The sequence below is a fragment of the Ptiloglossa arizonensis genome, chromosome 1 (genome assembly GCF_051014685.1).
Source record: "Ptiloglossa arizonensis isolate GNS036 chromosome 1, iyPtiAriz1_principal, whole genome shotgun sequence".
In the NCBI taxonomy this organism is placed as follows: Eukaryota; Metazoa; Arthropoda; class Insecta; order Hymenoptera; family Colletidae; genus Ptiloglossa; species Ptiloglossa arizonensis.
Window position 1 is genome coordinate 35798972 of NC_135048.1, and position 142298 is coordinate 35941269.

Consider the following 142298-nt stretch of genomic DNA (forward strand, 5'->3'; position numbering starts at 1 on the left):
TCGATGCGTTTCGGTAAAGGTACGACGAACCGTGGAAATCGTTGGCGCTCGTTGGTAAATTCGACGGGAAAGAAGAAGAAAATAAGAACGATCCGACGCGAGGGAAAAACAATCGAAGGAACTCGCAGCCGGAACACGAGCTAGGTACACGGATAGTTTGCTATTCGTTTTGTCCGAGCGATGCGAACGGTTGAAAACTGGAGAAGAGAGGCGCGCGCAGCCTCCACGTGAATCTGCTCGACGCAAAAGGGAATAGGTAACGATGCACTTAAAGGGCTGGAAGATTCAAAGAGAAACCAAATATGCCGCGAATGTGCGCGCGTAATAAATACAGAGAATGGCAAACTAGTCGCGGATCGGTATTTTTAATGGAGCACTAGTCCGCGAGTTTCCCGAGTTTCCCGAGTTTCCCGAGTCGCGAAAATCGAACAATTTCCATCAGCGGCGGTCGATTTGTCCAGGCTTTTTAATTCCGCGCGAATCGCGTTTTCTTGGCGAGCGTTTCCAAGTATCGTCGCTGGTCGAGTGGCTCGCGAACTCGCTACTCTCGCGTGGAACTAATAACGTTACGTCCGCGCAGCTGAATAATACGTCTCGTGTAACGAAATCATTTTTCACCGGCGCTTAATGCACTCGAAGGGCCTCGAAGCACGGCTCAAAGGAGAACGTTCCGTAACAACGCGCCAACGGTAACTGCGGAAAATGAGCGGCAGCCAGCCTCGCGGTTGCGTATCTTTAGCGTAATTTTCCTCGATCGTGGATCGCGCCGAGCTTCCTGCTTTCTCCTACCACCGCGATATTCCATTTCCGCGAAACTCGTTTCGCCCGGTTCGCGATTCGACACGGAGTATCTCCACCGACCGAATTACTCGCCCGAGTTTCGAAACGTTCGATCCGTTCGAACAATCTCGACAATTTGCGCGCTCGAACGAACTACTCGTATCGTTTTCGTTCCGTTCCTCGAGAGCGGCGCCCCCGGATCCGATGCGAATGTACCCTCCGGAGTATCGAATTTGAAAATACCCCGAGCACGTACGATCGACGCTTCGATTTTTCAAATTTCGCTAAGCGGAACAGACTCGAGTCAAGACGGAGCTACGGCCCGTAACTCCACCGCGTTCGTCCCACCACCCGCTCGATCGAATCGTCTTTCGACCACCTTCGATCACGGTTGGTAGCCGCTTCTAGGGCAAGATTTCGCGCGCGAAGCGGGCACGAGTTTTCGATCGGGCCGAACGAAGCAAAAATCCCCAAGGAGAAAGGACCCGAGAAATCGAGCATCGAGAAACCAAGGACCGTGGAAAACGGGCTATTACGTTCCTCGAGTTACAAACGAGAAACCGAAACGAAAAAATCCGATCGCGATTAAAGTTCTTCGGTCTACTGGAAAGAAAATAAATAGGCGAATCGATCGGTGAACCGACGGAAGGGTGGAACGATCGATTCCATCGAGTCCATCGAGGCCATCGAGGCCATCGATTCGCGATCGATTAACGATCGATTAACGAACAGGAAACGAGAGAGAAGATTTTTTACGATCGGAGTATATACAAATATCGTAGATATATTTCCGGTCGGGAAAGTCGAGGTCGATCTTTGCCGGAGCACGTACCGCGGCAAATATTGGACACCCTTGGCAACTGCCCGTCTATATACACGGTACTAACCGTGTATGTACGCGAATATGTATATTATTCCCTTCCTCGAGAGCCTCGGTTTATAAAAAGATCGATCCGACGACCGAACATTAACGTCGAAGCTTCTTTGTTTCGAAATGGACGCCAGCGACGGCACCGACCAACGTTTCGGAGTTTCCTCGCAGTCTTCGATCGGATCGATTTCGAAAATCGACTTGTCGCTCGATCGTAACGAGTACTTTGCGCGAACCTATTCTCGACTTTCGTTCCGAATTCTAATCGTCGATAGAAATTCTTGCAAGCTCTGCGATCGAAACAATTGTACGAGAAAGCTCGCGTTTTTAACGCAACGATGATCGATCGAACCAACCGGACGCTAACGACTTTCCATTATTTCAAATTTAATCGTGTGCTGCCACCTGACGTCCGAATCGCAGAATTCGTAATAATGGGCCAAACGAAGCGCGTTCTCCTTAATATTAATTTACTCGCGCGACAACTCCGTCGACCGTACTGGCACGCTGAACCGAAATCGTTGCGAAGGAAACAAACTTGGATCGTTACGCGCGACGCGTACGCATCGATCGATCTATTTGATCACCGTGCGACAATAGTCGTTGCGAAAATGTCGATATTTCTTAAAAGTACGAGTACGGACATTTGTGAAACACCGTCGATCGAACAAACGAAAGCGACGCTTGCGTACCGTGTACGCGAAACGTGGGTTCGACGCGTCCAAACGTCGAGAGCAAAAATCGCTCGATCGAATTATCGATTTCGCGATAAATTCGAATCTCAATTGGAATTACGTTCTCGCGGAGGAACGTATTTATGGATGCCATTTTCACCGTACCGGTGTGTCGCGTTCGAAGCGTAGCGAGCTGCGCGTCGAAATCGACGAACGGTCGAGCGGTCCGTTCAAGGTTACGTTTGTACACAAATGGAAACGATATTAAACGAGGATCGGTCCCTTACCTCTCGGATACGACGAGCCGACCGGTGAGCCTCGCGAGGAGAAAAAAAACTTTTCGAGTTCTCACTTCGATGCGCCACACCGACACATTTCCACCGCACTCGTTACACGCGAGGACCGTCCAACGATCGGAAATTCACCACAAATTGCGTTGACACGGACCACGTAAACATCGTTTCGAACCGATAGAATCGAAAACGGCGAGAGCTTTTTTCGTGCCACGGAGTCGCGTGCGCCATGGCGGAGCGGAACAGCTGTTCGCGAGAGGGAGACTGCTTATAGGGGCTGAAAGCGTTTCGAAAGTACGTTGCGCCATCTAGCGAGGTCCGTGATAAGCATTTTCTATCTTGCCCGAGGTCTTCGAGGACAACGGTGCGACCTATCGCGCGGACGAGATATAAAATAGACGTTCGTTTACGAAAATCGGTGTCACGGACGGGTCGAAGAATAAACCTTTCGTCCTACGGGAATTGGCGTAGCGCTACCCGAAACACCGATTCCGTGAAATATCGTTACTTTTGAAACGACGTGCTTCGTTTAAGCACGGTGATTCTAGAAACTATGTTCAACCGCGCCACCAAAGTCGGTAAAGGTAGCGAACAGAAAATTCGTCCCCGTGGATCGATTCCTGGTTCTACGAAATCTATCGGTTTCGGAGAAAACTATCGTACACTTTGCAGCCGACGAAGAATCGTCGTTAGTCGCGAGTACTACCGATTACCGGATCTCGCCACATGGAGGTTGCTGCGAGCGGAGACCCGGAGGGAGATAGACGGAATCAAAGTTCCGTCGATCTTCCTCGATGTATCTTACAAACGAAATTACCGAACTTTCGTTCCTTCCGTTTCCTCGCTCAGTTCTGCCGAGCGATTACATCGTCGAAGAAAATGAGGCGAAATTGGGAAGGACTCGACGCGAACCGTGGAGTCGGTCCTACCAGATCGATTCCGTTTCCTCTTGGTGGGTCCGAGAGGAGTGCCCCGTTTCGTTCGACTCCGCGGCAGAAGCACCCGCGAGCACGGACCTGACTCGCGAAGAACGACGAAGACCCTCTCTGGAAGTTCGGGCCAGCTACACGGCCGGTCACTTGCTTCTACAACGAGCAGTGGTGTCCGAGGAACGAGGAAACGAGCACAAATGAGCTACAAATTTGACAATTGCTTGGCGGTCGAATTAAATTTACGATAAATATTAAACGAGTCGCACAGAAAACGAAGCAAACGCAAAACGAGAAAAAAGAAAAGAAAAAAAAATACCACCTCCTATCGACGATCAGCACCGGTTACAAAGGGGTTAAAACCGACATCCCTACTAGTCCGTGGAGTATCCAGGTGCCCAAAAGGGAGAAGTCGGTCCACCTAGAAGACTTCCGGGAAAATGAAATTTTCCGCAACGGTCAAGTATACTACGTACATATACCCCTCTCGAAGGTGACGTACCGTTATTTCGACCACCTTTCTTCGATCTAACCGAATATTTCAACAAATCGATACCTTTTAAGCCGTTCCTTGTATCAGGACGATGTTAACGATTGTTCAAACTATGGCTCTACCGTGTTTGTTGATAATTACGATGAACAAACATCAAGATATTGCGAAATCTGTGAAGGTGGACGGTTTCGGTGAACGTTTGTTCGTCCGTTCCCAATATTAATGTTACAATGTGCATCTTTCATCATTTCTACAGAAATTAATTTTCATCGAGATTCGAAATAAAAGATGGTTACCGATTCGTTTCTCGAATACGTGCATAAGTCATAAGTAAGGTGGGAAAAATCGTTTCTTTTCAATACGGTTTCGATTATTCTTCGATTGTAGGAAAGTCTCGATACTGCGTAGAAAGAGACCGAGGGCACTTCTCGTCCGCGTACGGCACTGAAAGTGTACAGCCTCATTCACTACGCGGCGTATTTTCTCGCGCGTGGATTTCGTATACGTAGAGGCACACGTTCGCACACATCCGTATGCACATGAATGCGCGACCTTGTGTGCGCAACAGGCGTCAGGACCTAAGTAAAGTCCATAAAGATTCTACGATGAAGCGTACGAGCCCCTACTTCGGTGGGAACGGCCAGTTTTTTCCATCAGTAGCGTAATTACCCGCACGAATACCCGGTTCCATTTCGAACGAAATCGTTGGCGTACACCGTAAAGAACTTTTACGAAAGAATTCCAAGCTTCGCGATGAAAATTTTGAAATTTTTTATTCAACGAAGATATCGCTAACGAAATCGTATCGCGATTCGATTCGTTCGTTGCATCGAGTAATCGTGTATTACCCTACCTTCGAATCCATAAAAGCAGTTGTACACGCTTTTTACAACTTTACCGATGTTTCCAAACGATGGTAAAAGAATGCGTTACGCCCGAAAAGAGGTGTAGAAATTTAGGAAGATCGAGGTGGACGGAAGTACTCGCACGGTCGATTTATCGGTTAAAATGTGAAACGGAGAAATTAGTCTCGGCGTCTCTTCGGCGGTCCCGATGCGCCGGCCCTGTGTTGCGATCGGATTGCCCTCTTATAAAGAGAACCCACGCGAGAGCGCGAGTCGCATACCACGGTAGCGCGTCGTTCGAAGCTGAACGTACCGAGCGTAGGTACGCGTGAGATCGCGCAGTGAATTCCCAGCACGCGCGTGCACGTTTCGAATAAATTTCGATGCGCCGCGAACGGTGACGTTGTTGCGAACGAGCCATCGCTGGTAACCCGTTCGCGATGCGCAACGAACGCGAGAGGATCGTGATCGAAGCGCGTGCAAAACTTGTGCTCGAACTGTGAAAGACGCCAGCTCGTATCCCGCTACGTGTTTACGTAGGTCCGGCTCTGTGGTCACGGAGACGATCGAAACGGTCGTTTGACGCGGTCCTCGAGGAACACTCGGAGAGCCGTCGATCGTGGCCGCAGCCGCGGGCACCCTCTGCTCTTAGGCCCGTTTCGTCGCAAGTGGTCGGCCGCCGACGAGGTATCGTCGTGGGAACCGTCCGTTTCCCTTCGATCTACGGCGCACTCGAGTACGGTAGGTGCTGTTTCCAACCGGGGTTTTTTCGCACGCGGTACTGGGCCCGGGGGATCGACGGCCAGGTGACACGCCTCGCTCTTTCCCGCTGGAGAAAGTTCGATCGTCCGTGAAACTTGCTCGACCGTCCCAAGTTCGACCGGTCGTCCGCAACGAACGGATCGCCAAATCGATCGTCGTTAGGGACCAATTTTTCCCGACAAGGTTCGCGATCGCGGTCTTTCAAGTTTACCGTTACCCTGTCTACGCGATCTTCGCGATCGTAACAGTGCACCGTACCGCTCCGCACCGCTCCGCACCGCTCCGCAACGCACCGTACCGCGTCGTTGATTACATTATCGGCGCGAGTTCGATCGTTGACGCTACTTATGGAACAAAGTGAAAAGTACGCGGCGACTGTTCATCGATCGAAGCACGCGGTGATAACCGTAAAACGTTTTACGAGTACGTCCTCTCGAAGTAGCGCCGTGCCTCGTGTCGGGTGCACGTTCTCCCCGAAAATACACACGCGCGATATTAACGGTAAGGGACCTGCATCGCCGATTTTCCGCGTATCGATAGTTTACCAAGGTTCTCTGTTTACAGCGAGCATCGTCGGCGAGGCCGAATCGATGGTAAGTATTCGCGCTGCTCGAACCATCGCTGTTCGCGATCGATAAGCGAAAAAGTTCCGCGAAACGAGAACGACATTGGCGAACATGGCATTGGCGAGGATCAAGAGTTTCATCGACACGGGCCTGAAGACGGTGTCCACGCCGTTGGATCGTACCGTGAATCTGGAACCGGAAGTGGGCATTAGGATCGTTCATTCGGTTAACGAGAAGGCTCTGCACGTGACCGTGCTCGGTGCCCGACACTTGCCACAGAATTTCGGCTTCACTCGAGTCAACAGCTACGTCGTGAAGGTAACAATCGAGACACCCGGTTCCTGCAATCTTTCGCATCGTTATCTCGAATTGCGTAACGCGATGGAATCGTCGCCGCGAAGATTCCACTTTAGCCTATGCTCACCGACGATGAATCTCTCGAGACAATATCGCGCGAGTTGCGTTCTTATCGTTCGAAAACCACCGCTTCGTAGAATACGTTTCGAAACGAGTTCGAGATTACTTCGATGCCGTTCGGTCGAACACCGACGCTTCCTAATCGCTCGAATTCTTCCGCGTAGCGTGAAAATATTAAGAATCTTTTCAGGAAAAATTAGTCGAGTTCGAGTAACGCTACAACGTTGATGCCGTACAGCAACAAAGTCGGTATCGCGTCGTCCTTACGAAACGAAATTAAAAATCCCATTTCGATGAAATTACTCGGTAACCGTAAAACACCGCCAAAGAAACGGTATCCGCGTCTTATCCGATTTCGGAGTACGCGATACCCCGTGCACATTTTTGATCGTAGAAACGCGCAAGAAAGAAATCGGATCGCGATTAATTCGTAAAAGTTCGCTTTAAGTGCGCGGAGAAGGGGGTTTCTTCGAGAAAAACGACCGTTTCGAACGGTTACCCCCATCTGTCTCGCGAAAAAGAATTTACTCGCGAGAGAACTCGATACCGGAAAAGAAAGTAATTCGTTTCTATTCCAGGTGAAGCTGATACCGGGAAAGGAAAAGTTCGAAACGACGACGAAGAACGAGTCGTGGCCGCAATGGAACGAGGAATTCACCTTTCCTCTGCGCAAAGAGACCAAGCTGAAATTTGGCAAGACGAAGGTCGTCGAAGAGGAGATCAACGGATCCAGATTCATCGTAGCGACTTTGTACGCGATTCTCGAAGACAAGCCTCTGATAGCGACCGATAAGAAGCAAGCGGAAAAGGAATCTTCGAAGAAAACTGGAAAGAAAAAGGACGAGCAGGGCGCCTCCGTGGAAAATCAGGAGTCGACGAAGAACAAACTGTTCGGCCAACTCTTCGGCAAGGGATCCGACAAACTTCCGGAAACGACGGTCACCGACAGAAAATTGTACGACAAGAGACGCACCGTTGGCGCGACCACGATTTCGCTGGATCCGAAAAATTTCACCTCGAAGCCAGCCAAACCAAAGCACTCGAGCGACGTGTCGACCGGAGACATGTGGCGACCGCTGCGACCGATCGCGAGCGGCATTTCCGGAGCCGAAGAAAGGGTAAATGTTCGAAACCCGAACGGCGATGGATTCCCGTAACCGTAAAATGTATCGAGACCCGTTTATTTTAACGCGAGAACGGACGAAACTCAACGTTCGGATATTTTCGACACTGGCCAGATTTAACTCTCGCGCGGTCAGATTTCGAACGTTTCTGATTCACGTTTTTCTTGCAGAGGGAGAACAAGAAGGGCCAGGTGGAATTGTCCCTCTGCCAAGAGAAGAGCGACAAGAGAGAAGAAGGCAGCGAACGATTGATTCTGTCTCTGCATCGTCTGAGATGCTCCTTGCAGACGATGCACGAGTACGAAGCGCTCAAGGGCCAGATGTACGTGAAGATGTCCGTGGTGGACAACGGGAGGGTCACTCACTTTTGGAAGAGCAATCGTTTCCCGCCGTGTGTGTCGATGAAATTTGCACCGGATATGGCGAGAGTCCTTGCGGACAATCCCTACCAGGGAGCGCTCAAAGACGTGAGCTTCGTTGTCAAGTTCGTCTCCAAAAATAAAATGGGTAAGACGCGTTCCGGTCTCTACGAAAATTACGAATACTTCGATTCGTTGTATCGTTGAACAATTTCAGGAAAAAAAACGACGGTTGGTCATTTTGTAATCGGACCGGACGCAGCAGGATCCTATGGCGAACAGTGGAAACAAGCATTAGCGAAATCTGGACAGCAGATAACAAAATGGCAAGCGTTCGAATGAGAACGTCGGGTGGGAGCCTACTTTCGGTCTATGCGAATATTATAAATATTCGAGAACACAGTACCGTTCCAAAGAGTACTTAGGTGAACATTCGTGAACACCGGGTATACCGTTGCATAAAACGTCTTTCGTGGAATTTATATTGCTCAGTTTTCGTTACGCGAAATTATTACTCTTTTCATCGTTATTTTCGTTCTTCTCGAGACAAGTTACACGCGCGTACACATCGCACGCATACAAACGCGCGCACAAGCATTTCGCACTTTTCAATGTATATATTATAATAATTGTGTATCTAGAAACTTTAACCGTCCTCGATTCCGAGGCAAACGAAACTCTCTGCCAGGAATCCGAATAACGCAACCGTCCAGTAAAATAAGTGCCTGTCGGCGTAAAATGCGCGGAATTTAAGAAATTGTTGTTCGAAAACCTAGTTTCCCTTTTTAGCGAGTAACTTATCTTGTTACCATTTCGAAACGACGAGACGCAAATGCGACCAATTAATTCCCAGGAAAGAAGTATACGGATCACACCAAGGATGCGACTGCATTATTTTTATTTTCTTTTAAAAGAACGATATCGTTTTTTAATTTTGTATTAGCGGTAAGTAAACGACTCTAGCTATTTAAGAGAATTTACGAAAACGATGAAACAGTATTTACTGTGCGAGCAGGATCGATCGGTATTTTAATATTTTTAATCGTTTTTCTTCGAAAGTATACATCGGCGTAGACGCGATTCAAAATATTCACAGATGGACCAATTACAAGTACTCCGCGATAAGAATGAAATTTTGTAAAGAATTATTTATATCGTTGTAACTGGGTGTATATGTATTTTGTTATAAAAACTGATTATTCTTTATACTTTAACGAATATTTGTAAGATCGAAACGGTTACACTGAACAAAAAAAAAAAAAATGTATTTACGATGTATTAACACGCACGCACGGACACACAGACACACACACACACACACACACACACACACACACACACACACACATTTATGTATCGAAGATACATTTTATACGCAATACACCTGTTTTATGTATATACATGTGTGCATAAAAAAAGGCGATATTTATTTATTCACACGTTGTAACACAATTTTTCGTACATTTTTAATTGTCGCTTTTATCGTATTATACGCGACGAAACACGTAAGGGAATGGTGTTTTTCTCTAAAAGATCTGTATTTTTATTTTCATTTTGTTTAGCAGCTAACGACACTTCCTGAAAGCACATATAAAAATAGAAAGAACGCCATGATTTTACACTAATATTAAGTTGAAAATGACTTTGCAATGGACGGAATTGACAGTCTTATGCGCGAAGTGTTTAACCTTAACATCGATCGAGTACATCGATGTCTTCGTATTCATCTTTTGTACTAACCAAGTCTAAATTAAAAAGTAAGTATGACACGAGCATACATCGTTATATTAATAAAAATAATATATTAATAAAAATATATTTCTTAAAGAACTCGCAATATATCGAGATAAAGTACCCTTAGAAAAATAGAAAAACAGTATCGTACAATTAGTAAAAAAATGTCTTACGAGCATCCTCTTATTTGTCTCTAAATTCTCTCTAGTAAGGCACAAAGAGACGCTTCTTACGCGCATTTATAAAAAAAAACTGTCCAACAATGTATAAACGTTATCGAATAATCGATCCAACTTGCAACTTCTCTTTACTCAAAGTCGGAACGTTCGAATCTCTCATCGGTAAGTACGAGTAGATCTCTATACCGTAAAAATGTACATTCGAATGCGTATTTCTTAATTCTTCGAGTCTATAGATAGCCTTTGGTTAAGTTCGTTAAGTATAAAGAAGTACGTATCGCAACGATATTATAGCAGCTATTATAGAAACTGTTAAACTCCCACGATCGTAAGGAGCCGAATTACAACCGTCTTTGCTGTTGCAAGTGCAGTATTCCATGAATATGTTGTAAGTTCCGGTCCTCATAAGGCAAAATCGTTCGTCCCCTGCGATTCCTGGTTCACCCATGTAGGCGCAACTGCGAAAATACCTCCATACTCCGTTGACTGAGAACGATAATAAAATCTTAACGTTAAACTTGCCCCGATCTACGAAAAAGTAACAAGGATATACATCGATATACCTTTTTGACGAATTTTGCGACACATAGAAGGCCTTACGCCCGGCAAATGTTCCAAGTCGGGTTCTTGTTTGCAATCGGTGATAGGTACGGTGGTATTATCGAAAGGATCCGCGCACTTTGGATCCCAATCGGATCTACATACCCAGCACTTGATGGACAAAACTGTAAATACACAAGTTATTACTCTTGTTGGTTCGGTGCTCCTTGTCCTAGAATTGTAAACTACGATACAATTGTGTCGAATAGAAGAATTAAAAGAGTAGGAACGCACTCTGTTCGGTATCGTTATTTTTACAACAAGGTAACGAAACGTCTTAAAAGTATTTCACTCGAAGAAATTCTTCGAGAAGTTTATTCGAAGGTTAAGATCCGAAGAATAAACGATCAATTTCGCGAAACAATATTTACCTTGTTGAACGCAGCAGAGAAGAAAGAATACCGACGCTAAAACACGAAAATTTATTTCTCGAGCCATTTTACGAGGAACGAATAATCACTTTACGAGAACCGAAAACAACTCGCATCGAGACACAATGCTTAATTGCTTCAAGTTGCTTCAACTGCCCACGCCTACGATCGACCACGCCACTAAACTGAACGAGTCGGGAGTGTCAGGACTCAGGACCGACATAGCGGTAGGTGTTCACATTTTTCCCTACGAAATAATAACGGAAAAATTTGCATTTATTCAAACGCAATATTAAAGCAAATCGATAATTATTGAACGCAAAATCGATTTTAAACTGCACAAACTTTTCATCGGATCGAAATAATAAAATGAAAAATTTTACATTTTACATTTAATTTACATGTAATTTACAATTTACATTCTGTATTAAAAATGTTACGAGCATAATATTTGTCCGTATAAATTTGTGCCTAAACGTGGAATTGTTATCGTTTACGAAAACAATTGCGCAAAGAAACGTGACACACGGAAGGGATCCGTTCGTTCTTCGTTACCTAGCGTTTCGTGTACGTTCGATTTCGTTCGGGTCACGTGACTACAACCCGAATCGAGACCGCGCCCGATACGCAAGACGTTACTCGATAATGTACACCGTCGACTCGATAGTCGAGAATTAAGTCGAGAAAAAACGCGCGACGGTACAACAAGTAACGCGTTAGTCGATTAAAATACCGACGATGCACAATATTCGAACGATATCGGAAACACGTGACACTTTTAACGCGCCGATAATTTTGCAGCGGTTCGAATTAAAAATAGTCTCGATTATCGTTATCCAAGATAGAGCCAACATTACGAACATAATACAATCCATAAACGCGTAAAGCATTTCGTTGCATCGCATCGTATCGCATTTCTCCGAGTATTAACCGAAACGCGTTCAACGTGGAAATATCTAATTAACGAGCGTCGGTGAAATATAATATTTTTCACTTCTCTCGGCGAGTGCTCGGTAAATTTTTCGACCTCGATGTCCGCTACGTAATACATCGTCGGTACTGTATTTACAGTTTTCTGGCCGAGAATAAAAGGAAAGTTTGAATTTTCAATTTACGTCGGTTCGATTTCCTATCGGACGTATTTATATTTTCGAGCAATTACGAGATATCGGACAAGGGAGAAATCCGGGCTTGTTGCTCGCGTCTCGCGGCTCGCGTCTCTTTGCCGTCTGTCTCCGGTTCTCTGTCGCTCTCGCGAGATAGGACGTTGATTTATACTCAATGTCCCTTCAGGTTCCTGCGGCATTCACCGTCTCGCAGTCCCTTTAACTTAAAAGGACACGAGGTTTACGGTCGGGACGCGCATCCGTCTCGTCCCGCGGTGGTACGCGTGGGAATTAATTTCGAAACCGTGAGATTGTTGCTCGTTCGAACGTAGCGATCCTCTTCGCTTTGATATTGTTAGCGGTTCCGTCGTCGGGATGGGTGTCGGCGAACAACGATCGCAACCCACGAGAGACGTACCCGACACGTGGCCACTGTTCGCATTTTCGGTGTTTCTTCGAAGAGAGTCGGTGGGCCGGTCGTTTCGAGAACGCGGCACGTAACCGGGCGTAACCGGGCAACGTTGCTCGCCGATATCGCGATACGTTTGTTTCGAGATTTCGATTTTCGAACGATCGTCGGCTTTGTCGGTCGAAAACGGAAAACGACCGCTTCTCGTCACAGCGTGCAAGGTGTATTTGTAATTTTCAGCCCGTCAATCTCGAGTAGATTAACATTTCGGTTCGAGTGTCGAGATTCTTGGAAATAAGAGGTCAGGGAAGAAATGCTTCTCGTTTCTGCTATAAAATCAGGGGTTTTAAGGACCGCGCTCGGAGCCGATTCTTTTTCTTTTCTAAAAAATCGGGTAATTTCGTGTAATCATCGTGGAGAGTTGGGCGTGGCCAGACCGCAGAGGTACTCCGGTAGGGAACAGCGTGTGTCATTAAACGAATCTTCCGAACGATCCTCCTCTGTCCTTTCTTCTATCGCACCGCTGTCGGAAGAACGAATCTCCGAATTACGTGGTCGCGTTAAGGATCGTCTCGTTGCGCGAAGTCGACCGCGTACCGAACGAGTCGTCGTCGTTCGAAAGGTTTGCGGACATCGCGGCTGCTAATCGTATCGAGTGGGTGACAAATCGATCGGACGATGTATCTTTCGATGGCGAAGAGTTTGTTCAAGATTGCGAACGATGCGTCATCGAATCGTCTCTGCTATTTCCAGAGGCAACGCAACGATACTTCCAGTTTCGTCGCGCACCTCTTATTGCAGTTTCGTAAGCGGCGCCGGTAACCCGTATCCTCGAGATATTACGCTCCGCGAGAAGAAGGTCGAAAGTCGGACATCGGGGATCGAGGTTCGGGCAAGCGGTGTCCTTATCGAAGATGAACCGATCCCGGGAGAAAAATTCAATCCCCGAAGGTTCGCTCGTCTCTGGTTCGCGCGAGATTCGTCCACCGACGGTAGCCGGTATCGCGGAACAGCCACCCCACCTCCGCGACTCCCGCGGAATCACCCTCCGCTTCCGCTTGGCTCGGTAGCCACTCCTCTCAGCCTCCGTTGATACTTCCTCGCGCGTGTATCTCGTCAGTCGGTCCGTAGCCACGTGCGTGTGCTCGAGAAGCTCCGGCACGAGAGTCGTCGAGAGCCAGATATCTCGGTGCGACGCGATCGAACGCGAGCCACCGGACGATTCGCGAGAGTCTCCGGGTCTCGTCTCGTCTCGTCTCGTCTCGTCTCGTCTCGTCTCGTCTCGTCACGTTTCGTTTCGTTTCGTTTCGTTTCGCCGCCGGGACGAAACCGCGCTGTCTCGCGGTGTGCGACGTCGACGTCTCGTCTCTAAAACGACCAGGAAACCCAAACTCGAAGACAGATGGTGGAGACAGGGAGGACTAAAAATATCGGCCGTTGGCACGCCGTTGGCTCGGTGCGTTCGAACGGGAACGATCTCACCGTCGGCTGGAGAACGGAGCGTTTTTCCATGCTCGCACGTGGTCTTTAATCGCGGCGAGTTCCGAAGAAACTTCCAAAGGGGAAGAGGGAGGAATTTCGTTGGTCGTCGAACGGTGGATTCCGAATACGAGACTCGGGGGAGCTTTCGAGAGAAGATTCGGATATTCGTAGGATGGTCGGATTACGCAGGGTGAGTGTTCGTCGATCGGGCTCGGGAGTCTCGATCTCCGTTCTCCGTTCTCGGTTCTCCGCTTCTCGATGAAAGAGGAGAGGCTACGCGGCGCGTCGCGAATCGTATCGACTTTCGCGGCGTTACATAAAGAATCGGAGCGTAACGTACGAAGGCTCGTAATATCCTGGTGTCTTTTCGCGGTGGAACGCGGCTCGACAGCTGTGTCCCGTTCGGTTCCTCGTTTCTCGCTCGACGATCGTCCTACCGTAATCCTACACAGCCGAGTACTTCCGGCCGATCGGTGTCGGCGATATCGGATCGATCGCAACTAGCGAGTAGTTGCACGACTCGCGAGTCGGCCGCGAGGAAAAGGAAGGAACGGTCGGTAACAAATCCGGCGGTCCCGATCGATGGTTTCAGGAGGGCACGGACGAAACCGGGGAAGCGGTCGCCTCTGTCCCCGTTCCCTCGCGGACGATGCGCGACCGTCCTCATCGGGGGAACCGACTTTAGCCCCTCCTCGAGACCGAGTTCTTCCACTCGTGGTGTTTTACGCCGCGGTTGTTTGAAATTCTTCGCGCGGAGTCGTGGCCGTATTTATAGACCCGCACGGTGTGCGTACGCACTCGCGAGTTCACGCACGTAGAATCACGTGCGCTCGCGCGCGGGCGCACGCCCGCCCGCCCGCCCGTCCGCCCGCCTCCTCTCGAGGAGGCTGGAGGAAGCGGAGAGACAGAGGGAGGAAGGTAGACGGGCGGAGAGAGCGAGAGACACCGTGAAAACGAAGCCGGCCGCGGTGCGTCGACGGGGCTCCACGAAGGGACGAGCACGCGGCACGTCGCGATCATGAAGCGATGCATCCGCGACAGGAGCACCGGCCCGCCTCCTCCTCGAGCACGTCCTCGGCGTCGTCGAACCGTCTGCGCTGGCTGCCCCCACTGGGAGGCATCGATTCACCGGGTATGATCGTCCGGCTACCCGCTCTCGTCCTTCTCCTTCTGATCATCGGAACTGTCGTCTGCGTCGACGACATCTCGGTGAGTACCTTTAGTACCCTTTCTACCGTACTCGATTTCCGACCGATGGATATCCTCGGACGGTGTCTCCGCCGAAACACGGAAGCTCGCGTGGCGTCGCGTGGCGTCGCGTGGGGTCGCGTCCCGTTCCGTCGCCAAGCGTCGCCGAGCGACGAGTAACCTCCTATTCCAGTTATTCGCGATATTCGTCGCTAAATACACTTTATCAATTTTCGCGGGTTTTCGAATCTCTTCCGAGTCGCGACGATAAAGAGAAGAGCCGTCGTTGTCGTCGTCCTCCTCGCGTTCGCGCGGACTCCGTTTCGTTAGTTTCACTTTCAGCGAGGAAATCCGATCCAGAAATATCGTTTTCGTGCCGTGCACGCGCAATTGAGCAACCGTTCGGCGTAAAATATTAATAAACGCAGAAGAAAAAGAAAAGTTCCGCGAATCGCGGGAACCAGATAGCGTATCGGACGCATATTAATCTGCTCAATTAAAGACAGGATACCCGCGTATCGGCGAGCGTCGTATTTTTCGCCAAGATTAAGAGCAATCCGGGACGTCGTTAAACGAAAGAGAGTCTCGTCTTGCCTTGCCTCGCCTCGCCTCGCCTCGCCTCGCCTCGCCTCGCCTCGCCTCGCCTCGCTTCGCGACGCCACGCCTCGCCTCGCCTCGCCTCGCATCGCCTCGCCTCGCCTCGCCTCGCCTCGCCGCGTCTCGCTTCGTTTCACCGAAATCGACAATTCTTTTCACGGTTTCGGCGCGTTCCGTGTTTGCCGCCGCGATACTATTGGCCCGGTGAGTCGACTTACGCGAGAATCGCGGTCGGATCGATCTCGACGATCGTAAAGTCGTTTGGTAAAACGAGACAGGATATTACGCTCGCCCAACGCGCCGTAATTTCGATATTTATCGCGAGCGGGATTTCGCTCGATGTATTCCGGTCGCGCGCGCGATTCTTCGGTACGGTTCGAAGAAATTCGAGCGTTCGGTGAAAAAGTAAGATCGCGCGTGTTCGTCCGACGCGTCGTTTTCGCGTGTAATTCGATTCGTCGCCGCTGCGCGACGCGGTGTCGGTGCGCGAGATCGCCGAGCGATCGATGTCGAGGAATTTCGTTTCGCGACGAAAGTTTGCCTTCTTTCGTCCGAACGTTTCGGTGGGTACGCGAGAAGGATTCGACAATACCGACGCGAGGAAATCCTGTAATTGCCGTAATTTCCTGTTCGAATTTCGACGATCGAGCGCGCGAAACGGTTCGAAAATTCGAAACAACGGACTCGCGACGCGCAATATCGGGAGGAAGGATCGCTTCGAGACAGTCGGTGTCGGCGATGTCGGAAGCATCGGTCGTTTCGAATTCCGTCGGAAGAGTCCGCGGGGCGATCGAGAGCCTCGAGACCCGTTTTCGCGGAAATTCGCGCGCGCGTTCCGTTGTACCGTCAACGGTCTCGAAGACCGCGATCGGTCGCCTCGGAAGTTTCCGATCGTTTGGAAACGGGTGCACGGTCGAGGACGCACCGCCGAGGAGCATCGGGGTCCGATTTCGAAATTCGCAGATGCGGCTCTCGAGTTACCACCCACGATCCCAGAAACATCAAAGAGCGCCGTACGAGCTCGACGCTTGCAGCCAACTTTTTCGTTCCGCGACACCGATGTTCCCGATAACGTTTCCCCGCGAACCACGGCACTCGGAGTTTATATTTAGGACGTCGTTTCCGTCTCGATCGCGACGTTTTCGCCTCCCCTTCGAATCGCTTCCTTCGGTTATCATCGAACGCGGCGAACGATCGACCGACCGACCGACCGACCGACCGACCAGTGAACACGATATCGCGCGACTGTCGGAAATCCTGCTCGTCCCGAGGACCGAAGAGCCCGTAGATGCCGAGTATCGGACGGTGGACGAACGTTTGTTCGAGTTCCCCTTTTATCCGTTGGAACGGGCCAATTTACGGTTCGATCCGTTGCTCGGGGTAGAGATAACGGACAGACGTCGAACCGATGCCTCTTCGTTTCTCTCGGTCCTTTGCTCGTATTGCCGTCGTAAAGCTTCGCGAGCGGGAACGCGAAAGCCGACGCGCAATCGCGCTATTCGAGATCGCGGCTGGAAAAGCGTCGAGCGCGCTTCGAGTCCTCGAAGAGCCGTCCGAAAAGAAACTCGGTCTTCGTTTCCGCGTTCTTCGCGCTCGAAAATGTTTTCTCGTAGCTGCTTCGCCTCTTCGACTCTTCGGTTTCCAAGTTTCCGAGCTAAATCGTGGCACGATCCGACACCCGCGTGCCTCCTCGACGCGGTCGCTGATCGATACTCGAGTCTCGATCGTTAGCGGTACTTTGCGATGAAACCGAATCGAGGGAACGGGTCGTCGAGAAGCGTTCGCGTTCCTTCTTCGCTCGAACGATCGACCTATCGCGAGAGGAGCTAGAGATCAAAGTTTCGTTTCACGGGGTGTCGATCCTAGAAACACCAGCCGGCGGAGTGGGTTTTTCGTCGACGTCGTCGTCGTCGATCGCGTTGCACGATTTTCATCGTCCCGCGTGTAACCGGGAACGGTCGAGCGTTCCTTTGGCACCCCGTGGAGATTCTTTCTCTCGCGGGAGCGCTCGAGGCGACTCGATTAGCTTCTTACCGAGTATCGCGACGACTATCGCGTGGAATTACGGTCCGTTGCAGGGCAGGAAGTATGTTAACCTCGCGGCGAGTAAAAAGTTGTCGTTGCAACGGGGAGGAAAGAAGAAGAACGCCAACGAGAGAAAGAGTCGAACGAGGAAAACGTTCGCGAATCGCCGGGACGCCTCGGTCCGACCCTCTCCGCCGATCGGTTTTCCTCCTCGTTCCTTTTCGTATTCCGCGCGATCGCCGATCCATTGTCTCGCGCGCGGAGAAGCGGCGAACAGCGAGCGATTAGAATGCCGTAGCCGGCCTCGAAGCGAGATCGGAGTTACAGATTCTTCGTCGTGCCGTCGCGTCGCGTCGCGTCGCATCGGTTAACAATTTCGAGCGAGCCGAAAAATTGGCGTTTCTCGGAGACGCGCCGATAGCGCGTTCAAAGAGTCGATACGAGGCGCAGGGTGGTCTCGAGATCGGTGACGGCACGGGTCCGAGTCGATCGCTCGGAGTTCGGATAGCCGATCGCGATTCGAAGCGATCGAATTCGCGCACGGGTAGAAAGCTTTATCGGTGAGGAACGCGCGCGACATTGTACCTTTACTCGAGGGTTTAGCAATCGTTCGGCAGGGAGTGGGTACCTATCGGAACGAGTTATTCCGGTATAACTTGCCCACGTACAAAGAACTGCCCCCATTAATATTGTGTATTAAACGCGACTCGTTTTCTGCTCGGCCGATTTAACGATTCCCGCGAATCGAACGGCGCGGCGTGTTTACCAAACGGAGCAGTTTTGCCGTGCTCGGTCGGGCTCGAGACCGTCCTTCCGAACTTACGGATCGCCGCTGAATCCTCGATCTCGTACGTTTACGGCTCTCGCGGTTCCTCGTTTCGCGAGTTCCGATTACAAATTTCGAAGAAAAAGATATTCATCTTTTCGCTCGTCGAGCTCGTCTTCCCGCAATTTATCGACCGCGAACGAGATTTTTCGTTCGAGCGTCGTCCGATTTTTCTCCCACTTTTTTACCACGTCCGTCCAATCCGGACCACGTTTCGCTCGACTCCGACACGGCGATTCGTGCTCGACGAGCATCCGATTCGCGCACCGCGAGTACTCGGACTCGATTGAACAAATTTCCACCGTAATATGGCCGATCGTGAAGCGACGCGACTCTCCAAGATACGAGGAAACGTGCGATCGAGCGTAACGTAAAACTTACGTTAGGGGAGAGGACGATTCGAGATCGATACCGAGGGGAGAGGAAGAATTCGTGTCTTCTTTCGGCACTTTCGACCTCGGTAGTCTTTCCCCGTTCGAGCGACCCAACGAGGAGGAACGCGATGGGAAGCGGTGCCACGACGGCCGAGACGTCGATCCGGAAATAACCTCGACCGTAAACGCGAGTAGGACGTGTACGCGCGAACTGGCCGCGAAAAAGAGAAACGACGCCGTTTAACGGCCGTCGTCGAAGAAGCGCGTCGGGTAACTACTCTCGGTGGTCGGTGGTCGGTGGCCGGTGGCCGGTGGCCGGTGGCCGGTGCTCGAGCCTCCGTAATGGCCGGCTTTACGCTTTCGAATACTAGTCCCGCGAATTAACCTTCGTTGATCTTCCAACGGAAAAGTTGTCCAGTCCGGTCGATGAAAAGTTCGATCGGTAACGGGGCGTCGTGCGACTGCCCGGTGCGTCGAGGGGAAAATAAACGCGAGAGTCGGACTCTCTTGGAAAAGAGGCCTATTTTTACCTCGATTCCCTTCGAGGAAGTCGAGCGATCGTTCGTGGAAGTACGGGCGACGCGAAGCCGAGTTTCGTCGATCTCGATTTTCGTACGGTCGCGATTCGATTCGAATCCCGGTGGCCCGGATTCCCGATTTCGTTCGTCCCGAGGTTTTTGCGAATCGCGGAGACCCGTTTCGTCGGATTTGGTCGCAACGGGAGGACAATCGCGTCGCGTTCCTCGTTCGAGACGAGATAGTCGGTAAATCACGCGGTGATCTCATCGAGGCGTTAAAATATTGCGCGAAAAAGGAGAGAGAGAGAAAGAGAGAGACAGAGACGCGATAAACAAGGGAGCGCGGTACTACCGTGGCTCGCGAGCGCGATAAATTCCGTGGGAGTCTCGTACGAGCGACGTTCTTCCGACACGTGAGGCGTCCGTGACGAGTTCGAACGATGCGACGCGATACGATTTCGCAGCCTCGCGAAAGAAAGTCGAACAGAGGTAACGGCGATCGAGATCGGAACGCCGCGTATTTTTGTCCGGTCTATTTCCAGAAAATATTCCCGTGGAAAACTCCGAGTCCCTTCGCGGTCGTTCGATTCTTTTCCGATCGTTCGCCTCGACGACGGAGCGTCGTCGTTTCTCGTTGGAAACGAAACGTAGACATATTTCCCGCGTTCTTTGGTAAAACGGTCGATCCGTTCGCGGAAGAGCGAGATAAGCGTAAAGCGATCCGTGGTCCGGTAGCCGCGTCGGAGCGCGAAATGCGTTCGTGGGAGCGATTCGAACCACCGCGAAGCCACCGTCGCAGCTCGGCGTTCGCCGACCCTCGGTCCTCGTTCTCCGAAAAATAGTCCTACCGACGATCGCGTTTCCCTCGGAATTGCTCGCAAAGCCGAGCGAACCTCCTTCGAAACTTTCGAAACTTTCGAAAGTTCGAGAAATACCGGGAATGTCCGTTTCCGTGAAACGTTGGGTTCCGGCGAGGAATAATCGACGGTGGAAAGCAAATGACGGTGTACGGCGCACGACGCGGCGTGTTCGTTCGCGGAATTCTCACGAGGCGAAGATACGCGGGACGATTTACGCGATGTCGCGCCGCGGTCCGAGACGTCATCCTGACCATAGTAGGTGGACGAGGACCTTGGCCTTCGGATCGCTCGCACGAGGACATAAATCAGACCGCGATCTCGCCATAGCGAGCGTTCCATCGACCGGGAGTCCCCCGTATCGAATCCATGGTAGTCCACCGTCGAAGAAATCTCCGGCCATTTTCGGACTCCGGCCACTCCGACCGCGCTACCATCTACGGTATAGTTGGGGCGTCAGCTCGCGAAACGAATGTCATTGCTTCCGAACCTTATCCATCTTCTTCGGCGCTGGCCCTTCTTTCCGTTCCTCTTCGAGAATCCCTTTTTTTACCCCCGCCTCCTCTTTTCATCGAACCTTCTTTGCGACGGGTTACCGCTTCGTCGGCCGCCTCGAGCGAAAATCGTGTCATCGTTGTTCGGCCGTTTTATCCTTCGAGGGGAACGATTTCGATGCGTGTACGAGAAATCGTTGGAACGAATCGAAAACGGGAATCGTATTCGAACGCCCGTTGCCGCGTTTTTCCCGATAATATCGGAAATATCGTTGCGAACGCCCGTTGCGGTCAAATACAGTTACGCGGGAAGAAACGGTACGAAGAATCGTGAGCGCGGGCGAACGCGACGTACCATCGCCGGAACGCGACTCGGTGGGGTGCCGTTCAGGGATGCAGCGATTCGAACGCGAAACGGTATCGAAGCTGCATTCGTAATGCCGGTGAATCATTTGCGGCACGGCCCTCGGGAATTCTCGGAACGCTGCGTCGAGACGCGCAACTTTTACCGCTCGTAATGGCCCGTGTCTCTACGACGTATTTCAACCTTCCGTAAAATGGCTTTCACGGATTCGAGATTCGTCTCCCTGCGGAACGATACGAGCTTTTTGTCGAACACCTCCGACCGACCGAACCGATACCTTCTTCCCTCCGTGTTCATCCCCCGGAATTACTTCCCCTTTACGCGGCACGCGGTTTTTGCGGCCACCGTGGACTTCGGCCTAGTTTGGCCATGTCCACCGCACCGCGTACAAATTCCTCTCCTCTTCTACCTCTCCTTCTCTTCGTTCCGACTTTCCCTTTTTTTTCCTTTCCTCTTTTTGCTTCCCTTTCGACGTCGTCCGCGAGGCAAGCGACAAATTAGGGCTCCGATGGCACGAATTTCGACGATCTTTCGCGCGTTCCGCGAAACTTTTGCGGACAGGAGAAACCTTTTCTCGACGATCGAAAACTAACCCGTTACCGAAAATCGAACATTTTTGGCACACGAAAAGTCCCACCATTGTACGGAGTTTGCGATTTCTCGATTCATTTTCACGCGATCGTTGGAAATTTAACGCCGCGATTACCATTCGATTCACGAACGATGCTTCGAGGTGTTCTCGAGGGCAACGATGAATTCCCACGAGAGTTCGCCGAAACGTTCGTAAACTACTCGCGCGAAGGAAAGAAATCGACCTAACCCAGAACCTGTCCTTTTTTACACCGAGTACGGAGCAATTAATCGCGCAATAGGGGAACATCGTTAACCCTGAACTCTCGTACACCGTGGATTCAAGGCGCGAGCGCGAGCGCGAGGGGGAGCGGGGAGCGGGAAAGCGGAGAGAGCCGACCGGATCGTAAACTCGAAGGGAACGACGAAATTGTTGACTCGCGAACCTCGTGCGATAAAATCGCGTTTGCGAGTTCTCGGTAGCATCGACGCTTCCGAAATCCGCGAGTCCGATCGATTTTTCGTAGATCGAGCGAGAACGCGCGTGCGTCGTTTAAAAGGCGAATGCCGATTTTCCACGAGAGTTTCCCGCGGAACGAACGCGGTCGGTGTCGTACGATCGTCGTACGATCGTTCGGGGCCGTTCGGTCTCGGATTTCTCAAGACGTCCGACCTCGATGAGGTAACCGTCGCGAGTTTCGCCTCTCCATTGTCTAGGATAACGAGCGACGTGGGCCGTCGAAAGGAGGGTGCGATGCCGCGCCGGCTCCATTTTCCTCGATCGAAAATCTTCGCGAAGACCCAAGGGAAGGCTCGCGACTGTAATTTCACGGTGCCTAGGTCCGCGTACACGGTGACATTGTGTAACGCGCGATTACCGACGCCGGTGGTTAGACCATTTACGAGCCGGCAAATTGAGTTTAGTGCCGCGTGCTGAACGTTACAGCCTTGGGGAATGCTGGACAATAATCGAGCCGGTCGCGAGCACCGTTGGCAAGGACCGGTCTATTAACTCTTTGCTTAAGAACGAGTAATTGTCCGACCGTTTTTGCCGCGATCTCTATTCGCGGCGAACGATCCGCGCCGAAGACGCGATTACGCTTTCACGGTTTTTCCCCCCGATTCCTCGGCGGCGTGTGGCGGAACATTTGCGCGCGGAACGATGCCTCGTTAAGGTTTTGTTCGATGGAACGAGGAAATTCTCCGGTTTGTCAGCGGCTCGAACCAGCGATACGATTCCGTCCGTCCGACGGGCCGGGTTCTACTCGTAGGCTTTTTCGGGGAAATCGAGACCGTTGGGCCTTTCGGTTCGAAACTGTCGCGCCTCCTGGTACCAATTAAGAAAATCGTCGCAGTACTATAGTTAACGCGTTCAATTGGACTCGACGCGATCGGCATCAGCTGCGACGCGTTGCCTTCGTTGCTTTGGTTCGCAGCTGTTGATCTCGGTTCTTTTTATCCATCGATCTGTCTCCGTCGCGGAATCACTTATACACGTGTGCGTCCCTCGATCTCTCATCCAACTCCGGAATATTTCCCATTTTTCGAACGAATTACCGCCCGATTCCCCTTTGCGGAATCGGTGATTAATTACATTTTCGTCTGTGCCAATTTAGACCGGAAACGGAACACTCGTCACCGATGGGAACAATAATGCAACCTGGATACACGTGGCCGTCCAGAATTCTATCGCGGAACAATTGCCAAAAAACCGTAAGTTCTTTTCGTTAAATATCGTAGTTTCCAACACAGCGCGACGACACGAAACGATACCGTGTGTATTGTAAAATCACCCTTTACGATTCTCTTATTTCTTCTTCTTCTTCTTCTTCTTCTTCTTCTTCTCAGGATCCACGAAACATTCGTTCTTTACGAACTGGAGCGAATGGTCGGTGTGCGATCGTCACTGCACGCAGAATCGGGTTCGAAGGTGTCGAGCGAAGCAGAAATGTGGGACCACGATACACAGGGTGAGATCGAAACGAATCTTATTTATCTCGCGAGTCGCCGTTTTCAGCGAGCTTACAGGATTTAAAACGATTTACCGAATAGGAGGAACGCACCTGTCGTCACAACGGAAACAGTAGGTGGAGGCGATGCAAGCAACGACAGAGGAGAGGTCATCGGCGAAAGGATAAGTTCCATGTGGTGCAGGTAAGATTTTACGCGCGAATTACTTTTGTCTTTGAGTAATTATTTATTTTCGTATTTTTGCGAATCGGACGAACGCGTCTTCGCTAAACTGCTCGGAACCGAGAATTTCATCTTATCGTTGGCTGCGTAAAACGTTGTGGTACATTTCTACTTCGCAATGGCACATTCTTCTTTTTTTTTTTTCGTTCAATTTTGTACATCAGCTGCCTAAGAAGGAAGCCGAGCCCAGACAGGGAGAACGAAGAGGCAAGGACGTTAAAGAGAAATCCGTAGGGCATTACGGCAAGTGGAGTAAATGGTCACCTTGCACGAGACTGTGCACCACTCAACGTCACAGGTAAAATTATTAAAATTCGACACCAGTCGGCCTTGAAATTTCGATCGAGTATCGAGTATCGAGTATCGAGTACGCGTACGCGTACGTACGTACGTACATATGTATACGATATATTTTGAATCTCGGCTAAATCGTCAAAGGTGGTGTAAGAAACCTGGAATTTGCGGACGCGACGTTATAAGAGAGACCGCGTATTGTTACGTAGAGGGTAGCTTCTGCCAAAGATGGATCCATCGAAAAATCCGGGGAAGCCGAGAAGAGGACGGTGACGGTAAGTTTGTTCGCGGCAATTGACAAATAACTCGCTCGATTTTCTAGAATATGTATCGCATCGACTACTCGCAGACATTGTATTGGACGAGTTCGAGTTGAATCCCAACACCGTCGACAGTTTTATCCCCGAGAAGAGTTCGCACGCTTGGAAATGCGGGCTCGCGAATACCCAAAAGAATTCTCGACTGTCTTACTTCACGAGGATCATCGGTGGACGTCCAGCGACTCGTGGAAGTTGGCCCTGGCAGGTTGCCGTGTTGAACAGATTTCGTGTAAATTCTTTAACGTTGAGAAACTCTACGTCGACCAGCGACAACGTTCCTTTACATTTCCCATTGAAAGAAATATTCTTGCAGGAGGCCTTTTGCGGGGGCACTCTGATTTCTCCGAGATGGGTATTGACCGCGGCTCATTGCATCAGAAAACGTCTTTACGTTCGTATAGGGGAACACGATTTGACGGTAAAGGAGGGCACAGAATTGGAGTTGAGGGTATTTATTACTCGCCAGAATACACTGGTACTCTAATATTTTAATGTTCTTGTACTTTGAAAGTTCGGTACTCCGAGTACTTTAGCCTTTCGATGATTACACACTCCAAAGTATAAATACTTTAATGTCCTGGTACGCTGCTTCGTTAGCACGGCACACCGGTACCCAAATTCTGTACTTTCAAAGTACTTGGGCACTCTGCCACTCCGATATACCAATACTGTATTAAATATGCGAGGAATATTTTGAAATTAGAGGGGATATTTTGACACGGAGATTAAAAGTTGAATCGTAAACATTTACATATCTAGCAATTGTTCGGCTTTCGCATTGTTTTTAATTTTTTTGGTGGTCAAGTGGTCTTTAAACGCGAGTTCGGCGTCTCGTTGATAAAGTTTCGATTTTCGTTCAGGTGGATTCAGTTACGATACACCCCGAGTACGACGCCGACACCGTCGACAATGACATAGCGATGCTACGTCTTCCAGTCGCGTTAACCGCCTCTCCCACGAGAGGAATCGCTTGTCTTCCTGCACCTAACCAACCTCTACCCGCCAATCAGTTGTGCACCATCATTGGTTGGGGGAAATCGCGAGTCACGGACGACTTTGGAACCGACGTTCTCCATCAGGCTCAGGTACGTCATATCGATGCATCATCGTGTCTCGTAACGATATTTCATTTTTAAACGAATATGTAAATCGAGCCATAAAGTGGTACTTTTTCTCGATTTCTTCTCGATGACTACAGAAAGGAATTTCTCGATTCGTTCTGTTGTTTAGATACCAATAGTGTCTTCGGAAACCTGCCGCGACGTATACATAGACTACAGAATCACGGACAATATGTTCTGCGCCGGTTATCGTCGCGGTAAAATGGATTCGTGCGCAGGAGACAGCGGAGGTCCGCTTCTTTGCCGAGATCCCAGAAGACTCGATCACCCGTGGACTATTTTCGGTATTACCAGTTTCGGCGAAGGGTGCGGGAAACGTGGAAAGTTCGGAATATACGCTAGATTATCCAATTACGTTCGATGGATCACCAGGGTGATGAAGGAAACCGACGAGTTCGCTTAACAAACTACGGACACCCATGTGCCTTAGTGTCCAAGTGCTGTACTCTGTGTTAGCTATTCCTAAACTTACATCCCTGAAAACAATATTCGTCGTAAATTTAATCCACCAATATCAAGTATTGAAACTATTTCAGAGCATCCGAATCGATTCTGTGTTCCCTTAAAACTAACGCCATTTATTACCCATAGTCTCTAAATGCGTTAACATCGCTTTGTATACTATTAAAAACGATCGTTTCATAGAACTCGATAAGATAAAGAGGCTGACGAAGAGAGAGAGTGAGAGAGAGAGAGAGAGAGAGAGAGAGAGAGAGAGAGAGAGAGAAAACTGTATTTTCATCGAGGTGGAAAGATTTATACGGTCTTGAAATTTTTTACTTTAAATTCTTTATTCAATTATACGAAACTTAATGTGAAAAATTGTGACATTCAATTTGTGCAACTCGACTCTATCTACTTCTCGTTCTTCGAATCATCGGACAAACGAAACGTTAGAACAGACAAGAAGAGAAGACATCTTCGAGCGAACAAATGGAGAAAGGAACCTTTCGCGGCGACGGTAAACCTTATAGAATTACGGTGTCATTTTTCGCTATAGTAGCCGATCCGAACAGCAAATGTATAAAAAAAAGGTGCAAAAAACGTCCAAATGCAACGGTGATAATTAACGATGCGTAAAAACTTCACTGAATTTTACTGGCACGGACGATGCATCGATATACTCGTTTCTTTTCAGTGGATAACGACACCTTGAACAACTGCTGATCAGTCAGACTGGAGGGTCTCAATTGAACTTGCATTTGGAGAAGTCCATTTCAGGATGTTGCTCCATGAACCTGGAACATAAAACGAATCGCTTCTAGATGTCTATAGCGTTGGAAATTTACGAAATTTCACGAGCACGCAACTACAAACGTTGGTCGTACTTTTTAATGACATCCTGCTTCTTTTGTTCGTCGGACGTTGGCAGGCCTAACTCCTTTTGTCTCTGATCGTACATCATCTTCTCCACCAGCCCTCTGGTTTCACCGTCCAAATCGGATAGTTTGCTGGGTTCGGGATTTATTTTCTTCGTGCTGATTTCCGGATCACTGGTCACTACGTGCGCCCACCATTGCATTTTGTTTACCTGAGAGAAGAGTGACTTTTAGTTTTGTCGTTGCGAAACAGCTCTCAGACCCTAGTCAGTACTGTTAGTTGTTAGCAGTACGATCAATGATAAATTTAATTACTTTACATTAGTAAGTGTTTATATTAGCTGTCTAATTATTTTTTTACCAAGAACATTAAGCGCTCGTTCGATCGTACTCGATCGATTGGAAATGCTTGTTCCGAATACACGATAATCGACGAAAACGTTTGGCAATGTACCGTGGCGAAGTAATTCTAATTGTGTATCGTACGAAACTATGCACGGTATTAATAAACATCGAAGATATTTTGTCGGAGAAAAGTACGTATGTCTGTGCGTTTGATCGGGTCTTCTACCTTTAATTAGACATAATTTTCAAAATATACGCGAAGCTAGATTTCTTCGATCTGCCGAGTAACGAACACTTTGTAAAATTAATCGTGATAAATTTTCAATTTATTTCCATCGCTTTCGCTCGATATTTAATTTCTCGTTTCGAATATCGATGGTGCAAACCAATCGAATTATTGGTACAAAATTTGCTAAGATTCGCGAACCACGAATCTCCGAATAAATAAATGACCAAACGAAACGAACGGCAACCCGAAAAACGGTTGATCAATAGCGAAAGAAATACGCTAAACGATTAAGGAAATATCAACAATGACATCGAAAGAATCCCGTCGATTAAGTTTTACGTAAACACTCGCTCGTTAAGCGGTCGTGGCTCGATTGGACCTTCGGCGAACTATTCGTACGATCGTTCAGGGCCAGGCCCCCTAATAAATCGCGTAATTGATATCTACGGCCGGAATCGATGCTAGAACGATGATAGAATTCATCGGTGGAATCATCGTTCCAGCAAGGTCGCAAATCGGAGAGTAAGAGGTCACGAGAAAGCGCAGCACCGGCGCTTACCTGCACAGAACTTACCTTTTCCAAGTTAAGCAACATCACTTTCCCGTCTTCGATCACCCAGGTGGATTCTTCGACTTTAACCTCGTGTGGAAAATCGTCATCGATGATCGGTTGTTGGCCCTTTATGCCGAGGGTTAGGTGTTTTTTCGTGATCGACACTGAAACGTCTTTAGACCTGACCGAAAAGTTCACTTTCAACGGCACTCTGATCTGAAATCAAACAATCGTTCGAATTTTAAGAGCTACTTTTCTCAAAATTGGACGCGTTCTGGATAAACGAGATGCTACGATATCCACATTTTTCCATTACAATTTCATTTATCGAGGATCGTTACATTTGCATTCCTCCCGTGACGATAAAAAACGCAAAGGAGAACTACTACCTTGATCAAAAAGTTCTAGGACTGTCCCCCGTGTGTCGCTGTCAATCACCCGATTGTTTCTTTTTTTTTTTTTTTGTTAGGTTACCATATCTGTCATTAACACTTCCTTCCAATTTCAGCATCATAGCTTGATATTTGTAAAAGTTACGTTGTACTGAGCACATCTCCTTTGTTCGTGTCTTCGATTTTGAAAATGGCATCATTTGAGCATCAACGAGTTTGCATTAAATTTTGTGTAAAAAACGGATTTAACGGTCCGCAGACCTTGGATATGTTGGAGAAGTGTTTCGGTAACGATACTCTTTCGAGATCAAATGTTTTTCGATGGCACGAACGCTTCAGAAGTGGTCGTGAGTCGGTCGAGGATGACAAACGCAGTGGCAGGCCGACAACGTCGAAAACCGATGAAAACATCGATAAAATTCAATCGTGTGCATCAAGAATTCTTGCCAGAAAAACAGACAGTCAACAAAGAATATTATTTGGGCGTTTTGAGACGTTTGCGCGAAGCAATTCGTCAAAAAAGGCCAGATTTGTGGGCAAACAACTCGTGGATTTTGCACCACGATAACGCAATGGCGCACAATGCGATCCTTATCCGCGAGTTTTTGACGAAAAACAACACGAACACTATCCAGCAGCCTTCAAATTCACCAGATCTGGCTCCCTGCGACTTTTTTCTGTTCAACCGAATTAAAAAACCGCTTCGCGGAACGCGTTACAGTACCCGAGAGGAGGTCATGACAAAATCGAAGACGGCTCTGATGGACATACCGAAAATTGAGTACCAGCGGTGTTTCGAGGATTGGATCAAGCGCTGGCGCAAGTGCATTGCAGTCAATGGGGACTACTTTGAAGGGGACCATATCGATTTGGACGAATAAATTTGTATTTTTGATTTTACGAATAAAGTCCTAAAACTTTTTGATCAAGGTAGTATTTCTTTGCGAAAGGAGTTCGTAATCGAATACGAAGAATCGTGCCACTTTGACGAAACGTGGTCTCGTTTCTTTAAAAAGTATCGAACAACATCCGATAACTGAGCTAGACTCGGACGATAGTCCCGCCCCCGACTGTTCGGACCGCTCCCTCGTGGATCTTATCGAAGCTGGCGGATAATACGTGACGCGCGGATTATTCCAAACCATTATCACCCGTTAAAGTTTACGGAGGAAGGCTCGAGGAACAAAACGACATTTCTTCTGTAAGGTGCAGCACATCGTTTTATTCCTGCACGCTCGGCAAAATGTGTGTCAACGGAACGATTCGTTCAAAGCTCGCGACTCATCGAGATTATCGCAACGATAGCGCGGCGATTCGTTCGATCGACGAAGGGATCGTTGTTCCGCGCGAGTAATCTTTCGGTCCCCTCGCGATTGCGGATCATCGTGCCCCGGTGCTTCACGACCTCGAGAATCGGGAACTTGGAGCGCAACCTTCGCGTCGAACCTTGAACAATTTAGAACTCGCAAAACCCGCGAGAATTTTTCACAATGAAAAGAAATGTTTAACGACGCGCCGTAAAAGGTGACGCGATCAAAGGTCGCGCATTTCTCGGATAGCTTTGTTCGACCGTGCTCGTTTCAATCGATGCGAGATATCGTCGAATCGGATCTCGACGTCGGGTCACTGCCGGCTTTAACAGGGTCAAGAGTGGACCGGTCACGAATGAACGAGCAAACGAGCGAACGAACGAACGAGCGAACGAGCGAACGAGCGAACGTTCGAACAGAAGTGATCGCGAACGAGGCTCGAGAGTCCTTTCTATCGACTAGACTTCTGGTCCTAGAAAGGATCGTGACTGCGCGAGCAAGTAGCCTAGACGAGCTGCGTGAAGAGGTTCTTTCGCAATGGGAACTTCATTTTTATAATTCCTTTTATTGCGCAGTTCGAGCGAATTTAGTTCTTTTGTCGTTCGAAACGATTACGATGAACTCGTTTCGTGGTAACGGGGGATTGGATACAGGCCGATAGTCGCTGAGAGTTGTCCGTGTTGCGAACTCTGGTTTCTAGGACTGCGGCACGATTGTGTATCGATCGTAACGAAGAATTAATTAATCCCCGTTCCTGATACGACAAGGTGTGCGATATTAATTTCTGTTCACGGTGCACCAGTGTTGTATCGTCAAGGATTGTTTCGAGTGTGTAACAGAATCGGTGAAAATATCGTTGCAACGTTGGTAAATACCATTGTTGCGGTACAGAGACGCAAATGGTAAATCAACGTTGCAAAGGTTCGACCGATGCGCCTAAAATATGCTCCACTGGTGAACCAGAATCCGGTACGACGATGTTCTTCCGTACGTTGTAATAAATTTAACGAGAGTAAAAGATCCATTTGAAGCAGCCGTTCCAAAATCCTAGATGATCGATCGAGCATGGCCGATGTATGTGTCGTGTGTCGTAACCGTATAGGGGGGAAAAAGTCGTGGATCATCACGAGCGACGAGAGAATCGACGACGACGAAGACGACGACGACGACGACGACGACGACGACGACGACGGCGGCGGCGACGACGATACTCTTGCCGCAGTACCGCGTGCACCGATGCGTGGAAACGGATCATGGCTACCGAGTTTGTACCCGTCGTTAACAAAGTGGAATATCATTACGAAGGAAGGAGAAAAAGGTCGGGAAGACTGTGCGCTGGCTGTCGCGCGATTATCCTCGATCTCTCGGGCGACGCGGTGAACTAGACTGTGACGCGCGTGCCTGAAAATTTGGACGACAGACTCCCTTTTGCAACGCTCGTCGTTCGCAACTGGTCGTCAGGCTTTACGAGGCTGCCTTCGCTCGCCGATAAGGGGTTTTTACTTCAACTTGAACCGTTTACAAGATAAGCGAACATTTACGACGTTTTTATACACCCTCGCTGCCAGTGAAAACTTTTTACTTTTGGTCCAACATCGCCGAGAATTTTCGACATTAATTTATTTCGAAAGGACGGTCGATTTCGTCGATTCTTCCATCGTGAAGTTTCCGAAGTCGATCGATTTTTCGTTCGTAATGTTTCGATCGATCGTTAGCCCAGGCAATGGCTGGTTTCGTTTCACAAATGTACCGGGCACCTATACCCTTCGTTGAACGTAGCGTGACGTTTTTAAAATTTGTTCAACGACGTTCGTTCCATCGATAACGTTCCGTTTAAAGTAATATTTCCGCGATTTCCGAGCAAGAGGCAGGCGCTCGTACGAAACGCATCGAAGCCATCCACGATCGTTCGAGGTCCCGGAGAGTTGCGAAATCCGCGCGTTTCTTCCACCTGTAACCGCTCCGACATCGTACGCGCGCAATCCGTCCATATGCACGCGGGCCAGCGTCATTACACGTGGTTATCGCTTACGGGCGATCGCAACGATGGATCGCCGTCGACGATTTGCAGCTAGGGAGGAAGGAGATCCTGCAATTTTCAATCGACGCTCCCTGATCCCCGTTATCCTCACCTTCGGGGAATCGGCATAATCTATCGTTGCGCACGTTTTTCCGAACTCGTATCGTATCATCGTGGTCTACGTTCGTGGATCCGGCGAGCGATCGGATCGGGAACGCGAAGACGATGGACGCGGCACCTTCGATGCTCCTAGCCGAGGGACCGAGTTTCGAGGCTTCGGAGCTATCGAGAGTAACCGTCAACGAGGAAAAAGTCACGTTGAGGGCATATTCGAGAAGAGATCTCACGAGTTTTATCGTACTTGTATTTTATATCGTATTACGAAACGTCGTCTCTCTAGCAAAATCCAAGAGACAATGGCAAAAATATTCTTTTTTAATCCATTAGTTTTTATCTTTAAGATACGAAAGCTTCGAAACCGTATACCGACGAATAATATTGGTCACCGTATCGGTCACCGTTTTTACGAAATCGAATCGTATCGAATTTTCATGAAACACGATCGTAAGAGAAAAAACATTCGGACGATAAAATATTCGAGTACAATAGAGATACCGTGTCGCGGAGCCGGGAGAGAATTCCGTGCACCTGTGACCCGAAACACGGTATCCATGCGTAATGTATCAGAATCGCACGGTGCAGTAATTGCATGCAAATTTCTCGCGACCTAATCCGACTTAATCCGATTTGCCAATCGGCAAGGGAAACGCGATGTAACCGAGGACAGATATCACGGGTGCTCGAGAACGATAAATTCCTTCTGCGGAGAAAACAATTAAGAAGGCAACGATGTGTCAGAGCGAGTTGCCGCGATGCTGAAACGTAGCCTTGAATTTGAAAGAACAAAAGGAGTTATTACGTTAACGAAACGACAGGATACGAGAACGTTACGCCGCTTGTACTTTGTTTCGCTTCGCGCGAACGCTGAAAGTTTCGCGGCTCCGTTGCTTTTCGAACCGAACGAACGAATTCGAATACTGTTCCTCGATCGATTTCGTTCGACCTCGTTATTACGCGTAAAGCGACCGGACCCCTACGTTTCTTTTCATCGTTAAGTTACATTTTCGTATCCAACGCGGATGATAAAATAACTCGAGCCGAACACGATGCACGATTTTCCCGTTGCTGCACTTTAAATCGACAGGACGAATAATTAACGCAACGTCCCCTGCGTCGACAAAGTCCGTTTCTCGTACCTCCTCAGATTTTTTGGAAACTCCGTGTTGGTTCTCGTTCTCGTTCTCGTTCTCGTTCTCGTTCTCGAAGAACTTGCCAACTTTCGTCCAAGTCGGGCGAACGAAACCTGTCGCGTCATCGCGGAACATAGGTCCGTTCAACGGCCGATATTCGAAGGTTGCAGCGTCGGGAACCGATTTATTTGGCGCTTCGCCGGAATCCTTGATAATCGAGATTGGCGCCCGTGCTCTGGCAATCGTTGCGCCATCGAATAGTTCGTTCGTTACTCACTACGCTGAATAACGTGCTTTTTGGTACGGCCGTCGGGCCCCGCGACGAGGTACCCTTAACAGTCCAGAGGTCGTGCTTTCGCTTCGATCCGATCTACGGCTCTCCGCTGCTTTTCGTCATCGTCGAAAACGGACTGCGGGAATTCTCGACTCTCGAAGTCGCTGGACGTTCGTCGGCACCTCCGTACTCGAACTTTGGGCAAAAGATCGCGTCTCCGTTCGATTTCGGGAACCGACATCTTCGACAAGAAGAAAACACCGAACGGAAGCCCTGCCAACGGGCAAATATCGTTTAAGAGATTTTCGGGATTCAAGAATACGCGGCGCAAATTGTTCCATTTAACCGATCAATTGGATCGGACACCAAGGACGATGATGGAATTTTAGTATTCTCGCTGCAGCTACGCGGTCAACGAATAGTATTACAGTTAGATACGGCATTACGAAGCATCGACACAGTAACGAGGCCTTATTAAATGCTTGTGAAACGAAACGCTGAAACTTTGTCGTTTGTTATTATCTATAACCTTCGTATATAATTACGATCGTGTACGCGATTCGTATTGCAACAGACGTTTATTTTGCGTCGAATAAAAAGAATCAAACTAGCGCGAAAGAACTTGCCAGACTACGAATTCGCGTTTTAGTTGCAACTTTGGAGTGCTTGTACGCATAAAATGTGTTTTTCTCATTTTTGTTCGATCGATGATCTCGAATCGAAGGTCGGTCAAAATTTCCAAATTCTTCTTTAAATTTTTTTCCGATTTCGAAGCGACCGCGACCGCGACCGCGACTTCTTTACTCGACAAGAACGTGATTTCCTTCCATTCGACGTTCGATTACTTCTCACGAGTGGATCGCGATAAATATCCGTGGCAAAAGAACAAATTGTCCCGAGAACAAAAACGACGATCCAGGCCTCGACGATAATTGGATCGACTATCGTTACATCGATGTTGGCAATGCCAATTTATCCAGAGTTGCTCGAATCTAAAGGCTTCGGCGAGCAGTGTAATCGGTTTTAGATGAATCCGCTCAATGTTCACCGACACTTCTCATTCATCGCGATGTTTACAGCTATAACGAGTTCAACGAAGCGCGGTGCTTTCACGAAAGAAGGTAACGCGATAACTGCGAAGGAACAACGAGTCCAGGACTATCGTTAACGTCGATCGTCCTTATCAACGCGAGATCGTTGGATCTCGTTCCGTTCCATTCAAGGCGACCGACTGCTCTCGAACGACGAGGCGCAATCTTTTCTGCGGTCTCACGGCCGATAACGAATTCACCGGTGCATCGTGAGTTCTTCGCATTACAGTTTGCGCGCATTGTGCGGTTTCCTCTTCGTCGATCGCGTTTCTAAATTGCTATTTCACCAATCTCTTTTGTACGTGGTAAAAATTGTCACGCTACGAGGTGATATCTCGTTAAAAAATTTAAATCCCGAAAACTACAACGAATCGAGCGATTTCGATGCGCGGTAACGATACCGTCGATCGAATCGAAATATCGGAGGATAATACTTAACTTGTTACGGTACAAATCGATTCGTTGTGCACCCTCTTTTACCGTACTTCGATAATCCTTGCTACATCCCGTACATTAATCGCTAATCGATAAATTACATCGGCATCGAGACAGAGTAGTTGGAAAGGCAGATATTCGACCGTTGTATACGGACTCGATCGATCGTTCCGTATGACCGTTAAATACGGGGTTGTGGAAGCGCGACTCTTTTCCGATCTATGGCTACAGGCCGTGTGCTTTTTTCACTGGAAGCGAACACAACGCTCGTGACGATCTACTAGCGAGAATAAAACGAAGGACAGGGAAGATCGATGAGCTTAGCCGCGTATCGCTGCATCGGTAATCCACACAGGTGCATTACGCGCACGGGTGAACACGTATCTACGAAAACACCTATGCATCCGGCAGAAGGAAAGCCTTACGTTTCGCGAGACGTAACGATACCGTGTAATGGTATAACGGTAGCTACTGCGAAGCAAGGAAATCGTACTCTTTGTGTAATTTTACGACTACCAACCGGGAGTACGAACAAACGTTTCAGTTCCGGTATTCACCGGTGCTTTATGGAACAAACTCACCTAGCGCTATCCGCCGTTTCGTATCTCTGTTCGATAATTTTATCGATCGTTTAATATTTATCGTAGTTCAACGATACGGACCGATCGAGTAACGACGGAAAATCTGTTTACGATGTACGTTCTTGCGTTCAGTTTTCGTCTTTTCTTGGTTAAACCTTTACGAAATCCGTTTTTCGATGCGGAAAGTATCAAAATGTTATATTTCTTGCAGACGTTTCGACAAAAATCCTCCTTTCCTGCACGTACACCGATTCAGTCAACATCCGTATCAATTCAACGAACAAACGAACAAACAAACAAAGAAGCGAGCTTGTAGAACGAACGAACGAACGAACGAACGAACGAACGAACGAACGAACGAAATAAATAAATACGTTGAAAGAAGAAGCAAGTATCATCGGTACGAACATCGAGAGACGTCTGGGAAAATCCAAATGTAAGTTTTTCTTCGCACGACCCATCGATTTATCGGTGATCGACGAGCGTCTCGACGAGGACGTGGTTGCAACGCGTGACGTTAATCGATGGGAACCTTATAGCTCGACGATATATTGGCAAAAGGCAGGTGTCGGTGTCGGTGTCTCGGTGAAACCGTGGTAGCGGTTTGCCGGTAAAATTTCTAGGGGCCCGGGACCGGTTTCTGCCGAAAAATTGGCGCCGAGCAGACCACGTTTCGGGTCAAAGAACGGCCTTGCCTCTGCGTCCGTCCCTCCTTCGTGTTCACCGCGCACTTTTTCGCGTCCTCGTGGTCCCTTCCCTACTCCGAACGTTTCGCACCGCCACCTCGACGCCAGTGGCGTAACGTTACTTACGATCGCTCCACGAGTGTGCGAGACAGGGGGAGGGAGAGAAAGAGAGAGACCTAACAGAAAAAAAGGAAGAGTTCCTCCACTTGTAATTCGTCATCGATCATCGTTCAGAATCCAGTGGCTCCATTCTGGAAATTTACACGAATCAGGAATCCGGTCGCTTTAATTTCCAGAATTCACGGACGGGCCTCTCGATTTCCTGATTCTTGCCAGCCATATGTACGATTACGCGAAAATTATGCTAATCGCTCGGACACGCGACGTAAATTTCCGTAAATGGCGAATAAACGACAGACGAGAGGCTCGAACGAAGCGCCACTCGGCCAAGGGAATCGATCGGAAACCGATCGTTTTTTGCGAAATTGTCACACCTGCACGGTAAACGGTTTTGCGACGGATCTGTGCCGCTGGATGAAATACGTACATCCATGTCTTTCTACGTTCTGCGTTATTATACTATATAGAGCAGGTCGAGTTTACACCGACTCGTGGTTGCAATCGTCGAGAAGAGCGCGCAAAGCGCACGGATGCACAACGAACTCGAACAATAAATGCGCGCGCGCACACACACGGCGTTTACATCGGTTCGAGAAAGTGCACGTGTTGTAATCTCGCGAAACTTTGCGAGGACAGAGTCTCGGCCGAGGATTTCTTACATTACTGGCTGTTTGTTTACTGTATATATGCCGAACATATTTTGACGAATACAATTCGACCTACCGTAGGTAGACAGATCCTTTAATAATTTGCTCGCGCGTGCCTCCGTTGATCGCTGTTGAATCGTGTTACGGGACGTCTATGTTTCGTAGCGATAAAACTGAGCGGAGGATGTTGTCCCCAACGACATCGATCGTAAAGAGTTCAACGTCAAGTTATGAAATTTTACGGTCATTTTTCGAAAGAAATGTTTTTCGAGTAATCGAAATGGACGAATTTGTCCGCGACAAGATACTCTTGTTCGGTAACGTTCTTTCGCGACCGATACAAATACCGTTCGCCTTAAACGCTTCGATATAGAAGGGTAACGGTAAAAGAAACTAGCTAAGGGCAAACATCTCGAAGAGCGATACAATATCGGATACTCGATGGTATCCGATACACGTGTTTTCCATCTACGAAGTAAAGAGACAGGATCGATCGATGGAGGGTTTTCCTCCGGGTGCGTTACGCCAGTGGTTGATACACTTATTGGGCATGCGTTCGTCTGCACGCGACGGCGCATGCGCAGCTAGGTGGTGTCGGTATTGCGCGCAAGCGAACGCGCGAACGCGCGAACCGCGCACAACGGAGCAGTTGCGCAACAGACGCGACGAGGAGAGCGAGGCGAAGCCTCCGATCGGTGGCGCGGCCGCCAAAAGTGAAATCGAGAGGTGGAAGAGAAAGAAACGGAGGGGAATCGCCTCGAGGTATTAAATGAAAACATAGGATTAAGGGTGAACTCCGAGTTGAGAGATCGCGCGAACAGAGAGAAACGAACCTCCACCGTGCCGATGCCTACTTTCCTTTTAATTAGCGTCCTCTTTAGCGATTCCGCTCCTTTCACCGATCTGGTCAAGTTTTTCGATAATCTGGCTAATTCGAGCGGCAATGTTCGCGTCGCGAAGAGATCGTTCGTTCTTCTCGCGTCGCTTCGATCGGAACGACCCGCCCGATCGAGACCTTGAGAATTTTCAGCGCGATTCGAGAAACTCGTTGCGCAAAATCTTTACCGAAAAGTAACTACAGCGGAAATGTATCGTAGCGTGATCCATGGATCTTCGATTCGATTCGATTCGTTTCGATCGGTGCCGATTCGTATCGAGCCCGACACTCGAAAGATCGAAGCGGCAGAATGGGTCGGCAACTGGCGTTGCGCAACCGACGAAAGGAATAGACGTACCTAGATACGTAGTTCGGTAGCAGTGAAATAGGAACAACGCGGCCAAACGAGTGGGTTATCGCCGCTCGGGATCGTAGAGAGTGGCTTCTTGACTCGAGGACCACCGGTGTTCGCAACTTGGCGCGAACACCACGAAATGCGTTGACGGTGATCACGACCGGCGGTGGTCCGACCATGAGATTCGTATAATAATTTATTTAGTCGCGATTGTTGCTTCCATCGAAACGAATCCGGTTTTCTATTACCCGCAACGTCGTATTCCTTTTACCGTAAACTTTCGGGTTACGAAAACGAGACAGCGAGAGCGTAGCGTCGATTAATATTGTTTCGTGAAGCATTATGCAAAGCGTTAAGAGCACGCGCATTCATCGGCGCAATTTTGTCCGGCGTTCCTTGACACGAATGCGCGTGGAAACGCGCAAGGAGGCTACGATAAATTTTTAGATAGACTTTAATCGCACCGTTCGCCGGAGTCACCAGAGTCACCGGAGTCGCCGTGAAATGTTGCCGTTACGTACGGCCCGCCGTAATTAAATACATAATAATACTCCTCGATCGGGAGTATCGCCGATTACCGAGTTTGCACGGTAATCCCTGAAACGTACGCGGAATGCGAATCGAACCATTCCGCGAGGAGTCTCGCTTCGCTTCGAGTCTATTTATGAACCATTACGATAACTGCACTCGCGTTCGAAGAGAACGCTTCCGAAAGCAGCCGAGACACGATTAGCCGAGAAACTTTGAACGCTGCTTCGTTCGGACAAGCTTTCCTTCTCCAAAGGTTTACCATTTTTCGCTCGAGCTCGGTCAGGATCTTACTTTTACGTTCCGCGCGGATCCTCGTTGCTTCGGTTCACTCGGAGGTTTCGTTCCCAAAATCATCGATCGAAGGTTACCGCGACTAGGTTCGGTCCGATTCGGTGAATCGGTCGCGCGACTGCTCGCAAATCACAAATCGATCGCGACTTACCCAATTGCGCAACGATCGTTAAACTACGAACGAACAATTGTGGCACGAACCGAAACGCTTCTCCCGTCGATCGGTTGCTTAAAAGCAATTTCGTGTCTCCTCGAACGTTCTATTCTTCTATACGCGCGTTCCGGGCAGCTGCTCGCTTAACCATCTCGATTGTTGCGCCAGCGTCGCCGCGACGCGTTACTCAGCCTTCTGCCACAACCGCCATCGACATCGTAATCGTTATCGTCATCCTCGTTACGTTTACGAGTGACGCGCATTTCAGAAACGACCGATGGATCTCGCTCGTTTCAAGATCAACCGTCGTTCGGTTCGGCAACGATCTCTTCTTACGAAGAACCCGTGGCAACGTTGTGCCAATTGTCAATAATCGATGAACCTCGGGATTGGGAAACGCCGCTGATCCGGGTCAACGATTATCGCTCGTTTGAGCGATCCCACGATTCTTGGGATTTTCCAAAGAATTCTATTCCAGCGATATTGCTTTTTATCGTCGAGAAACGCGTGGATTGGGAAACGATGCTCGATCGGCGGTCGAACGAGAGGTTACAGGATTTGCGCAATTAACATTAACGAACGGCATTGTCCTGGATGCGCGAAAAGCAACTTGCCATTAATAATATCTCGGATAAATAGCGAAACCGAACTTTTCGCGCGCGTCGTGGCGCGTCCGTTGCGCTACGACGAAATGCCTGCTAGACGTACGTCATCGACCTGTATCTATTTTATCGAAAGCGTGAGAGACTTTTGCGTCGACGAGTACGAAATTTCCTTCGTCGAATCGAAAGAAAGGAACGTCTTGCGTCGATACTGTACAGATGGATCTCGTTTCTACGGACAATTCGACCAATTATGGAAATACGCTTTTTCACGGTCTTCCTTTTAACTCGGCTCACCTTTTCCCATTTCCCGTGGCCCGTAAGATCGATCGTTGGAACGCGATAGAAGTCTCTTCGCGCGTAGAATACGCACGAAGAATCGTATGAACTGGATAGAACTCGATCCGCGGGCCGGTCAGTAACATCTAAGGATCGTTAGCGTCCCCCGAGGAGGATACAACGTCGAGGGGAAAAGGTGACGTACGACAGCGGTCGGTGGAACTCATTCTTATTGGGAAATCACGCGACTTTGATCCGGCTCCGCTTATACGCGGTATCGCCTCGTCCCTCCTCTGCGCGAGGCACCGACCAGAGCCCGACGAGGATACGGTCCGCGAGCCGGTGACACTACGTCGTCGGTGTCAAGGATTACGAAGGATGCGCAGCAGCTAGCCTATACCGAGATTTATTGGGTTATTTGCGTATATGTTACAAGGCTACGAGCGCCAACCGACACCGTGAATCCTAGACGGTCGTCGGTCGTCGGTCGTCGGTCGTCGGTCGTCGCTCATCGTTCTTCTTCCGATGTGTCGATCGACGCGATGCTTCGCTTTTGGTTACTTTTAACGCGCACATCTCGATACGCGATACGTCGCTCTACGATCGATACTTTAACGGTTTCCATTTATTCATCTATCCGTTTAGGAAAGCAAACAGGATTCACTCGGTAGTAGAAAAGTTAAAGCAACAGGCTATCGAGCAACAAAGGATCGTACGATCGACCGAAAAGTGTAACGCGAGCGCTGAAAATCCGTTTGGGATGGATAGTTTGAAAAGTAACGCAGTGGTACGCACCGAGAACGGTGAACGTCTATTCGGATAAACGAAACGAAATGTAACGTTTTCGTTGAATTCGCAAATATCCGAAAGCGAGTTCGTGTCGTATCTTCCGATAGAAAAGCAGGAACGCGAAATGCGAATAAAATTGCCAGTTCTGTTGTTGTTGCGCAAGCATCGGCATATCGATTGTTCGATCATTTTTACAACCAAGTGTATTACATTGCAATTATTCTTGCCGCGTATTCTTCCGTACGTTTCTGAATACCTTTCGTGCGCGAATTGTTCGCGACGGAAAGAAAGAAGAACAATTGTACAATTGTTGCTTAATTTTTATTACAAAAAGTTTAACGGGAGGTACCGAGAAACGCGCGTACGAACGTGCAACGAGAATAATCGCACGAGTCGATACCGTGGATATTGGATGTTTGAAAATTTGTAATTAAACAGATCGGAACGTATCTCCATGCGCAGCATTTGTGAAATTGACGTTCGAGCTCGTCCGCTGTACAGATACGGTACAGTGTTTACCCTGGGAAATGGATCATTGGAATTCTACGGAGAAAAATCGAGAGCTGGAAGAATCGAGGACACTTCGCGGTCATTTACTTTTTTTCAACGGTAGTAAACTTTTTCCATTCGAGAAAAATTTATCCTTAGATCGAACAGTTCGAATACTTTGCGTATCTCCGAAAGAACGATGATATTTATATTCCACTGAACGATAGGACGGTGTAACGGTACTCGCTGCGTTATTACTGGGATTTCAGTGGTCGATACGAGTCGCTTACGAAATTTAATTTTACAATAATCTCGTGGCATTAACTCGGCATCGATGCTTACAACGTAACCCCGTGGTCGACGTTCTTGCAAAACTGCTAGTTCTCGCGTTAAAAGTAACCATTAAACGATGCATGGTCTAATTGCAGGATAATTACCGCGACGACCTTGCCGTCACGACCTTCCTATTTCTCCGTTTCGCAACCGCGTATGCAGAGAACCGTGTATTCTGTTTTCGAAGGGGTCGAGAACTCGCGAGAACTCGTTCCATTTTTCTAAAGACTTTCCTATCATAGAACGTAGAAAATGATCATCGTCTTTTACCCTCCCGAAGGACGCTCGGCGTTCTAAACGACCGGGAATCTCGACGGCTCGTAGAGACACGAAAACGCTGTTACGGGCAAACCGAAGGAACGTTTGGAACCGCGACCCCGATGTCACGGTTAACCTCGCGATCGCCGGAGCGGTACGAACTTATAAATGGATCGGCTCCGGTCCGGCTTTCCGCGCCGGGATCGACGCGTTATCGTCCCGATAAGCGAGAGAGCGAATTTGCATAGGAATCGCGCGACTAAAAGGTTCCGCGAAGCCCCGTTCGTTGATCGTCGTTGTTCCAACCGATCGTCGTTCCAAAGACGGAATACTCGACCCGATCGATCGGGTCCATTCCCGGAGCTCGACGCGATCGGGATCAACGAGCTCCCTTCGTCGCAGTTTCGATTTTTATTCCATCTATCGATTAGCCGTTGTTCTTGGAACCGAAGGGTCGCGCGAATGCCGCGTGTTTTCACCGCGTTCGTGTACGCGTTCTCTAATTGCGCGGCAATTACCGCGGCGACCCCGGATCGAGCGACCTTACGGGGGAATGCTCCTTTAAATTCCTGCATTTCGCAATTGCCGGATGCTCGTTCTACGCGTAGCCGGCCACGTACCGGGCAGAACCAGTAATTTTTGACGCGCACGGGTACGGTACGGCGTATTTCAGCGGCGTTCCATACGTGACCGAGAGGGAGGGAAGGAAGACGAGCGGCCTCCCGGTTCCTCGGCTCCGGTTCAACGCGACGCGCATACGAAAAATCCGAGTCCAATGTCGAGCCGATGATCCGCTACCGCCCCCGCTCCTCTCGGAATAGTTTTTTTTTTATCCACCGCTTTGGCGGCCGTTCGTTGGAAAAAAGGTTACGTAACGCGAGGCCTAAATACCAATCGACGTTTACCGTCCGGATGCGCGGAGAGGAGATCTGCATCTAGATGCGGATAGTCTTCTCGGCTCGAATGCCTGAATCACTCGCGACGATGCAGAACTTGGCCGAGATCTACGATATCGAGGTGTCGATCGTCCGAGCGGTGACTCGAATTACGAAGAGGAGATTAGAATTCGTCGGTTCGAACCATTACCGACAAGTCCCTGGCATCGGACCGACCGGCAAAATCCAACGAGACATTGGCTCGAGAGCACTCCGCTCTGGCTCTCGTTACCGAAACGTCTTCGAATCCGACTGCCGACGCGATCGCGAACAACCACCTTTGTATCTCCGATCCTATCGGAGATTCGATTCCCGCGCGAGTCTCTCCCTCGACCGATAAAATAATTTCACGCCGAAGGCTCCGTTACGCTCCGTTACGCTCCGTCCTACCGCCGTAGGACCGTAATTTCCTGGACTCGCCGGCACTTTGAACGCAGCCCCGGGGACCGTGGCGAATCCCTCGCCGTTCCTGAACACCACCGAGCCTTCGCGCGGCCGTAACTTTTTTAAATTATACAGTCTTAAATAATTTAAAACGCCTCTCGAGCGATAATTCATTCGCGTGACCGCGGTACGGTGTGCTCGAGTACCGCTTGACAGGCACCGGCGTAATTGATATTACGAAATATTGCGAAACCTCCGTGGCGGGGGTGGCGACGGACCGACGGTGGTCAGTTTCTTCCTTTCCAGCCGATTTCGTGTAAAACGATTAGCGGCGCGTACACGCGCGGAACGCCGAGTGCGAGACAACGTTCAACGATACCCTCGGGCACTGCCGATCTCCGTTTACTCCTCCGCTGGCCAGCGATACGCCAGATTTTTGCGCGACGGTTTATCGTTCGCTTACTCGCGGCCAGGGAAAGGTGAAACGCGCGTCTCTCGCAGAACCGATACAATGGATTTTCCTCGATCCGCGACGCGGAAACGGTGATCTTCGAGCCGTGAGAAATGGAAATCGTAAGTGCACTCGGCTGAAAAATACCGTCTCGAAAAGTTCGCGCGACTCTTCCGTTCTTCGAAACTCGAAAGAATCGATTCGGAGACGACGGTAATTCAAAATACCTCGTTGTATCTGTTACTTTCGACCATTCCGAGCAAACGCGATCGCACACGAGACATATTTTCGGTTCGAACCTATAGCGAATTTGCTTTCGCAAAACTATAGAACTTACAAAGTCGCAAAAGTAAATCGTTCCATAAATCGAACCGTGGCTCGACGACATTTTTTTTTCAGCGCGCAGAAGAAGCGAAAAAACGAACCTCTCCTCGTACGTGTACCATTGGAATCGAAACATTGCGCAAGCACGATTCATAAAGGGCGTACATAAATCTCCCACGTACAAATTAGTATCAATTGCACCCGTAATTGCAGGCCACGAAAACTCAATTACGGTGTCCCGTGTCGATCGGCTAGCTTTCCAGTCGCGGACAACGCGAACCGACTTTTTGCGGAGCACGAGTCGATCGATCGTTCTCCGTACCGTTGCGTCATTGAGAGAGAGAGAGGCAAAGTCCGCCGAATCCAGTATGGCGATCGTAGCGAATTCAAATTTCCGACTCTCTCTCGATCGAGCCGCAACGCTGAAACGCTGAAACGCTGAAACGCTGAAAACGCTTCTGCACGTTTTCTTGGTCGGTGAACCGCGAAAACTTTCGAGGATCCATCGAAATCGCTCGCGCGATCTCGAGTATCTACGCCCGTAGCCGTATTCGTAGAAATTTTCTCGATCGCGTTCGATCTTGGTAAGCGTTTCCTTTCGCGGCGTCGCAAACTACGAGTACGTTTCGCGAAATCTCGATCTTTCGTCTCGATTGTCCTACGATTCGATACGCGTGGTAGATTTGTCTCTTCGCTCTCCCGTTGCACAGTTACGTAAAACGCGCAACGCGGTTCAAAATAATTTTGTCACGCCTGCGAACGACTTCGACTCGAACTAACACCGTTTCCGCGTTGATTCTACTCTTTGCGAAGAATCGCTGCTCCGAGCTACCTTGAAGTTTACGATGCGTGAGATATTTAATTTGTAATTTAAATTAAACGCGGCGCATCGATGGTGCTTGCACAAGTGCTTCGATGAATCTTACAATGTCATATTCTATAAATAATTTGTGCAATTTTTTCGCTCAATGACGCCTACAATTTCCAGCCTTGCGGAGCTGGAGCTGCTATGTAACCGCTCCGTCCAGGAAGGAAGGACACTTATCGGGAAATAATCGATCGTCTTCGCGTTCGATGTTTTTCACAACCGCGCGACAATCTCGAGTCCCCCCGATCGCTGCCCTACCGACGAACAAGCGCGTTCCGGGTCTATCGTACGCGATGAAAGTGAAATCCGTGGTAAACGTGATTCACGTAACGCCGTGAAAAGGGCAGAAGCATCGTCGACTCGTACCTAGGTCGACGAAACGATTCTTTCGCTCGACCCTGACCTACATGCTCATCTTTCGTAGTTCGCGCGTGCCGAAGCAAACGTTGTTGCTATCTGCGCAGACCGTAAACATCTGCTTCTTCCGGAGCCGTTCGGCTCATCGATATTCCGTTCTCGGTCCGACGGAAATATCGACGAAACGAGTTGGCGAGACGCGTCCAAAGAAATTCGATAAGATTTTGTCTCGTAAATCTGTTGTTTTCGTTGGACTTTATCGACTCCTTCGAGACCTTTGAGAACTTCAAGGAATTTCAAGACTTTCGATTCGTTCGAAGCAGAGAGGACGTTCAAGATGCTCGAAACAACGTCCTAAACCTCGCCAAATTTTCAAGACTTTCGATCGCGAAGGTCTCGCGAGCAAAACGTTCCAAGACTTTGCGAGTATCTATCCTTGATCGCTGATCCTTCGAGTAGAAACGTTTTTCCGTGTTCCGTTCTACGATCCTTCGAGAGGGCCTATTCTTATCCTTCCGCGGATAACGAACGAGAGAGAGAGAGAGAGAGAGAGAGAGAGAAAGATAGAGAACAGATCCATGACCCAGATAGTAGCTGGTCGAGGAAAAGAAGGGTCGCGGAAGGATTTCCTCCCTCTGGAGAAGCAGCTGGCCCGTTATCGGAGCCTCGTATTTCGTCGCGAGTTCTCGCGTTGTTGGCGCGCGTCGGATGGGCGCGCACGGGCACGCTACTGGGACAAGGTTGCCGGGGGTCCATAACTATCGTCCGCTGACACACAAGAATGCGCGCTTCTTACCCAGAGGGATTCACTCCTTCGATGTCGCTTCTCTTCTTCTCGTTGATCGTTCATCGAGTATCTTTCTCTCTCGTTGGATCCTCGTCGAATCCCCTACCAGTTTCAAGGGTTCGCCGTATCACCAGCTCCCCTTACCCCCTCGATCGTCGCCCGCGCCACCGCCCCCACTACATCGCCGCAAAAAGGATCGCGGGGGGGCCATCTTCGGCCCGATCCCCTCTTCGTGACCCCCCAACGCTCCTCTCCTGGCCCCTTCGAGTGGCCCCCCCTGGTTACCATTATGACGCGCCTCCGCTGGATCGCGACGCGGTTTCGATCTTTGAATACCCCGGCGTCGTCACCACGATGACCAGTCTTCGAATTACAGGCGAATCCCGCATACTCTCCGTGAGTCTCCGTGAGTCTCCGTGAGTCTCCGTGATCGATCGATCTATATCGAGTCAGCTGTCCGTTTCGGCTGGTCCTCGGTGTTCTCTCACCGGTCCTGTTTTCTCTTTCCCGTGTTACAACGTCTACGGTTTTTTCTTCGTTTCGCGAGACAGACCGTTCTAGACTGGATAAAACGGCAAGACCGAGTTAGAGGCGGGACCGTTGATACCGTTGCAACCGAAATTCCAAGAGTTATTGTGCGGCTGTGGTGCGTCCTTTTCGAGAGATCCTGCGACGAGTCTACTGGTCGACATGTCGGTGAGCAACAACTTTTTTCTCTCTTTCTTCTCTATTCTTCACCGTCGAGAGTTTGAAAAGGTTCGTCGAGGCCAGTGACAATAAGTAGTTTCTTCTTTTTTATAGTCGTCATCGTCACGGATCAGACTCGTCGAACGCGTCGGGCAGACTCGACAACTTGTTTCGATCGCTATCGTTTTCTCGGTCTTCTTGCGCCCCGCGTCTCATTCTTTGTTTCGAGATTCTCTTTATCTTCCATCTGTTTTAGGTGATCGTACCAATGACGTCCATAGGACTTTGTACTTGGTAATTATGTTTCCAATGTAGAAAAATGCGGATAACTCGAACATCGCTTTCTATCGATACGCATCGATCGCTGCGCGGGTGTGCGCGTGTGTATATTTTCTCCACAATTGCAACACACCGTTTATTTCCAAACTAAAAAGTTTGGAAACCATTGGTTAAAACCATTTATGCTCCATTGACAACGCGTATTCCAATCGAATCGATTTCTTTTGACAAATACAAGCGATCCGTATTTCAACTTTCACCGCCGTGCACATTCTACTTTTCAACGTAGTTTTCTCGTTCAAATATATATACAAAAGGACGTCTTTCGTTTATGGAATAAATTATACTAAATTGAATTCCACGGTAACATCGATGTTTCGTATAATTTCATTCGCGCGTCCTTTCTCACGATCAGAGACCAAATTGAAACGTACAGTGCGGAACTAGACGCGTTCGCGATCGAGCGGACGTTCATCGACGCCGATCCGTCGAAACTCGAAACGACGATACGCCGGGCAGCTAGGTCGATCACTCGTCGAAGTGACATAATGCGACTTGTGTCCGTGACACTTGCTTAGTCGGAAAAAATGCGAGCCACGTAATGCCACTTTGTCGATCGACATTCTCGGAATTCGTTACGACGTTGCGAGTCATCGGTTTTTCTCAAACGGTGGGCTAAATGAAATAAAATTTTCAGCGAAACGCGTTCAAATTTAAAAAAGTCGAATCACCGTTACTATTCGACACGTAGATACCTGTAATATGATCGGCGGCGACGACGGCAACAACAACAATTTACGTTAAGGATACAGATCGTTCGTAACACTTTGAACGTATACGTGCACTCCGTTCGAACGATCCGGATATAGGAACGTTAAAATTTTTTCACCGATTCTCTTCCTACGTACGCTCGACCATTCTTTCTACGCAACGTTAACGATCGAGCGCAAAAGTTAAACCGTGAACGCGCTTTTTCGCTAACGTCGCGATGTACGTATTCGGTAAAGGGGTACGGACCTTACCAGTTGTACAAGTTATCGGAAGGTTGCTGCAACGAACAAGGACGCGTCGATTATCATTGGTGTCAACGACTTCGAGCAGTGTCGATCGCGAATTCGAAAGTAATCGAATACAAACGATAACGGATAAATCTTTTCGTTGATACGTTTCTTCACCGGTCTATTCGGGTATAATCAAAATTCGGCATAATTTATTTCCAGTACAAATACAATATACAATAATACGAGTAAAAACAAATTATATATAGAAAAATAAATAAAAAGCGAAAAAGCGAAAAAACACCGTATAAGAAATTGAGTTTCTAGCGAGAATAAAAAGTAAATGGTACGCCTACGTACATTTATTTGTCGAATTCCTTTTTCTTCGTCTTTTTTGTTTTCTCTTTTTTTCGGCTGCTAAAAAGATTGACAGGAACTGGTCGTGAAAGTACAAAACACTGAACATCTTCGAGCCCGAATAAATTGAAAACGTTCCGAGAAGCATGGCGCGCGAAACCGATGCAAATCGGCGTCCACGTAAGGCAACGCATTACGCGTAACGTTCTCCCGACTTCGGATAAGTCAATTCACTTTCGGAAGTGGCTCGCATTATGAAAGTGACGGTGGAAAAGTCGCGTGCACGCTTCGTTGGGTCTGGTAACTGCCACAGCTTCGCTCGGCCATTCCAATTCGCTGCGGGATATCGGTCGTGAAGAATTGGACGTCGCTTTTTTTTAGAATCGTGTTACCTCGGCTATCGAACGTTCTTCTCTTTTTCTCGATGGGAAAAGATTCGAAGATCGAGATACCGAAAGACGCTTCGAACTGTTAACGGAACGCTTGAACGAAACGAACACCTTTCGGTCGTTTTACCGCATTGCGTTCCACCGATCCACCGTTTCGTAGAGAAATTGCAGCGGAAACAGAATTTAGCCGTGACATCGACGGTCACTCTTCCATTTTCAGATCGGTGAAACAACTGTCGCAGAACGAGTCGACGTGGCTTTAATACGTATCCACGCGTGTCGCTCTCTATTCTGATAACTTTCATCGAAGAGAGCAACGATAACGCGATAGCCGAGCGATTTATCATCGTCGAATCTCGCATCGTTCGCGGGAAAGATCCTCGAACGCGTACAATCGTTGTTAACGTTCGGGGAATCTGCTCGAACGATTCTTCGCGCAACGGAAACGCCGCGAGGCGCTCGTTTCGCGATATTTTTGTCACGCGGCGCGCAACGAACGAGCTAATGGGAATTCGATCCGGCTCAATGAACTCGAACGTGATCTCCGTCGGTAGGTAATGCAACGAATTATGCGCACGTGATGCAAATCGGTGGCAGCGTTTCAAAGTCGATAAGCGTGGAAGTCTTGCGACGATTTTTAATCTGTTCTCGTGGTGCGTGATCTACATATTCGAATTCCTTCTGTAGCAATGACACGGATTGTGACACGAGCCTGCCGAGCGCATTCTCGTGCGCGTTTTCAGAAATAACCGGATCGCGCGGAGCACAAGGAGCACGCGTAGCATCGCTATCGGTCGAACAAAGAAACGCCCATAGTTTCGCGTTCGATACGTAAACGAGAAATATTGTACTCGAACGAAAATCGGACAAAGGTGAAGCGTCGACGTGGTCGATTCGAGCAATTTCCTTCTTTCGTCGGTACGAGATTTTTAAAACTCGAATTTTCAGCAGCGTCATTTACCTCGAAAACGAATACCGATATACGGTCGAAATTGGCGAGGAGGCCTCGGGAGCGTTCCGTACAGAGCTCATCGAGAAGTACAATTCCAGCCACGAACTCGTTAAAACAGCGTATTTCTGCTTCCGGCTCTCTGCTCGTAAGTCCCCGGTTTGCAACGATAATGCATCGATTCGTGGTTGCGATTGTAAACGTTGAGTTTAAAAACTAGCAATAGAAAATCCCATGTTTCGCCAAGTTTTGTTCTTTGCTACGAACTTGTCGCAGGAAAAAGTATACAGAAGAGTGTTGAATAGTCACACGCGTACACTGGGAAAGAATCATCGACGAATAACGGACAAATGAATACGTAGGCGTGCAGAATTTCAGGCACGGAGTTGTTCGCGCGACTTTTCGACACAGCTAACGAAGGTTTCGTCGAGACTCGGTTAATGGCGTGTCCGAGTCGAGTCTTAATGTGACTTCGATGTTTCCACGATATGCGCGGGACTGGCGTCGACAAAAGCGACACGCAATTCGAACAACTTTTCGTGCGGTCAGCCTACTTCCATATCCGATATACATAGTTGCATAACGTAACGCTAACGTGGTAAAACGTAACGCTCGCGTTTACGAAGAGACATCGATACATCGCCGCACTCGATTCAAACGGTCGATCGAGTCACCGTTACGAACATTTCGACAATTGTACAATTTACTCGATAAATTTGAAAGATCGTACCTTTTTCTGGTCCTTTCGCGAGCGATAACTTACTATATGCGATACGTGCTCTCGTACGTTAAAGTTCGCGAAGGGTCGCAAGACGTCGAGGTAGTGGCACACCAGCCATCCGTTAGCAAAGGATGTAACCGATTACTTCGCTCCGGCAGTTACTTTCTTAAAGCATTATTCATCGCGGTTCTTACTTTCTATTTCAAAGTCTGCATTCGCGCATACTCCGTCTTACTCGGCCAGTAATTAAGAACTAAAATCATCCTCTACCGACCAAACGCACTCGCGTGTAGATACGGCTGTCCGAGAACTGTACGCGAACTCGTTTATTATTCGATCTCGAAAGTGGTACGTTCTCGACGATATCGATACGTTGACAAATAAGAATAGCACCGCCGCGCGTCCCTCGCGCTCTTTTATGCTGTGCGATTAACGCGACGTTAAGGTAGACATTCGCGAACGAGAATTATTCGACAAAAGTGGGGATCGTTCCGCGATAAAATTTTCATCGAGCGAATCAAAATCATCTTGCTGCTCGCGAGACGAAAAGTAAAACCTCCTTCGGAGGCGTTTCTTAAGAACTTGAATAACAAACGACACGATAATTAATCATAACCGAGCTCGTTCTGTGTTCGTGCTCGCGCCGCTTGAAAATCTTGTATTTACGCGGGTTACGGGCCTCTCGCGATCATCGTTTTATCACATTTCTGCGCGAAAACAGTGTTCCGAAGACCGTCGAGAGCGGTTTCAAAGTGTGCTTGTTCCAGCGATCGCGTTGAGCAACCGTTTTATGCCGTACGCCGTACGCCGTACACCGTATAAATACCTGTGTTATTTCTTAATGAGGCAATAAAGTCACTTAATCATTAGAGGTATCGATGCAGTGTGTACCTTTACTTCGAAACCGATGCGATTTATTTAACTCGTACGTCGCGGGATATTTAAAGCACGGTCGATCCGATGAGTGGCCACAGCGAGCGAGACGAGTGAATTTTTCGTCTCGGCCCGATCAGAAGCGAGCTTCGTGCGCGCTTCTGTCTTCGAGGACCTCGTCGTACGAATCCAAGGCATAATAAAAAGTCACGATTCCGTTGCTCGCCCACGGCTCACAGTTGTTTATTTGGCCAGATGCCACGACCAGATTACCCAGTCGCGTTGCGCTCGCCGACTTTTAATGTCGGTCACTCCCTCCGTCTTTTTTATCCTCTCGAGACGCATTACGATCGATTAGAACAGGTAAACGAAGCAATCGAGCAGCCATCGGCGCGTATCTACGGAGGAAAAGTTCTCCTCCGTAGACTTTGCACATCCGAGAAAACGCGTCCTACGTTCAACGAGCGCAAAGCCAGATATTCCTTTAAAGGTTTCGAGAACCGTTCGACCAGAAGTCCAATACTTTAGCAATAAAGACCGAGCAATAAAGACTTCCTACTTCCAAGATAAAATCGTGAGAACGTAATCGAGTTCTATCGGGAGCACTTATTTTTACGAAGCGAATCCCAGAGATAAGGGAAAAAGGAGGAAATCTTGAACCGCGTGGGTGGCTACGTTTCCGCGGGAGAGGCGAGTCGCTCGGGCGCAGAGGGACCGTAGCTACCGGTAGCGCTCCCGTCTTAACGAACTCGACGTAACAGCCGTGAAATGCGATAATCGGCGCCGATTTCGAGGGCACTTGCCAACTGCCGACAAAATTGATATAATTGTGTTAATCGGCAGAGACGCGGAGAAACGCGTTAAAGCAAATGTTTTTACGCGATTTATCGTGCCGATTGGTCGAGAGTCGCGTTCGTAATTGACGAAGAAAATGCAGTTTCTTTTTCCACGACGCTCGGAAAAACCAGGCGGTTCGCGACCAACGCACGTGGGTGGCGGTGGCTACAATTGTGGTTCGTTGTTCACCCAACAAGTGGGAGGTGGTGAGCTCGATCGCCGTGTTTTTCTTTTTCTTTCGATCGCGGAATCGAGTTCAAACGATCACTCGTTCGAGAACATTTTATACGAAAAAGTGATATCAATCGTCGAACGTTGAATTTTCAGTTCGAGAAGCCCTCGAATTTTCACATTTACTTGATCTCGAGTTTCAAACTCATCGACGCGAGTCTTTCGTTCGTCGGCTCTCGAAATTTGGCCGCGTATTTTAAAAAAACGTTCGGCGTGGCATACTCGCAAGCCGTTTCATCGCGCCGGGAGCTTCTTCGTTGGTATCTTACGAAGTAAACGAATATCGTGCCTCGAACACGTTCACCGCAAACATTCCGATTCTCGTCAAAAGGTCGCGTCAGCGATGTCGCCAACGAAACGTGGCACCTCCGATACGTTTACCTTTCTTCTCGGGCTTCGAGAGCAAACACTTGGTATCGCGACGAACGTACCGAGTTTCGATTATAATCGCAGCAGAAACCCTCTTCGGCTGTTTCTAAGCGAACCTCTCTACGCTTTGTTTTCTTACCATCTCTTACCGTGGAGTTTGTCCACGACGCATTGTGTCGTCGCGTCGCAATAAGGATACAAGCGTCTCGAGAGTACGCTTCGGGGTCATTACGATCCCACGTCAACGTCGATCGAACCGACCAGTTGAGAAGTCGCGTCGACTCGAATCGCGTCAATGCGCTATAGTTTCTAGATATTTGGATCGTTGTCTCCCATACCGCGAAACCTTGCTGTTTCGTCGAGGAGCTGGTGATTGTGCAAAACCAACGACACGCAACAGATTCCGTGTGCGTATCCTTTGGGATATCTCTCGATTTTACGCGCAATCGTTATCGATCGTTGTCAATTCGTCGAAAGTTCAACGATCGAAAATCTTTAAGCGCGTTCCTAAAGTCGTCCGCAAAGACTCGTAAAAGCGAGCCCGGTGAAAGCTTTGCCCGATCCGCGTAACCGCTGTGTCATCGTTTCATCTTCGAATCCAGGAAAACTGATTCGACCGGACGATCACCGTAATTTCAGGCGAACAGGAGACGCGACGGATAACGCGTTATCTTTCGCGGTTCCGGTAATCTTTAGTCGCGAGTTCGGTTGAGCGGGATGCGTGCATTATTGTGAATCGTCGCGGCAATGAGCGGGCACCGAGGTGCCTCGGCCGTTATGCAACTATCTGCGATCACGAGCTCGCCTCGAGTAAGGTCTACGACCAAGGTACGTAATCTCGGGATGGGCAACAACGAAGCCTTCGACGGTATTCCAGGCAGTCCCGTCTCCCTGCCCTCGAGAGGCCTCGGTTGTCCGTCTCTTTCCTTCCCTTTCTCTCCACGGTGTCGGCTGGCTATCTCTCTTCTCTCTACCGTGGATGCCGCAAGTCGCTAGCGTTGCAACGTAACGCCGCGATTCTCCCTCCGTGCGCCAGCCGGCTAGAACGACGACGGCTCGACTCGCGTTTCAATTTGCCGCTAGACTTTCTCAACGGTCGCGCGAAGAAAATATCTTCCGTCACCGACTAGCCTCGAACGACCCACGTTTTCTGTAACGTGCGACCCGACCAATTCTGCCGCGCGATCGTCGTCGAGGACCTGGAATTCGAACTTGACGGAACTTGGCCAGTACCGGACCATTTAACGGCAGAATTAACCCGCAATGGTAAACAACTATTTTTCGCTCCAAATTTCGAACAGACGGATTTTACGGATCTCTTTCACGGACCTTTTCCACCGCCGTGACCTTTTTTTAGACGCATTTACGTTCACGTACCTATGCACGCACGCACGCACGCGTGTATCTCGCCGTTTCGTCGAACGAAGCTACGCATTCTTTGTCCGTGTATTATAAATAGTTCGATCGATCGTTTGGACAACGAAAGCCGAAAAATATTTAACCGTGTAGGCAGAATACGAATCGGTCGATCGGATTCCAACCCGGATCTTTCGTTCGTTGGATCGATCCCCTCTGATCACCTGAACGCGTATGCAAGCCATCGATAAATTCCTGCCCCTAAGACCAATATTATAAATTGCTGACATTTACGCGCGCTGTTTTTAATACATTTCGATCGATAGTTTTCACACCCGATACACGATGATCGAACCCACAATTTCAATGTCCTTTTACGATTTTACGGTTAAAGAGCGATATTCGCGAAACACCGGAAACGTGTCGGCGAGAGTTTTCAATCACCGACGGCACAACCATCGCCGATCGCTTTTCATCGTACATTCGTAAAATATAATATTTCATTTTACTATACAACGCGCAAAAGAGCCGAGTCGATCTTAAAAATGTACGAGCAATTTTCTCGTTTCGCGTTCTTAATAACTACGCATTCGCAACCGAAGAATCGATGCTCGACTCGATTTCTCAAGAAAGTACACACGAGGTGTGTATAAAATAACCTTTTCACTTGGCGAAGGTAACGTTGCCAACATTACGCGGGAAAGAGTCGGTTAAACGCAAAAGTAACGGGAGCTTCGTTCGTAGAAGAGATCGGAAGCTAGTGGAAAACGAGGCGTTCTTTCGACCAGTTGTACTCGATCGACGACAGAAGCGTGCCAGGAACACGATGGTATCCACTTACGTCACTTTCAGAAATTGAAACTCGAGGTGGACTACCGCTTCTCTTCCTCGCGATAATAGGCGACTCGAAAACCTGTAGCCGATGACCCGGTTTTCTCGTGTTCGTTGTCCGACGAACGTCGACCGGAGTCACCGTCTAGATACAGATTACAGCTGAGAATCGCGCAAGGAACAAGTCGAAACAGAGCCACCTGCGATAAGTCGATCGTCGCTAACGAAGGTCCTCCTGTGTTTCGCCAGCCGGACCTAACCGACCATTCCCGTTTCGATGCTTTCCTCCGTAGCGATTATCATAATTTGCGGACACGGTCGACTCGATCGCTCCTTTACGATTTCAGGGGAAGATTAGAAACAAGAACGATCCAAAACGATTATCCGACCGACACCGACAGAGACCGGACGAATTTCGTTCGACCTCGAAGATAGCGTAATGCTTCGGGAACGCCGAATTTGCATGCGACACAATGTAAATCACAACGGAGGACAAAAGTCGGGCCCACTGACGCGTTTAAAATTATACAAATTGAGTATTTATCGAGTCGGAGCTGGAATGCGGTACGAAACGGACGTAACCGTAGGCGCTGCCAACTCGCGGCAAACCTATACGAAAATTGTTTCGGACAACTATCGGATTCAAAGTGACAATTGCAACGATCGAAACAATAATATTTAAGATTCGATAACCGATGGAAGTGAAACACGGAACGTTCGAAACGATTTCTTTACGCTTCGAGAGCGCAACGATCGTAAGGTGTATCGAGGCACTTATAAACGCAAAGTTAACAGGGCATGCTTCGCACGTACGAAATAATAAATAAAACAATACACGTACGCGAGATACTAATTTCACGAACGAATACGATTTTAATAATTTCTTACCAGGTTTCGATTATCCTCGATCGACCGGCCTGCCTCGATCCCGATTAAGCGCGTTAATCGAGGTCTCACCGGGCTTTACGAGATACTTACGTTGCACGCGAAATAAAATATTCCCCGAAGAGTGAGTTTGAAACAACGTTGTCCGAACTGTTTACGAAAACGCCCGGGACCGCGCCAATGTAACGGCGATTTATCGTCGCTTCGGAGACAAGTCGATGTTCTCCGTTTAAAGAAGCGACAAGTTTCGCATTCCGCGACGAAATGTCGCGTCACCGGCGTATCTCGATTCGTTTCTCTATGTTCGCGACGGCATAAACTCTTCCTTAATAACATCCGCCGCGCAAAATGGATCGCGATAGGACGATGCGCGAGATGATGGGTGAGCCGGCCAACGGAACGCGTCGTTTTACTTCTGTGAACTACTTTGCTGCGATTAACCTCGTTCCGAGGTGGCGTCCTCGCCCCTGAGGGCAAGCGGCGAACGATTATCGTCGCATGTCGCGGCAATAAAGACGAGTCGCGTGCGTCGTTCGACTCGATCAATCTACGCGAACGATTTCACAGCCCTGTCGCGAGCCGCGAGCCGCGAGTCGCGAACCGCTTCTCCCACGCAGCCTCGTTAACGGGATTCGCATTTGAAATGATAATTTCGTCCGTGGCTGACACGAAAATGCTAACACAACGCGAACCATAATCGTCGGGAGCGCGATAGGATCGCTTTAATTGGCGCGATGCTGGCACCGAGCCCCGAGCGGAATCGCTCCGGTTTTCTGGTATTCCGATTTCAATCCTCGGAGATCGACCTCGGGACAAAAGAAGCTCTTCGCTCTTGACAAAGAAGATCCAGTTATCCGTATCTCGGCGTAAGCATCGTTGCGTACCTCGTGGGAGATTTTCCAAAGAGACGATTCGACGATGATCGATTCTTCGTTGCCTCGGACGACAAGACCGAAATATCTTTTGTCGCGAGAACTCCCTTACGAACGTGCGACTCTTGTCGCTGAGCTTTCGGACCGACGACACCACTTTCGCGTTCACGATAGCTACCCGAATTGCAGAGCGATCATCGATTTTCAACGGTGCACCGTCAAGTTTCGAGAATGCGTGGAATGCGAATGAACCAGATCGAGTACCAAGGTCGGCCATTACAGTGCAATCGTTTATTACTTTTCCTGATCGTGTATTTTGAGATTAAGGTCGTGCAATGAGTTATGTCGATGTAAGCGGCGCGTATAATTGATTTAAGGCAGTGTCGAGTTTTTTCACCGACCCACGATTTCTGACTGTACACCAAGTTTGCAAGGGGAAACGCATTAATCGACGAGCCAATTGAATAACGTCCGAATGCGAGCGCAGCGGTGACTTGAAATCGAACGAACAATTGGAACGAGCTGGAACGTATCGATCGTAAATACGCGTCGTTGTTTTCTTCTCGTTACTTTCTTACGAACGTACCTTGCATCGTTATCGCGTAATTCGTAGTCCGGATGAAAACCGAACAACAAAGCTCGTTCCGTTCCGTTCCGTTTCGTATCCTGTGGTGAAAAGAGGAATTCTACGAGAAAAAACGTAGAGACAGCTCGATCGCGATCGAACAAATTTCACGTTACGAACCAGCCATACCGAGGCAATGTCAGCCGCCCGCCCGCCCGCCCGCCCGCCCGTCCGTCCATGCGGCGCTATTTATAAAACTCAATTACGATATTCCCCCGCAAATATAGTACGACCGGGCAGCTTTCCTCCGTGCCTTTGTGTCTTGGCACCTGTTGCACGGCTCCGGAGCAATGTGAATGCGCACGAGTGCATCCGTTATCCGTTAACGCGTCGCCGCGACGAAGGTGCGTTTACCTTCGTCCTCGAGGCAGTCGAAGAAGACCGATTCTCGAGAGAAGCTGGACCCGTCTGGTTTCCCTTTGTTTTGCACGCGGAGCGAGTTTGGTGGAACACGGATGCCCGGTGGTTTCTTTCCTCCTTCGAGTTGCCACCGCGGTGGGGAATACCGTACAAAAAAACCTTGCCCTTGCACACGTTTATAACCGCTAAAAATCCACATTCCGGAGGTTGGGTAGGCTGGAATTTATAGGCGTCTTACGGGCCAACGGAGCGTCTGTATGCCAAGGCAAACTCCGAATTAATTAGTAACCGCGTTTTCGCGTCCACGATCGGTCAACGATTGCACCGGTCGAGTCTCTTCTTCCATCTTTTCACTTACAACCGAGTCTTCGATCCGTTCACCTCCCGTCGTTTCACTTTTTCGCACGGTGAAATAACGAAAATCGACCAATGGTGCTCGATTCAGCGAACGGTAGTATCGACGTCGACATTTTTTATAATTTCGGTACTGCTTTCCATCTCCGTAAATCCGGTTACGTATCATATATTTCATTTCGATTTAGATATCGAAGCAAACTGCAACCCTCTATGCGAATGCCGAATAGATTGTTTTCGTACCCGTGGATCGGACGTTGTATTCAACCTTCGTAAGGTAAAACGACTCGACGTTGTTTTTAGATTCGTTCCAATTAGTTCCAAGTGTTTGTTCTTTGGTCTTGCGATACGTACTCGAGACACGAGTACGGCCGGGAAAAGTGGTGACGTTTCGCTGTTCGGTCGAAAGTTTGTTAGATCTTTGTAGCTCGTTGCGATCGCCCGATCACGAATGAACGTTAATTTTCCAAGATTTTCTTTCTTTTAACCGCAATCGTGGCCCGTCGATGCATCTCGCAAAATCGGACGCAAAGTTACAACCGTCGTTGCACATATAGTAGATGGCTCGTTCTAGTCATTCGCTGCCGCGACGCTGATCGTTCCGTCGTGTTGACATCGCCAACTTTCCAACGGAGCCGAACGATCAACGATTACAGGTATGCAAATGTTTGTAAACAACGTCGCATCTCGACGAGGACAAAATCGTAACTGTAGTCTCCGAGAGAGGTGGATACCAGAGGATCGAACGTCATCTTTTTCGCTAATAATATCGTTCGCTTTCGGAATTAAACTAGGAGAGATTTATCGGCTGCGAAGGAGCTCGACCAGGATCCGCTACGGGTCATCTTTTTCCGTGTTTCCGAGGATACCTCGAGACCCCCGAGTCGCCCGAAATATACGAGATAACGGTCAACGTTAACCGCTGGACGATTAGACAGCGTTCAGATACAATGTGAAACGCGCGGCACAGCAAACGCTTCGAAGAGCATTTTAAAAAAAGTTACTTTACCAACGGTGACGCATACCAATTCACGGCATTGCGCGCACGAACACTGGGGTTGCGCTACAATTCGCAACGCAATACGCGTTCACCTCCACTTTTCGGTATTCGTAATATTCTTTCGTTACGCGTTGTTTACATCGATACCGAGACTTCTCGCTCTTCCCTTTCGAGCGCAACGAACAAGCGCAACGATCACCTTTCCGATTGTATCGTCGCTCACCGTCAGTTTCTGTTTCTTAAACCAATTAACGTGCAAATAGGTCACTTGGTCGCGAGTGTAGCAAGAATTTCCGAGCAGCCGCTGCTATTTACGAGAGCGCTCTTTGTCCTTATCTCCTTCGGACTCTTTCACGGATTTAATAAACTGCGTTAAGCCAACGTCCAAATCAGCATCTTATTTTATACCGATCGTTAATCATCAAGTGACACACACTTCGATCGGAATACATTGTAGCGCATCTCTCGTGTAGTTCACTCGCCGAAACGATACGATGCACGAATCTTTGCAAAATTTCCCCCACGTACGAGGCGGTTCCCCAGCTTCCGTTCTTCCATTCTTTGGAACATCGCTCTCGTCGCGCCTTTTCAAGGAACCATTTCCATCAAAGATGCCGACAATATACATTTATTCGTCACCATCGTAGAACACATCGCGATGTTCCTTTTAATCGTTTCTAGCTCCTGACAAACAAGGTCATCGTAAAGTGGATATTACGCTCGTGGCCTTCGGTATAAACGTACGACTACAGTTCGTCGCGTTAGCATTGTATCGCGACGGTGTATCGATCAACGATACGAGATAACTCGAAACTTTTTTATTCGGATGAAAATTTTATTTCCCTTTCGATGTTTCGGAAAGGCTGTAAACACCGATCGACCCTTCGACCCATCCGCGATTCTCTTTTCCAACTGTGTGGCTAGGTTCTCCAAAACGATATTCCTATTCTTCGGGCGATGCGATCCATGGGGGTGCATCGTTTATCCGAAGGCTCCGTTCGGTCTTAACGGTTCGATCATAAATTCTTCGAAAGCAAAATTACGTCGGGCTGTCTGCCTTCAAAGAATCCTTAAAAGGACGTTAATGCCAACAGGTCCTTGTAGACCCGACCTCGCGTAGGACTTACGATTGCCCCTATATCCCTGTACCTTTGAACACCTCCTTTTAGGAAACTGCATTCTACGATCTCCTCTAAAGGGAATAAAGATCGAAAACGGAAACTTCGAACGGAAGTTTGCATTTACATTTACGAGAAATATAAAAATGTTCTCGATATATATGCGTACTACCCGATACACGTAATGCGCGAAAGGTAGAAATTTCAAAAGCATTCGATACGTAAGCGCGATGAACTTTTCCGCGGTCCGAAGGAACCTCGGAGTTCGTCCGCGATACGCGTTACATCGTTAAAGGCGACCCTTTTCGAGCGTTTCGAATGAGGTTTTTGGTGCACGGCCTACGCGCGTTCAACGCGCGCGTACAACGTTGCACGTGTCTGGTCATGGTTTTAGATCGGAGAAGTGTATTTTATCGATGCGCGATAGTCGTTGCGTTACGGCAAGACGCGATATTGTTTGCACGGTACGCAGCGAATCAGGCAGGCTGTAAAACGAATTTTCTCGCGTTTCGTGGAAATCGTAGCGACAGCTGCGCGCGCGTTTCTTTAACGTTTCAGGGTCATGGTCGTCGTCAGCCGCGAATCGACGCGTGGTATTTTATCGCTACAGTTTTCCACGAGAATGTCTCCTGTGTCGACTGTCCGAAGGTCGCGATAAGCCCTTTGTCGTAACGCAAGAGACGATGATGATGTTCTACGACGGTCACAGTCATAATCGAAGGTCGTCGTTTGGTTCGAAAGCGGAGAGCCCGTAACGAGGGGCGCCGCCGCCGCCGCCGCCATCGCCGCCGCTCATATTCCAGGATCCGTCGACTCGTTTCCCTGAAGGTCGACGACGATCCCGGCCTCTTCAGGATTCCCCGAAATGACTTTGTCCGGCTGATTTTTACCGGCTACACCCAGGTGGAGCGTCGTAAAAAGTTTTTGCGGGAGAAACTTGTTCGAATCGTACGGGTGCCACGAGAATTTCGTGTCTCGTTGACCGAGCGAAGCGGTTATGCTAGGTCGGGGAGCTTCCAGAGTCGGTATGTCTCCTCCCTCCTTACACCCGGGCGTCCGCCCTCCTTCGTTATTCCTTTCACTTTTCGTCGTTGTGCTCGTGCTTTTCGTGGGTCGAGGCGGTTCGCCTTCGGCCTCAAACTCGCCCGAACTGGTCCGATCGAATGTGCACGCTCATAACGCAGTCTACCTTTCGCGGCACGATACCGGATTTGCATCCACTTGCACGATGCGCCGCGGCCGATTGCGTTCGCTCGTGACGAACGTTCCTCGTCTGCGAACGATACGGCTCATCGAGGCTGCCGATCGCGTACAATTGTTCTCTCGAATCGGAAGAAGGTGGCTTTCTCTCGAAGGTGGAAACGGACGAGTCGACACCGGGGGAGGTACCGGGGTTTTTCTCTTTTATTTCGCACGGTAGCCGCAACGATAGCCGCAACGATAGCCGCAACGATAGCCCCCGGCACTCGTTCAAATCAGTGCGAAGGCCTTTGTTGCGGACACCGGTCGATCGTCACGGACGGTTGCCAATTAACGCGTAATATTCAGCTCGTGCCGGTCGAAATCGGGCTAAAACTGCATTATGAACGCGTTGCCATTAGGCTTCTCCGGTAATTACGACGGTTTTGCATCATCCTACGATATCGTTACATCACTGCTTATTGTGCGCCCGTAATTGATATTCTAACATAAGATCCCTTCGTCTAGTTAAGCCTCGGCCCGAAGGCGGTAATTAAGGTAGGCTCGCCGTTCACCGTTGATCCTTGTTCCTTTTTCTTCTCCTTTCCTTTAATTTTCTCCCAGTTCGCTCGACAGAATTCGGAACGCCGTTAATATGGACGTCGATGATGAACAGCTCGTCGTAAAAAGTCATAAACAAGAGGAAGAAAAACGCCCGACCGCGCGAAGCGGCCGATCGCGGTCGCGTAAAGAAACGCCTATGAATTCTGCACGCCTTATTGTACATAGTTATTTATGCCTCGGGTTGTGCAATCGATGAACTCGGCCTCTCGCATTTTTCGAGAATGGCCGTACATTTTTTGGTCGATCGCGTCGCGTAAACCCGCTCACCGGAGGAACGCTTTTTTCATTAACCGTATTAAATGTGATTATCTACAGTGTTTGTTACGACACGTATCATCACTCTTTACGAACGTTCCCGCGCGTACTCGCCGCGAACTTTCTCGCGAATTCTCGATTTAAAAAATATGTAATAATTTTCACACCGGGACCGTTCCACGAACCATGGACCTGTCCTCGTGCACAAAGAATTCTCAAAATGTTCATTTATTGATATCGCTGCTCGCATTCATCGCTCGAGTTGACCGATATCGCTAACCGCGATACAGAGTACAGAGTATACGCATCTAGCGAGTATAGATGTCTCAACGAAGCGTCACCTGCGAACCGTTCAGTATCCGCGATTTACCGAAACGAATCTCACGAACGAAACGTAAAAACACAGAAACAAATAAATCGAGAACAAAGTCGAACAAACACGTCGGTATCTTTTTTTTCCTTTTCAAGTGTCGAATACATTTGCGAAAGAATGTCGGTCGATTATTATTCGATGACCGATTCTTTCTCAACTAACAAAATTGCGGGCATATTCGACGTATCGGTACATTTAGCGTTTTCGAACGAGACGCGAAGTTATGGAAATAGAAGTTGCCCGCACGCGCCAATAGCTACGTCCGCGTGTAACCTTCATCGTAACGAAAAGCCTCTGATTCATTTTGCGCAAAATGGCACACTCTTCGGAATCTACCCAACTTCGGGAATTAATTTCAAACCGATGAAAGATGTTTGCGCGAACGCGAAGCCTATAAAATGTTCGATCGTCGTAAAAAAGAAACTAGTGGCGTTTGCACGGTAGTTCGGAGGCGCGTACGGGAAATCTGTGCAACGATCGAACAAACGTTAGGGAGAAAGCATCGTCGAAGAACAGATGCCGCAGATTTCTCAAACATTCGAACGGAACTCTCAAACTCCGCGAATTATCGTTTACAAAATACACGTGGATGGGTGTCGGTAAATATTGTTATCGATTGTTAAAATAGCCGACTTCGCGGACTCTGTGGGAGCCGTAACGGATCTCATTGTTCGTTGGAAAAATCGTGCTGCCAAATTTTTCGTTTCGCGCGTAAAATATCCGCCCCGATGTTTCTCTCCGGTTTCGTAGGTTCCCGTAAAGAGCCCGTTTAAACGTTACGACGAAACATCGATCAAACGCTCGAAGTGAAACGATTCTCGCTCGGTTACACGCTAGGTATTATTAATCCAAACAAAGACGATATACGACGTCCACGATAAAACGCTTTATTACAACCAGTCGTGCGATTCGTTTTATTTCCAAGACGGGGGTTCGTGAGTCAGAAGGTGCAACGACCGGTACTTAAAATGGTCATCGTGTAGCCCTGTGTCCTTCGAGATCCTCCTCCGTTCGTTAAGGTGAATCCACGGGGGAAAGAGCACGAGCAAAATGATTCTGGGATCGCGCAGACTCCGCTTCGTTCCGTCTCGGCATTACCGAATTATCGACGGTGCGAAGAACGGCGCGAGGAACGAGCAATTTTCGCAATGTTTCGCTCAAAAGCAGAAGTTTGCGTTACGATCGCTCTGGAAAACACGGATCGCCTGAAAGAATTTAAGAGGAATCCCAGCTTTCACTCTCGCAGATGTAAGAAAGTTACTAGTAGCGTGTAACGAGCTACGAAAGCAGTCCATCTTTCGCGTAACGACCTTTTTATCGATCGTCTTTTCGTTCAACCTCGGAACGTGTAGGTGTTCCGAGTATATTATGTAAATGTTGTACATTTTGCGAACGAAGTAACGTTCGGAGTGGATATCGAATGCATTTCGTATCTGTAAATGCGACCAATTGTAAGCTGTTTCTGCGAAAGTCTCAACATCTTGTATCCGACGATCGTATTTACCGTGCACGGAGATCTTCCGAGCGGCGGTTACATTTTTATCGCGTTCGCAATTTTATCATTTAGAAACTAACGGAATCGTGTACGGTCGTAAATGTTGGAATTGAAAATAACGCCAGTTCGTACGAATTTTCGCGCAAAAGAGATTTACGAAAGATGCAATAAAATGTACCGAGAGAAGCAGTTACCGAAAACAGAAATCTCGAGTGTAACTGGTTCTCTCGGGGATTGATGCAAAAGCCGGAATGCGTGGACAAATATGAAAACACCGAATGACACGCATCGCACCTGTTCGTACGATTACATATTCACTTGCATTTCGCGTACGAATGTGTATGCTCGCGTACGCGCGTGCACACTCCTCTCTTTCTCTCCTCGTTCTCTCTCACGGTCACGAATGCGCGAAGAAGGTCAACGCGATCTTACGTTTTCGGTTTAGGACGCCGAACGACCGCTCGTTTCGCGCAACGATCCTTCTCGGCCACCGGCGAATTAAAGAAAACCGAGTACGCGGCCACCGGTACTAAATTTGAACACGATTAACGCACCGGTCCGAGCGATTCGACGTACAATGATCCGACCAATCCATACAATTGCTGGTTCTTTATAGTCCGCAAAATATTTCCTGCTTCGTAACCTCGGGTGATCGCAGTTTTAAAAATTTCTTTTCTTTTCGAAACGTTATCGCCGCAAAGAATTTCATATAGTAATTCGTTATTAGAATCGGTCGGTTCGTAATCTTATTCGTATCGATCGTATTAATTTCTTTTCAACATATTTATAGTAAATATTTAAATATACGATACAATTGTGTCTACGAAACGTTGTAACGATATTGTTTTCAATAATGCGAACGACGATCCAAATACTTTGACAACTTTATTGCCGATAGACGACTTTACGGAACAATCAACGACCGTCTCTCGGTAATAAACGATTAAAGCGATTATTTAACATTACGAAACGAATTAACCTTTCTCTTTTCTATTTTTCCTCGTTGTCAGCTATAAATATTACTAGGTGAGGCACGCGGCATTCGTTACAGTTATCTATATCTCGACTAAGGTTCCCTTCAATCTTGTTCGTTATTGCACTTCCTTATTCGACGTTCGTAAATCAGTCCAGCGACAAGAATTTCTCTCGCTATAAAATTCATACAAATTCATAAATTCATTGACGCTTCCTAATGCGCGAAACAATTTGCGTAAGTGAAAAGTTATAGAAATCGTTTACGTAATCGTGGTCAAAAAACGACACTGCGGGCATGAAATACTGGTTTCCGAGCAAAGCGAGAACTTCACCTTTGTTTGCGTAATCGCACGAGGAAAACCGTTTAGCTAAAGAAAGTATCCTTGTATTCTAAAATACTCGGTGCACTGATTCGTAATAGCTCGCCCGATCCTTCTTTTGCGTACACTCGAAACGTCCCCGTATCGGGTACAACTTATACGATATTCTCATCTCTACGTATCGATCTCAATCGTATTCCATTATACTTGGTGAAATATTTTTTTCTTTACGATAGAAATGTGTATTTACCTTCCGTTTCGTTGATATTCCACAATTGCAGATTTCCGATTCGCAATTTTACGTACGTACGTATGTACGTACTTAGATGGTTCGCGGTCCGAATGAATCGCATTTATATAAATCCTTGGTCAATTCCGATCGTATCGAGAGTTAAGATCAAAATCCGAGACGCGAAACGTTAAATGTTCTCCGAGTTCCGAATTATGATTCTTGCGCAATCGATTACCGAGCCGCCGCTGCTCTTTCTACTTGCATCAACGGTTGCAGTTTTCGGTAGTCGATATAGCCAAGCGTTACTCGGCTACCGCGTTTGATATCTCATTGGACGACGTCCTTACGGAAAGATAAATGTGATTTGTTACCGGTATGGATTCGCGTTAACCGCCTTGTCTTTCCCGTAGATAAGAGGAACACGCGCGAGACGTGTACTCGGTACCGGGAAGATAATACAATAATGCATAATTATAACAGGGAGTTCCGGGTTGGCTGGGTCGAGCCGGTGAGTAACCGGTATACCTGGCGAGATAATAAATCGGCGCGAACGACTAAAGTGGACGTAAAACTGCATCGTGCAGCCGCCGTCTCGGGCGGTGTGACGCATCGTGGAATAAATGAAAACGTAATTCCTCGAGGGAGGAAAAAACGTCTTCATCCGGAGAGTGATTAACTCGGCGAGCGATCAACGGAATACGATTCTATGCCGCGTGCGATTTTTTGCGCCCCTTATTGACGTCGATGAACGCAATTTCTGCGCGTCTACTTAAAAGCCGTTTCGCGTACGATTCACGCTACGATCGAAGCAGCCGTACCTGAAAAACAAACGGTCCGCAGGCTCGCGTCTCTTGGTATTATTTTCTCAATTTAGAGACAACGAGTACCGTTCCCGAGACCCTTTCGGGCTCGCTCTCCGTTCGAAGCAACCTTTTCCATGCCGCGAATACGCGACAAAGGATTTCAACCGTCATCGCGGATTATCGGATTCCAGAACGATACCCGCGGCGGCATTTCCAATTACATCGTGCAATTTATAATTAATTACCAGACACCTCCCCGGCGATGTATTTCGCTGTCCCGTTCGAGCCAGCTCGTCGGAGCGTAACCTTGCGAATCGAATATCCGGCCGGCCGGCCAGCCACGAACGGACGGACGATGGAGTCCCTCGCAGGAGGGTAAGTGGACGACCAAAAGAAAAAGAACAACCACGCAGACGTATGCGTGTGGCTTATCGTTATCCGGGGACAGGTTTGCTCGCATGTCCGTATATAAACGCGGCACGCATATAAATTCATTACAGCTACGTATCTCCGTTTCCTTCTCGCGCTCGTGTAAAGGGAGGCGGCGGCTACGAGAGGAGCGAGGAGTGAGGAGAGAGGAGAGAGGGAACCGCGATCCCATCGGGATTTACTCGTGTAGACAGTCCCGTGCACCCGCGTTGCAATTAGACATTTTTGTAGTCTCCAGACGGCGGGAGTCGTCGAGGTACACGCCATATAGTATGCCGGGCAAAACGAACGAGAGGAAGACTCGAGAAGGCACAGTTCCGTGATACACGGACCCAGTAGGGGGGAGGGGCGGTTCGGAGGTGGATTCAGGGTTACAGGTGAAAAGAGGAGAATAACCAGAAAGGTGTCCTTGTCGTTGGTCCGTGGAAATTTCTTTGACGCGTGAAGAAACTCGAGATTGCCGTGGGTTAGATAATGCATCGGTATTGCCGGCGATATACCGGTTCGCGATAACTCTGATTACACCCTGGGAATCGGGACTGACCCGTTTTCCAAAGGTTTATCTCGTCGACTTACGGGGAGACAAAGAATCGGCCGATCGAATTCCTGGACCGGGTATTCGAACCCGGATCTCTTGTTTCTCGAAAAAACTGGATAACCAGTTCGGAGTAATTTCAGAACGTCGACAAACTCTTCGCCTCTATGTCATATTTTCGAGGACAACGTACAAGAATCGACGGTCGAAGTCGTTCCGATGGAAACGCAAAGATGGGCGAGCAGGATCCGTTTCCAAACACTTTTATTCCAGCGAAACGAGTCGGCACGGTCCAATTGAATCGTTTCGGTTGCCGAACTTTGAAAACTTGAAGTACTCTACGACTCGGCAAACGTAAACCAAGTGCTCTTAAGTACAAGGGATAAGGTCGCGTCGACGCAGCATCGAGATCGCGGAATGAATTTGATCGCTTACTTTGGAAAACTCGAAACAATATATTTCAAAAACGACCCTATAAAACCGATGAAAACCGATGAAAAGCGATGAAAAGCTTGAAAAAGGTTCGGTTCGGCGCAACGCGGCCGATTAGTACGGGTGTAAACGCGCCGGGTGTGTACGAGGTTATCGCGGAAATGAATTTCGCGCGAATATTCCGGAACTCGTGTCGAGAACGATCGTATATTCCGTAGGCGCGACAGGATTACTCCGTTGTTCGAAGCTGTTGATGCGTATCTCCGGTAGGCGGTTGAAATAAACGAGGATTCGTCGCTACAAGGTCGTGGATTCGCAGTTATTCTGAATAGGGCGGTTGCGAAGGTCGTCGCAGAAGCAACGAGCAGAATCGACCGGTCGAAAGGAAACGTCGTCCTCGTTTAGAACGGCTCGAGATAACGAGGCTGTGCCGCATAATCTAGCGCGGCGAAGTCGCGCCCAAGGGAACGCCGAGATTTTCTCACACAATTCTATCGGAACCAGCCACGCCTGAAGTGTCGAAACGAACTGTTTACAGCGTAAGCAACGCGCGTAAATACGACGATCGTAAGGAGATCGGGACCACCGATCTCGAAGGAGTCTCCGATCGAGGATTATCGCGTTCCCTCTGTTATTCGAAGAAAAACTGGACGCGCGATTTCGCGAACTGTCCGTCGTCGGTGTATCCGCGCGTTCAACGAAGCAGAAAAACGGTCCGAGCGCGTCTGTTCGAGGGTTTACGTGGTTCGCGGAACGGCGCACAAAATGCTCGTTCACCTTGCGAGACGCTAAACGACGGATAACTCGTACCGTACCGTCGTATTTTCGGGGAATTATACGACCAGAGAATGAGAAATAAGGTTCCGTGCGGCTTTACGTACCAAGTTTCGATTGTTCGTTCGTTACACGACGATTCCTTTCGACGAGATCGAGCGGGGTCGACGAACCCGTAGGAGGATCGCGAAAAGAGCTGCCTTTACCGAGCAAGTCGCATGCTCGAGCCAACGAACCCGCGAGTTCGCCTCCTCTTCTGCCGTTCGCTTCTGGGCGCTCGCAAGTTTTTTCAATTCCGTTCGTGCCATTTCTTTTTACCCGGACCGGAATCCACCACGGAGAATTTTTACACCGGATCGCCAAATGTTTACCTCCTGCTGTGCATCCGAATCAAAATTCTTCGCAATAGCTTCGATGGACGATTATAATTGGGTCGATCGTTTTCTCGTATCGGTGCGATACTTCCGTTTCGATGTGTAGGGAGTAGCCGGGATCGAGGACACGCATCCTGCAGAGTTTAGTATATTTGCACGAAACGGAACTTTACCGAGTTCGGTTAAGAGTATCGTGACATTTCTAATCGTTCGACCAAGACGGACGAATATTTGGAAGGTTACCGATGGGCTTTCAACCTTCGTACAATCTCTTCGACTTTCTTTTACGAGAGCAATTTTCAACGCGCGGAACGTAACAAATTGAAAAGTTATTGGCGAATGTTCATAGTTACACATCCGTAGAACCTTGCGACGGACTATGACGCTGGAAAATATTTCTATCGAAATTGTACATAAACTGCACGTGTTGAATGCATACGCATATGCGTGTATATGACCGTGGTAACGCGTGTTTTTGTCCGTACGACATCAGGGCGTTCAACAGGTGAGAAGTCGTTTCGGAGCGTCAGAGTGATCGATGCACACCGAGGTCGGCCGACTTTTGCACCGGCGAGAAACCTTATCCAACCGTTGGTATTCTGTTTGCAGAAACCGGCAGGTTATTAATATCGATGAAGAAGTTATTTCGGACAGCAGGATTTAAATATACCGTTCGCTCACCGTTGAGAGTATTAACACGTCTTACGTATCAGCCGTGCGATTAATTATCGCTGATAAAGGACAAACGCGTGATCGCGTGAGCGATTCCCGAAGAAATCGTGCGAAGGATGGGATGGGTCTCGATTTCCCGTACGATCGTATGGCTACTCGTGGGAGAAAAGCGTTGCGATTGCTCGGTTATTCCGCGTACCGATACAAACGGTCCAAGTAATTTCGGTCCCTAAAACCGTACAACGGTACGACGCAACTTTGAACGGATAATAGGTTTAGATCGAAATTAATACGCCTCGAAGAAGGGTGTTCCGAACCTCGAAGAGAAACTCCGATACCTTGCGTTCTCGTAAAACAGGTATTTTGCGCGTACCATTGTTCCTCGACACGAAATCCTAGATTTCTGTTTTTGCGCACGAGACATCGTTTTTCATTATCCAAACGATCGTTAGTAGCGACGATCCGGACATTTCGGATCTGGCCCATCCAGCGATACAAATTCTAGAAAAGAACATTCCTAGTGGGGCGTGCCAAATCGGATTGGCGCCCTTTCCAAAGAAAAAGCGAAAAGTAGACTTCGACGACGATTCACAGAAATCTTTAATCATCGACGTACACTTGGATCTTTTTCTCGAGTACAACGCGAACAACTTTGAACGCACTTGCGGATTACATTCGATGTTAGTTACCTAGCATCTGCTCGAAGTATATCTTCGCGAATCTGAAGTATTTGTAGGACGTTCTTCCGAATCTCGTAATTACGAGGTCGCGACGAACTCGTCGATCGTCTGCTCGAGAATTCGGCTCGAGCGTGTTACACCCTAACCGGACGACAGGAGAAGTCTTCGCGTTGTCTCGCGACGAGCATCGATGCACCGTGGCCGCGAATACGGTCCGCGGTACGCTCAATTGTGCCAGGCAAGTTCGGACGATCGTTAGTCAGGAATCGTTACACAGCCGTAATTATAATTTGCCACCGAAGGTTGGTCATGAGTTACTACCAACGAGATCGTAATTTATACGGCGGCACCGCTAAAATTATGACACGGAATATGGGTCGTAACTCGGGCGTTGCTCGTCGTTTCGCGCGCGCACGCGCGCACGCGCGCACGCACGCACGCACGCACGCACGCACGCACGCACGTGCATGGCGGATAACTGGCTGACGTGTAATTATTATTCCGGTGCGGTTTTGCGCGGATTTGGTCGGTAATTGACTGGTCGCCCGTGAAATCGATACCTCGGGGTACAAAGGCCACCGTTGACAATGAATATGGATTTATAAAGACCTCGTCGACGCACGGCGTTGTGGAAGACGCGTCCGTTGCAGCGTTGAATTCACATTCTGTCACGCCTATTCGATCGTTCGGCACCGAGAACGAAAGCCAATGAAAACTCTTTTTTTTATACGATCGGTATTATTGTAGAACGAATCGACGCGCGACCTCCGCTGTTACCTACATCGTCGAAGATACAAATTGGTGTCATTGGTAATTAGGGGTGTGTTTAGATCACCGAGGTAAATGAATTTCAAAGAGGCTGTTGCTTGCGAATTTTGCACACTCGGCGATACGATCGAATCGGCGCGTTCGGTGTTTCGATACAAACGAGCGAAATTGCAAGCTTCGTGCACTTTGTTTCGTCGCGAAAGCCAAAAACATTTACACGTTTCGTAACTTGGAAGTTTGCGACGAGTTAATCCGTAACTACGTTCTACGCGTCTCTTTTAGAGGGTTCAAGTTGGCCACGTATCTCGTTCGAATTTTAAATGAATTGAGATTGACAAACATTATTTTAGAAATTTATTCGTTTCGGCTCGGTTTAAACGAATTTCTAAATAGAACTCGACGGTATCGCCGATAGTATTTTGTTCAAATTCTATTTTTTGTAAAAGTTATCAGAGATCGATACGGTGAGCAATTTGTAGAAGAAGGTTGCACCGTCGATATATAGTACGTATAGTCGAAAGCAGGATATCGTTGAATCTAACGCGTGCCGATCGATATCGAGAGAACGGTCCCGGACCGTACAGCAACGAATGTTTTTAAAGGAACGGTCGATCGGGTTGTGCAAGCTTGGGCGGGAAAACGCTATCTCCGACGTGCCGCAAAACACGCGGATGATTCGTATCTTAGGCAAGCCGAAAAGAAAGTGGCCATCGGAAAGAGGCGCCCCTTCGTACACGATTGTGTGTACACGTGAGTTAACGTCGTCGTTAACTTTTCACGTGCTTCTTGGAAGTTGTTGCACAATCGTTCGCCGACTCCGGTAGCCCGTACACGTGTGATACTTCGCGCGCTCTATCGATCGCATCGACGTCTGCCGAACGAGCCACCGAAGAAGAATATTGATAGTAACCGTGTAACGGAAGACTCGTTATCCTCGTCTAACGTAAAACTGTATCGCGAACGTGCAAAATCAATCGAGGAACCGAATCTGGACCGATCGATCGAGATCGCGTAATTGTAAATTCCCCGAGCACGTTTTAATAATTTTATGACATTGCAGGGGAAGTTGTCCACGGATTCGGAGCGTGAACGTGGCAGTCTATCGAACGACTGAATTAAGAGCGATCGCGCAACAACCGACTATCTCTTAGCCAAGCTCGCATTAATAATTTTATAACGTCACAGAGGAAGTCGTTGACTCGGTTACGATTACGTCGCGTGTCACGAAAAATTACACAGATGCGATGTAATTCCTGTAACGACGATTATAGAACCGGTTACGTGTCCGCGTAACACGTTTTAATCTCCTAGATCTCTTTCGGTAAGGTGTACGCCAGACGTTAGCAGCGGATTAATTACTGCAGAGCCAAGAGGATTCAACAAGGATGTCCGATACTTACGGAAATTTTGTCCAGTACCTTTTACTAGTGATTTTTTACAAAATTGCGGTAAAGCGTTTCCGTTATTCTTGCGAGCGAGTCGAAAAGCCTTCCAAATTCCTTGTAATAATTTTTACTTGTCCGATAATACCAAATTCAGGATATCGAATCGGATACGCGTTTATAAATAACGTATCGTTTGGTTCAAAACTTATCCTTACGGTACTTCTCGCGTATCGAGATACACCCTACACCCTGTGCCTCTATCGATAAATTTAAATACTCGTAGCGAAGTCGTAAATATTCGTGATATCAACGATTAAAGAAAAAAATATTTTATCACTTTCCTGCTATTTACTATATTTGACGCTGTTTTAAATAAACACGATCCGCGTCAGAGGCAACAGAATGCATAATTTTGCACGAGATCCTTTAAAATCCGTTCTACGGAATCATCCTGTGATCCCGGGGATTTTCCGTTACGGTCGAATACTAATGTTTGCAAATTATCTCGCGCGGATCTGCGCGCCGATCTCGGATACTATATTTTCCAATCAACCGCATCGCGTGAAAACGCGGAAGGGAACGCGATAACGAGTTTCCGAACCAAGTAGGATATTTCGAAGATAGAGCAGGATTCGAGGGAAAAATAGACAAGTTCGATGTTCCGCCCCGAAACGATTGCACATCCACGTGCTTCGAAGTGCCAACGATTGAACAGCAATCGAATAATAGATTTTTTAGATTCTACTATCGCGCTACGAGAATATCCGACGTTAACCAATCGTTTAACGACAATGCACGGTATCGGGGCACGTGATACTTCAAACCCGAGCTATAATCACGAAGCAGTAGTCCTGGCAATTATCTTCCAATGTGAATTTGTAAATGAAATCAGCGCAAAGTACTTTCATCCCATGTATGCCGAGCTACACGCTCTCTAGCTCGCCGTGATGCGATCGTTCGCGAAACAGATGCCCGATTAATTAAGCGACTCAGCGCGGAGTAACGTTCTTTGTGCGCGACTAATTCATTTTTCATCGCGAGAAAATTTCGACGAGTTCCAAATTCCATCGTAATCCCGATATTTTAATCGTTACTCTTTTTTTTTTACGATAGTTTGCAACTCGTTACTCTCGTCACATTTTCGCCATCTTCGAGAAGAAGAATTCTTCTTCGAGTTCGAAAACAGCTTGTTCTCGTTCGCTCGTCGAATTAGTAATACGAATACCGAACAGCTGGCGTCGAAGCCAGTTCCGCCTAAAATTTATCGAAACTCGGCGAGTTCGATCGAACGAACGGTGACGTCCGAAAATAAATTCCATGGAATGGTTCACGGGCACGGGCACGGGCACGGGCACGGGCACGGATATACGGTTCTGGGTCGGATAAACGTTCGATGGAATCGGTACCGGCGTAATAACGTTCGAGTCCGGGTTCGTAGACAAGGTCCGCTTCTGCGCTGCTCACCTCTCGATGGAGGGTCTGTCTCGCGTCCGTGTAGATTAACCGTGGATGGCGCTTGTGTAGAACGAACCAGTTGCACGAAGGCGTTCGCGAAACTATACACACAGAGACTATTGGACCGTCCGTTACGTTCGCCGTACGATCGGTACAACTTGTTTACAGGTGTTCGCGCGGGTTCCTACGTAACACTCGCCCACTACCAGGAGCACGGTCGTTCTATTCGCGTTCGACGATCCGAATATTCGTCCGGATCTCGGCATGCGGATATCCGCGTCGCAAACTGAACAACCGCTTCGAGATCGCGCGATTGCCCTCGATATTGCGCGCGCGTTGTCACGAGACAACCTCCCGGACCAGTTTCGCTCGCTTTAACGTCAAACGACTTCCTTTTCGTTCTCACCGTTTAGAAATCTATCGACCGTCATCGACGAAACATCGAAATCTCACACCTTGCGATGCGACCCACCCAGTTTCGTTTCGTCACCCGCTATTTTCGCCTCAGCGATAGGGAAAGTTTGCCCGTAATGGCTTCATCGTTGCACGAATTCTCAAACAGCGACCTCATACGCTCGCCAGCTCCGCGTTACATCGTTCGAACAAAGGGATCGTCGTTACTTTTCAAGAAGGTAGACAACGAATGCAAACGACGAAATAAATTCCATCTAGGCGACGACTTGGCAATTTTACCGATCGAAACGATGCAACTGTGAAGGTAAATTCGGTCGATAGTAATAACGATAATAATACGAACTGTTCGTTACAAAGTTCAAGGGAGACCGAGTTCGGCGTCGAACTTGCCAGAAGCTAATTCCTGTTCCCTTTAGGAGGTTTTTTCTTCGGACGCGTACAATCTTGCCCATCGTTCTATTCGGTTGCTTCTTTTGGCGATACAAGGTCAACCTTTCGACAGCTTCCCGATCCATGTCGCGCGCCTCTAGACTATGCGCGTGTGTGCACGTACGTGCGCGTACGCGCGAACACTTGGGCGCTCGTTTGTCCGTATATCGATCATTTCCGATCGCGAGCAAGGTCGAAAGGGATTGGCTACTACGATCTTCCTCTTTGTATCTCCTCGCGACTCGTTCTCCGTCACTGTTCCTTTTTGGAGCGTGCGTGCGTGCGTGCGTGCGTGCGTGCGTGCGTGCGTGCATGCGTGCCTGCCTGCCTGCCTGCCTGCTTCGACCTCCTACCACGCGGTCCTTTTCAAAAATTAATCGCACGCGTGTTCTTTCCGAAATATCGTACAACGAAACATTTTTTAACGCTTCGATCTAGCGTTAAAAACCGCTTCGATCGACACAAGTAGCGATCGATAAAGGTGATCGACGAAAGAGAAAGAGAAGTTTTCAATTAATAGAAAGGGATCTTGGAAAATATTTATGAATCTTCTGTCGTTAGCCAAACGAAGGTTTTAGGCTAGTTAGGTACAAATCGATCGAGTAAAGGTTGCATTCTATTTGGAACGACGCGAGGGAAAGATCGAGTTCGTAATCGAAAATTGTACGGAAACTGTTCGAATCTGAAAGTCGACAAGGATCGTTAAAGCCACCGTGAATGTAATGTACTATAGTCGGAAGCTTTCCAAGTTACGCGTGCAACGTAAATAAACGTAGCAACAATAGCAGGATGCTCAGGGTGCATCGACGTCGGTGTCCTCGGAATATTTTCCACGGTGGTCAACGGCAACGTACCGCACCGTCCAACGTCCACGAGGATGAGCAATCTCATTGGACACGTACGAGAACACCGTCCTCCGATCTCGTATTGTTCACCGCGTGTAAATACCCTCGATAACGATTAAGAGGATTACGCAGATTCCGGCGACTCGCGTTACAAAGTGCATCGCCGCTACCGACCATGAATATTCATCGCGAACTCTTGCGAGTTGCGTCCTGTATGGAAATCGAGGTTTATCCTTATTGGAAATTCCCAGAGTGACAACGAATGCGTCATTGTAATCGAGTAGACTTTACTCGTAACACGCGCATTTGAATTTCGACGGAGAGAATCCTTTTCCGATTGGAGCGCAACGACGGGCTATACGGAATAACTCCAAAACACCTCGAACCAACGCGACTCGAATTGCCCCTGTTTGTTCGTCGAACGGACCATCTCGTTTCGCAACGTAATACAAAGTACGGAACATCCGTCGCGATGTAACGGGTGTAACGTACGTACCTTACCCTTTGACAAATATTTTGCCCGCAAAGCGTAACGAAAACGATCGATACGAAACAGTGACCGCTGTTAACGGAGATCGCGCGGAACGATCGTTGCCAGCGACGAGTCCCCATCGATAACGCAGCGTCCAGCGTGGTATCTCGACCACGGCAGTTGATCATAAATTACGAAACGCGGCTGGTAAGTTTAATTACTTTCTCGGTTCGTTCTTCGTTGACAAGAGGGAATTACGGTTCGTTTGGCGCAATATAAATTTACGAGACGCTGAAAGAAAGACGAATCGCGGCGACGATCGAGCTCGTCGAACAAGATTACGGGACGAGTTTATCGCGCCGTGCTCGCAGTATTTTTTTGCCGCGTAACGCGCGACCCGTTCCCCATCGAACGCGTATCGAGCGAATCGTACAGGAAAGAGCCAACTTTGCGGAAAAAACATACCTTTTCCTGGTATCCGGTCGGGCATGCTGACGCGCCAACGAGACACGCGAAAATTTTCCACAATTTCTCCCGAGGCACAAAGCACGGAAAGAAGGATGAAATTACCGTTTTATCGCGAGAGATCGACACACCTTTCTCCGTGTCCGATTAAGTAACGCCTTATTCGCTAATTAACCGATTATCTTTATGCTCGCGATTCGCGCAGTCTCGGCTTCCCGCGATTACCCAATGATACATCGCGACCGTGCGATGCCTTTGCCTTTCTCTTTGTTATGAAAAATCCAGAGAATCGACCGCAGCGGAAGGTCATCGAGCGAGCGAGAACAAAGTGCAGCGAGCCGGAAGGCACGCGCCACGCTCTGTTTCGAAGACGAATTTCACGGGACGTTCGCGATCGATTTTTGTAAATCGGTCGTGCTTCGAGAGCCACGTACGTAACGTTCTCGCCTTGGGGAAACCGGAGGTCGAGTGGCCAGCAACGCTCGGCTTCGAGGTTCTCGATCGTTTCGCTAGATCCGCGACCTCGGTGATTTAACTACCATAGGACGGAAGCTGCGCGTCGAGTTCAGTCCTTGCCAGAAATAGAGCGAACAGCGTCTGGCTCCTGACCGGAATATTTAACGCGAGGAAACCCGAACGACGATCCAATTCGCGCGTCACGGTTAACACGTGCGTACGCGCTACTTTGTCCTCGTCGCGCCGAGAAAATTTCCGAATCGCGTGACTCAGACTCCAGATTCACCCGATGCGGCGACGAAGCTTCCGAGAAGCGATTAAAGTTCGAGGGTTTGCGGGAACCGAGCCGCTGCCGGGGACCGTTCCGGTCCATCGGAGGTTCCTGCGGCCATCGGGCGGCTCAAGGTTAACGAAACTAGTCGATAGAATCGACAAACATTGCGCAAAGAAGGTTGCGGCGTTACACGGTCGTGTTTCGTGGTCCGTCGGTTGGTTCGACGCTCGAGACGACTCTACCGACGTCACCGGTAACTTTCAGGCCGGTGCATCGGTTATTCGACGGGGCGACGTTCTTTCGCGATGAATTGCCCGTTCCGAGAACGCTGGAACGTTGAACGCGAGGCTCCGAGCAGCTAGGAACGCGGTATCGAGACGTAAATCCAGTTCCCGTATCGAGGCGGCACGCGATCCTCCGCGGTGGTTTTGTCGCGACCCGGATTCGAAGTTGCGAATCCTGTCGTAATGGGACGTTATCGTGACATAGGATTACCTGCATGGGAATCTGCCTCCCACGCGAGCAACGCGCGACTGCCTCGTGGATTATGAAACGAAGTAACGCTCGATGGACGTTGACAGTAATCGCGATTCCTTTTCTACGGGACGGATAACCAGGGAGTCGTTGATTCCCGTTTCGGGTCCGACGGAACGTTAACCGAGCATTCCTTTACAGTGGGTTATCGTTCTGTACAATGTCGACAACCACCACACGAACGAAACGAACCGATAAGCGATTCGGAAATAAAGTTACACAGGATGTGGTTTTTCACCTCGAAATTCGGGTCAACGTTTTACGAAACGCTGCAACACTGTGCAGATTGGGTACGCAACGCCCAGCCGATGTACCACGATTAACGAAGAAAGCGCGCAACTTTCGAAGAAGGTGACAGGTCCGTTTGCCAACCCTCCCCTGCTTCGATACCTACGCGTACCTGACCGGAAACGAAGAAAAACAGGTTCGTAACGAGGAGGATCGAACGTCGTTACGATGCCCGCGTAAAAATTTACAATGCTAAAACGGAACCCGAACCAAGCACGCCGTCGAGCCAAACGTAGAAGCTCGGAGTCGATGAGAGAAAATTCAAAGCGATTCGGGAGGATAAGAAACCATCGGTCGGGTAAGCGCTTATTGAACTTGACGAAACGCAGAAAGCGTATCGGACAATGCGAGATGTCTAAGTAACTCCGTTCCCGGTCGGTATCCAGCGAGAATCGCGTTCTCTCGAAACGTAAAGGGGAGAGTGCGAGTCGAGAGGAATAAAACGACGTTCGAAGAGAGACAAGCCGGTTGCCGATTTCCTTGGCTTCGGGTACAGGGAAGCGAGAGAACAGAGGTAGATCCGCGAGAGTTTGTCCGCGGACGAAGATCGGGTAGGGTCCCTTCCCTTGTTCCCTGGGGCTTGTCCTTGCGCCTAGACCCGCCACCGGTTCCCCGTTGTGCGCGGCCGTACGCGTGTTCCTGGTAAGCGCGTACACGTATCTACATCCGGAGAGGAAGAAAAAAACGAAGAAACGATCGATCCTCTTGTCCGTAGAAGTGGCCGCGTCGGTAGGACCGAGGTGCCGTGAGCGAGGGAGCGAGGGAGCGAGGGAGCGAGGGAGCGAGCGCGCGCGCGCTCGCACGTTCGTTCGTTCGTTCATTCGGTCGGTCGGTCGGTCGGTCGGTCGGTCGCTCGTCACCCTGGGTGGGAGATACGAAGGTATAAAACCGATCTGGCCGTGTGCTGGCAGCCAGTCCAAAGGCCAGATGTGCGGCGGCTCTAGTCGCACGCGTGCGAGAGAGACGATCACGACACGGCGTGCGGTACTCCCGCGTACATTGACGCACACGCGCATCGTAGAACCGCCTCTTATGGTTTGCCACGACGATCACCCGGCCCGCCTGTGAATTCGTCAACGATTTTTCATCGCGAGGAAAGAGACAGGGAGACGACCACGGGGGAGAGACGTTCGTCCTGCTCTCGGCTTCCGAAAGGGAGAGAAAGGACAACGAACTCTCTTACCGAGCTCGAGGATCCCGTCGAGCCAGTACTCGGGAATAGTCGAACGAAGCACGCGCAAACGAATCGAGAACGAGCTTTGGAATTCTTCGGGGGGTGATCGAGTGGGTTTCTTGTGGAATACGTGCAGCTCGGAACCACCAGCCGTTTACGGGAGTGGTGGTAACGGAGCAAAGAACGGTGGGGCTCCTAGGTGCGAGTGTAACTCGGAGACCTCGGAGATCGACCTTCGAGAATATCGAAGGGAGTGTTATTGCCTTGGAGTGGTTTCACGAGGGAGGGACACCCCGGAACATGTCGGGAATCCGAATCAACGTGGAAGAGGCCTCCAACGACGGACGCGAGGATCTCGTTCGAGACGTAAGTTCCTGAACAAAGATCGCGATTCGTAGTTGCCGCGCGCGATCGACGAGGATCCTTTCGGAGACACGCGGCCTCTACCTCCCGGTTCGAAACACCGTATTTCTCAGCCACTCTCTGCTTTCTATTCGTCGTTCCTTCCGCCATCGAGGAGCCTCGGTTCCGTAGTCCGACAGATTTAATCGTGATTACAAAACGTTGATGGATTCCTCGGACTTTCACGATCCGTGGAAGCGTTCGCTGCGAACGCTTGTTCAACGGGTAAACGCAAGACGAAAAGTAAAAGGCCGTTGACGACACCATCGATCGAGAAACACCGAACGAACGATACGGACGAGCGATACGATCCAAACGATCGAGTATAGGACAATCGGGAATCCTAACGTTTCTCGACCGATTTACCTTAAAACTTTGTAAAACTTCGGAAAGCCTGTGCAAACGTTTCAGAGATGTTGTCCAACAGGAACCAGACTTTACGGGACTTCGTATTTATCCGCGGTCGAATACCCTTTGCACGATTATTCTCGTAAAACGCGAACAACGTCCCACCGTTAACTACGAACGAACGTCTACAATTTGTGCAACGCAAAAGCCAGGTAACTGTGCGACGACCACCTCGCCACTTAAGAAACGATGGACCACGTTACTCGTGAACATTCGAAGAAAACAACGCGCGAGAGCAACTCCGAATGGACGAATTGTAGCGAACGTTGAACGATCGCGGGGTTTACTACGTTCATGAAAACGTTGATCGAAGCTTTCCACGAACGAAACGCGAAAAGTTGTCGGGACGCGCGACCATACACGGGAAAAGTAACTTGTTTCGCTTGGCCTCCAGCGTGGAGCGTCTAAACTTTAGACACGATTTTCTAACGGGGATTCCCGGTTATTACGTTCGAAAAGAAGGATAGGCTGCCGTGCAGCGGGACGGGTGGGCGTTACGCGATAAGAGTAGACCGTGGCTCTCCTCGAAGAACGATTTTGCGTACCGTAGCTCCGGGTAGAGTCTCGATCTCGAGGAGCTGGTACTCGCCAGTCACCTGTAGGCCATTTCTCACATTCCCGTTTCATAAGTCCTCGACGTCCTATCGTTTACGACCTTAGCCGTGGTGGTTCATCGAGACAGATGCGTAGGAGTCGTGTCCAAGCTGGCTAATAATTTTTAAACGATTCGCAAGCTCGTCGATCGGATTTCGTCGATAAATTTACAACCAGGAACGAGTCGAACGTAAACGATGATTTTACGATATTCAAAGTTCGACGTACAGTGACGTTTCGAATAAATTCGCCAACGAGTAATATCCAAACAAGGACGCGTAAACTTCTCTTTAATTATAACGGGCCGTTGGTATATTTGTTGGCAAAATAAAGAAACATCCGATCGCAAACGACTATTTCTATACATTGTACACAAATTTCATAGATAACTGTGGGGAAGTTCGATGAACGAAGAACCGGTTGACTCTACACGTTTTCTCTGCATTCTTTAAGTCGATTATCCTAAAAACGAAGACTCGCGCGAAAAATCCCTGTTTCACGTTCTTGAGAAAATTGAAATCGAAAAATGAACCGGCATTCTCGGTCGTGATACGACTTTCCGTTCACCCTGTACGTTTAAGGGGGTCCCAAAGCATTTTGTAAATATTAAATTGAAAATAAAAGTTTACATTTTGTATTCATTTTGTCGGGAGACATTGTCACCTTTCAGGGTGTAATCTTTATTTCGGAACGCATCGATCGTTGCACGTCGATCGACATCCGTTCTCGGGGTACGCTCCGCGACGATGCCTCGCAACGCGGACTGCAACCAAAAAGAAGAACGAACGGCCACGATGGTAAAGTCGACTCGGGGCGGTTATCGTGGTCGATCGTTCGCACCGCGATCTTTTCATTCGAAAACGCTGTCTTTCGCGCGAACCTACAATTCCGAACGCTCAAAGATACGTTTCGTCGTCGGGTTTTACGGGCGATCGTAGTAGACGTGCGTGCGTCGCGAGCAACTTTGGGCTCGAAATATCGAGTCGAGTGGAACGGTGCGTATCGTTCGCAGGATTAGTCGTGCACGATGCAATTCCGACTAGGAGAATGGGAGGAAAATAGTGGGAAAGCGGTTAGAAATTTTTTAACGTCGAACAAAATGTTCGAAGGATTTGTTCGCCGCGCGTACCATCGTTCGTGACGGGGAAAAAAACACCACCGAGGTGTTCCGGAACACCTGTTACACCTCGAAAGGAGATTCCTTCGAGAAAGAGCGTCGACGATTCCGCCTAGAAACTACAAATTTAACACGCTGTTTCATCGGATGTAACTGCTTCGTAATTGTGGCAACATTGTTCGATAACTGACCGGTATCGATAGCCTTCGCATACCAACGAAAACATTAAAATAATCGAAGGCACACATATTTCTCCGACGTTGAATTTCAATTCCGCTAACCGTCTTTTATCGCACAAATACGATTAATGGAATTTTTTGCATCACGGAACGAGAATAGGTTGCGTCACTGTCCTCGCGAGAAAGTATAGCGAACGAACAGGATGTCGAATTCGTGGCCCTGAAAGATTAGAGTCCTAATTAATCAGTGTGCGAAAACAATTTTCAGTCGTTGACCTTAAGAAGAGAACCCGCGACTCGTCGAGACGCGGATCCGAAGATTTCACTTTCCACCTTGATAGCCTCGTACGGCACACGCTCGTTTATCTCCTCCGCGAAGAGTCGTTCGTCGACCATATGGCGGGTGGTTACGCGGAACTTGGGAAACCACGGGAAACACGAATCTACGAATGTAATACATTAACGAGTAAAAGTTAAAGAAAACGTTGCGCGAATTACAGACCGCGATCGCTCGATTATTTCTATCGAAGTCCGATTGTCGCGTACACGACGAAACGTGTAATTTAGTTTCTTTTCCTTTAAGGTCGAATCGCAGAAATCCATTTTGTTGCGTAGAATGTTTTCTCCTGTTGCGTGTAAATATTTCTAACGAAAAAAAAACCTTAAAGATCGGAAATCGGTCGATTTATGTAACGCTTGCGCGTGTACGGGGCGTTATCTCGACGATAAATGTGTCCGAAAACTGGACACCACGGGTGGAAACCACCGTAGCTTCTGAAAAGCACGCCGACACTCCCGTTTCTCGTCGAAATTACCATGGAAAATCGGAAACGAGTTTTTCGTTACAATTTGTCAAGCGAAATTAATAAATTTCCTTCCAACGGAGCTGACGTACAGTATACCCGAGTAAAAAAATTATAATATTAAATGTCACCGACGGAAAGCAATTACCTAAAATGGACGTATTCGTTCGAAAAATGAATTCACTGTTCTTAAACGTACCCCCGAATTTATACGGTAAATATTCCGTAACGTTATTTACAACGAAAGATGACTGTTCACAAATTTCGGAAACTAATTCCGTTAGGTGTGTCGCTTCCACGTTCGCAGGTAATGGCCGAAACTGACGACCAACCGATGATGACATCGAAACGCTAACCCAGACCAGTCGACGTTCTAATTATGTAATTCACTCTTACACCTCTTACGGGTTTATTAAGGAAACATTTCGTTAGGTTACGTGATAGAAAACGATGTGTGTCAAACTTTCGTTCCGTATTCCAAAGCACGTATCTACCTCTACTGTGACATTTTTCCAACAAACTCCGGCCCTCCGCTATTAACCTACGAATCGATCCTCGGACTCGATACAACGTCGAGTACAACAATGTCGGTAGGCAACTACCGTACTTCGCTCTGCTTCGAAAAATGAGAGAATCGCTTGTTCCAGTTCGCGTCGTAAGGCCCGCGGAGAGAAACTTTGCAGCGTACGATCGACGCTTCGTTAGATAAAATATCTTCCGACGGGAAAAAGAGAGAAACGAAAACGAAGCACAGGCTTTTAGAGGGGACGCGCAAGGCAAACGGTATTGTATAACTGGAAGTTTGAGCCTCTGGCACGCGAGTCGGGACGTAATCCGTGCGCGATGTCGTAATTTCCCAACCGGCGCCCTGGCGGACTCTATATTTACGTTGTAAATGCAAATCGACCAGAGGCGGCGATTTCCAAACGACCTAGAGAAGGTCCGAGCGGCGATCGTTCGTCGACAGGTTCCTCCGGATTCGGTGGAACGCGATCGTGACATTTCGCGTTACCGACACGGACGACGCTTCAACACGGATAACGTACTTTATCGTCCGGGGTTCGAAAATCAATGTATTCTCGGCTCCGTTATTTACAGGTTCGGCGGGTTCGTTGATTTCGTCTCACGGCGCGCAGAGTTTTCGCGGTAGAAAAACGTCGACTCGAGCGCGATCGATCCGAGTCGAAGGTCGATCGAGGATTCGATCCGCACGAGCGATGCCGGAGGCTAGAGGAACGATAAACGGACGTCGTTCGCGGTTGAAACGTCGTTCGTGAAACACCTTCTTTCATCGAATTACTCGAACCGATTACATTTACGCGGATCGTGCCGTTGACGTAACGTCGACGCGTAACTCCGAAGACTAACGGAGCTGGAATTCAGTTGTACGCGGAATCGGAGGTCAAACGTTTGCTCGAAGCAACGATTCAACGACGCACGAGAAATACCCCGCGAGATGTTCTCGTCGAGACTCGATTTCCTATCGAACCGAATCCTGCTGCTCTCTGTTTTCCATTTTAAATAACGGACACCTTTGCGCTACGTTTACGTAACATCGAATCGATAAGTAGCGAGATCAACGAAAGCGCGTGCAGGGAAAGCTGAAACCTTTGAAATTATCCGAATTGTGAAACGATCCGAAAAGAATCGCGCGCGTCCAATCCGTTTACGCGTTTTAGTATTCGTATCCGGGCGAATTTCCAACGATTCTGGTTAATGGTATCGACGACGATTTAGGTGGAACGGTGATCGCGAAGTAATTTTCTCGAGAGGTATTCGCGATATTCAGGACGCACGGACCGTGTTACGGTGATCGCTTTGAAACGTCTCAACGATTCCGGATGCAATTAGCGTTTACATCGTCTATACATCGATCTTCGTAACTTCCGCGGCGGCATTGCGCGATAACGAAGGTCCTTTCGGTAGTCCGTTCCTCGTTTTCTTTTTCCCGGGGACGCGACGGCCGAGGGCGATTCGCAAACGAAGACGCGTGAAAAACGTAACGCAAATTGGTCCCCGTCTATCGAAATGTCCTTCTCGCCTTCCTTCTTCCCATGCGTGTCGTCGAGGTCGGTCCGATTGCCAATCGTGTACTAGATACCAGCTCAATTTACGAGAAAAAAGGCCGTCGAAACGGCGGCTAAAGGTTGCGCTTTCGATGAAATCGAAACGAGATATGCACGCCGAGTCCTTATCGGTAATCATCCGTCGTTATCGGGAACGCTTCTGTATTCTCGTTAAGGCTCTCGCGGGAAATACAGCCGACGATCGATTCAACGTTTTTCTCAAGGTGAATCGACGCATCGATAAATTTGATCGTCGATCGAACACGCGGTGGTAATTGCCTTCTCCGGATTCTCCGTTTCATCGCGAGAAAGACAGATTTTCGCGCACGAGCTCTTGGCAAACACTTCGCTTGACTTACACGGTTAACGTGCAATCGGTAGAACGAAAGTTATCGATGTTGTTTACACGGAGAGAAGAATCTTCGAGAGTCCGTTAAAATAAAGACAGAAGACGAGGAAGAAAGCCGTTTCCTGAATCGTCTCGCTAGCGCGTGTAGACGGTCGTCGTTCGTCGTTCGTACACGAACTCGTTCCTGTGTCCGTTCGAGAGTTTTCACCGGTCTCTCTTTCGGTCGTAACTCACAGAACGAACGCTCTTATCTCGCGCCAGTGTTGCACGAGCAGCGACGAAGAGCTCTCGAAACCGAAACACCGCACAGCTACGTACGATACTATATACCGTGTTCGACTTCCACATCGCGCGAATAAAGGAAACGCCGATGCCCGGCGCAACCTTATTTGCAAATCTATAGAGACTATTGCGACACCCGACCAACGGCATAACGGGCTTCGCTTTCTTTTACAAAATCTATTAGAAAGACCGGGACGATTAGCGTGTCAAAATATACGGCGAGATTCTACGAGAGAAAAGGGCAATTGTACTCTCTATTATCGTATATTGCGTATATTCTACGATAGAACGTTTAAATAATACTTGGTCAACGTTCGAACGATATTTATGGAAATTTACGACGAATCGTTGCTCCGGAATTATACCGAGAAGAAAAGGGAAAAATGTGGAAAAAAGATTTGTCGGCGATACAACTCGTCCGAAATACCCTTTACGTTTAAAACGAATTCGAGAGTTACAAAGCGACAGTTCCGCCGGTGGCGGATTCGTTGTATTCCGTAACCTCGAGATAACGAGACGTTGGACACGATTCGGTAACTCGTCTCACCGGAGGACAACTCGATAAGAGGCTAAAAGCTCCTCTCGTCGAATCCTCGAATCGTTTCGTAATCGTTACGGTAACGCGTCCGCGTTCCGTCTAGTTCGTGGCAAACGTAAAGCCGTTTCAAGGACCCGCCGGCAAAGTGTCGATTATAAACGATGCTCGGTGATCTCGATCGGGCACGATGATCCGCCGGGAGATCGTAATCGAGCGACTTGGGTATTTTTCGCTCGCCGCATCCCCCCCATGGTAAACACCGTGCCGCGCAATCGTCGATGTAACGAGCCTGCCGCGTTGCAAAATATGTAGACGATCGCGGCAAAGGGGTCTTAGATTTATGTTTTCTGTGAGGCAACGTGTACCGTGGCGAGACCGGCGCGAAAACGGGGTAACGCGCGAAGATGCCGCGCCGGCGACTAACATAAGAACGAAAGTGTGTCGAAACTAGTACTTTATCGAAATTATTACCTCTCCGCGATCTTTACCAGTGGAAAATGATAGGTTGTCTCGTCGGATTCGTAAAATCGTTTTCGATGATACGTCGAGGGACGTTGTTTCTTGTTTTTTAATATTTCCCCGCAAGAAAGAATCGCGATAAAAAGACCGGTCCGGTTCGAACGCGCGTTGTCGACTGCGTCGAGCGCGATTTTAATTGCGTTCACCTTAACGAGCTCCGGCGGTGTAACGACTCTTTGATTGTTACTTGACACCGACGTAACGAAGGCGTTACATTATACCGGTCTACCGAGAAACGTAATGTTCATTGTTATTAAAGTCATCCTTGTACGATACCTAGGGAGACGATAAGCGTTGCCTATAGATAGGAACTACGATCTTTCTCGGCCGCGAGAAACGTTGAGGTAAACTATTATGTTAGAACGGAATGGATCTGCGTATCTTCGTAATTTTCCGGTCGCGGAAAAAGGATCCCAGAATTTTCAGGGTTGGGATTCGACCTCGCTTCGTTGCGCATTGTTCTCGTATTTGCAACACCGAACTCGACGGTCTCGGTTTTACGGACGATATCTAGGACGGTTGCTCGACACGTGGTCGGTAGGTATTTTTGAATTTTAGGTTCGGGAACGATACATCGATCGAAGCCGAATCGTTGAGCAGCGAATAAGCTGTAAACCGTGGAACAAAAAATTTAGATCGACGGTGCGGCTGACGACTTGCGCAATGAAATCGCGAAGGTTCGATAGGGGCTTCGCCGAGATAACGATACCATCGTCGAGCTCGAAGCGTTGAAACGGTCGAGATACACTGTCCGGAATTTGTATTCGCAGAGGGTGAACGCGCCACAACCGTAGGGAAAATCCGGTTTGTCCGATCGTAGGTGTCCTCTGCGATAAAAGAAGCTCGTTCTATCCGATAGCATGCTCCGTACGAGGCTTCGATCGGGACCGAAACGACTCGATGCGGTCATCGAGTTGTATTCCACCGAACGTCCTCGTCGATATCGAACCGCTGTCGTTGACCGCGAACGAAACTCAAAATCCCAAATAACGCGCAAACGAGATCGACTACACGCTACGTTCGAGTAAAATTTCACCGATCGGAAATCTCTCGTATTCCAATTGCACAGTTGTCTCTTGCGCGATTAACCTACCGTAACGACGGATCGATGTCTACCGACCGAAGATGGGGACAAATTTTCACAAACAACATTCCTACGTCTCGAGTTTCGTCGTAATTCGCGCAAACGAAAACGATCAGCCTCAAGATGCACAAGGTTAAACCACGGAAATCTGTTATCGCTACCTCGTAACATATATCTTTTTATGATTGTACGTTCACGCATCCGCAATACGATACTCATTAGACGAGTATTACGTAATCGGTATCGCCCCGAAGTATCGGTAACGAGAAAAGGTAGCTCGAGGTGTCTGCCGACGCGACAACGTTTACTCAATGATCCTCGATCGTTCGGGGTAACGCGACCGACTCGCGAATCGATCGCGAGTTTCGAGTTGGCGGAAAAAAATGTCGGAGAAGAAAACTTGGATGGAGCATCGGAAGGGGCGATCGCTCGATCCGCCCGATCCGCTCGATCCGCTCGATCCGCTCGATCCGCTCGATCCGCTCGATCCGCTCTCGAATTCAGCGAACGTCGGTGAATATTTTGAAAAATTTAAAGAGAAAAAGGTAAAGAGCAAGAGGAGAGAAAGCTCGACGGACTAACGCGTTCGAGGTTGGTTTTTCGCAATCGCGTTGATCGATCCGTACCGTTCGATTTGACCCGCGAACGAAAAGAGGAAGACGATCGATGTCAGAATTGTTCGAATATGCCGTGCACGGGCAAGAGAAACAAACGCGAGGGAAAAAAATCAGAGTTTCAGAGTGTCGCGTTACGCGGGGCCAGCACAGGTGCGGCGCTTCGAGGCTGACCAGTGTATCGAATTCCACAAAAATTCTTAACGACGCCTCTCTTTCAGCGTCGCCCGAACCGTTCTCTCTTTCTCGGTGCCGTTCGAGTCTGCGTTCTCCTTCTTCCTCCGGTTTGCCGTTCCTTCTGTGTCGGCAAAAATTTCGAGATATACCGGCTTGGCAACGAATACCTGTCACCGGCGACACCGTGCGCTGTCAGGTATCGAGATTCAGTTATGAAACTTCGATTCGTTGCTGCCATTCTCTTCCATTGTCTAGGATCTATTGCGCCATATAGGGGTCGCCGACGGTTTTTAGTCCTCTTCGATGTAATTTCATCGATCCCGGGATGCGATCGACACTCGTCCGCGCATCGACTATCGCCGATCCGTTAATTTTTCGGTCACCAAACACGGACACAATTTTCGTCACATCGAATCCTTAGGAACGCTAGCCGAGCCCTCGACGTCGACCTTTGTTCACCCGACTCTGTAGCTTTCGCGCAAGGACGTCGACGAGAGCAGACTCGCGCGTTCTTATTTCCATCGTACTTCGCGCGTTCGCGCGGTCAAAAACGCTAAAAATCCGCTTACGCGTCTGTACGTACGAAACATTTTTTCTTCTCTTGTGCATCGCGACCGATATTCTTCTCGTTGCGATAGTTCCGATCGCGAAAACTAATCGCGTTGTCAACGATTCTTCGATTCGTTATCCCGTAAACGTCGGAAAATCATTTCCACGAGATTAAATATCGACGAAAAGATAATTTTCTCTAAGCCTTGGACAACCAGAATCGCAGAATCGCGTTTCCATTGTGGAAGAACTTTCCTCTCGTAAGGTTGAAACCGTCGACGAGATCGCGACTCGATCCAGACGCTTCGCGGGCTGGGTTGCGGACGTTTCGCGTAGTCCCGGAAGATCTCGATCTCGAGCGATCGACAAAAATGCGGCGCAAGGCTGCTTCCACGTTAGTTTCTGTATCGGCCACGCCCGACAGGACGCATAAATCGTGCCGGGGGTCTCGAGCGGCGTTCCATTAGAGCAGTTACCTTCGATCTGGAGCATAGTGCCGCTGAAAAACCGAGCGCGGAGACGAAAAAAAAGGCAGAAACCTCGGACCTTGGGCGGCGGCCAGCGGCCAGCGGCCAGCGGCCAGCGGCGAAGGTAGGCCACCGCGGTGCGAAACGCGACTGATTTACGTGCGAAAATGGCCAATTAACTGGCGTAATCGACGTGTACGCGCGTGTACGTACCAGGCCCGTGGACCTCCACGGTGTCAAAGTCGCGGAAATGCTCGCGGTTCGGCGCTGACCCTGAAAATATTCGCGGCCGTGCACCTTGGGACCATGCTTCACGAAGCGAGGAAACGACGACGACGAAACGCGACGCAAAAAATAACGTGGAACGTTTACCGGCGGACCCGCGGAATTCGAGAGTACCGCCGTTGTGCAACGATCAAACCGGAATGTCGAGACCCGGGCTCCCGTGGCCCCGGCTGGACGCCGAAATTCTTTCTTCGGAGAGAGGTGGGAGCGATCTCGAGAACTCGTTTTCCTCTACGTTGGGCTTCTGCTCGATCGCGACGCGCAACGTTCCGCTCTAGAGAACCGACGATAGATCCCACCGTTGCAAGCGTTTCGATGCAAGCGCAAACGAGACGCGCCTCCTCCCCACACGCTCGCTCTCTCTCTCTCTCTCTCTCTCTCTCTCTCTCTCTCTCTCTCTCTCTCTCTCTCTCTCTCTCTCCTTGGAAACTCGAGAAGAGAACAGACCGGGCGTAATTTCGTTCGGTGCACCGTTCCTACCGGTCTTTCGAGGCGACGAAACACACCACGGTACGACTACCCGCAGATGGAACCGCGTTGAAACAATGGGACGCTCGGACACTCTTTCGAGAACGCTGCGTCCGGTGTGCACGGTTCGTTTATCACGGATACGTGTAGAAAGAAACGAGCGAACGCAACGATCTCGCGCGCGTTGTCGGTTATCGGGAAAACGAACGCGAGAAACCTCCGATATCGAGCTCGGATAACTAATCGACATCGGGGCTCGATTCGCGCAACGGCCGGGGAAAGATGTCAGGGAACTCTCTCGATCGGATGGAGAGGGTGGTGTTCGGTTGCACTTAAAATACACCGTTTTAAGTGGCCACTTAATCCGCTCATTGGTCAATCCGACCGCAGTCGTGCTCGTCGAACAGATGAAACAGAGATACCGTAACTGCGCGTAGAGTAATGTTCACCGGCGACGGATAAACGACACGCGGTCGCAGGTGGAGGACATGCGGGCGAGGGAGAAGTGTAATCGGCGCGACATTATCGCTTATGCGATCGAAGCTTCACGTCGATTTACGTTGGTTTCAGATCGAGGGGACGCCGGCTACGACGGCAGGCTCGGCTACGACGGCGGGCTCGGGTACGACGACGGCGGTAGCGGGTAGCCCGCTTTCCTGGCACATCCCAAGGCCGTCCTTGGTCGGACGAAGCGAGAGGGACAGCGAAAACGATAGCTGGGCTCATCGTTTGCACCCGAACTCTCCTTCGCGAGGATCCACGTCGTCGCAAGGCTCTACCGCCAGTACACACGTAAGCGACTCGCGTCAAATTACAAGCCGCGGATAGCAGAACATTTTGCATTTCTGGAACGCGCGTCCACGGAAAGCAAACTTTCGATAGAAACCTATACGACCGATCTCGATCGATCTCTTCTATTTACAACCACCCACGTAATCCCCAGTACGAACGAAAGAGACTCGGTGTCGTAGAAATAAACGAACAATTGGCACGATTTCGCGTAAAAGTTCGATGGCTGATCGACGAACCGTCGCGCTCCTGTGTTCCAGAGTGCCGCCTCGGGCACGTTACTATTGACAGCCGCGAATCTCGCCAATCTCGCGGCTATTCATCCGCCCACGGTAACGACGCTCAAACAGATGGATACCGCCTCGGTGGCGAGCAGCACCCACTTCACCGTCGTGAACGGTCTAGGCAGACCCACGACCGTTTACAGGAAGTCGTGCTGCGCGAGGAACCAGCTCACCGTCCTCGTCTGCACGATGAGCTTCCTATTCATGGTCGGCCTGCTTCTCGGCATCCTTTACATGGAAAGTGAGTATCGTCGTCGCGCGATCGAAGAGCTTGTTTCCAAGACTCGGCAGGATGGATCGCGAGCCCCTACGCGGCCGCGCTTTTTCGACGAAGCCTGCCTCCTACAATTTTACCCGTACCAATTTTCGGAAGCGCTGCGCGTTTCGGAACGAGCTCCTCGATTCGTTGTCGATACCGACGCCTCGAAACTCCCCTCGAGATCTAGCCCGCGCGTCGTTTACTTTTGATTTCAGTGAGAATTCGCGACAAGTACCACTAAGGCCGAAGCACACGGGAGTCAACGGTCGAACGACCGTGGACGATCGCCCGAACGTTCACAGAGCCGACGAACGGGACGGAACACCCACGAGCTTACAGACCAGCTATACGAAGAAACAAAATAGTTTCCTCGAAGACGCCAACGAACCGACGACCGAACCGAACCGAACCGAACCGAACCGAACCGAACCTTCTCGATCACCGTCTTATTCGTATTTACAATGTACACGTATATTACGAAACACTCGAAGCGTCGAGGTACCTCGATCGGACGATCTCGATCGGAGATACAGTTTCAAAGGCTGTACGACGCACCGTGTACGACGCGCGATACGCGATACGCGAAAATTCGGTAATTACATTCGTCCGACGAACTTGGTTCCAGCGAGCACGGACTCGTTCGGGGCGCTCGAGTATTCCACGCGAGGACCGACACGAGTCCTCCTCTTTCGACGAGTATTATAGAACCTTTCCTTCCGCGTGTTTCTTTTTCTTTTCTCAACGCGAAAGACGACGACGACGACGACGACGACGACGACGACGACGACGACGACGACGACGACGACGACGACGACGACGACGACCGCAACGACGATGCAACGAATAACTCGTTACTTCCGTTCGAGTCGATTTTTCGAGTTCTCGGCCGATCCCGGGATCGTGGATCGAGTCGATCGCAACTCCGACCGATGAGAAGCAACAACGATGCTATTGTTCGCGATACGATTGCGTTAGAAAATAGCGGTATCGTCGTCCAGCGAAATTTTCCGACTCGCACGAGTACTTCTTCGACCAACGTTGACGGATATTTCGAAGCAATCGACGAAACAGGAATAAGCTAAGCGGAAGTTACTTTAGAGGTTGTTATTTAATTGTTACTAACAAAAACGGCTGAATCGAATCTGGATTCCGTCGGGGTGTCGTTTCAGGAAATGTACGGCAAAGCGATGTAGAGCGATCGCGTCGATCGCTCGCTTTTTGCAACTGTGATATTACTTGCGTATTAATTAATCGTCGATTCAACAAGAAACTGTCAAACCACGAGGTAAACGATACGATTGTTTTATTTCACCTCTCCTCTGCCCGCCGAAGACACATACGGATACTTAACGGTCGAAGAACCTTTCCATCGAAGAATCCGGTAACCAGCATCGTTCTCGAGCAGAGACGTATTCGGTAAGGAATGTTTCATCCACCGCGATGTTACTTGGGTGCTGATCAAGGATCTATGGAAGATCCTTGACGACTTTGCCGTTTCAAATAATAGGAAGCATCGTTCGTAGAAGTTGTACGGCTTCGAGGGACAAAATCGAGTATCTCGCGATAAAACGACAAACGTGTACACCTTGATACTTCTCGGCCGTACAATTGCCGTAAACGACGCTTCGTTCTATCATAAAAAATGGCAAACATAATATTTACAACGACCGTAATATTTATCGCCGAATTCTCAACGAATCGAAAATACTTCTCTTCGCGAGCATAAAATTACCAGACGTTCGCACATAACGCGAAGCGAAGCAAACTCGGCTCCGCGCTCAACGCGTTGAGAAAGTATTGAATACATTTGCGAATACGGATGCTTCGATCGGTTCGAAAACAAAAAATCCAAAATTTGATCGTACGCGCCGCGTTAAAAGTACTCACCTCCAAATCTTGAAGCGTCTGAGTCCATCTGTAGTTTGGCAAATCCGCACCGTTTCCACTGTTGGGCCTCAGTTTGTTTTTTTCTTTCTCGTCTTCTTCTTCGTCCTCCACGTTCTCCTCCTTTTTGACGCTGTCGGCATTGTCGCCACTGGGTCCGGGCATTGCCGGCGTTTCTTTCACCGTTTTCTTAAATTTTCAAACGACAGACTCGATTGAAAGATCCGTTACTTCGCTACGTACGTCGAATCGAATCTTCGACGCTACAGAGATAACCTCCGAACGAGATACGCGTACTACGTATACGTACTTTATTGTCGATCTCCTCTTGCAATTTGGTAGCCTCTTCGTCGGTCAGTTCGACGATTTTAGACTCGGAATTTATCTTCTCCGCTTCAGCTTGTTCCTCTTTTTTCTTCTTTTCGAGCTTTTCTTTGCGGCGCCTTTCTTGTTCGGCGCGCTCCGCTTTCTCGGTCGCGGCTTTAGCTAGGGCAGTAGCTTCGTGTTTTTTAAACGTACCAGTGACAAGCTGAAATCCAGTAGAAACGCAATAATCTTAATTACAATGCTCAGTTCTAATAACAAAGCCATCGATGGAACACTCTCGACTGCGACGCACAAAGAAGAATTACCTTTTCCGCGGCTCCCTTGCCTCCTCCGGTGTAGAAATCCGTTTTTCTCGCCAGAAAACTGAAGATCGTATCGAGGAGCTGAAAAAGAACAATTTAGCGACCAGTCTCCGATTTATTTTGATAAAATGCTAGCCGTACAGGTACAACATAACCTAAACCGGCGTGGAAGTAACACTCACCTCTTGTACACCGCCCTCGTGTTGCTGAGTCATAGCGAGCAGTATTCCATCGAATTTTTCCTCGTTTTTCGACATTTTTTCCCAGTCAGGAGTACGCAAAACTAACCAACTATCGTATTTAATATAACGCACGTTGAACGTTCCGTACTGACGTTAAAAATCAGGGCACTTTGTTGCTGCGCTACGTTTCCGCTAGAAACTTCTTGAATTATCGACCAAACACGCTTGCCAAAGGTGTACGTGGCGCCCTCCGACGAATCGAGCCCGCATCGTCCCGAACGTTCCGGTATAATCTCTCGTAGATCGTTCCGCAATATTTTCAGAAAAGTAACGTTCCTTCGTAAAAAATGTCTCTTCCAGGATCGAGATCGTTCGAAACGAAGGAACTGGGCCAATATCGATGTTATCCGAATAAATCGCGTTCCCAAGGTACGATCCGAGCTACACGGAACGATAGAACTTTGCGATCGTACGGTCGAAGGTTGCCACGCTCGTCGAACGATACGATAAAAGAGATATCGGTTGCGAAACACTCTGGTCACTTACCGTAGAAACCTTCGTTCCGATTTCCTCCAGAGGAAACGATAACTTGTTATTTCAGCGCCAAAAACGTAACGGGAACGAAATTATTAACCGTTCCGGTAAGAAAATCGATGCGAGGCGAAGGCTGTAAAAAAGTAGGGTGCAAACGCGATGCCTATATGTAATTCATTAGCGAAAGCAGTGAATCGTCTCGGTGTTGTCGGATGCACTTTGGCACGCTTCGAGACTGTTCTCTTAGGCCGGGGTGCCTCTTTAAGCGCGACGCGAAGCAAATAATGAACTTTGATTCGGTGAATGGAACGATGATACACTCTATATCGAAACGCCACCGCGAACTAAAGGAAATTCTTACTTTTATTTGAAACGAGTCGATAATAACGCACGACGGAGCGGAAGGGTGTTCGTAATTGATCACGGCATCGGTCGTTGAATTCGCTTTGCGTAGAATACGAAGAGTCACGTTCAACCGTTCGCGATTAATTATTTCTTAAAGTCGAAAAAGCAACGTCAAGGACGTTTCGTACCGTTCACAGCGAATTGTAAAGAAATTCTTAAACGTTTCGTTGGAAGAAGAGAATTTCTTCGATCTCCGATCGATTCGAATCGTTGAAACTTTATACGCGAAAAGTAGACGAAGCAGGAGACGTCTATTCTCGAACGATCATAGATTTATTCGATGATAAACGCGATCGAAAATATAATAGATACTGGCCAACTCGATTTAACCGTTTGCGGTACCGTTTAGCTCGCGGAAATCGGAGCCCAACCGGTAGATGACGCGCGCTAAACGGGCCAGTTGCGAGTTGCAACTTGCAACTTGCAACTTGCATACGAGCCGAAATGCGAAATACTAGATTATTTTCAATATATATATATATATATATATATATATATACATTGCCCGATCTTTGCGCGCAAGGTTGTTTTCATCGAACGCGTCACGAACGAGGATACGAATATTTGTACGGAAGGATGAGCGATTATATAGTTAGGTATCGATCGAGTTATCGATTTAAGTAACGATAAACCGGTAAACGGAAATAAACTGTGTTCTCCAATTGTGGTATTAACTTGGCACCTCCAACGCTTCGTTCCACGAGTCGGATCAGCGACGTTCACGCGATATTCGTGTTCGGTTAAAAAATTGTTATCACGAGTCGGACTCGTCGAACTACGGCAAGGGATTAAGGACAGCGAAACGCAGAAATCTGTGCCGTGTATCTTTTACCGCAGTTACGCAAGTGTTTTCGATACGGTGACCCTACAGTGCCGCGATATTCTACGCGAGGTCGCCCGAGTAAACAATATACAATAGGAACCCGATCGTATCGACGTCCTTAAAATATTTCGAAGCTTCGATAACGAGATCAAAAGTTCGAAGCGTAGCGGACGTACGACGATATCGGTGACACGTACAGCGAAAGACAGTAGAGACGAAAAGACGATACCAAGGTCTCCGACATCGTTAACACGAGATAACGAAGAGTTCGTAAGAGCGCGATCGAGCAACGTTTCTCGTTTGGCGCGAAACGAACGACTAATCGCGTTCGATAAATTAAGAGATAACGTTATTTCGTACGCAGCATTCTTCGAGATTACATCGGATCGTATCGTGACGCGAATCCGACTGGAGTAAAAGTCAATGCTATTGGATTTCTTAAGTTCGCGAATGGTGGTTTTAGGGACTACGTTCGATCGAACCGTCGAAGTCGGTAAACGCGATAAACGTATCGGAAAAATTGCTCGCGGTTCTATGGGATCTCTTCCGTTTTCAATCAAAAGAAAGAAAGAAAGAAAGAAAGAAAGCAAGCCACTCGCGTTACTCGGGGAACGACTCGATCGAAATACACGTAAAAAATACGTAAATATTTTTACGCGCGATCGAATCGTTCGAGTACATTTGTACGCGTCACAGAGGCATTCCGGATCACAATTTAATTGAATTTATTCTTAGGAGAATAAATTTTAAATTCCCGGTCGATCGGTTCGAAGAACCGTCGCGGAGATTCGATCGTTTCAACATCGCGAGAAAGCGTTACTCTCCGTTTGGATATCGTGGACGTAGTCCGCGTTCGGACTCGATCGATACGAACCGTTACCGTAGTCGTTTCCAGTCGACGCGCACAGGTGTCGCTCCCGTTCGAGATTTTCGCTCGGAAGGACATCGTCTCAACGAAAGATCGTATTCATCGGGTGCGAAAGAACGTCTACTATCGCGAACGCGAAGCGACGCGTCTACCGTCGCGAAAGGGCGAACGCGCGAACGCGAACGAACCGTCCGAGCGTTCGCAGCTATCTCGTCGAAAAGCGGCGGAGACGTATTTTCTCCGCGGAGAGCCGACTCGCTCGCGCCGGGGGACGGGCTCTCGACGAAGGTGCGATCGAAAATCGGAAACGTTAACCGAGAGCGAGCAATTCCGTTAACGAGATCGCAAGAGCGGAGGGTGGGAGAGTTGGGAGGGTTGCGAAGGGTCGAACCAGTAGCGACGATAAGTCTACGGTCGGACCGGACCCGAACGATTCTTTCGGAGACCGGCTGGAAATCCGTAGACTCGGCGGAGGCAGCTAATCCTCGGAACGCGAGGTAATCAGGAGAGGCCAAGACCGAAATTAATGGCAGTGGATCGAAGCGATGCATCTGTACCCGGGGCGGTTCGAGGGCAGGATCCAATTTGCCCGTTAATCGAGAGACCGTCGAGCCGGGATTCGACGGTGCAGTCGCGGCTAGCTGGAACGGAACAACCGGGACACCGAGCAACGTCTCTCGTCTTCTCGATACAGCGAGGCTCCGCTGGCTCCGTTGGAATTTTCAACGCGTATTTTCAAACGAGCCGTTCACCGTACTCCTACCTTTCCACGCGCGCTCTCCGCGTCTCGACCGTTTCGGAGTTTCGCGTGTCGAGGAACCCGCGCTCGAACGAATCGCAACACGCGTCGTCTCGAGAATCGAACCGCGCGTGGAAATTTCAATTCGCGCAGACGGTATTCACTTGGTCGCGACCGGTAAGAAGACCGGTTCGTATCCACTCGTATCGGTGCGGAGGGCGGCCAAACTGGCTTCGCGAACGCTCCGAATTCGAACTTTCTTTTCCTCCCGCGAGCGTTTCCACGCGGAACGCTTCCAAGCGATGATAGTTTCTCCGATTTCGATCGTGGCGCGTTTACCGCGCGAACGAAACGAGAAGCGCGAAATCGTTTCTCGCGGTCGCGGCACCGAGAGATGCTTCGATCGCGAGTCGAAGTTTTTTCCGGTATCTCGGGGCGGGTCCCCTCCGGGGAAGAGAATCCTCGGAGGGTGCAGGCGCGATCGGTGGATCCCCTCGGGAGGGTAACGTTTACTCGGGGACGTATCGAGAGGTTTCGGGTGGGAAAGGAAAGTATCGGAAAGAATCGGTGGTCGCGTAGCCCGGTAACGGTATTTCCGTCGGTTCGCGGGTAAAACCGTAGCGTCGACGTCGAGGTATCTCGGTCGGACGAGGAGCCGCTAATTTCCTCGCGGAATCGTCGCACTCGGCTCGTCACCGCGTCCGGACGGGAAGCAATTCCGTAGATTCTTGGCTCCGAGGAATGCTCCCTTTGATCGTCGCTCGCGAACATCTCTCCGACAAGAAGCGAGGTATCCGACGCATAACTCGTCGCTCCGTATCCTCCCGTTATAGCTCTCGTCGGCCGGTCCTTTGAAACACCTTCCACCGTCGGAGACGCGAGCGACGCGAACGTCGTTCGCCGAAGCGGATTTCGAGCCGATCGAAAACACCGTCCCCCCGCGAGACCTCGAATCCCCGCGTCTCGAGTCGGCGAGGCGCCGAAGCTGGCGTTATCCCCTCGCAACCCCGCGTCGAACGCGAATCGAGGCGAGGCGAGGCGAGAGCGACGCGACGCGACGCGACGCGACGCGCAGGGTATCAATCAGCGTTACACGAAAGGGGCGCGGTTCGGCGGTCGCGTCCGTCGTCGAATATCTCGCTCGGTCTGTTCGCGACAGATGGAGAGAACCGACGCGCGGTTCCGACGTATCGGTATCCGAGGAGGAGTCCGGCGTCGCGTTACTTCGTTCGCGAGGTCCCCCTCGAGCCGGCGGAACCGGAGCCGCGGCCCGTTCCTCGATTCGCGCGAACCGAGGGGATCGAGCGGCCGCGATTACAACATTTTCATCGACTTCCGGACTCGTTCGAGCGAAGAACGTCGAAAACAACAATGGACGCGATCGACGTCGCCTCGAACGGAACGTATTTGGAAAAGTTACGGCTCACCGTCCGCGAGTTTGACGGCTCGCAGCGAGCCAATCTCCGGGACGCCGGTTCTCGAGTAATTCGGCTTTCGAGCTTTGTCCGCGACGGAGTTTCCAGACGGGGTCCGACGAACGACCCCCCCCGACAGAGGTTAAGAGATTGGAAAATTTTCACGGCGAGAAGCACCGCGCGCGAGCACGCTCGCGCGCCCCAACTTTCCAACTCGGAGTCGAACGTTTCGATTCGATGATATCCGGAAAGACGGTCTTACCGAGCGAGCGGTGTGTCCGTTCCGGGCAGGGTACTCCGAAATTATTCGTTTCTTCCGATTCGAGGTGGAAAGACGTCGGGACGAACAAAGGGGAACGAGTTCCCGGCCGAGACGGGATCCTTTCTCGTCGAAGTCGGCCGGCCGGCCGGCCGCCAGGTCGGTCCTCCCTTTAAAAGGTACGGAGCATCGGGAAAAACAAAAGATTCTCCGTTCCGGGTGTTTCCGTTTCTTCGCGACTCGGGCGGTCGCTCGCGAAAATCCATTGTTCGGCCGCGCGAGACCCGCCTCGAGGAAATCCACTATAGGGAAAACGGAGGAGGTCCGACGATAAAAGTAGTCGCGTTCGTCGCGTTCCTCGTTCCTTTGACTCTTTTATTCGCTTTGGCGCGGGACAATCGCGCTCCGTCGAGAACCTTTCGCCGAGACTCCGGTAGCTCGTACTTTGCGCGATCTCGCGACTTCGCGACGGTTTCTCGGTGTTTCGCGGTACGAGACGGAGGGTGCTCGTACGGGGAGAAGGAACTTTTTCGGATCTCTCGACCCTTTCGAGCAACGAGCTCGAACGAGCCGTCTTTCCCTCTCGGTGCGCCCTCGAAATCGCTGTTTCGCGAGTCGTTCGCTCCGAGAGCGATACCGTTGCGCCGCGATCGATCGAGTACCGAAAACGCGAGACCCGCGTCGACCGACAAAAATAACGCTCGACCGAGGCCGAGGCCGAGGCCGAGGCCGAGGCCGAGTCCGAGTCCGGCCGGATATCGATATCTCCGTAACGGCGAAATCTCGAAAAAGAGGAGCGAACAATGGCGTCGGGTTCGCGAAGGTCTGGCACGGACAGGCTCTCGAGGTTGCGGGGAGCGCGCAACGCCGGAGGTACATTTATCTCCGAAAGCTGGTCGCGAAAACGTACCCTCGCCGAGTATCCGATGGTAGGTCCGGCAAAGGGCTCGAAGGAGACCTCGGCACCGTTATCGGTCCTCGCGTTTCGGAGCTTCGAAACACGGAACATCGCGAACGCGGTCCTAACGGATCACGGTCTCGTTTACCCCGCGCCGCGATCCCACCCCGAGGATAGTTCGGTCGCGGACTCGGTTCCTTCGAAAGCTCGCCGAACGCCGGAGTTTACCCGGCCGATCGACGCTACCGGAGATCCTTTCGCGACTTATCGAAGCCGAAGATCAAAGCGCGACGGGAACTCGGCACGAACCGTCGCGATTCCGAGGTAAACCGAGAAGATCCGGTCCAACTCGAGGGAACCGACCGGGTAGGGCTGTGCAAACGCAAGACCCAGCAGGTGCCAGCTGCCGGCTCCGAGCCGACTCCGGAACTCGTCGATTTACCCACGGTGTAACCAGCTTAAAACGCGAATCGCTTCCCCACCTCCTCTCCCTCTCTTCGATCGGAATCGCTCCCCGCCCCACCGACACCCGTCGCCTCGCCCCGCCTCGCCTCGCCTAGCGTCTCCGTTTCTCTTTCGCGTCGGAAGCCACGACCGTTTGCCGGTTACGCGAAATACGAGGGTGAAACTCACTGGATACGCATTGTCCGATCGCACTGTTTCGAGTCGAGCCGGTAACAATAGAGACAACAACGGTGGGGGGTGACCTCGGCTCGATCGTCCTTTAATTTACGGGAATCGGCGAACCCCAACCGTCGCTTCGAATCGCGTCTCTCGCCGATACGGTCCCTCTCCGCGCGATTCCGGACCGTCCCCTCGACGAGCCGTCTCTTTGCGCCTCGAGCTCGCGAACGCCCCCCACGAGCTCGATTCGATCTCCGTAATCGCTCGGGCTTCGCACCATCGAGGAGCCTCGGTACCGATTCTACCCCTATTCGGGCCAAGATCGACCCGCGCCGATCCTACCCGCGCCAAATTTCGAAGGAACGTCCGACGCATCCACTACGCCCAGCGACCTCTTTCCTTCGCTTTTCGGAAATCGCCACTTTTGATCTTCCGCTCGAATCCACGGACCTTCTTTCGTCTTCGGATCCGCGATTTGGAAAATTCGTTCGAGAGAATCGATCGATCTTTCGAGGAGAACGGGGAAAAACCGAGTATCGTTCGAGGACGGTGCGACCTCGACCGAAGGCTCCTCTCGCGCGCGGCCTCTCGGCAGCGGACGATCGTTTTGCACCCTCCGCGCGAAACGGAAAACGTGTCTCGGCCGGCAAACCTCGAACAAAGGGTGGGACGCTCGCGCGAGGGTCATCCCTGTCGTCGTCGTCGTCGTCGTCGTCGTCGTCGTCGTCGTCGTCATCGTCGTCGTCTCGCCCCTGTTAACCCTCCCTCTTTCTCGGTCCCTTGGTTTCCGCTCTTTCGCGCGACATTAGCGCGACGAATAGTCGTTCTCGAACCGTCAAAGGATCGACCTCCCAGCTTCCTGTTCCGCGTTAACGATTTCGCGAAAATGATCACCCTCTTCGAACCTCCGATGCGCCTACGTCCTCGGAAAAATTCCTACCAAAGTACCGTCGAGGAACGGTTCTTCCGAGGACCGTTACGTTTCTCGACGAGCAAATTCGAATCGCGCGCCGATTCTCGCGGGGCGACGAATAAACGAATAAACGCGAAAAGAACGGAAGACGACGACGACGACGACGACGACGACGACAACGCTTGTTCGACGAAGGAGGTCAAGGGCGATTCGATTTCGATCGGCGCCGATTCCCGACGGAATTCGATTTCCCGATTCGATCGACGTCGCGCGGCCCTCGAACACGAGCGAACCGTTTTCCGCCCTTTGGTTCCGTCGTGACGGTTTTTCGTCGGTGGCCCGGGAACGGACAAAGACAAACAACTCGCGACGACGGTTCACCGCAAGATTTCCCATCTACGGGTACCAGCGGCGTCCAAAGTTCCCCGAGGTAAACACCGCTCCGGTCTCGCGAAAAAGACGAGCGAGGGAGCTCGTTAAAAAGTTTTCGAAGCCGGATACTCGGGCGACGAGCCGCTAACGGCTCCGTTTCGTTCGAGAACTCGTTCGCCTCGGAGACTCCGCGACGAGAAGCCCGCGTTGAGCTCTTCCTCGGCCATGGGGATCGCGCGCGAACGAACCTTTACCGAGGAGAATGTTTTCTTCTCGCGGTTGTTACGACGGTACCGCGAATACGATCCGATTCTCTCGGGGCGATCTTTGTCGATCTTCGGCCCCTTTGTCTCACCGTGCGTCGTTCTTGCTTCCGATAATGGAAAACGACGTCGAAACGAATAGCAATTTCGACCGCGACCCTAAACGCGACGGCCGAGAACCCGATCTGGAAATCGGGCAAGGAATTTTCGAGAGAGTCGATCGTTCGAACGATTCCGAGTCGAAACGGTCGTAGGCGGGCGGCTGGTCGGTCTCCGACGTCCACGGCGCGATCGCGAGCGCGAACCGATGCGTTTCGTTCGAAGCGACTTTTCAATTTAGAGGATGTTTCCAGTTATCGCGAATCCGAGCGGACAGTCGAGTGGACCGTAGCGGATCAAGAAGCAACCGCAACGATTCCAAATGGAAAACGTAACGTCGGCGCGATACTCGTTACCGAAGCCACCGGTCCCCATCGGTCCCCACCGGTGAAAGATATACGGGACGGCACAGGAATTTCATTTAATCCGAGGTTCCGCGCGGTCGGTCGAGATTCGATTTATGGTGTAATCAGGGTCCGCGCGATTCCGCTCTTCCCGCGAAGTCTTTTCCGCGCAGCGAACACACCGGAAACGAGCCCGCTCCCTTTCTCTCTCTCTCTCTCTCTCTCTCTCTCTCTCTCTCTCTCCCTCTTCTTTGCGTCTCGCGTTCGCGCGCATCGAAGCGGTTGCATCGGAAAAGGAAGAAACCGAATTCCTGGCATTGTCCGCGGTTTCGATTACGGTGGTACTTTCTCCCGCGGTAACGTCTTCTTCCACGTGGTCGCGAAAGCGTACTTTCTCGTCGATGTCAGGTTCGAGGAATCGAACGGGAACGAGCGCGAGAGCAATTCCGAACATTCGACCGTTCGACGCCGCGAATACCCCCTGTGTACCGTTTCTCGCCGGTAGCGACGAAAACTAGAAATTCCTCCCTCGCTGCTCTTCTTTTCCATGGAAAGTCTCTCGCTCCGTCTTGGACGAAATTCGGATTCGGGGTTCGTCCGGCAACGTTCCCGAAACGAGGTCTCGGCGGTTTCCGTGGACGCCGCGATACCGACGGCGGTGCTTTCGTTTCGAGCGGTCTCGCGACGCGCGGACGAACGTTCTTTCCTCCGCTACGATTTCTTCGTCGTGCACCGCGCAAAGCGTCGTTCCGCGTTTCACGCGCTCGTATCTCTCTCTCTCTCTCGAGAGAGAGAGAAAACTATTCTCCGAGACGTCCTCGTCCCGCTTCGAGAACACCGACGATCAATCTCGCGCACGACACCGAGCCCCGCGGAGTTAATTTACCGCGGGGGAAGCTTACGTATCCGTGTCTAATTGGAGAGCGCCTAAAAGCGCACTCCTCCCCGCACCGTTCGTACACACGCGTCCACCCGCACACCCGCGCACTCGCACACCCGCACGCACGAGCGCTCCGCGCATACACCCCCGACCGCGCCACCTTTTCACGGTTTAAGCGGACTCGTCCGGAATTAATTAGTCCGTCGAGGGGGAACGAAAAGTAACGAGTGGCCGATTTTTACGCGGACGGCCAGGGTAATTACGGGCGAAAGTAGCCCGGTCGACCTGGTTCGAGGATCCATCGACGGTACGCGACCGGGTCGAACGGCGTCAATTACCGACCGACCGACTCGCCAAATACGTTCCCGGACGACGGCTCGACGAACCTACCGACGATAAAACCGGAGAACGGAATTTAGGGGACGCGATCGAACGGACCGTCGATCGACGATCGAGCTCACCTTTCTTTCTTCGTATCGCGAGCCGAGCGAGATTTACGGAATTCGCGGACAATCGCCATTTTCTCCGACGATCGTAAACGGTACCGGCGACTCGCTTCCGCGCGGGGAAACGATTCGGTGGCACGGTCGGCCGTAGCCGATGAACCGAGTTCCTCCCTCGAAGATGAAAATCTCTCGGAACGAGTTCTCCCGTCTCCGTTAGTTTCGCCGATCGTTGTTCGTCGATCGTTTCGGCGAGGTGGGCGCGATCCGCTCGCGAACGAAGCAATTTCATCGGGGATCGAGGGCTCGCGCGTCGCTTTCCCGTTCGCAACTCCGTCTAATTGTTTACGCGCGATCGATAGTTTCGCCGCTCGTCCATTTTTCTCCATTTCCCCCCGTTTTCGGCTTTCCCCGGCCCGTTCGTCGAACAAACCCCGGATTTAATTCCGCGCGAAACGGACCGTCTATTTGCATATCGGTTACGTAACACGAACCGTGCCCGGGATTCGATTAATAGCCGTCCGTGTAACGGACTTCCGTTGCGCCGATGATCCGACTAATCGCGGAAACGATCCACCCGACGGGCACCCGCGCGACCCCAACCCGGGAACGAGTATCTTTCGAAAAGGTACACCCGGTTACGCGTCTTTACGACTTTCCCGACCGATGCCCGATCGCGGAACGACGTCGCCGATACGCGTTCGACGATTCGACGAACGAGATCGAACCGTCGATCTCGCGCGTGTCGTTGACCGAGCCCCGAATTCCCCGCCTCTCCCGAAGACGTTGATCAACGACCGAGAATTAGCCAAATACCCCGATGAATAATTACCCCCTCTCGGCCCCCGGCAGCCAAGAAACTCCGTCGTACGCGCGCACCCGCGCCCACCCCGAACCACCGTCCCGGTAAAAAAAGAGAGGGATCGAGACGATAGACGGACCCAAATCGAGATTAATCGACCTTGATTGAAAGAAGCTGCGGAGCACCCGTGGTTCCTCGAACGAAAAGGAAGCTGACGAACGAACCGAGGCCAGCGGACGAACGACGACCGGATCTCGCGAATTAACGGACGCGATGCTGTTCGATGAAAGAACTTCCAACACGGAGATTGCCTCCGTTGAGATCTCGGCCGACTCTGTGATCATTAATCAGTATGCGGAGAAAAACGAGAAGAAGAAGAAGAAGAAGAAGAAGAAGAAGAAAAAGACGACGAAGAGGAACGGTCCAACTTCGGAAAGCTCGACGAACGGAGACACCGTGCTCGTTCGCGGAGACGGTTTCGATTCGTAAAGTGCGTTCTCGTGCTGCACGGAATTTCCTCGATTTTGTCGTCGTCGTCGTCGTCGTCGTCGTCGTCGTCGTCGTCGTCGTCGTCGTCGTCGTCGTCGTCGTTTGTCGGAGAGTCTCCTTTGTACGTCGCATCTTATCGACGAGCAAACAACTTTCTCCGGCGGCATCCGCGAAATTGTTTCTTCCATTATTTATCGCCTTCGAAGTCGGCGAAAAATCGATCCGCTTTCGCGTTCGACGCGCGTTTGCAGCTACGCGCGAAGCACGCTAACGGAGACGAAGTGGACGTCGGTCGTCACCGATTATCTCGACGTTCGCGGAGACGTAATTCGAGACTATCAACGCGAACGGAATTTATGCGCGCGGCATGTCGGATTTCACGAGATAATTCCGAAACGTTTCTGTCGCGTTCGCCCGAATAATCCACCGTGGTACGTCGTCCTCTTTTTTCTCTTTTTCCTTTCTTCTTTTTCCCCGAGCAACGTACAACCGGATAGACGGTGTATATTATCGCGCGTGCAGGAAGGAGGCCGCGCGAAAACAATTTCGCGCCGCATGAAAAATACCGCGAGGCACGCGCTCGCCTCTCCGCCCAAGGTGAAATTGTGGCTGGTACGAGAGATGATCGATCGGCGCAGCGGGAGAGAGAGAGAGAGAGAGAGAGAGAGAGAGGGAGGGGGAGGAGAACCGCTGCGGTGGTAAACATATCTTCCGGGAAGACACCTGTACGAGGATAGAGAAATATACGAGCGCGCTTTCGCCGAGTGGCGTGGAAATTCTCGGCCGATTTCGAGCTCGGGAGAAAACGCTCGATAAAAATTAATACGAATCGCGTACTTTGCGAAACGATCGGTGTTCGGCGGGTCGCGTCCGAACGATTCCCCCCGTTTAGGAACGAAAACGTTCCGTACGTTTCTCGTCGAGGTGCGAATTTCGATTCCGAATGTTTTCGGAAGAACCGAACGTTTTCAATTTCTGGAATTTCGAGAGGGGCTCGAGGCGGACGTCGGGTGTGGACGTCGCCGTAAGTGCGCCCCGATAGGGACGCGAATTTATCTCGTTCCAGGGGACAAAGTAACCCTGCCTACGGCTGCGAGAATAAATTATCGTAATCCCTCGTGGGTTCGCGTCTCGCTACCTGTTCCCGCGGATTTACATTCGTTTTTTTGCGATTTACATTTCCACGTCGTCGTACGCCGAAAAATGTTACCCGCGATTATCCCGCTTCCATCGAAAACCTGTTCGCGACAATTGAAATCCCGGCGTTCGGTCGAAAAATATTAAGTACACCGTCGAACGCGCTCGTAGCTCATCGACGCACCGAAAAAACCCGATTTTCTCGCTGGACGGGGGAGCGTTTGTTCCAAGCGATGGAATCCCCGCGACGAATCGAACGAAATTCGATCGAGCGGGAGCCATTTACGGAACGAACCGGCCGAACGCGCGTCGTTCCTTCGAGCCGCGTACGCGTTCGAAAGAGCACGGGGACCTCTAATTATTTTTTTCGCGCGCGGAGCACCGCGACGGGCGTCGCCGGGCAATCTTCGATCTAAGATCTTACGAAGACACGTTCCACGGAGCTCGCACGCTGTGAATTTACGATCGTGGTCTCGTCTATACGGTGGACGCTCGCACCGTTCGCGGAGGAAACCGGTGCGAGACGAGCACGCTATATTCCTTTGGAAGTTCGTGTTTCCACCTACGTCCGTCTTTCCATTCCCCTTCGCCAGCCCCGTGCCCCCGTGCCACCGTGCCACCGTACCCCCGTGTCCCCGTGTCCCCGTGCCCCCGTGCCCCCGTGCCGGGGGGACCGAGAGAACGAATCCTCCGAAATGACATCGTCCCCGTGTGTTCGGGCAATAACGTCGCCGCTCGGGATCCTACCTACGCGTTCCTTCGCGTTCCTTCTACCAACCTTCCTCTCGAATCGCGTTTACGCAAATTCGCGATGCGATTACCTCTTTCGAGCGTTTAGCGCCTCTACGAGTTTCGAACGGAGCAACTTTTCAGTCAGAACCTCCTCGAATTCGTAGCCGCGGTTTTAATCGTTGGTCGCGCGCTCGCGCGCTCGCGCGCTCGCTTCTCAAAATCGCTCGCCGATCCCTCTTTGTCCGACTTCCCTCGGGGCGCGCGATTCGCCGGAACCGGAATCAAGGAGTCGCTTTCACGGACCGTCTGGGTCCCCGGAGAAATCATTCCGAACACCTGCGCTTAGAGTGCCAATAACCGTAGAGTTTACTACGTCATCTTTACTCGCGAACTCCTCCACGCGCACCCCCGGAAAGAGAAAGCATCTTGTATTATTTACCGATGTCTGCCGGCATCGTATCCTTTATCGAAGAACGCGTACACTTCGAAGGAACGTCCGAACGCTCGATCGAACCGACTTCGGCGCCCATTATTTATTAATCCCTCGACGGAAGGGGAGCGCGTCTTTTCGTATCGATCGCAACGATCTACATTGCCGAACAGACTCGAAGAACAAAACGGTTCTCTTTGTCGAGCGCGTCGCGCGTCACGCGTCCGCCCGACGTGCCTCGAATTTCCGCTTACAGAGAACCGAACTTTCAATTTTCGTACAACGCGACCCGATCTGTCGCGACCTACGAATTTCCGAGTTACGATCACCGGAAATACACGACACTTTTTTCCAGAGTCGTACCGCGTGAAAATTACCCTCTCTTTCCCGTACTCGCGCGACAGGATCTCGTACCGTACAGCTCGCAACGAACGTTATCTCGTTATCGTTCCAGCGCGTAGAAGCGATCCGAGCGATTTCGTCCGCATAAAATTAGGCACGGTCGCTATCTCGACGAGAGAGACTCGCGCGAGCGCGGGATAAAGGAATAAAAGGGAGAGAATGCGTCGCTAGGCGACGTGCATACGAAATGGCTGCTAGCTCGCGATATTAAAGTAACTCCTTCTCCGAGTCGACAGCGCGAACGAATGACCGGTGCTCCAAACTTGTCGGCCAACGGACGCAAAATTATTTTTCACCGAGCCAGCCAGCACGCCGCGCCGTTCCGCAACCGTACCTACGTTTCTACCTACGCGCGTTCGCGAGAGAGCGAGCCAGCGAGCGAGCTAGCTAGCGTTCCTTCCGATCGAACGAGCCCAGATTACGACATCTTTAACGTACTCGTTCGAGCAATTTCGAGTATCGTCGGATCTGAATCCTTTCCCCTCTCTTCCTCCCTCTTTCTCTCTCTTTCTCTCTCTTTCTCTCTCTTTCTCTCTCTTTCTCTCTCTTTCTCTCTCTTTCTCTCTCTCTCATTGTTATTCAACGTGGCCGTTCGACGTTCCTCTTCGAGGTAGTTCGAGAACGCAGCCGCCTGGAACCTCGTCGGCCACTTTTCGTTTCTTTTCATAATTCAGAGAGACGGCGAGGGTTCGATTTAATCCGGGACCGGTGGAAAAGTTTTTGCGACAGAGTCCGTCGCGCGAACAATTTAAGTCCCTCGAAGGAACGTGTTAAATTGCGTTCTACGATCACCGTCACCGTTTTGGTCCACGACCCTTCGATAAATTTCCAGGAAACGCGGCTTCTTTCTTCGGAAAGACGGACACCTGAGCCCCGGAAATCGAAGCGCGACCGTCTCGAAACGGAGTCCCCGTCGGATCGATTCTTCGAAACCTCCCGTTATTATTCGCGAATGAACCGCGTCCGTCGTTCGCCCGACTGAATCGAAACGGGACCGAATAGGAAGAGAAATGCGCGCACCGTCCCGGACCGAGTTGTTCTTCTAAAAAATATTATTCTTCTCGGTACGTCAACGTTTCGCACAGTTGGCGCCAACGAATAAAACCTCCGTTTGCCCGCTACCGACATCCTCCAACGTTTCAACGTCGCGCGTCGTCGCAAAATTCTCGAACGCGTCCGTGAAACGCGTACGAAACGCACGCTCGCGCGTCGCTTTACTCTCGAAGAACGAAGGTCGGTGAACTTTAAATTCGACTCGAACGACTCGCCGGGAAGGTTATTAGCGAGTCGTCGAGTTCCCTCGTATTTCACGCGCTCGACAAAGAATTCTCGCATCGAGGCGAACGTTCCTTCGAAGCGACAATTAAAATATCTCCGAGACATAACCGTGTCTACGGCGTGAGCTGGCAGTCCCCGAAACGAGCGAACAGAAGGAACCGCGGGAGCACCTCGAATAAAACGAGTCGAATTCTGGCCAGAGTCTTCGAAGAATGTTCAACGAGGGGAGAGCGTCAACCGCGAAAAAATACACGACAATTGAGCGAGACGAGGTTAGGGAGACGCGAACTGTTTTAACCCCGTTTAATTGTTCCTCGAAGCATCCGAAATATTCCGTGGCCTGTGCACCGACCGTGGACGAAGGTAAAAAAGTGCTCGCTGACGCGCGGAGAATGTCCGTCGGGTACCGTTTCGAGGACGAGTCTCGATCGTCGCGGTGAAACGATTCCGGGTAAGATCGGTATTGCCGTCGAGGCGAGGATCGGGCGAATCGATGAACACAGCCCGGACGCGCGACTCGACAACGCGGGAAACCCTCTTCGGAACGTTCGGAGCTCGGGGACGGAAGCGAAGGGAAACCGAAAATCCCCGGGGAGGATTTCCTCGACGGGGCAAGCGTGTTCCGTTCGATGGATCGAAAACCCGACGTCGTTCCCGCCGATTTGTCCGAAATAAGTCGATCGACGTCGCAGGTGCGCCAAGGTTATCGGTTATTCGCGCTCGATTCACCCGAAACGAAGATAAATGCGTTTCGATCGTTTTTACGTAGCCCCGTCTCTCTTCGCGGTGGCCAATTCCGATGTTTTTCAACGATTTCCGGCTTTCGGTTGTTTCGCGTTTTCGATGCCTTCCTTTGACGACTTTATCGTCGTTTACCGGTAGAATTCCTCGACGTCTCGTGGATCGCTCGCGAGCGGTCCGCGTTCGCTTCTTTCGGTCGGCAGGAGCGGGACCGTATCCGAGTAATATTCGATAGGACGTCTTCCCGTCGCGCTTCCACTCGTCCCGCAATTTGTGCGCTTTATCGGCGGTGTTTTCCGCCGGGGGATAAAACCGGCGGGACATTACGTTCCCGGAGACTCTCCTTTACGTCTCTGTCGCACGGAACACCGTATAATTTATGCACCCCGCGGGTGCGTTCGTAAAGCCCAAATATTTTAAAACAAGAGCAAAAGAGCAGAAAGCACAATGGCTCCACTGCTCATGGAATACCCGTTTCGCAGGGAAGTCGCATTACCTGTAGAATCGAGAGCCTCTTTCGGACGACAAAGGACCAAGGACGACTTCTTTCCCGTTCCGTTTTCGCCACCGGACCGATTTTCCATTCCTTCTACCTACCACGGTGCATCGATTTTTCCATCTACCGGACCGACGCTCTGCATTCCTTCATTGGATTCGCCATAGATTTCCCTTCGTGTCCGAAACTCGTTGCGTTCGAAATATTTCCCCCGACGAGAGCAAAATACGGGGAAATATTCGATCGTCGCGTCGCGAACCTTTTCGACTCGTTCGTTCCACCCCTGTCCTCCGAACGCAAAATATCGTTGAAATATTCCGTGTAAAGTAGAAAATCATCCGAAAGGTATTCGAGCGACGACAGGTTATATTAATCGACAAAGTTGCGGGCGAGTTAAAAAGTCAGCCAGCTATTAATTCCGCTCTTGTCTCCTCCGCCTTCTCCACCTCCTCCTCCTCCTCCTCCTCCTCCTCCTCCTCCTCCTCCTCCTCCTCCTCCTCCTCCTCCTCCTCCTCCTCCTCCTCCTCCTCCTTCTCTTCCTCCTCCTCCTCCCCAGGTCGCCCATTTTTACGATGCAACGGTTCTCAACGGTGTCGCTCGCACCGTTCTTCGTCTTCTATCCGCGTGGAAAACTTTTTTCCGCGCGAAAGACAAAACGAGAGAGAACGCGAACGTAGAGGGAAAAGTATGCGCCCTAAATCAGGCTAGTCGGCGCGTACTCGCGGCTGGCCAGTCAGTTTGCAGAAAATCCGCCATTGTTTTCACTTTGGCTGGCCGTTTTAAGCGCGGTCCGCGTAATAAATATTCGCACTCTTCCCCCAGGATTACGTCCGGCAGGAATAATATTCCTCTTTGTGCGCGTCGGCTCCTTTGTTACGGCCTTTCGCGAACGTCGACGATGGTCGGCGATGGTCGACGATGGTCGACGATGGTCGACGATGGTCGACGATGGTCGACGATGGTTGTCGAGGTAACGAAGCGCCTTTAAAAATCGTCTTTCTCTTTGTTTCTCGGGAGAAAAGTGAAAAGTGAAATGTCGAAAACTCGTTGCGGAAATCGTAAGCTCGGATATCGCGCGAGCGATAGGAACGCAAACGGACGGTAAGGAGGATCGATCGGAAAGATTCGATCGCTTCTCCTTTCCGACTTCCGAATGCCAACCGGGTTCTTACAAGTAGGTAGGTACCGCGGAAAACGTGGTAACCTTGAACGCTGCTCGGTTACGCGATGCTTTTCGTTATCGAAAGCTGCGCGGAGTCGAAAGCGAAACAACGTATTCCGTTAAATTAAATATCGGGAAAGAGCGTGTCCTTTTTTTTCTTTCGCTTCTCGAACGGCGTGCAATTTACCGGCTTCGTTTGTTCCCCGTGGCTTTTAACGAATACCGCAACTACGCCGTTCTTGGTCTCGGTCTTCTCGCAAATGGCTGGCCGCGACTCGTTTATTTGCGGGTAGATTTCCACGGAGAAAAAAAGAAGCTGTTCGCGCCACGGATCGACCAGTTTCGCCAAGTGGACGGCTTTGCGATCTCGAAAGAAAATTTTCAAGAAAGAGAAACGGTTGGATCCAGAACGATTAATTTGCATTCATTTACATGGCATTTGTAAGGGAAAGGCGGCGCCGCGCCGGGCAAAATGATCACAGCGACACGGAAAAGTTATCACTCGAGTCGCAGTTTCTTTACGGAGACCTCTCGTTTAACGAGGGAGTCGTTATCGATAGCACCGGGACGTTGAATCCTCGGATGCTCGGCACCGCGTTCCTCCGCGAAATCTTTCGGTATCCTCCGGTTAATTCCGAGCTTTTTCCATTTGCCGCGATACCTCTCGGTACTTTGCTACCTTCCGCGTAATCTTTCGATACGTTTCAAGTTTTCGTGCGATCGCGCCGAGTGAACGTATCCCGAGTTATTTTTCGGGTTTCCCGGAGAAAGTGGGAAACTCGTCTTTCGCGACGCACACCTTAACGATTCTTTCGACGTTGGCGCGTTGCTCGGCAACGATTTACCTTCGAAGCGAGCTCCGGCCAGTCGGAGAAATTCTAGCGAAAAAAATAATAGGACGCCGGGGGTGTCTACGCGAGAGGGTTGGCGTGCCGCCGCGCGTTAAAGGCTGTCGTTAGTCATAATTAGCGGCGAATCGGCGAGGCTTTTACACGGATGAAGGCCTTTCGAAACGACGGATTCGTGACGGCAGGCTGTTACAATAGATGGGCGAGCAGCCATGGTATTACTCCGTGTTTCTGACCTGCGACGACCGTACAAACGCAGCGCCCGAAACCGTGGGGAAAAACTCTAGCTGCGCCACGAACTTGGCTACGAGAACGAAATTGTTTCCTGCGGGGTGGTATTTTAACTCACCTCCCCCTTTTCCCTCCGCGTACACCCACGTGCACGTTAAACGCACCCCGTTCTCCCTCGCCCTCGACCGATCGATAATCGTACTTTCAAACGAGTCGAGTCGTTAACGATCGTTCCGGATCGGTCCAATACGGATACAAACATCGAGAAAGAGTCGAAAGTTGTCCCGTATTCGATTCTCTTTTTCGAAATGGTCAACGATCGAACAAACTGCCTGCACCCTATCGACGATTAATCGCTATACCGGCAACGAGGGCAATATAGTATTTTCGGTATTTCGGGAATTTTTCTGCTCGTTGTTCGAACGCGTACAGTCGGACGGTGGTTACCGATGGATTCGGCGCGCGAAACCGCTCGGCGAAAGATTCGTTCCGTCGTCGATGGCTCGAAACGACCGCTCGGGGGCCTCCGAACGTCGACGACGATCTCTTCTTCCGCAACTCGATTTTAAGCCTTCGACGACGATCCTCACCGTTCACGGGCAAAGCGCGATGTTTAATCCGCGTAATCTACGAGTCGACCGTTCCAGAAGCTACACGGCTAACATTGGAATTAATTCGAGCGCCAAATTTAATTATCGTTCCGGTGTTGGCAGGTGTCGGAGAACCAGTTGTCAGAGACAATTTACCGCATATTGGGTGTTCTCTGCGGTTTCCGAGAGCCGGACTGTTTGTCGCCCACGCCTATAGCCGGATTCTAAATACGAAGGTGGTTGTCTCCGTAACACACGGACGTTCCCATGGTGGCGGGTATCGATCGACCGAGCCTGGCGATCGTCGAGACGTCGATTTACCGATCGCGTAAAAATTCGACAACGGTATCGGTTGATTAGTCGACTCGTGGATTCGGATACCGACCGCGGCCGATATTACGACAAAGACCTCGAACGAACGGTACAGGGGTATACGTTCCATCGTCCAGTGCGGCGATCGATCCGGCGGGATCGAGTTTCGCGAAAGACGCTGATCGTCTTTCATCCAAATCGCGTTACATCGACGTTTCCAACGAGTCGGCGAAAATCTCCGGGGCATTGAACGACAAAGCAGGGGGAAACTTTTCGAAAAGAACGTTCCCGAGACTCCTCAAAGGGAGAGTGGTTTCGTCGGAGGGTTCGAAGGAGAGTTCCGCGGAGGAGCAATACGACCAACCTGCCGGCTGGGAGAAAAATCTTGCGCGGTCAATCGTGGCTCTGATCCGTTGCCGAGGTATATAGTAGACGCGGGAACGAACCGCGGGACGGCAATAACCACGAGGGTTTTTCGCGAGTCGATTTTCCCCGTTTCTCCCCGTTTCTCCCCGTTTCTCCCCGTTTTTCCCCGTTTTTCCCCGCGCATCCGTCCCAATCCATTCATACTCGCGGCCAGTCAGCAACTTTGAAATTACATCGGCTAACGAACCCGCCCTCGCCACCCTTGTCTATCCGGCTCGCCCCGTTCTTTCTACACCGGTGCCCGCAACGATGAGAACCGAATAAAATTCCAAACTTTATTCGAATCGACGTCTCGTTCGATCCTCCCTTTCCCCCTGGCCGTCGAAATCGTCAACGAAAATCTCCTCGCGACTCGTTCGCGAGGTTCGCTGTCGGCCCGTAGCGAAAATGGAAAAGGAAGACGCGTCAAAGACGCCGTACGCGCAGAAACGGAGGAAACGGAGGAAAGGGAGGAAAGGGAGGAAAGGGAGGAAAGGGAGGAAAGGGAGAGGTTCGTTTCGCGACGGTTGCAAAAGCATCGTTGGACGCTGGGATGTACGGGCTAATTCGAACGCGCAGCGATAAATTCGGGGGGAGATCGTATCCGTTCGAAAGAGGGAGGGACCGGAGCTCGCGGTATTCGTTGTTCCGAGCAAGATCGAGAATCACCCTCGGCTGGTTCGCGATCGTACACCCCTTTCCGTCCGTTGTCTCGAAAAAGGAGTCGAACAATGCCGCCGCGCGATCGCACGCACCGGCATTTTCGAGACTCTTCCGGTTCCCAAGGGCAAGAAGCACCCGTGACTCGTCCGTTCCTTTCGCGAATCGCTCGCGAGTTCGGCGAGTGCCCTCGAAAGAATTTATGCCGATGGGCGCGCACCGCGTCCGACGTGCCTTATCTGGCCGCAACCTCCTCTCCGATAAGACGGCGAACGGTCTCCATCGGATGCCTTGGGAACAAACGAGGGAACGAGGGAGGGACCCCACCCCGTAAACCGGAGAATCGAACGACGCGACGTAAGTGCGTGTAGGAGCGGCTCTTTATCCTGTCGTCGACAGCCGCGTCGGCTACGATTCTTACGACGGAGGAAACCGTTTTCGGGGAACAGCGGGAGCGAGCGCGAGGACGCTCCTCGCCCAGCTTCGCTGGGGTCGTTGAAAGGGAAGGAAAGTTTCTTTCCGGCGTTTCGGTGGCGAATACTCGCCACTCCCGGTGAAACGCCCTTTTAGAAGACGCACCGAGGTGACCGTACGTTTCCGACGTCTGCCAGATTTCTTTCGATTATTCGACGTCTCGTTAGGAGAGACCCGAGATCGCGGAAGGCGAAACAGGTTTATCCGGGGTCTTAACGATCCTCGTGCTCGACCGTTAATTGGATTCCCGTGTTCGAGAGAAATCGGTGAAATCGCCGATTATTCGTCGTCCGTGTAGTTTCCTCGAGGTCGAGTAAATCATCGTAACGACGAAATTTCGGCCGCCCGTGGTCGATCTTGTTCGTTCCGTGAGAAAACGAAGCTCCAAGGGGAAACTGGTCGACAAGTATCGTATTTCGCTTCGGAACGATAATTGAAACGTCCCCGACGATCGAAGCTGGTTGTTTCGATGCTCCGAGAGATCGGGAATTTATCGAAAAGGTCGACCAAACGCGTTCCGAGTACAACTAGGTGGAACGTCGGAACCTCGGGTCCGAACGTTTCGTTCCCGTGGTCGTCGAATTCGTAAAAATGGTCGAGGAACATCGTTTCGGGAGGTATCGCGGGACGATAACAGCGGTACGGTTACACTCCGTGAATATTATTCCCTGCCGCGAGGAATTCCAGCGCCAACTTGTCCGCGGGTTGTCCGCGATGCCGCTGCGGACAAGACATTAAAACGCCTAATTAAGATGACAAAGTACACGGGGCAGAAATTAGCCGGGTATCCAGGGCCGTGGCACGTCGGGTAGGAAACGCGGCGGTGTTCGGCCAAAAGGAAGCCAACCGCGTAGTTGGAGCCGCCTGGTATAACGAAGAAGAAGAAGAGGCAACATCGGAGCGTCAGCCCCGGAAGAGCCGGGGCTTTCGTTGAAGGCTGTCCCCGTGTACGTACGTGTCCCCGGCGTGTACACATTTGAGCGCGGTTAGTTGCTGCACGGATTAACGGTTATGGCCCCGTGCGGACCGAGAGAGAGAGAGAGAGAGAGACCGAGCAGCAGCCAGTTTAAATGCATTTGTATTTGCATTTACATCGGCCCGGCGAGCGACCAACACGGCCGAGCGACCAAATTGCCACCGCGCGACCAGCCTGCACCGGCGCGCGCTGGATTCCTCGGAAATAACGTCGTAAATAAACCGCGTCCGCCGTCCACCGTCCGCCGTGCGCCGTGCGCCGTGCGCCACCACCCCTTGGCTCGGCCCTTTTTTCATACCTACCCGTTTTACTTCGCTTCGGCCCTTTCCGGTCGGCGCGAGCCGCGGAACCATCGCGGGGGCCGCCACTGCGAACCAACCGATTCCCGCGAGAGGATCGATCGTACGCGACAACGCCGCTCATCGTTGTCGTTCGAAACGTTTCCAGTTCGAATTCCTAGACGGGAATTTTTTCACCGAATCGAGAACGTTCGCGAGATGTCGCGCCGTGCCGGAACCAATGCCCAAGGGGACGGAGACGAGCCAAAGACTCGGGAGTTGTTTGCTCGTTAATTGCGCGCGCGGTACGCACGATACGAAGGGATAAACGCCCCGAGACGGTGAAGCAAACAACTTTGGTTATCCACGATCGAAAAGGGGCCAACTTCGCGGCGTAATAGAGACGCGGGGGATACCATTTGATCCCCGAGTCGGTTCTACTCGCGCGGCAACCGATCGAAACGCTGTCTTCGGTCGACTCGACGCTCTTTAACTCTTGTCGAAAACGCTAGCGCTATCGCGTTGCCGTTCAATTTTATACTCCGATCCTCGCGCATCGCGGTCGCGCGATCTCGTCCCGGTAATTACGATCTCTCCCGGATCTCGCGTTCCGACTCTTTTTCCCGTGGTTTCCATTTCGCCGCTCGGATCGAGAAAGAAAATAGAATGCGCGCGTAGAACGCGGAAGAACTCGAAACGGCCGATCGAACGGGAACTCGTTCACCGGCGAGCGGTAAAATGTATCGATTACGAACGAAGATAAACACGCCGAGCGGACTCAACGATGAATTACCGTTCTTTTTCTTCTCCGTCGAAGACCGGGTCGCCAAAGGAGCGCGATTTATCGTTTCGCGTTCAAGGGATCGAGCCGTCGCTGGCGATATCGCGAGGCCCGCCGTAGGTCTCCAGCCGCGGAGCATGCGAATCCCTCCCGGACGAAAGAATACCGTGGACGGTCCTTGAATACCTCGAAAGATGATACGGCGCGTGTCGCGGTACCCCTGGAACTTTTCAATTCCGAAGGGTAAAAAGAGCGCGAAACCAAGTCCTACCAAAGTCGAATCGCGGTCGGTCCGTTCGGGAACCTGTACAATTTCTCCTCGTCGTTCGAGAAGGATCGAGCCGCGCACCGACCGCCGCGAACGACGATACGATTCCGTCATCGGTCCGATTCACCGCGCGCGATCGATGGAAGAGCGAGCTTCGATTCGGTTATTCGAAAGCTCGGTTGGATCGAGAGATCGCCGTACCGAGTGTTCCGGCGATCGGTGACAAGGTGGCCCCACCGCCAGACGATCTCGAGGTGGAGTGCACCGGGAGAGGTCTGGATCGGGTCGCGTCGTATCTGCTAACAAGATCAAGGGGCCCGATCTGGCCGACACGCGGCACGACGTGTCTGCGTTCCGAGTAACAAGAGCGTTATCGAGCATCCTCCCCCGTCGCAGCCTCTTATGGAAACGCGGCCATGCGTCCTACACGTAGCGGGGGTGTACGCTCCCCTCCTTCTCGATCTCTTGCCGCTTTCTCCAACGCCACTGCGTGGCAGTCTCTTTGTCGCTGCTCGTCGTCCTCCTCGTCGTCCTCCGCGTCGTCCTCGTCGTCGTCGTCGCCGCTCGGGATTCGATAGTGCGGCGACAACGATATCGATACAGCCGGTAACAAAGCCAGCGATTTATGGTGGCGATTTATTGCCGTATTTATAGCGGCACCTTGAGCAGCGGTCCCTGTAACGGTCGTTCGAGTTTGCAACGGACGCGTTCGATCGCACCGCGACAAGGAACGCGATTTTTCGAGTTCTCGATGCGACTCAGCGGAGAGTTCGGTACGCCCTTCGAAGTACTTTGAAAGTTTTTCGGCTCGGGTAAACGGTCGGCGCGCGTTATCGTTTCATCCTCGAGAAACGATCCAACGACGCCCGAGTCCGTTCGCAATCCGTTCGTTCCCTTCCGCGTTGTTTACCAAAGATCGCGCTCGATCGGTTCGTCGAGACCGTTTCCGATATTTACGAACGAGCTCGTTACGAGCGAATCGATATTCGTCGAGGCCACCCTCGCCGGCTTTCACCGGCAGTCGCGCAACGTTTCCGCCCGGCGAACGTTGTCCGATTCTTCGCCGAGCGAAACTAATATTCGCGACGCGACAGACGGTACTTCACCGTCACCGTTCGCGACAATGGAATACCGGTTCGCAGCATCGACGCCCCGTTTCTTTCGATTCTCCGCCTCTCCTTTCGTCCGTCGGTATCGGATCACCGACTTTTACCGGCCACGTATTTCTCTTCTCGGGACGCTGTTTCTCCGATCGGCGATACCGCGGTGACCGCGTTCGACGTCCGAAAGCTTTTCTCAAAATCCCGAAATCGTAACGTTCCCAACCGAGCGATCGAAGCGACTTCGTTCGACCGGTACCGCGGCCAACGCTGAAAAACGTATCTTCTCGGTCGTGGTAAAAACATTTATCCGTTCGGGCGATCCCGGGGAGCGCAAAATGTGCTCGACGAAGGAAGAACCGAGGCGAACGAATTAGCATGCACGTGCACGGAACTTTGAACGTTCGAACCGGCGCAGCGTACGCGCACCGCTCGGCGAAGGGTGTACCGGCAATTCGTCGATACGATACGGCGTTCGACGAAGAAGGGTACCGGATCGGATCGAGCTTGCAACCGTCGAGGAATCGCCAACGAAACCGACGGAGGAACTTTATTTACCGCAACTCCGTCGTTTCCCATCGGACAACGGAAGCGGATAGTTTCGAGGAAAGGTCACGAGGAGGAGAACCTGTTCGCCGGATCGCGACTTTCGATCCGTACTCGCGCGGAACGAGCGGCGATAGATCTTTCGGGCGGTAGTCGACGAGGAACGAATCGAAACGACAAATTTCACGGACGGGCGTCGATAGCGACCCACCCTCGCGCGATCTCCCGTTCATCGCGGCGATCTTGAAACATTGCCGGAGATAACGATACCCTTTCCGCTAATTAGATTCCAAACGACACGGCCGTAACGTCGCGACGACCCTCCAATCGTCCGATGAAAAAGTTGATCGCTTTATCGCGCGGAACCTCTCGATTTTTCGTTCCACGGTTCGCGGTCTTTGGGCGTTAATCGCCTCGGAGGTTCGCACCTTTTTCCACTCTGTTTCCTCTTCGGCGAGAAGTACACCGGTCGCGCGAACCCGTCGTAAATTGTCCACGGAGCCGATAGTTCGCCGCGGGACCGGGAATGAGCTACGATCGACGCGGCCCGTAACTCGAGGCGGAATCAAAAGCCGATTACCCGGGGCTGTGTTTCTCGGCTCGGCGTTCCCTCGCGACTCTTGGCCCTCCCTGGGCCCCGGCGACGGTGCCGCGACGGTGCGATTTATCGTATTAACAAATTACCCTCTCACCTTCGCCTCTTAACGTATTCACCGATCGAGGCGTGCGCGTGGCGCGCGGTCTCGCCCCTTCGCTCCATCGACTTTCTCCTCGATCCGTGCGATCCCAACCGGTCCGACCTTTCGCGAACATCGCTCGATCTTTCGACTCCGGAACCGGAGCGACTCGCTTCGAAGGGCGTTCGGCGCGTCGGTACGGAAAGTTTGCGTTTTCCGGCTGGAAAGCGTCGAATACGATCGATCGATCGAGGCTTTCGTTTCAATCGCGGCTATCCCGTGTAAAAAAAAACTCGGAGACAAACCGAGAGAAACGTCAGCCAGACGACGTTAATGGTTCGGATATCGCTCGCCACCGCGACACGGTAAACCTAGATTCGAGGCTCGAGCAGCTCCCTGGAGGGCTTTTCCGTTCTTTTTCCATAGATTGTACGCGCGTACCCGTTGCACGAGACAGACGCGTCGCACAGCCTGGAACGCAAACGTCGACACCGGGCGGTTGATCGCGCGACTGATTGCTGTCGCGAGCGCCTCGCGTATTACGTACTCCGCGAACCGGTACCCGTTGCTACCACCTCCGAGACAAAAGCGGCGAAAGGCTTCTCGTAACGAACGAGAAGACGACAACACCTCGGCGAGCTCGTTCCCCGATCGATCAACGTCCCCGCGACCAGTCGCTCGATCCCAATTCCGCGGGAACGCGCCCCGCTCTCGAAACCAGACCAAGTCGCGGTGGTTCGCGTCGTTCCCGTAAACTTCCCTCGATCGAGCCACGGATTAAATTCCGGCCAGGGGACAATTTTCCGCGAATCGTCGTTTATCGTGCCGACCTGCGAGAGTTATGCAAATCGTGGCGCTCGCATAATTCAGCGCTGCCTCGCGGATCAAGGCCGGGCGTTCCCATGCAAATGTCGCGCGAGCGGGCGACCGAGCGAGCTAGATTTCGCCGCAAAGAAGGAACGTACGCGACGACGACGCGATACGCTCGCATCGAGAGACATCCGATACTCGTTCGTCGAGACAGTTTCGCGGAAATTACGCGACGAGTGTACGCGCACGGAACCGATGCTCGCCCGTTTCGTCGCGTCGCGTCGCGTCGCGTCGCGCTATTTACGTTCGTTCGATGACTCGTAACGGGCTGCACCGCAATTTGTAAAGTCGACGAGGGTGGGACGGGGATCGGTTTACGGGCTTGCCGGGGGTGTTGCGCGCCCGAGTAAGAAAACGTATGCAGATCAGCGCCGCGTTTAGATTTAGACGAGCTCGCTACCGAAATCCTCGTTTAACGACCTCTCCTGAAAGGACGTAAAACGCGATCGAAAAAGTTATCGCGCGAAATTGCAGCGTATTCGTTGTAGACGCGGAAAATGTAGTACCGTTTAGCAGCGCGCGTTGCGAAATTCCACGACCGACGGAATTGTTTCGAAACTATGCGGTCGCGTTTTTTGTACGCGTGCCACGGCGGCGCAAAAACCTGGCCGAACATGGACGAAAAAATACCCCGGTTCGGAGACGCTCTCGTTCATTTTTCTGCGCTCGACTCGAATCGAAACTTTGCCTTTCGACGTTCACCGGCCCGATTCCGTTATTACGAAATTCCCGCTATTTCGTCTCGTCTAAAAGAACGACTCGATTCGCGATAAACGCAGACGCGGGCAAAGGGGGGCTTGTAATTCGTATCGTTATCGGGCGTATCGGAATCGCACCCTCTCGTTCACCGCTCTAGAGCGAAACGATCGCGAACGCGAACGCGAACGCGAACGGAGAGCAAAGTCGTTTCTCGTCGACGCCCGTGCACGGTTAACCGATCAACGCTGTTAACGGTTACGGCAATTACTCGCGCGACTCGTTGTACGAAACAACCAAAGTTACCGAACGCTCGCTCGTTGATACATAATTCATACGCAGTTGAGCAATTACTACGGACACGGTTACGGCAATTGCTCGTGCAATTTATTCGCGAGCGAATCGTCGGCTTTGTACGGAAGCGGGCGTGCACAGGGAGAGATCGATTTCCACGCGGTTCGATCGCGATATCTCTCCGGACAATTCATAAAGGCACCCTCGCGCGGCTGTTTTGTACGCGCAGACGGAGGGAGGTTGCGGTGTAGTCGCGTGTGCGTGACCGGGCGAGTGGTCGCGCGGGTGCGCGGGCGCGCGGCCCTTTCGCGTTAACGGAAGCGAGCGAAGCGGCGCCCGCCAATCCGATCGGCCTATCCTTCTCGTAATTGCCTGTAGATCCCAATCGCGATTAGTCGGGAAATTAATACGGTTCCGGACCTGGAAATTTATGCGTCTCTGACGTGGATTATGCATATACGATAGCTGGCCGCGCGGCAATAACCGCGTCGTTACGACGACGTTATCGCGGCTACGCGGCACGATTGCGAAATCGTCGCTCTCGTCGCTGATTTTTCGGTCAGGAACGGACAACGGACGGACGCCCCCCCTCCTCGCCACCCTCGAGGACGATTCGTTCCCTTTCCGGTCGGAAATCTAGCTGGACGTTCGGTGTTTCTCGGTTCTCGGTTCTCGGCTCGCTCGGTTTTCGATGGACGTTCGTTCGGCCGCGAGCCATCGACCGAGAGAAACCTATCCATTGGTATCGGCGCGAACGGGTGGACCGGTCCACCGTCCCCAGCGACGCGGGTCAACAGCCATTGTCCGACGGAATTACCACCAGCAGGCTCCTGTGATTAAATGCTACCCCTCCTCACGGCACCCGGTTCGCCGCGAGAGGGCCGAGAGAGGACCGAGAGAGGGAGCAAGAGGAACTAAGCCGGGAGAGCAACCTCGAGGGGGAGCCAAAGGGATACACGCATACCTATACGAGGACCGGCATCCTTGCATACCTATAGCTCCTCGAACCCTGCCAGAATCCCAGGACCCTCGCTCCCGTGTTCGCTCCGATAATGCCCATTGTTTCGAGCATCCCACGCATCCTTGCTCTTGGACGCGATGCCTAGAGAAGTCCAGCCGATCGCGTCGGAATGCCGACCGAATGGCCGCTTAAACGCACTCGCGACTGCGCCTCGACGCATCCCGAGAACTCGAGCCGACGAAAAGTATGGAACGGACGAGGACATGGAGCGAAATAATCGACGAAACGGGCCCACGAGTTTGCTAGAAACGAGCTTTATGTACAAACACGGTCGCTGCTGCTGCTTCCGTGCAACGCGATTCTACATCGATCGTCTCCCTTTTCAGACGCAATATGTATTTTTCTTTTCTCGTATTATTTACAAAAGTTTGGAAAATCGTAAAAGATGAACACCCGCGGTCGGCAGTGCTCGAATCGTCGATCGAGGCCTCAGATCCACGGACCGAGACGATTTTCGAGGACGTTGGCGGCATCGACGCGTCCCATGAGTCTCAAGTGGTTCAAAAGGTCCGCGAGAGCGGTGGCCTCTTGGTGCTTCGCCTCCCATAGATCCAGGATGTGCTCCGTCGGGCTCGCTTTCGTCGCGAAATAGTCGACGTATCTGAAACGAAATTGGTTTCGGTCGCGAGTGTCGTTCGATCGGTCGCGCGAACGGACCTCGAAGGCTCACCGATCTATTTGCAGTCTTTGCGCCAACATTCTCCAGTCGTTTCCTCGGGCGCTGGGCGGATCGAGACACTGGCAGAGTTGTTTCCTCAGCGTCCTCGAAAACCTTGAATCGAAACGATCGGAAACGTTCGCGTTAACGGAAATCGTGAATCGAACGTCCAACGAAACGCGCGCTACGATATAGAGAATTAACGGAACCTGAACGGTCCGGGAACCACGGATTCGGTGGTCCTGCTGGAATTCTTTCCGCGCAACGCGACGGAAGACTCGGCCTTCCCGGCTCTCTTGCCACCGGAGCCGTTTCTCTTGATCGGGTCCAGATCGATCCTCAGGAAGAGCGCGTGCTCTTCGAAGCCGCATTGACGAGCGCGGAGCTCGAAACCGAGCCTCGCTTCGCCGATGGTTTTCTCGATCCTGAAAGATCGCCGCACGCTCGACCTCGACGACGACCAGATTCGACGATGGGCCACCTCCTGACGTTCGACGAATCCGCTCTCTCGGTCCTCCAGCTCGATCCGAAGCGACGCACCGCCCGCCCTGAAGCCCAGGACTCCGTGATCGATGCGAGTTCCGCCCGATCGACGCTCCTGAACCCACCGAGAAACGAACCACCGATCGATCGAAGAACAATCACAGGGAAGATCGTTTCGTTTACAAAGACCCACCTGTTCCGCTAGAAGCTTGAACGCTGCCTTCGTGTCCTCGGTCAGATAACATCCGATGCGATCTCGCTCGCGCGACAAGAAAACCGCAACGCGTATTCTCTTCACGGCCAGTCCCGGTGCCGCGGCCGAGTTCTCACCGGCCACCGCGTAAACGCTCGGCGTCTCGGTAACCAGAAATACCCCCGAGTGATCGAGCTGGGCGAACGGCTGTCCGGGAAGGTCGATCGGTTCCCCGCCCAGCGTCAGAATTTTCCGCCACGTGGTCGCCGAGGGAAGGTTCGAGCTGCTCGACGAGGCGGTCGAGTCGTTGGAACGAGTCTCCGGATCGAGATCCGCGGACCAGAGGCTCAGTTCCCAATTCCCCGTTCTGAGTTCGGCGCAATGTTCGAACTGAAGAATCACGGGTTTCGCCAGATCGATGCCGTTCGGTCCGCAGCCGACCACCGCCGACAGAAGGGTCAACCCGGCCGGTAGACCGGGTCGCAGAGACTCGTCTCCGAGGACCGCGAGATGAAGACTGTGCCGACGACCGCGCGGAATCGCCCCTTCCGGGACGGACATGGAGACTCCGACCTCGGGCACTACGAGAAGAACACCCTGATCGTCTACCATCGCTCTCGCGATAAACCCGCTCGAGTCCTCCCGACCCTTCTCGTTCTTTCCCGGTCTCTCGTTCTTGCGACGGCGACGCCCTCGGTGGCGATGGTCGCCCTCCTCGTCGTTCTCCTCCTCCTCGTCCTCGTCCTCCTCGCGATCTTCGCGGTCCTCGGCTTCCTCCTTCTCCTTCCTCTTCTCCTCCTCCTCCTCCTTCTCCTCCTCGTCCTCCTCCTCCTCCTCCTCCTCCTCTTCCTCCTCCTCGTTGGCGCTCTCCGGGTTCCCCTGACACGTGGACCCTGAAAGCCGAACAAACTTGTCAAAGACGAGCCGGCATTTTTTCCAAAGTACATCGCAGCGGTTGCTCACGGGACGATCGACTTTCTTCGTTATCGGACAATCCTCGACCGCGCTGCGAGTTTCTGCAAGAGGACCTGGTCACGGAAGAACTGGGCGACGGTCTGGTCGTCGAGGGCAACGAGAGCTGCGGCACGTCGTAGTGGTGCTCCGAGGAAGACCTGGAGACGGTCGGAGAAACTTTCAACGGGGGAAGAAGGGGAACGACGACAAAGATCGATCGAGGTTCGATTCCTCGATGATCGTTTACCTAGGTATTCTGGCCGCGTTCGACTCGTCGATCACCTGCTCGAGACGCCTGTCGACGGAGAGTACCGATCGATCGTTCTTCGAGACGACCGATTTTGCCAGGTCACCCGGTCGACGAAAGTCCAACCTCGCGACGCCGTACAGGGCCTCCGTTCTTTCCTTCCGACGCATCAGTCGCACGAAGAAAACGGTCGTCACCGCGAGAACGATCGCGGCCAAACTCAGAGTGATCCACAGCGCCAGTATGTTTCTGTGATCGATCGTTCTGGCCGCTGCGATACGAGAACGGTTTTCAGCGGGCGTTCCATCGAGTCGAGCGTGTTAGCCGCACTTACCTTCTTTGAACACTCGGGGCCCGTCTTGTCCGAGAGCTGCGTGGAACGGTACAAGGAAGAAAAGTGTCACGGTCCGCGTGCTATCGAACCGAACGCGAAAACGAATCGCGTTCGAATCGCCGAGAAGCGGATTACGTTCGCTCGATAATAAGTTCGAACGCGGTCCGCCGTTGCCCGAGTCACCGAGAACAATGAAAAAACAAAGTACAAAGAACGGTCGAGAACCCAGCTGGAGCTCACCGTTGCATCGATCCGCGGAACAAGACTCGACGATGACGTCCTTGCCCTGACAGGGACGACCGCCGTTGCTCGCCGGGGGGTCGTTGCAGGATCTCCTCCTCGCCCTGGCACAATCGGGACCGCATGCGGACCACGAGGACCAGCTCGACCATCTGCCGTCGACCGCTGAAAGCAACCGGTGAACACGAAAATAGGCGATTAAATCTCGCCGATCGGACTCGCCGAGGGTCTCGTCGATACCGGAAGGAACGATCCGAGATCGTGCTCACCGGGACAGGAAGGATTGCATTCGACCCTTTGCGCGGCCGGCCCTGGACAGCTCTGACCTCCGTTGACGGGCGCCGGGTTCGTGCACGTCCGTGTTCTCTTTTGTACGCCTCGGCCGCAACGGGTGCTGCAGTCCGACCATCCCGACCAGGAAGACCACCCGCCGTTCACTGGGAACCAGTCCGAAAACGGCGAAACGTTACCTTCGCGGAGACTACGTTCGCGTTCGCGTTCACGAACGCCCCCCGATCCTGGAACGTTACGGTTCATCGTCCCCGATACGCGATTACCGTTTCTAATTACGTCCAAGTCGCACCGGGCGAACTCGCACCACCGATGCAATATTCATGCGCGGCCGGTCTCACGGAATTCGCAAGAGGTCTCACCGTAAACCGTCAGCACGGCCGGTTCACTGACCCGCCTCGCGGCGATGTTCTCGGCCACGCAGGAGTAATTCCCCTGATGCCTGAGTTCCGCCTCCCCCAGTATCAGGTGTCCGTCGGCGGTTTGGACGTAGCTTCCGGCGGATGACACCTCGTTGGGGATGCTGTCCGGGACGGGCGAAGCTGCCGCCGAGGAGCCGGGAATCGTCTCGAGGGGCGAACCGTTCCTCGACCAGTAGACCTTGGGTCGCGGAACCCCCAACGGTGGCGAGCAACGCAGTTCCGCGTTACGGCCGACCTCCACCGACAGCGAGTACGGCGGCGACAGAAAGTGCTTCTTCAGGTCTGCGTTCGAGGACAACGCGTCCTTTACATCTGTTTCGCTCTTTTTTAATAATCCTCGGAAACGCGAGCTCGACGAGACAGAGCCGAGACTCGAGAGAGAGAGAGAGAGAGCGCGCGTTGCAGGAACGGAGGAAGGGAGGGAGGAACTAAAACAGCAGCGGAGAACGAGGGAGTAGGGCACTCAGCGATATTAGGGCGCGTGTATAAATGCAAGGGCGCTTTCACGAGCTGCGTCTATATACCGCACTCGAGCGCCGCTGCTACTAGGAAAGGCAGAAAAAGATTTGCTCGATCCGCGGCCACAAGGGTGGCTATTCGTCCGGCCGGGCGGCCGGGCGGCCGGGCGGCCGGGCAGTCGGCCGGCCGACCGGTCAGCCACCGGGTATGGTATATTATTCGGTGTGCCGTGTGCGGGCGGAAAAATAGGTGGCTTTTATATCGTTCGTGAAGAGCGGTAAGCTGTGCCACGCAGCGGCCACACCGACGCACCGGCTACATTCTTGCTCTCTGCGCCCGTCTAGACTACTTTTGACCCGATGCCATATTGCTCGTTTCGGGATGCTTTTTAATACGCTCCGGAACGAAAAAAATGAGCGATTAGATACGCGTACGCGGTTCATCGAAATACTCGGATCGGATGGTTTCGCGCTCGCGGCTCAAACTTTTCGTACACGTGAATCTTCCATCGTCGCCGAACGAACCCCTAGATTCGATCAACGGTCGACGCTCGACGCTCGACGCTCGATCGCGACTACGCGCAACGCTGTCGCGTCGTTCGAGTCGATATTTACGCGTTTAGAGTTTTATCGGATTTTGCGAGAAGGAAACACGGATGCCGATCTTCGCTAATTCGTTTCCCAATTTCGACGAGAATAAACACTCGCGGGAAGTAGAAACGATCGATTCGCGGCGCCTATTCGATTCGTTAAAGGGGATATCGGGCTTACCGGGACGATCGACGACGGGACCACGGGACCACGGGACCACGGGACAACACCGCCGATCGATATCGCGCGTTCAATTTCGAAAGCACGTCCGTTTCCTGTTTGCGCGCAAATACGGATTTAATTCTGCTTCCTGTTTGCCCCGCGTGTTTGCGCGCCGCGACGCGACGCGACGCGACGCGTCCGTACGAAGATTGCTCTTTCGACGCGAGAGGCGGAACTTTGTTTCCAACGCTCTCGAAAACAATCGACTTCGGCTCGTCGAGCGAGCGAGAGTCTCGAGAGACCGAGCGATCCGAACCCACCGAGACGGGACGTCTAACGAGGAACGTCTATCCGTTCGTCGAAGGCGCAGCTTCTTTCGAAGGACCGCTCGTTCCCCGACGGCTCGCGACGCCGGTTGCATCGGTACGAGTTTTCCGACGAAAGCACCGAAAATCGAATCCCGTGCCAATTTGCGCGACAACGATACGAGTTTGCCTTCCGAAAAAAAGAGAAGGAGGAAAAAAGATAGGAAAGAGGAAAAAGGAGGATCGAACAATGGGCGGTCGAAAGGGAATTGACCGATACTGCAGGTGTTTGCTTTACAATAGAATATCGATTAGATTTTCGACTCGGTTTACGCGTCACGAAATATCCGGTGAAAACAAGGGAGCATCCCTCGCGGCGCACGGGCCAACCCGCGTCGACACCGGGCTTACGAGAGTGAATATCGCGTCGGGTATCTCGAAACCCGTTCGAGAGTCGGTTCGCGCTAATCTGGTTAACGAAGTTACGTTTTACGAGCGATTCCAGGCGGTGCTCGGTGCCGGCCGTTTCCTCTCCCCGTTCCACCCTTCGATATCGCGACCCTGCTCGGGTACCGGTACGGTACAATTGCGCGATCCTCCGTTTCCAACGACGTTCAATTTACCCTCGCTCTCTCGGTTACGTCGAAACGAATTCCGCGACGATCGAAATTATGGAAACGGTCGTACGAAGGATGCTCGAAAAATCGAGTCGCGCCAACGATCGAAAGGTATCGATTCTCGGCGAATCGCTTCTTCCGCGACCTGGCGAATCTTAGGCGATGCGCTACCGCGTGGAAAGGTCGCGTTCGCGTTCCACCGGAGCGAGTCTTCGATGCAAAAATATCGCACCGTTTCGAAAAACACGAGCTCGGCATCTGCGCGGAAAAGGAATCGGGCAAAGGGACGAGAGGGAAGGAACAGGTGGGGACGAAACGGAAGTCGAGAGATCGGAGAATTCTCTACTTACAAGCGACTTCGACCGTGGCGGGCTGCCCTCGAATCTGACCTGGTCCCGACCATGCTACGCACTCGCACTTGAACCTCTCCCTACCAAAGTACTCCTCGACCTCGTTCCTCGTCACGTTCAGCTCGACCTCGACGACCCTCGTTCCGGTACGAGGGTCGACAAAATCCTGGTGCTGCGTCCGCTCAGCCCGGTCACCGTTACAGCGAAAATACACCTGCGAACCGAGCGGAACAAGCTGCCGGGGTAATTCGCTACGCCGCGAAAAGAGCCCGCCGCGTCCGCGTCGAGCCGGCTCTCGAGTGGTTAATACGGCCAAAGTGGAAAATTACGGCAGCGACGTTGCTCCGAGCCTATTTTCGCGCGGACGCGTGAAACGGAACCGAGCCAAAAAGCTGTCCTCCGCTGGAGAAGTAATCCTTCTCCGGGCTTTGTTTCTGGTTTTCGACGCATCTCACGGATCGCATTGTTCTCCGGGTGAAGAACCAGCGCGAACGCGTTACTCTTTTTCCTAGGGAGTCGCGGTACTCGGTGAACCGGAGTTAATTAAATTCGAATCGCGCAAAGTAGGTTCCGTGGGCTCGTTTTCCGGGCGGAACGGTTCCAAAATTTCGTACCTGAAGAGCGTGCGCCGCCCGGCAGTGCAGAGTCGCCGGCTTTCCCTTCACGACGAACGCGTCGACGGGTTCCGCCAAGAAGATCGGCAACGAGCCACCCGCGATAAGATCGGTGTCGCTGGTTATGGTCGCGGTTTCGTAATCACCGTAGTCGTAGTCGTCCACCGGATAATTTTCCTCGTCGTCTTCCTCGGCGTCGTCTTCCTCCTTCGTGTCTGGAAAGAAGGAGGCTCGGTTCGCCCGCGATAAATCTTCCCGAATCGCGAATCGACGCGACACGCGACGAGTTCGATACGAATCCTCCGCCCTCGGAAGGAACATCCCCGAAAGATCGGACGCACCGGTCGAGCAAACGGACCGCGATTTTCCCCGATCGTCCGACGCGATACACGCGTAGCGCGCAACTTGGCCACGGTAAATTTAGACGTCGCGACGCGGCCCGGACCGGACCGAGCGATGGAAACGGTAAAGCTCGGTTTAACGATGCGCGCGGGATTTTACGTCGTGTATCAGTCAGCGGGATTCGCTCGCTCGCTCGGGAGATCTCTCGGTCTTTACGCTTCGTGTACGTCGACCGTCTCGTTCGCTCTTGGTCGATTTGCTCATTGCCGAGACCAAGGCGAAACTTTATTACCCCGAGCGCTGTCGGGCGACCGCGTCTCTCGTTTGACTCGAAGCGGTAAACCAAGAACCGGGTGAACGACGATTACCCCTGCTGTCACGCTTACGGGAAAACATGTCACGATTTCGAGCCACGGCTTTGCAGAATATTAGTCCGTACCCGTAAATTCGCACCGTGAATTTATCTCCGTCGTGCGAAGCCCTTCGAAAGCGTCCCGACTCCTCGGAGCCCGACTCTCTCTCGATGCGCGAGACGATCGCGTTGCTCGCCGAAAAGACCGAGAACGATCCTACGTTTTATCCTTCTTTTCGGGCATCGCGCGCAAATCGATCGGTCGATCGTCGCGTTCGTTCGAAACGCGACGCGAACATGGACACCAACGACGCACCGTCGCGAGAAAAGAGAGCATCCGGGGATAATTTTGTTTACTTCGGTTCTAGACGGAACTCGTCCGGGTCGAGGAACTCGAACCGTTGTTACGGAATTCGGTCGAGCGCGTTTCTCGGGAGAAGGGCAAACCGGAAAGACCGTCGATCGAGATCCGCGGCAATGGTTCGCGCGCGTGCATCGGTCGAAGGAATCGACGAGTCTCGAGAGGCTTCCCGCGTCGAGAGGGAGAGGATCGAAAAGGACGGTCCGCGCGCGCGGGTTCGAGAATCGAATCGGTGATCCTTACTTTCGAGGGTGCTGGCGAGGCGAAGGAGCGCCAGAAGCAGTATGCTGATCTTCATTTCCATCCTGGGCTCACATCTCACTGAAATCTACGTTCGCATCGACGATCTCGAGACGGTGATAAAAGATGCGTTCGAAGCGGATCGCGCGGTCGATCGGTGGTTACGCGCGCCACTGACGGAGCTACGTCTCCGCGTCCCTCGAAATCACGGATCGAGGCGGTTCCCCGTCCAAGTTCGATCGATCGATCGATCGATGCGTCATCCGGCGCATCGGAACCAAGGACGGTTCGTTCGTAACGTAACGTAACGGGGAACCCTTCGAACGGAAAAGAGACTCGGGCGGAGAGACCGGTGTCGTTGCTCGCTCCCGATCGTAAATTACATGACCGATCTGTACGGCAGAGGGGTTGGTTCGCACTCGGTCGTCTGCACTTCCGCCGTCGAGCGTGCAACGAGGGGACGGGAGACACGTGACCGGCCGATGGCTGCGAGTCCCCCGCACGATCGAAAAACAAGACGAAAGAATACGGGGGATTCGCAGTGGAGGGTTGGCTGCCCGATGCTCGCGGCTCGGCACGCGGTAGACGACTGAACTTGCCGACGTGCGCGCACCTCTATATATACATATATACACGTCTCGCTTCGATACCGTCGCTCTTCTTCATCCCCTTGTCGTTGGGGGGTGGTGGTGGTGGTGGTGGTGGTGGTGGTGGTGGTGGTGGTGGCGGTGGCGGTGGTGGCGGTGGCGGTGGTGGTGGCGGTGGCAGCGGCGACGCCGTCAGGGTGGTGGAGATGGCTGCCGGTGGTACTCGTGCCGGCGGAGGCTGCGCCTTCTTCCGCGAATGCCGATCCTCCTTCCGGAAAGAATAGATCGAAGCGGTCGCACCGCGTCGCATCGCGTCCATTCGATACTCTTATTTACCGGTCGTTGGGCGGGGGAAAGAACGAACGATAGGAAATCGAATCGCTCCGTTCGGACGAACGATTTTCTTTCGCGTCGCGAACGAAAATTCGCTTCGATCGAGATCGGGCGCCGATTCCCTGGGTTAGGTCGGTTCGTTCGGCAGCTGCCCGTTCCGGCGAATATCTTTCGAGGGCACGGTCGGGTTGCGCGTCGCCCACGAAGAAGAGATCGCCGTCGAAAAGGATCCTCGCGGGAACGTATGGAATTTCCGACGGGTCGATCGCTGCCGATCCGCTCGAACGTGAAATCGGATCTAACCGCGGGAACGAGGCCAGAGGCGTCGTCGAAGCTCGGTGTCTTCGCCGTAGGAAAGGAGGGTGCAACGGTAAACTGAACTTCCGAATCGGTCGATTACGCGCCTCGGAAACCGATACCCGGCTCGGTGTAAATAAATCGTATCGGGGAGATCCGTTTCCGTTTCGCGTTGCACGCTGGATCGACTCCGGTCGACGGTTTATCGCGGCCCTCGGGTTTCTTCGCGTTTCTCCACGGAGAACGTATCAATTGCGATCGTACGATCGATCGACGTCGCGGTGGGAAAGAAGTTCCCGCGAGGCCTCGATCGTCCGCAAACGAAAAGACGCGTTACGGCTCCGAGGGGCGACTAGATCGCGAACGCGTTTCGAAGGGAAAAAGTTCGATTTTGGGATCTCGGTTGGCGGTCGATGTCGTCGGCGCTCGTTCGGCAAGGATCGGCGAGCTTGGAAAGAACGTATACACGGTGTAACGCGAGTATCCGCAGGGTGGACGGTATCGCGCGGCAAGACGGCAGAAGGACGACACACGCGCTCGTTCCGCGTCGAAGCTCGACTTACACCGATGGCCCTCTCTCGCAGATGGTTATCGCGCGCCTTTACGAGCGAGCTCCTTCGAATCGGTGGGAGCGAGCCGCAGCGGTCGCTCGAGCGATTTAACGCAAACACGCGTAGCGATTCGTCGGGCGGGGTGCCGGCGGTGGTTACGTCGCCCTCGGGAGAAGGGAACCCACGCGGTCGGTCCTTTGCCGCGCGACTCGCGGAAAGGGAAGGAAAACTGCGACACCAACGGGGGGAAAACAATTCGACGAGCCTCTTTTCGGACACGGAACAACCAATCACGGCCCGTACCCGCTACTAATTCCGATCGCTAATTTCGGCCGGGTAGAAAGCTCGCGGGGACCCCGGGAAAGACCGAGGCCCGAGAGAAAACACGCGACTCTCGCGTGGGAGTAAGATGTACAACCGTTGTCGTTCGCGCGGCTCGCTACGTGTACGCGTTCGAATAAATTACCGCGCGCTTGTTCCTTGTACGGTACGCGATATATCATGCTAACCCGAGATAAGCGGCAGCTGGAATTATTAACGCGCCCGAAGAGCACGCGCGAATCCTCATTGGAAAGTAGCAAGAGGAGGGATCTCGATTCGCGACATCGACCTTTGTAGTTACGTAGCAAGTTTTCGGGCTCGTAGGGCTCGGGTCGGGTCGGGTCGGGTTAGGTCGATCGGCGATCCGGAAAAACTCCCGTCTCCTCTTTCGATCTCGATCGTTTTCGGTGGTCGTCGCGTCGCTTCGGGTCGCGGCTTTTACATCCGTCCAATTTTAGCATCTTCCTTTTAAATTTCCGTACCAGCTCCGTCTCACCGGAGAAAAGAAAGAGAGCGTTCAACGACCCGGCTCCGGAGAATCAGCGCGCTTCGAGTACCGGTCTCGATACACGACCACGGATTCCTCCACTTTGGGAAGAGACCGAAATTGCCACACGGATCCCTGGAAGAAGAACGAAACGTGGAGAACCGGACAAAAGATTCGTGCTCTTTATAAATTACGGAACCGTACCGAAAACGGAAGTAATCTTGGTCGATCGTTGGCCAACGGACCTCCGCTGTACGAATCGCGAATACGCGTAAATACGTTGTCGTTCTCTCTTCTTCCGAGAAACCGAACGAGCGACCGAACGAGCGACCGAACGAGCGACCGAACGAGCGAGTACGAAAATCATCGAAACGACGCCAATTCGTTTTCGGATCGGAATATCGACGCGAAGCTTCGCGCGAACGACGAAACAACGATAGCGTCGAGAGACGCGCGGCGCCGCGACGATTACACCCGAACGAACGATTTTAAACGACGTAATGGCGTTTCGCATCGTTAAACGCGTATCGGCGATCTCGTTTAAGTCGGTCCCGTTAATTGCGTCCGCGAAACGCAAACGCGATCGACGAGCGGCGCGGAGCGGCGGATAACGATCGACTCGATCGTTGAACTCGACCGATAATTCGTCGCATTTCGTAGGACACTCGCGTCGCGGAAACCGCGGAAAGCGTCGAAAGAGCGTTTCGGGAGCCGAATTCCGAGCATCGAGCGTGCCGGCCGATCGTTATTTTCGTTGTTCCGTTCGAGGATTCCGAGGTTCCGTAAACGTTACGGCTGTACAAGTTTCTCCGCGAGGAGGGAAAAAGTTGCGCGAGAACTTTGAACGTTTCCAGAAATAGTCGCGAGTTACGCGAAACGGTGTACCGTTTGCCGGTGCGCGGGCATCGGGAACGTGCCCGTGGCTGTAAAAATACATCGATTCGCCTCGGAGTACTCGCGTCTCTATCGATCACGGAGGGAGGACGTCGCGGCGGCGGACGGATCGATCGCGACCCTCCCAAGGGGTTGCGTTTCTTGCCTCTCGTACGAAACTCCTCAATATTTCAACGAGCGTGCAGCTGTTGTCTTCGCGAACTCGAGAAAAGCCGGTGTTCCGATGTTACGTAACCGGTGACGAGACCGGATAGAAGCGGCGGCTCGCGAGCGCCGATAGCTCCGGTTCCGGAGAGACGTCACCCGTTTAGGAAACGCGTCGCCGAACATTATTAATTCAAACACCGTTAAGAGGGGTTCGTGGTTCGACCGCGAAACGTTACGGCGAAAATACTTATCAGCCATCGGGTATTCACGGGTAAAGTTCTCGCGGGCGGCGAGCACCGGGCGTCGCACGGTTGCCGCCGTGTGTACATTCGCCCGAGAAGACGAACGATTAACAACCGGCGGGCGTGTACACACCGTGGGAGTATCGGGCCGCGATACCGTTCGTTATCGGGGCTAGTTCCGAGATCTTCGAGGACGAGCGAGAAGAGCACGGCAAACTCTGCTTCTTTCCGACGTCGGTTTCCCTCGGACGCGTCTCTTTGTTCTTCGTAAATACGGAAGCATCCGAATACCGCGCGTACCGTTCGGTCTTTCCGCACCGTATCGATCGTATCGCGATATTTTCGCGCGAAGGCGACGCGTCCGGTTCGAACCCGCTCGATCGGTGAGCAACGACGGTGACGTTCCTCGATCGCGGTACGAGCCTTTCGCGTTCGTAACTCGCCCTCGTTCAGATTTTACGACCACGGCCCCGTACGACCGAACGACCGAACGATCGTCGATCCGAACTCCGGTCTATGCCGATACACGTCCACGGAATATACGAAGAACGTGCGCCACCGCGAACGAGGCGGAAGTGAAATTCACGGGACGGGGGGAAGGGTTACTTTTCCCGGATAGACGGTCGGTCGTACGTTCGCACGGCCAACTACTAGATCGCCCGCTCCTCCGTCCATTACGCCCGATACGGGTCTAAGAATATCCTCGGATCGTGCTTCTCCTTCTCGGGAAAAAAGTGCCCCCTCGGAGCGACTATTTGTCGTACGACGCGATCGTTCGTAGGGGACGGACCGAACGAGAGAAAAGAAACACAAGCGCGCACGATATACCCTCGATGGCTCGCGTCGTTTCTCGATCTTTTATTTACGTTCCCGTTTCCCGTTCGAAATTTCCTCCTTCGCGACTCGCGAGCCCACATTTGTATCGCGACACAACCACGCGCGGCATTATGCAAAACTTCCCACAAGCCTTCTATAACCGCGCGGCAAGTTTCCCGTACCGAACTCGGAAGCCTCCGAAGCGTTTCTCTTTTTAGCTCCGCGCGAAACTTTGCGAACGAGCTTCCGCGAAACGCCCTTACGAGCGTTCGCGAATATAGTACGGCGTCTCGCGAACGCGGCAAGAATCGCCGAAACGAAGCCGACGTTGATCCCTCGGCTCCGAGCTTCCCCGGTTACGCGTCGCGGACCGAATCGAGAGCAACCGGCCGCCCCTTCTCGACAACGAGAACAGCCTACTCGATCGTTTCGAGTTCCGATCGTCCGGCGAAATCTTTCCATTTTCGACGAGTCTCCGATAGAATCGACCACGATCCTTCGCCCGACGCGACGCCTCGCGACGTCCTGCGGTTCTCGAGACCACTCGAGAAGATTCGTTCGAGGTGGCAGCCGGGCGAGGACCGATCGTACCGGAGCTCGGCAAAGTCGCCGGTGTCGATCGAGATCGGAGCAAGAGCGAGTTCGTCGAGGAGACCTCGAGAGAGAGAGAGAGAGAGAGAGAGAGAGAGGAGCAAAGAGCCGGGGTTGCGGAGTCTCGAGAGGATACTCCCGGAGGATTTTCCGGCGTCGAAGGTAGGAAAGCCCCGCAGGCTTTTCTCGACGAGAGAGGTCCTCACAATACGTCGTTACGCGGTGGCTAACCCTCCCCCGAGCGAGGGCTCGTCGAGTGGATAATCGTTTTAGGGAGGGCGCCACAGCCTCGGCCCTGGTATTACCGCCTTTGTGGACGATGTTTGAACGCCGCCGGCACTCGGGCAATCAGCTCGATTCACAATCAGCGTACTTTCCGCGTCGCGACCGATCGCCGACGGAAACCGCCTCTTCGCCGATTGAGTCCTCGTCGCGGGGACTCCTCGATAGATTTCAGCGAATCGGCCCTTCTCCGTGCGACCCGGAGCGCGAATATCGCCCGGCTGATCTTTCGATCGGCGTTAAACGCGTATCCCGCGCGCTCGTGGGACCGGCACAAAGAAACGGGAACGGGAACGGGAACGGGAACGGGAACGGGAACGGGAACGGGAACGGGAACGGGATCCCGGGAAACGAAAGAAAGGGCGCCCCTTTTTTCCTGCCGAGGGTATTCGTCCATTCGCATGCAAATTCTTTCACCACTGTCCGCGAACAACGTTGCCGGGAATTCGATTCGTCGGCGAGAATTTATCGGACCTGCGAGAACCCCTTTTCCCCTTTTGCCTTTTCTTTTCCCATTTTTTGGGAAACGGCTACAATTTTCCGTTCGGACGCTCTTCGCCGTCTCTTCTCGCGCTTCTCGATACTCGGGCCGCGAGCGCGCACGGGACTCTTCGGAGGAGTTTCGCGCCGAGAGTATTTTCGATATCGAGGACCGCGAGACGCGCGCGAAACGACGACAATTGCCGCGTAATCGGCTCGAATTTATTATAATCCATTATCGCGCGTCCGGGGTCCCGGACAAAGGTACGACAAACTGCAGCCGGGCAAGAATAGCTCAAGGCCTTAATCGACATTCTAGACGGAGTACATTTGCAAGTAATGATTAATTCATCGGTTCGTGAATTAAAATGTTCACGATCTCCGTTGTAACGGTGAACCCTCCTCCTCCGCCCATCGAGAAGGCTACGGACGGCGCGCGAATCCAGCGCGAGAGGAACTTGCGTAGAAAGTACGGGAGATCCTCGATTCGGAAGTGCGCGAAACAGAGGATAACGACGATTTTCCGGACGAAGGGGCAACGGGCCGGGGGGTAGGAGGAGGAGAAGCTACGCGAAATCGCAGCCTCTTACGGGCTTCCGTCGGACGAAAGTCGTTCGAAGTATCCTCGACCGAAGAAGGATCGGACGGCCGCGATTGTTCCGAAAACGAGATTCCCCGGATCAGAATTTCCTCGCGTAAACCCGGTAAACTCCGGAATTAACGGCACGGGATTCGAAGGCGGTGCTCGTTCGCCTCGAGACGCAGAGTTCCCGCGTGCGATTTTCGGTAAGCCGCGGCGCGCCGCGGTGACGAGAAAATCGTCGTTTCGGACGAGCACGATCCTCCAATTACCCCGTATACGGGGTTTAGGTAACGTTTACGCGCGGCCGTGCCCGCGCCCGCGCCGCTTTCCAGCGGCGATCCAGCGTTCCGCACACGCGCCATCGCCCCTTGCCCTCCCCCTCGAGCCGAGATTCGCGCGCATCGGCACCCTCGACGACGACCTCGCGGCAACCGAAGTAATTACAGACGCGTTTCAGGGAGCACCGACTGAATACAGAAATTATGCAGATGGTGTAATAATATTCGCCACACGTTTGCTCGGGTCAATATTGAACTAAGCTCGCTCGTAATTCCTCGCGGAAGACGCGGCCTCGCGCCGCGTCCGCGCCCGCAAAAACTCGCTTTCCGATGCGGCGTCGTCCCGCCACCGTTAAATTCGCTCCGCGAAAAAGAAACGGCAAAAACCGTCCGCGACCGGCCCTCCGAACGTTGCTCCTTCGATCGCCCGTCGCGTTTTCGAGTCGTTTGCCAAACATTCGAGAAAGAGGCGACCACCGTTTTTTCGCTAGCAACGATTATCGCGAAAAGAAGCTTTCCTCGAAGCGTTGCGCGATCGGCGCTTCCCCAACGCTATCGATGCGAGTCCCGCGTATCTCCTTCGATCCGAAAGGCGTCGCTGCTCGTTCCGTTCGGCCACGGAGGATCGCGAAGGTGAATCGCAACGCGACTCGCGCGAGAGAAATCGATGCCTTCCCGTCGCGACGTATCCGAGCGCGGAGGCGGTTCGCGTCCAGAGTGACTCTAATCGCCTCGTAAATCAGTCCTCGTGCGAGCCAATTGATACGTCGCGAGCACTCTTTGCGCCCCAGGTTCGCTTTTTGTCGACTAGCGCGAGCGAGGGTCGACGCGAGCGCGGTACGCTGTACGCTGTACGCGGTACGCGGTCGTTAAACGCAGCCGTACTCGAGTACCGAAGCAACGATATGCTAAAACCGTTGGTAGGAGGAGGGCCGGGTTCGTTCCCTTCCTCGTCGGCTGTCTTTGCGCGATCGCTGGGAGGGGACACGAGGGGAGGGGAGGCGACGCGCGGTGACGCGAGGCGACGGGAGATCCGGGTTTTTTCGAGGATTCTCGTCCGTCTGTAGCCGGTCCTTGGCGCCCTCGGCGTTTCCATCGGTCGGTCCTCTTCCGTCGCACTCGCGTTCCCGTGGGCGTCTCTTTTCGCGGGAGGCTGTCCCCGATCGAACTCGGCGGAGGTGCAGCCGATGGCAAAGTGGCCTCTCGAGGGTGAGTTACGCGGAAAGCTTGGTTCCAGGAGGCTTCTGTCCGTAACGCGGCTCGTTACCGATGCGAATGCCCCGGGAAACCGCAACAGGCGAGTGCACTCGTAAGAAAATATAACGCGCCTTGCGCCGGACGTGGGGCGCAGCCGGCTCCCCTGCGGTTCGCGCCGGGTATGATGTACGTCGCTTTCGAGTCTCTCCGCGAGGAAAGGGGACCGGGTGGCTGCAACGGACCGTTTCACCGGGGGAGTGTCATTTTTCCTCGGTTCTCGTATCGCGCGTTTTGCGCTTCGTTTCGAACCGTTCACCGCGCGACCGATTCGTACGAATCGGGTCTCGAGGAAACTTCTTTCGGAGCGAAAGAAACGCGCATTCCGGAAACGTCTCGCGTCGTTCGATATTTACACGGTCGCGCGGTTAAAAGCAATCGAGACGATAAAAGGTATCTCGCGGCGCGAATCTCGAGACGCGGGATCGGGATTCCCGTTGCACCGCATCGGTATTTAGCCTTATCGGATCGAAAAGTACGAGCAAGGGGCGCGCGCGACCCCGATAAACTTCCGCGGTATTGTACCAAGGAAAGACCATCGACTCCGATCCACGTGTATCGTTACCCTCGAGAACCTCGCGTTTCGTAACTCTCCGCCCGTGTCGCGATTGCGTCGCGAAACTTTGAAATCTACCGCAACACCGCGTAAATGCAATATTTATCGAGGTACTCGCCGAGGCGACTTTCGAACAACGTGCACCGAAACTCGAGTCTTCGGGGACGGTGACCCGGCCACGGGAACTCCCGACGATCGTTCCTACATCGATCTCGAGGTTTCTCGAAAACCCGTCGATTCCGTGCCGGTGTTTTCCAATCTCCCCTCGTCTCCGAGCCTCTTTGTCCGGGCTTTCTTCGTCCCCTGTTTCTCGACTCCGTTCTCGGGTAGTCCGTAAACTTCCAAACGGGAGCGTATCGGGTGGAATTTAATCGTCGAAATGGACCGGCGTCCGACTCGATCCGAGCTCGCCCGCGAAACGAAAAATAAAAGTTTCGCGCGGCGGCACACTGCCTTCGCAACGCGGCCGGGGATCTTCCGACCCTCGCGGAATTTTCTCGCGGTGCTCGTTCGCCGCGCGCGGCTTTCCTCTATTTTATTTTCATTTCCCGGCGAATAAACGACGTTTCGCGCGGGGATCGCGTCGTTACGATTTTTCAACGAGATCGCGTTCGATCGATCGTTTCGCGTTCCGTAACGACGGAAGGAAAGACCTTGTCGGTTCGACGATACGCCGTACGAAAAATCGGTATCCCGGTCGCGCGAAAGGGCGTCGCGCTCGCGTCTTTCTTTCCGGAGGATCGGCGATCCACGCTCCGTTGCGTTCCTTTTCGTTGATTTCCGCCGATCTCGCGGAACCAGCTGACCTGGAAACGGCGCGAAGCGAGCGTCCGGGCGGTTTCGACGATTCATCGTCTCGAGGAACACGGCCCGATACGGAAGAGCAAATAGCCGGTCGAATAGCTCTCGGTCGAAGAGACGATCGTCGGGTAACCGGGAACGAACGTTATCGGGCCCCGGAGCGGGACCCGAGATACGCGACGGGAAACCGAACAACGGTCACGGACCGAAGAGAAACGATACGAGACAAACGGACGCGAAGAGGGGAAAACCGAGACAGGGAGACACGGGCGAGGAATCGGTCTTTCGGTTCCCACGAGATTTCGCGTCTCGTGCCCGAGCCCGGGAGACCATGGAAACGGAATCAATTTTACGGACGGACGGACCGACGGCCGTAGACTCCTCGCCGATCGGGAACTCGAGACGCGAAATTTCCCGTCCTCGGAATCCGTTCGGCTTTTTTCGCTTCTCCGCGGCGAGGAAGCCGCTTACGCGTCCAATTTGCGGGCCAACGATTCGCTGTTTCGTTTCTTCTCGAAAGGAGAATCGTCCCCTCGGTAAAAGCATCGCCGTTGTTCGCGCAAAGCGATACCGTTCGCGCCGCGGTCTCGATTTTCGTTCGAACGAAGCGGATCGTGTCTCGCCGGGATCGGTCCCATTTCCAGAACGTTGCGTCGCTTCGAGTCGCTCGCGACGCGTCTCCGCGTCGTATTCGTCACGGCGAAAGGTTCCTCTCGTTCCGTCGCGAGCGGCCGTCGAGCCGGAACGCGGTTTTCGCGCGACGAACTACCCTCGGATGTACGGGCGATCGAGCTCCCTACCGAGAGCCAGCGCGGAAAAGAAGCAACGAGCGAGGACCGTTGTTCCGGTTCCGAGGATCGAAGCGGCGTCTCGAGGAGCGACCAACGAGGGCCAATTCGCAAGGTTCGCAAGGTTCGCGGCCGGGACACGGTGCTCGAACGATCATCGATCGCGAGGCAACGAGGTTTCGCCTTCTTTTTCGCCTCCGTCGCTCTCGCGGGCAAACCGCGCGGTTACGCGCGTACCCTGAAAATTCGGAATTTTATCGAGGCCGGTCTCGGACGTTAACGACGTTTCGCGCGGAATCGATCGGCAAAAGTTGCGCGAGTTTACGCCGTAGCTCCGGACGAGCGCAATTAACCGTAAAGTTTCGAAACTCGATATCGGAATAGCGCGCGAAAGCGATTACCCTTAAAACCCGAACGTTCCCTCGTTTCGTTTTCCGATATCGATCGTTGGCGCAGTTTCGCCGAAAATCGACAGAGTCGCGGACGAATCGAGCGGCAATTTTCGACACGAGCGATCCTTCCGAAATTTCGAACGTTATCGGTAAATCCGAAAGTCCCGAGGTGGAAACCGACCGATCGACCTGCCGCGGTTACCAGAATCGGACCGACCGTCGCTTCTTCGCTTCTTCGCTTCTTCGCTTCTCGATACGAGAAAGAGAAAGAGAAAGAGAAAGAGAAAGAGAAACAGAAAGGGAAAGAGGAAGAAACGCGGAGCAAACTCCCCGCAGCGATGAATCGATCGTCGTAAACTCGAAGCAACGTTTTCGCGTTTTCGAGGATTCCCTCGAAACTACGGAGAGCAGTCCCTCTTCTTTCGTCGTTCCTTTGAACGAGCGACGCCGGCAGACTCCTCTTCGATGAACGGCAGCGCAGTTTCTTTCTTCCGTTCATTTTTTCTCTTTTTCTCTTTTTACATATCGTAATAGCTCCGCTCGCCGTCTTTGACGCCCTTTGTCGCGCACGACCAGGGAGTTTGGAGGCATCGCTCTTCTTGAAACTTTCTCATTCGTCAAATTAGAATTTGCCTTTACGCCGGCGCG

General features: G+C 51.4%; 6 protein-coding genes across 8 annotated transcripts; 3 read left to right on the forward strand and 3 right to left on the reverse strand.

The window, feature by feature from the left end:
• Positions 1-5153: 5153 nt before the first annotated feature.
• On the forward strand, positions 5154-9920 carry LOC143152124 (uncharacterized). 2 transcript variants are annotated; one of them, XM_076321874.1, is made up of 5 exons: positions 5154-5626; positions 6212-6531; positions 7209-7748; positions 7925-8261; positions 8331-9920. In XM_076321874.1, exons 2-5 carry the CDS (start codon positions 6325-6327, stop codon positions 8453-8455), a joined length of 1209 nt encoding a protein of 402 aa, XP_076177989.1. In that variant the 5' UTR covers positions 5154-5626; positions 6212-6324; the 3' UTR covers positions 8456-9920. The 2 variants fall into 2 exon arrangements, with proteins under 2 accessions (XP_076177989.1, XP_076177998.1); XM_076321883.1 differs by lacking the exon at positions 5154-5626 and adding an exon at positions 5735-6148.
• Crok (crooked) lies at positions 8995-11510 on the reverse strand. Its single transcript, XM_076321926.1, has 3 exons — positions 10998-11510; positions 10590-10751; positions 8995-10512 (listed from the first exon to the last, which is right to left on the reverse strand). The coding sequence occupies exons 1-3, from the start codon at positions 11062-11064 to the stop codon at positions 10283-10285; spliced, it is 459 nt and encodes a 152-aa protein (XP_076178041.1). The 5' UTR covers positions 11065-11510; the 3' UTR covers positions 8995-10282.
• A 2520-nt stretch (positions 11511-14030) lies between these two features.
• LOC143152116 (plasminogen) lies at positions 14031-27587 on the forward strand. Of its 2 annotated transcripts, XM_076321850.1 has the most exons (11): positions 14047-14184; positions 14587-15203; positions 23424-23520; positions 23656-23777; positions 23860-23961; positions 24165-24298; positions 24439-24569; positions 24644-24843; positions 24928-25062; positions 25475-25699; positions 25845-27587. In XM_076321850.1, exons 2-11 carry the CDS (start codon positions 15021-15023, stop codon positions 26136-26138), a joined length of 1623 nt encoding a protein of 540 aa, XP_076177965.1. In that variant the 5' UTR covers positions 14047-14184; positions 14587-15020; the 3' UTR covers positions 26139-27587. The 2 variants fall into 2 exon arrangements, with proteins under 2 accessions (XP_076177974.1, XP_076177965.1); XM_076321859.1 differs by lacking the exon at positions 14587-15203 and having other exon boundaries at positions 14031-14184.
• Positions 25083-94394, reverse strand: Nudc (nuclear distribution C, dynein complex regulator). The gene is made up of 7 exons (XM_076321897.1): positions 94182-94394; positions 94003-94080; positions 93681-93899; positions 93374-93559; positions 28203-28397; positions 27064-27266; positions 25083-26973 (listed from the first exon to the last, which is right to left on the reverse strand). Exons 1-7 carry the CDS (start codon positions 94254-94256, stop codon positions 26922-26924), a joined length of 1008 nt encoding a protein of 335 aa, XP_076178012.1. The 5' UTR covers positions 94257-94394; the 3' UTR covers positions 25083-26921.
• LOC143152136 (uncharacterized) lies at positions 79406-92779 on the forward strand. Its single transcript, XM_076321911.1, has 4 exons — positions 79406-79619; positions 90725-90946; positions 91204-91468; positions 91702-92779. The coding sequence occupies exons 1-4, from the start codon at positions 79554-79556 to the stop codon at positions 91725-91727; spliced, it is 579 nt and encodes a 192-aa protein (XP_076178026.1). The 5' UTR covers positions 79406-79553; the 3' UTR covers positions 91728-92779.
• Positions 94395-123046: 28652 nt separating the features above from the next.
• Positions 123047-131504, reverse strand: LOC143144357 (netrin receptor UNC5C). Its single transcript, XM_076306686.1, has 14 exons — positions 130974-131504; positions 129676-129890; positions 129062-129275; positions 126519-126860; positions 126135-126302; positions 125866-126030; positions 125626-125661; positions 125292-125562; positions 125054-125202; positions 124874-124983; positions 124091-124726; positions 123624-124012; positions 123427-123528; positions 123047-123357 (listed from the first exon to the last, which is right to left on the reverse strand). Exons 1-14 carry the CDS (start codon positions 131032-131034, stop codon positions 123186-123188), a joined length of 3030 nt encoding a protein of 1009 aa, XP_076162801.1. The 5' UTR covers positions 131035-131504; the 3' UTR covers positions 123047-123185.
• Between the last annotated feature and the right edge of the window lie 10794 nt (positions 131505-142298).

Excerpts from the sequence above, each read along its gene's own strand:
- LOC143152124 (XM_076321874.1), top strand. The coding sequence starts at position 6,325 with ATGGCATTGGCGAGGATCAAGAGTTTCATCGACACGGGCCTGAAGACG. Across the intron at positions 6,532-7,208 it reads TCAACAGCTACGTCGTGAAG|GTGAAGCTGATACCGGGAAA; the intron begins GTAACAATCGAG and ends TTTCTATTCCAG. Across the intron at positions 7,749-7,924 it reads TTTCCGGAGCCGAAGAAAGG|AGGGAGAACAAGAAGGGCCA; the intron begins GTAAATGTTCGA and ends TTTTTCTTGCAG.
- Crok (XM_076321926.1), bottom strand. The coding sequence starts at position 11,064 with ATGGCTCGAGAAATAAATTTTCGTGTTTTAGCGTCGGTATTCTTTCTT. Across the intron at positions 10,752-10,997 it reads TCTCTGCTGCGTTCAACAAG|TTTTGTCCATCAAGTGCTGG; the intron begins GTAAATATTGTT and ends GTGTATTTACAG. Across the intron at positions 10,513-10,589 it reads TCGCAAAATTCGTCAAAAAG|TCAACGGAGTATGGAGGTAT; the intron begins GTATATCGATGT and ends TATCGTTCTCAG.
- LOC143152116 (XM_076321850.1), top strand. The coding sequence starts at position 15,021 with ATGCATCCGCGACAGGAGCACCGGCCCGCCTCCTCCTCGAGCACGTCC. Across the intron at positions 15,204-23,423 it reads TCTGCGTCGACGACATCTCG|ACCGGAAACGGAACACTCGT; the intron begins GTGAGTACCTTT and ends GTGCCAATTTAG. Across the intron at positions 24,570-24,643 it reads CCGAGAAGAGGACGGTGACG|ACATTGTATTGGACGAGTTC; the intron begins GTAAGTTTGTTC and ends GACTACTCGCAG.
- LOC143152136 (XM_076321911.1), top strand. The coding sequence starts at position 79,554 with ATGTCGGGAATCCGAATCAACGTGGAAGAGGCCTCCAACGACGGACGC. Across the intron at positions 79,620-90,724 it reads GCGAGGATCTCGTTCGAGAC|ATCGAGGGGACGCCGGCTAC; the intron begins GTAAGTTCCTGA and ends CGTTGGTTTCAG. Across the intron at positions 91,469-91,701 it reads CGGCATCCTTTACATGGAAA|TGAGAATTCGCGACAAGTAC; the intron begins GTGAGTATCGTC and ends TTTTGATTTCAG.
- Nudc (XM_076321897.1), bottom strand. The coding sequence starts at position 94,256 with ATGTCGAAAAACGAGGAAAAATTCGATGGAATACTGCTCGCTATGACT. Across the intron at positions 93,900-94,002 it reads GCAAGGGAGCCGCGGAAAAG|CTTGTCACTGGTACGTTTAA; the intron begins GTAATTCTTCTT and ends ACTGGATTTCAG. Across the intron at positions 28,398-93,373 it reads AGACGCTTCAAGATTTGGAG|ATCAGAGTGCCGTTGAAAGT; the intron begins GTGAGTACTTTT and ends GTTTGATTTCAG.
- LOC143144357 (XM_076306686.1), bottom strand. The coding sequence starts at position 131,034 with ATGGAAATGAAGATCAGCATACTGCTTCTGGCGCTCCTTCGCCTCGCC. Across the intron at positions 126,303-126,518 it reads GGCCGTGCTGACGGTTTACG|TGAACGGCGGGTGGTCTTCC; the intron begins GTGAGACCTCTT and ends ACTGGTTCCCAG. Across the intron at positions 124,984-125,053 it reads CGAAGAAAGTCGATCGTCCC|GGTCCACGTGTCAGGGGAAC; the intron begins GTGAGCAACCGC and ends TTCGGCTTTCAG.